The following is a 144179-nucleotide window of genomic DNA, read 5'->3' on the forward strand; positions in this document are numbered from 1 at the left end:
AAAGGCAAATATAATATGATATCACTTAGATTGATATGTGGAATCTGAAAAAATGATACAGGTGAAGTTGTTCAATTCTGTATTACCACTGCTTTTTCTGTCTGCTTTGTCTGTTATTCACTGAGAGAGAAGTGTTAACCACCAGCTGTAATTGTATCCTTTTCTCCTTTTAATTCTGTCAGTTTTTGATATATTTTGAAATTCTGTAATGTGCATACACATTTATTTATGCCCTTTTTATGTACTGATGCTTTTTATCATTATGAAATACCTTTTTATCCAGAAATTTTCCTTAATCCAATGACTAATATATCTACCTCTCATATAGGTAATCCAGTTGTCTCGTCTTTAGTGCTTGCATGCTTAATCTTTTTCCATCTATTTACTTTTAACCTCTTTGTATCTTTATACTTCAGAGACCTTTCTGGTAGAGAGCACTTGTAGTTGTGATTTAATACTAATTGAGACAATTTGTCTACTACTGACTGTTGGTTGGCCCAAAAGGTATAACCTAATATTATCTCTTTGTCTTGGAGATAAGAAAAAGTGTCTCACTTGGAGAAAAAAGTGACCTGGTCAAGATCATATACCTAGTAGCTGTAGATATAAGCATAGAATTTAGGTACCCAATTCTAAAGGCAACACTTATCTCATTGATAAGCAGACCTTGTTTCATCATTTGTACTGAAATTAGGGGTTCCTCAGATATCCTACTTTTGGTTTTATTTCCAAGGATTATTTTCAAGTAAAGGTCAGTAGGATAAGAGCCATTGTTCTAGATTAGTTTAAAACCTTTGGCTTTTGGTGCTTTTGTGGCTAACTCACAATGTCCAGTTTTTCTTGCCAAGAAACCCCTCTTACCACTTCAAAGATTTTCGATAACTCCAAAACCTTTGAGATTGAAACTAGGCAGTTCTAAAGCCAAATGTTCTTCTAAAGAAAGGGAGAAAAGTCAGCTCATGTGCACACTTGGTCTTTGACCCCTTCTGATGTTTCCTCTTTGAGAATGCAGATATTCTTACATTTCAACCTCTCAGTACACATAGGGCTACAGCAATTTCCCATGAAGCCTCCATCTCTCATCACATTTATTTAAAACAGTAAAACACTTTACAAATTCTTCCCAAACATGAAAGGTCTGCTCTTTGGCGTGTTAGAAAAACAGGGATGGAAATTAAAAAAAAAAAAAAATCCTGAAATGGCGTTGGAATTAATGAAGTATTCAGAATCAAGGAAGTTCAGTTAATATTTTACTTAAGTCTGCATTACTATAACTGAGTTACAAATGAATATCATCCCTTATGCATATATTTAGGTTTCAGTTGATGTACCATAAAGTCTTAGAAAAAACTCAATCATAGAATGAAAGACACCTGATTTTTTATTTTCTTCCTTAACTACTAATGGTCATTTGATCTCAGGCAGGAACGTTAGCCTCTCTGGGTCTCAGTGCCCATATTTGTTAAACATGGTGTTTGGAATTTTCAACCTCTGAGATTTCTTCTTTTAGCTCTATTTCAAGACTATTTAAACAAGACCAATGCTACTTTGTTTTTGTATAATAATTTCTGTACAACATGTAGAAAAAACTACATTTTGTCCCAAGCTGAAATTATGATTCCTAGAATTTCCTCTAATTTTTTTTTCTTTCTGTGTAGCAGGTTTTTCTCTCCTAAATTCAATGCATTGCTTTCATGATTTTATACTACTGCTCAACTCTCTTTACTTGGTGGATTTTTGTTTTCTGTGATGTTGCTGCTGCTGCTGCTAAGTTGCTTCAGTCGTGTCCGACTCTGCGCGACCCCATAGACGGCAGCCCACCAGGCTCCCCCGTCCCTGGGATTCTCCAGGCAAGAACACTGGAGTGGGTTGCCATTTCCTTCTCCAATGCATGCAAGTGAAAAGTGAAAGTGAAGTCGCTCAGTCGTGTGTGACTCTTGGTGACCCCATGGACTGCAGCCCACCGGGCTCCTCCATCCATGGGATTTTCCAGGCAAGAGTACTGGAGTGGGGTGCCATTATGTACATATTAATCTGAATCATGTTCAGAAAAAAAATATTTTCTACTAATTTTCTTGGTCATGTCATTGACTTTTCCTAATCAAGTTGACAAGTTAGGCAATTATCTATGCATCACATGGCGTAGAGAGTGGTGAGTACCACAGATAAAGTCTGTTGATGAAACATTGCCCAATGATATGGGATGTGCTGAGGGGAAAAAAAAAATCTATCTATCTATATATATATCATGTACTTTGAAATAATGACCTCACTTGTTATTTTGAAGGCAAACTTTGGTTTGAAACTTCACTGCTACAAATTAGTTTGAAATCCAAGCCATAGAAAACTGGTTAACCTTGCTGTGCTATTGTTTCTCTATGCAAATGGAAATAACAAATCTGATTTTGTGTGATTTTCTTGTTCTGTTCGGTTGCTCAGTTGTGTCTGACTCTTTGTAACCCCATGGACTGCAGCATGCAAGGCTTCCCTGTCCTTCACCATCTCCCAGAGCTTTATCAAACTCATGTCCATTGAGGACGTGATGCCATCTCATCCTTTGTTGTCCCCTTCTCCTCCTGCCCTCAATCTTTCCCAGCATCAGGGTCTTTCCTAATGAGTCAGCTCTTTGTATCAGGTGGCCAAAGTATTGGAGCTTCAGCTCCAGCACCAGTCCTTCCAATGAGTAGTCAGCATTGATTTCCTTTAGGATTGACTGGTTTGATCTGCTTGCAGTCCAGGGGACTCTCAAGAGTCTTCTCCAACACCACAGTTCCAAAGCATCAATCCTTTGGAGCTCAGCCTTTTTTATGGTTCAACTCTCACATACATAACTACTGGAAAAACCATAGCCTTGACTAGATGAACCTTTGTTGGCAAAGTGATGTCTCTGATTTTTAACATGCTGTCTAGGTTTAATATGCTCTAAGTTGGTCATAGCTTTTCTTCCAAGGAGCAAGCATCTTCTAATTTCATGGCTGTAGTCACCATCTGCAATGATTTTGGAGACCCCCAAAATAAAGTCTGTCACTGTTTCCATTGTTTCTCCATCTATTTGCCTGAAGTGATGGGAGTGGATGCCGTGGTCTTAGTTTTCTGTATATTGAGTTTTAAGCCAACTTTTTAACTCTTTCAGTCTTTCCCATTCTGTTGTTTTCCTCTATTTGTTTGCATTGATCACTTAGGAACACTTTCTTATCTCTCCTTGCTATTCTTTGGAACTCTACATTCAGATGGGTTTATTTTTCCTTTTTCTCCTTTGCCTTTAGCTTATTTTCTAAGCTATTTATTAGACCCCCTCAGACAACCATTATGCCTTTTTGCATTTCTTTTTCTTGGGGATGGTTTTGATCACAACCTCCTGTACAATGTTATGTGCTCAGAGTTCTTCAGGCACTCTATCAGATCTAATCCCTTGAATCTTTTTGTCACTTCCAATGTATAATCATAAGGGATTTGATTTAGGTCATACCTGAATGGTCTAGTGGTTTTCCCTACTTTCTTCAATTTACATCTGAATTTAGCAATAAGAAGTTCATGATCTATGCCACTGTCAGCTCCCAGTCCTGTTTTTGCTGACTGTATAGAGCTTCTCATATTCGGCTACAAAAAATGTGATCAATCTGATTTCAGTATTGACCATCTGGTGATGTACATGTGTAGAGTCATCTCTTGTGTTGTTGAAAGAGGGTGATTGCTATGGCCAGTGTGTTTTCTGGGCAAAACTCTGTTAGCCTTTGCCCTGCTTCATTTTATACTCCAAGACCAAACTTGTCTGTTACTCCAGGTATCTCTTGACCTCCTACTTTTGCATTACAATCCCCTATGATGAAAATGACGTCTTTTTTCAATGTGAATTCTAGAAGGTCTTGTAGGGCTTCATAGAGTCGTTCAACTTCAGCTTCTTTGGCGTTAGTGGTTGGGGCATAGACACTGATACTGAATTGTTTGCCTTGGAAATGAACAGAGCTCATTCGTTTTTGAGATTGGACCCAAGAACTGAATGTTGACATGTACTACATTCTTTGGTGTTGCCCCTTTTATTCTTGAACGCACAGCTTTCCTAGAAGGTTCAATCTGGTGCTTTGTGCTTTGCCTGTCAAATTTTTCTCTGCAACTTCCAATTCCTGAGGTCTTGACCCACGTGTCCAACCTCCCACTTGATGTTGTGTACTTGAAAGCTGAACAGGTACGTCAGATCTCACATGGATAAAATAAAAATCTTGGTCCCCAAAACCTGTTTCTCTGTGGAGGTATTTCAGAGAATCTAGCTTCTCAAATCAACATATTTAACATATTTCCTTCCCTTCGCCATTCACATGTAGTGAAGTGAAGTCGTTCAGTCGTGTCCAACTCTGCAACCCCGTGGACTGTAGCCTACCAGGTTTCTCCATCCATTGGATTCTCCAGGCAAGAATACTGGAGTGGGTTACCATTTCCTTCTCCAGGGAATCTTCCCCACCCAGGGATTGAACCCTGGTCTCCGGCATTGGAGGCAGACGCTTTAACCTCTGAGCCACCAGGGAAGCCCACATGTAAGTCATGAGCAACTCTTGTTTTGCTGTAATACTCTAATCTGAAACTTTCTCTTCCTTTGTATCTAGGCTCTAGTCCCTTATCTGGGCAATATTAGCATTATCTATAACTTAGACTTCTCTGTGACCTGCCATTTTTTCTCCACTTCTTCTATTCTTGTCCTCTTAGCAATCCACTCTTCTTATTCTGTTTATCAGAGTGATAGCTTAAGAATGAAAACCTTATCCTATCACTTCAGTGCTTAGAATTCTTCAGTTACCTCCTATTGCACTGAGGATAACTAAGTTTCTTATTCTAGCACACAGGACCCTACTTGATAAGATTTCTGCAGACTACTGTTACCTGAAATAAATGCTTTCTCTCCTTTCTGCACTATAATACTCTGGCTGTACTGTGGGCTTTCCCTTTGCTCTTTTTTCCTTTTTCAGTAAGCCATACTTTTTAAGGTATCAGAGCATTTGTACTTCATAGTATCTTAGCCTTAAATGCCATCTCCAAGATCTTTGCAGAGCTGTCTTCTTGCATAAGACTACTCCAGAAAACTCTGGACACTGAAAGGATCCATCTGAAACTGATAAAATGGTTATTCAAAGGAGTGGCTGGAGAATAAAAGGGCCTAAATGTAACTGCTCTGAATTTATTTTTAAATATTTTTACTTGGAAACATGTAAACACAAAGTTTTGTCAGTGGCAAATGTCATTCCTAAAATTGCAAACAAGCAGAAGCCACTCACAATGAACATTTGGAAAATGAGGAGGAAAGCAATTGTAAGAACTTCCTCTTTTGGACATTATGGAATGAGGAGGAGCAGATTCATCCTGCCACTTTAAATAAAAAAGAAACAGATAAAACATATGAAATACAGTTTTTAGTCATTGTACAACTCACAGTATAGGACTGTGATCCCTCAAGAGAGAAGGCTGAGGTGAGGCCAACTGCCTACTGGAAGTTTCCAGGCAAAAGCAGAGGAGATAAAACCCAAGGAGGCCCAGGGTGCGGGAATTTTGGGGGGCATCCCATTCAGTCTTTGACTGAGTCCTGGTCTTTGTGTGATGAGAGGAAATGACCCAAGGCCAGGGGGCGAGCCGCTGGTGAGCGGGAGGCTAGGTGACTGACTCTCAGAGCTCATTACAAGCCAAGAATATTTCTATTCTAGTAACTAGTTTGGAAAGCTGTCTAACATATGGGGCCTTGATTTTTGAGTCCTCAGGAGGTTATAGCCTTTTAATAGGCTTAATCAGTGAGATAAAGCAGGCCTACACCAAGGCTTTCTGGGACCTGCCCTAATAAAACTTAAAAGCAAGCCATAAGCTGTTTCAAGGTAACCTGAGTGCTTGAAAGTAATTTACTACTATTTAAAGGAAAAAAACTAAGTCCAGCAACTAATGACATGAGACATCCAATGCTAAGCATTCAATCAAAAATTACCAGGCATCCAAAGTAACAGGAAAATAACCCATAGCCATGAGAAAAACCACTTAGCACAAACATAACCAGGAGTAATAGGGGTGATAAAATACCTACCAGATGTTAAAATAGCTGCCAGAAAATAAGCTCCATATATTCAAGAAAGTCAGAAGAAAAAAAATGAAAATGATGAGAAAAATGGAAGAGATAAATAGTTCATTAAGTTAAATACATAATCATCACATGACCTACTCATTATCCAAGAGAAATAAAAACTTCTGTTCACTTGAAAATCAGTACTCAAGTGTTTATAGTAGCTTCATTCCAATATCCAAAAACTGGAGACAACACAAATATCCATCTACTGTTAAATGAATAGATAATGTCCAGCACATCTATACAGGACATATTATTCAAAAATAATACAGAGTGGAATACAGACACATGCAACAACACGGATAGACCTCACATTGACTGTTCCAAAAGCCGTTTCCAAAGGCTGCATATTCTGTGATTTGATTTTGGGAAAATCAAGAGCTATAGGGATGTAAAAAAAAAAATGGAGTTACCAGGAGCTGGAAGTAGGGGAGGGCTTGATCACAAAGAGGCACAAAGCAGTTTATTATGGTGATGGAACTGTTTGTATATTGATTTTGATGATGTTTCTAGGAATATGCATTGTCAAATCAAAATGAGATGCAAAAAAGTGAATTTTAAGTTATGTAAATTATATATCACTAACCTGATTTTAGAAAATACTAAATGTATAAAATTTGGGGGAAAAAATGGGGAGCAATTGGAACCCCCACTCATTCCTGTTGAGAGTGTGTTAAGTTGGCCACTTCAGAGAAAAGGGAGTTTCTTATAAAGCTTCACATAAATTTGCCTGGCAACCCAGTAATCTCACACCTATATATTCACTCAATTAAAATAAAATCACAGACACACAAAAACTTATACATAAAGGACTTATCATCACTTTATACTATATTGCAAAATATAAACAAGTACACACACCAAAAAAGCAAGCAAAAACCCTTGAAAACCCCAGATGACCACTACCTGGTGAATAGATAAATTCTGATGTGTATATGTAATATGTGCACGTGTGCGCACACACACACACTCACACACACTGAAATGCCATTCATTAATAAAGATAGACCATATTGTGTAATTTTCATTACATAAATTTTCAAAAAAAGAAAGCCACCTAAAATAAACCTCTGGAACTTGACAGCAAATCAGAGGACAAGGATAACAGTGGTATGCATGTTGCTTAAAAGAGCTAGCATATGAAAGTAACCCAAATGTCCATTGGTAGATGAATGGATAAGAAAGTTGTGGTACATATGCACAATGGGATATTACACAGCTATTAAAAAGAACACAATTGAGTCAGTTCTAATGAGGTGGATGAAACTGGAGCCTATTATACAGAGTGAAGTAAATCAGAAAGAAAAACACCAATACAGTATATTAATGCATATATATTCTTGCCTAGAGAATCCCATGGACAGAGGAGCCTGGTGGGCTGCTGTCCATAGAGTTGCACAGCATTGGACACTACTGAAGCGACTTAGTATGCATGCATGCATTGGAGAATGAAATGGCAACCCACTCCCGTATTCTTGCCTGGAGAATCCCAGGGACAGAGGAGCCTAGTGGGCTGCTGTCTATGGGGTTGCACAGAGTTGGACACAACTGAAGCGACTTAGCAGCCTGGAATTTAGAAAGATGGTAACGACAACCCTATATATGAGACAGCAAATGAGACACAGATATAAAGAACAGATTTTTGGACTCTGTGGGAGAAGGTGAGGGTGGGATGATTTGAGAGAATAGCATTGAAACATGTATATTACCATATGTGAAATAGATGACCAGTCCAAGTTCAATGCGTGAAACAGGGCACTCAAAGCCGGGGCACTGGGACATCCCCAGAGGGATGGATGGGGAGGGAAGTGGGAGGGGGTTCGGGACCAGGGGACACATGTACGCCCGTGGCTGATTCCTGTGAATGTATGCAAAAACCACCACAACATGGTGAAGTAATTAGCCTCCAATTAAAATAAATTAATTAATTTAAAAGAAAGTGGTATGCATGTTAAGGGATCATGTATAACCTTGGGATATGGAATTATTCTGTGATTTAATTGTGATGATTTCTGAAGAATTTGAAGTTAAAATCCTGTCAAATGGATAGACTTCAAATGGTTTGTTTTATTGTTTTTTAATCGCCTCATTAATGTTGATTAGAAAATGGAAACAATGACAGCTAACTATATAAAAGTCACACAGATTCAATGATTTCATGTAGATGACCTTTAAGTAAATTAATTTGACTACACATGATTGGGCTTCCCAGGTGGCACTAGTGATAAAGAACCTGCCTGTCAATGCAGGAGACATGAGATGAAGCTTCAATCCCTGGGTCAGGAAGATTCCCCTGGAGGAGGGCATGGCAACCCACTCCAGTATTCTTGCCTGGAGAATCCCATGGACAGAGGAGCCTGTCCATAGGTCAGAAAGAGTTGGACACAGCTGAACTGACTGAGCATGCATGCACTCACACATTATTAATTAGAGAAATTTTACTGTCTCTGAACTTGAAAACAAACTAGAATGTACAATCCAGTGAAACTAAGTGAATAAAATTGTTAACATATCCACAAAAATAGAACTGTTTCAAGTGATTTTTGAAAGACTAGTGACTGTATTCTTTGTGAAGTGTATTTTTATTTTTTACTTAGTTATTTTAATTGAGTTATTGATATATAACATTGTATTAGTTTCAGATATACAGCAACATAATTGGATAATTGGAAATTTGTATATATTGTGAAATGATCACTGCAATAAGACTAGTTAATATCCATCATCACACAGAGTTACAGTTGTTTTTTCTTGTGGTGATAACTTTTAGGATTTACTCTCTAAGCAATTTCCAAATATGCAACACAGTATAATAAATTCTGGTCACCTTGCTATACCTTACATCCCCATGACTTACTTATAACTGGAATTTTGTATCTTTTGGTCATCTTAATGAATTTTTTTTATCTACCTGGTCTGTATCTGTGAACTTGCTTTTGTTTGTTTTTTAATTTGTTTTCTGCTTCCATGTACAAGTGAGATCATGATATTTGACTTATTTCACTCAGCATAGTGACTTCCAAGTCCACCCATGTATTCTCAATGGCAAAATTTCCTTTTATTGCTGAATAGTATTCCATTGTGTAATATATATATATATATATATAAATATATATATATATATCTTACATCTTCCTTATCCATTTATCAAAGGATGTAGGTTATGTCCACATCTTGGCTGCTATAAATAAAGATGGACTGAATGTGGGGGTGCATATATCTTTTTGATTTAGTGCTTCTGTGAGATATATGTCAAAGACAAAACAGGGGCACAATTTTCAACAGCACAGAATAATTTTATTTTTAGGAATCATGTTGGTTTTGCCATCTTGAAACCATAATATTTAAATTACAGGCTAAAGTAAGTAAACAGTTATGCGATTATAATTGGAAACAAATGGATTTCCAATGCAAGAGAAAAGTACAATTATAAAATTTAAGAACATATTAAGTAAATCTTGTATGGCTTAATTTGAATTGGATGTCTCAGTATTAACTCATAACTTTTTAAAGATGATTTTGTTATCGCTACATTGAAAAAGCCTGGAGGCACTAACTTCTCAGGACCAATGATCATTCCTAGCATTTCTGTTTTATTCCCTAATACCATATTTCATTCAAGGAATTTAGGGTTCTTTGGAGTCCAGATGTACTGGAAAGCTGAGAATATTTAAGGACAAATGTGGTCATTAAAAAAGACATAGAGCCAGTTTAAAGTGCTCCTAGTGTCCACAGTTGATTTAACTCAAGTAACAGTAAGAATAACTTTAATTAATTGCACTGTAGCATTATTGATATATTAAATAAGTCCATATCATTCTCACAAAAGAAAAATCCAAAGTAAAGCCAAATAGTGACAGCAATTTAAAACTGGTTTTTAAAATTATTATTTTATATTGAGTAATTAGAATAGGTATGCAAATATCTATTCTGTTTTAGAGTTTTAAATAAAGAGATACTTATTCTGCCTGCCTTCTGTCAGCTTCATGTCAGAGTGATTGAATGAAAGCTCTATTTCTTCCTTTTTTTTCTTTTATTTAATAGATGACTTCTTGAATAATACAAATAAAACAAAAGAGAAACAAAACAGACAAATGACGCTTTGAATTCCCCAGTGACATGTTGAGGCCATCAGGGAACATCACCTAAATCATTGTATCAATGAGTACTTGATAAGGAATCAGGCATGCACGCTGTGTCATGTGGGCTTCCCTAGTAACTCAGATGTACTGTCTCTGTGTACTATGCTGGGAGCATGTCAGGAAATGTCATTCTTCAAAGGCAAGATCAGGCTGTCACTACCTTAACCTGGAAGGTTTGGGGCTGGGGTAGATCCAGATGTTATGTTCCTTTTGACATTATCTAATAGGAAAGCGAAGTCGCTCACTCTTGTCTGACTCTTTGTGACCCCATGGACTACAGCCTGCCAAGTTCCTCCGTCCATGGGATTTCCCAGTCAAAAATACTGAGGCATGTTGCTCTTCCCTTCCTCAGGGGATCTTCCTGACCCAGGGATTGAACCTGGGTCTCCCGCACTGCAGGCAGACTCTTTACTGTCTGAACCACCAGGGAAGCCCATGTTGAGACACCAGGGAAGCCCAAGTGCATAGCATTACCAAATAGTTTTTCCAAAATGTCTAACTTGAATCCAGTCAGGGCTTTACCCCTTACCTCTGGTTTGTATGAAATACAGGAGAAAAAACAAGTTAAATGCCAGCATAAACACACACACACACACACTCTCTCTCTCTCTCTCTCTCTCTCTCTCTCTCTTCAGGCAAATCCAGAACCTGCCCAGTATCTTTAACTAATTAATACAACATGGGGGAGGGAGAGGAACAATGGGGTGACAGGATCCTTATAAGATTAAAAATGATATAACCTATTGTAAAGATTGAACCTTATTTGAACAAACCAGTTATAATAAGACTTTTGAGGGACAACTATGGCTTCCTGGTGGCTCAGATGGTAAAGAATCCACCCTTCAATTCAGGAGACTTGGGTTCTATCCCTGGTTTGGGAATGTGCCCTGGCGAGGAGAATGGCAACCCACTCCAGTATTCTTGCTTGGAGAATCCCATGGACAGAGGAGCCTAGCGGGCTACAGTGCATGGAGTCACAGAGAGTCAGATATGAATGAGTGACTACACCTTTTCTTATTCTTATATTAATACGATGCAGGAATTTGACATTTAGAAAATATCTCTTGTGTTCGGTAATATTTATAGTGTTGTGTTAGATAAGAAAATGCACTTGTTTTTCCAAGATTACTGAAGTATTTGAAAAATGAAGTATGTCTATAAATTACTTTAAAATATTTAGTCAGAAACATTTTGGAAGCATGTGTGGTAAATGCTTTCTACACTTTGCTGAATCCTTGAAAAGTTTCTTAATAAAAATTTGTAAAAAGCCATGTATAATTTTCCATGATCACCCTATCCAATTACCTCACCCCATCACCTCATTTTCTCCATGGCATTAACCAAAATTGTGCTGTGTTTTACTTTCTGAGGATTCTGACTCCCTCCCACCGTCACCACCAGAATGTTCATTTGGTTGGGATTGGGGAACTCTTTGTTACTACTAACCAATATAGTTCTGAGAATGGTGCCTGAGACATAGCAGGGCAGATATTTTTTAAGTCAATTAAAATAGAAGAACACATTATGAATGGATAGTTAAGTTTGAGGAAGATTAGAAAATATGAAGAAGAGTGAGATATAAAAATTCAGCTGTAGTAATTAGGCAGTGAGATACCACCTGAAGACTTTATAACAGGGCAGCGATGTAACCCAAATTATATGATTTCTGCACACAGAGAGTTTGTGATACTTGTGGATCCTTGTGCTTCGCAGAGAAAGCCAGGCAGGAGGGCAGCAGGTCTCTGTGAATTCCCACCACGGTTTCGTGACTTACAGGTAAAATTTTATGTGACGGCTTAGAGTGGTGTAGTGATTCCTGTACCTATAACCTGTGTAAATGTTAAATTGAAAGAGACTTCTGAATTTTTCATGAAAAGTTGATGCAAGAAACTGATTTCATCTCAACTTAAAAAACCCAGGAAGAGTTTCTGAAATTATTGACATTTAATAATAGTCCCTTGAGACACACTGTTAATTTTCTATGGTCGTAACATGTCATATTTCATACCTCCCCAAAGATAACTTCCGTTCTCTTTCAGTGTTTCTTGAGAGCATCTATAACTAATTAATTCTGCTTTGTTCTTTTGATTCCTCCTCACACAATGAAGAATAGTATAAAAATGTATTGTTTTAATGTCCCAGCTAACAAACTTTTCTAATTGTGTTTTATAAATATAAATACCACAGATTCTGTAAAATCAGTGAGTTAAAGGATTACTCGGTCATTCATATAATGATCAATGAATAATGGTTCCTCCTAGCTCCAGTCTTTTTATTTCTAGACCCACTTTCTTTAGGACACATGTCCTAGTTAATGATATTGGACTATACGAGCTGGCATTTGTGTTATACATGGTCCAATCATGATAACTTCTGGGCCACTGGCCTCAAGAAGCATGGACAGCAAGCAGAAACTTTTCAAATTGTACCGAGAGTTCAGCCTAGTAAATTAATTATTAAAGAGTCACTCCCAAATGCTGTTGACATGTGTGTAGTTTGACAGGCTTCTGTAACATCTAGTCCTTTAAGGAAAGTAATTCTGTAAGGAAATTGCTTGCAATAGAGGTTGTGGGACTCAGCTGGGTGACAGCCATGTCATGACAATCAATATGGGAACAAAAACATCAAATATTAATGAAAGATAGATTTGTTCATGCACAGGATTGGTTTTTTTTTTTTTAAATGCTTTCTTACTTCCATCAACCACTTTCCAGCCAAATGCTGGGTATAAGCTCACTGAAACTAAACTCAAGGTGACATTTCTCATTTCAATTGTTTCCTAAAGTGTCTCCCTCCTCTTTTTTCCCCACCTCTTGTCGAGAACTGCAGGCAACATAATGAAATACTCTGTCAACTACAGAGTCTAGGATCTGGAGAGGAAGGAAATAATTTTGTTGAGTTTTCTGAATATAGAATCCATCCTACTTTGAAAGTCAGCATGAGGCTTTGAGGAGGATCTTGGCCTCAGAAAAAGACATTATCAAGGTAGTTTAAAAGAAGTCCAAAATTTCATTTCACAAATTAGCTGCTAATGGACATTTTCAAGTTAAGAGTCATAGGGATAATTATCATAATATCTAATGCTTACTGATACTTTGCTGAATACTGTTAAAGAACACAATTTCTGAAGAATTGGAGCCCATTTGTAATCAATCATGTTTATAGATCTAATATACTTTTTGTTTTTTATTGCTTCTTTTACATAATATGAAAATAGCCATAAAAAATCATAAGGGGGCAATAAGAATAATTACTTGGTGCTTCCCCAACTGGTAACGACTAGTTGAACTGTTTCTGGATTGGCCATTTTGACTGAGTTGAACAATTAATAAGAACTATCTTGAAGGGCTGTCTAAGGGAATTGAGCCGGTCACGTTTATTGAAACAAATAGATGGCACTTCTCTTCAGAAACATGAAATACTTGCCAGTTATTGCCACTTTGATCTATTTCCCAGAGACTCTTAACATTCTGATTTTTATCTTGGTTTTAAATGAATGAAAATTGCTCATTTTGCTATGCAATGTGCTGAATAGAATCCATTATTCTTAGTCTTTAACAACGAAAGATGGCATATTTGATTAATAAGAATAAATACAACTTTGGACTGATCATGGTATTTTGTTAACCTCAGTCTGAGCTCACAGAAACTCAGATGAGTGACCAGGAGATGCGAGAGTAGACACTATTCCAATGGAAAGTTTCTTTGGGGACTCAGGTTCTAGGTGGTGGCCTGGGATAAGAGGAGTGAGAGACTGGGAGAGAATTTTCCCTCCTTTCCTGCCCTACCTTGCCGGGGTCCAGCCCCGGCTGATCCAGGGTATTCGAAGGAGAGACGGCTAGGCGACCTATTCAAATGTTAATTAGAGATAATAAAGAGGAATAGAATGAGGATAGCTCAGTAGGAAAATTCAGTGGAGAAAAGAAGCTGAGTGGCTTGGTTTACGCGGAAAATCAATATAACCCGTGACACCAGGTTAGCTCTGACCACGGAGGCCGCAGGCGCCCTCTCGAATAGCGGAAGGTGCCCCACCTTAGACACCTTCTCGAGTGGGTCTTAGAAGCCCAGGCAAATAAATGGTCGCAGAGGATATCCACGCTCCAGATGGACACTCAGCTGGAAGTTAAAGGGAAGAATGACATGGGGAGACCAAGCGTTGGTGAGCAAGGCCCATAGCTTTATTTTCAACAGGGGCTTTTATACCCTAAGTTACACATAGAGGATAATAGGGGATGCAAAATCAGCAGTCTTTGATGCTTATCAAAAACCAGGGTTTCTTTCCTGCAGATTTATCATATACAAATGGTTTAGGTGATTTACATCATCTTCTGGCCAGAGGCCTATTAACATTTTATGACTCTTGACAAGCACTTATCAACAAAGACTTATTTTCTCTAAGAGTAATTATTTTAAGGTTTGGCGCCATCTTCCGAAGATAAGATTACGTTCCTATAGGGTGGATGTGTAATGGGTTTACAAAGTAAAGAATTTACTACCTTAAGGGTCTAAAGTTACTAACACCAGGCCACTACTTATTTTTTCTACATACCAACTATATTAATTAATGCACATTCAAGGATACAATTCAGGGGATGTGAAAACTTGGCAACAAACATTGGCTCATCAATGAAATCTTTTACTAGTTTTATTCTGACAGTTTCTAATTCTCTGAGAGGCTCTAAGCTATTTGAATATCTTAAGCTTCCCGTGCCTCTGGAGGCTGGGAGACTGTAAACAATCGTATGCATAGCTGTAGGTGTCCGGGTAAACTTGTCAGGCGAGTTAGAGAGCCATCTGAGGGGTTTGGATTTAAACACTCCTAATTGCCCAGGAACTTTATTAATTGGAGCTGTAAGTTAACTCTTTGACAGAGAGAGTGAGATGGTGGTGGGGGACAGCTCCCAGTAAAGTCAGAGGTGAGAGCACAAAGCAATAAAGTAGGCAGACTCTGGTTTTTTGGGGGGTAGATGCTCGAGAATATCCGGGGGCACTCCCGAGGCTCGATCCCGCCTTTGCGTATGCCGAGCCTCCTTCCTCATGACCTTTGTCACGAGTGGAATGTCTCTCGCCGGCTCCCGGCACTACCTCTCTTTCTGTCATTGCTCTTCCCTCCTCTTGGGTACACAGAATAATGACCCATCAAAAATGTCCACATTCTAGCCCCAGACCTATGGATAAATTACCTTATGTGGCAAAAGGGATGTAGCAGATGCAGTTAAATTAAGGATGTTGAAATGCTGTAGAGTTGCCTGGATCATCCAGGTAGGCCCAGTGTAATCCCAAAGCTCTTTATAAATGGGTCCGAGTTGGAGGAGAGATTGAAGTGATACCATCACTGGAGGGAGGCCCCAAGTCAAGGAATGAGGGCAACTTCTAGAGGCTGGGAGAAGCAAGGACAGATTCTCCCCTGGAGCCTCCAGAAGGAACCCAGCCCTGCCACCATCTTGATTTTAGCTGTGGAAGACTGGTGTTTGGGCTTCTGAGCTGTAAGTGAACAACTCATGCCATGTGGGATACATGTGAAGGGCCAGAGAGATGGGGCAGACAGGAAACATTCTCTACTTACGCAGCTGCTTTGAAGGGTATAAGCAGGGGTCAGAGGAAGTGGAGACTGTATCACCAGGTTGGTTTGTGAAGGTCTTATGAAGGAGGTGATGTATACATGGAGATGCCAAGACTGGAAAGGGGCTCCATGCAGTGGAGCTGTGCATGGGTTGGGGTGAGTAAGGGGTGGTGACCATCTGTCTAGATGGAAGGGCCAGCAGGAGGCAGGGAAGAGTAGGAAAAGGTGGTCCAGGCTGCTTTCTAATAAGACTTGTCCAACCATAATCATCCTTTTAACCTCTTCAAGTAAAACAAACAAACAAACAAAAAAAACACCTCTCATACACAAGATTTAAAGCGCTTCTCTAAAATTTAGCTTAAGCTGCCAAAATTCTTGTTCTTTAAGAAATGGAGGTCTGATTAATTGGCTTTGTTCCAAGTTCTGTTCTGTGTTGGGTAAAAGGGCTGAGAACCGCAGAGGGCTGGCTGGGCTGGCTTGGCCTTAAACCCTGCGGTTAGGGAGAGTATAGCCGCTGTGCATAGCCTCTTATCTCATGTTGGCTGCATAATTAGAGACTCAGTGGATGATGCAGGTGCTTATCTTTCTGCCCTCTTTCCACCTTTATATTTTAGCTCTCATCTGTGTGTGAAGCCTGTAATAACAACACAGTCTCCAGAGGCTTTACCTTCTCTTGATAAAAGTCTTTGTCTCAATATAGTACCAGGAAAGGGTACTGAGACCATGCCTTACAGTCTTGTCTCCCTGTGCTCTTAACCCCGGGCTTCACTAATAGAAAGTTGAAGATAGAGGGGGAATCTTAGATAATCCAAGTCACTGAATGCTCCCCTTTGTCTTGTCCAGGTCACTATGGCCAGTGGGTACCTTTTGACTTGATTGACCTGGAAAATTGCCTTTAAAAAAAGAAAATATTGTGTTTGAGGTTTTGACTTATAATTACAACAGATAGCAAGGCAATGCATTCATAGTAATAGGAAGAACTAGGATAACACTTGAGAGTAAATAAGATAAAATAAAGAGTAATTGCTTTGTTTCTCGTATCACTGCAATCTTAAAATCATCCTCTGATTTTTTGATTGTCTGTCTCACCACCTATTTACTCCTTGACCTGTCCCGTTTATTCTGCCTGCTTTCTCAAAGGTCCCTGATAACCCTCCTGGTAATTAAATTCAGTAACTTTCTGCTCCTCACTATTTTTCATGTGAACACCACTTCCTTCTTAAAATATATTTCACCGGTATCATCTCTGATATTTTATTGCTGTTTTTTTTTTTTTTTTTTGCTTATATTTCTGGATTTCCTTCCTCCTTTCTAAATATTCCTCCTCTGGCTCTTATTTCACCCTTAAATGCAAGGATTCTATTAATACTGGGATCCTCCCTTGATAAAGGTTTTTTTTTTTTTATACTTTTGACTTGAACTATATGTCATATAACTGTCATTTCTTTGTGTACTTTCTTCTCTCTAAAGCTAAACTCTGTTGAGCTGAATTTCTAGTTGCCTGTAACAGACATTTGCATCCAGGTGTCCTTCTGGTACCTGTTAGTGTGCTGAAAAACTCTAGGTAGATACAGCCCCTGATCCATGCTCTTCCATGACTCAGGCATTTAAATTCCTGTGTGTAGATCAGAGGTGTCACATATCTTAAGTTCTAGGGCTCCAAGCAGTGGTCAGCGTCCTAGACCTGTGTCATACGGGCCTAGTAGGTCAGAGTCCAGTGACCTAGGAGTTCTGTCACTGTAAGCTGCTAATACACAGTCCTCTCTAGACTGATGTCTGGCAGAATCATTGGAAATGATTCTAGGAGTTATGTACAGTGTGAGTCACATAGAGGCATATATTTGTTATAACACTGTGTCCACTCACAATGGATACATCATTGTACTTTAAAAAGAAGGGTCAACCCCACCATGTCCATCCTTACTGGGGTGTTTCTTATTCATTCCCTTCCCTGCCTTATCTTCCTCTGCTGCTGCTGCTGCTGCTGCTGCTAAGTCACTTCAGTCGTGTCCGACTCTGTGCGACCCCATAGCAGCCCACCAGGCTCCGCTGTCCCTGGGATTCTCCAGGCAAGAATACTGGAGTGCATTGCCATTTCCTTCTCCATCTTCCTCTGCTACTTCTGGCCAAATGCCATCTGAGAAGACATGCAAGAAGTCATGAAGGCTTCCCCTACATTTTCTTGCCTTGCCTCTTGCAAATGAAGGTCACTGGAATTTGCAGAAAATGGAACACAGTAACTTGGACTTTGTAGATATGGTCAGATGAGGATTGTGGGGTTCAGCCATCCAGTTGGCCTCCAGCTATGCACTGTTTTTGTGCCTCCCAGACTGGCCTTTTTCTTTCCCTAGGCTCTCTCAGTATGGTCTTTATTTTTGCCAATGGAATCACTGACCATCCAGTTACCCAAACTTTGTACTCTGGAGCTGCCTTTGCTTCTGGTTAGGATGCTATTGAAATACGATAGCTGCATGGTAATAAGGATCTGTCTAAATGGCATTGAAGTCATGGCTGTGGAAATGGAAAGGGAGGGATAAGTACAGGAAAGAAATTAAGTGGTGAATTTAATGAGACTTGAGAGTTCATTATGAAGTCAGGGTGAAAGAGAAGGTGGAGTCAGATGGCAATAATAGTTAACATCCATGGAACCCTTACTTATGTGCTGGGCATTATTCCAAGTTCTACACATATCATCTCCATTTGGCAGTTGTAAATAGGTTAATGTTGAAGTTTAACATGAACCAGCTGGTGGTATAAGTCAATGCCACCCCAAAGAAAATCCATGTATCCGTGTAGGTCCAGAAACTGTTGCTATTGATCCATGTCGCCCTGAGCATAAAAACTAAAAGGATTAGAAACTTTGATTACAAGATGATAGAGTGACTTTGTGTAATAGTACGATCCTGATTGTTTTGTGCCTTTACTATTTCATGCTATTAATTTTTTTTAATTTAGGAAGGGATCATCTAGAGGGTGTCTTGAGCCTTAATCACCACCCCCCACTAAATTCATTGTTTTCTTTGTTTACTCTAAGTAGTAGTTACTACTCCTAGTAATACTGTTGATTGGGTCTCATCTAAATAGTTTTTGTCTTTAAACCTTCCTTCATTGGTACCAAATGGTCCCACAGTTTTTAAGATAAATAATCCAAAGAGGTTTTATGGACACTGGGTAAATGGGAAGGAAATATTGGAAGTTGGTTCAGTTTGTCTTTGAGGACAGGCTCAGTCTGCTCTATCCAGAACTGCGAAGGAGGGTGTTTTGTAAAGGTGGTGTGGGGCATCTTATCACCACATTTGAGTCTGTTCATCTGAATTCAGTACAATTGAGTCCCTGCATGAGGATGCCAGTCCTGTCCCTGATGATCTATAGATCTAACTCTTCTTGACTTAGTCCTGGATCAGCTGGAAGGAGCCAGGATTCCTCTTATGAGAAGAAGAGAGCCTTGGAGACTGAACTCATGGTCTGTCTGATGATAACAGGTAGTTTCTGTTGAGCACTTGGTATTTGTGGGCTTGTGTCCGTAGATGGAGTTAGCTACATAATCCCCAACTCTCTCTCACTGGCCTTGAACCTGAATAGCAACTGTGAGCATCACTCTCTTTGTTTCCCCTGGCTGGCTTTAATTATTTATATGATTTGTCTGGCCTCTATAATGTCTAATATTTTTAAAAGTTTTCTTTTAGAAACAAACTTTTGTATCTTAAAAACAAACAAACAAAAAAACAGTGCTACTTCTTTACACAAAATTTGGTCCAGCAGAGGGTTTAAAGAGCTAACTTTCAGATCTCAGCTCAGTCGTGTATTAGCTGTGGCAGAGAGGCGGCTAGTCTCTATTGCTGATGGCCTCTGCTCACAATGGTGTGTTCCTGCTGGGAAGTGGTTATTATTACATTTTTGAGTTCCTTTGCATATAGGCGGAACCATGTGATTTGTGCCAGGAAATAAAATGTGAGAGGCAATGATGCATGCCACATCCCAACCTAAAAAGTTTCTAAGAATAGGGTATGTTTCCTTCACACTTTGTTCGCTCTGTGATGCTCTCCTCAGCCATGTGTTGAAGGCTTTTGTTTCCTAAGATGCTCTTAACCTGGATTCCTGAGTAATCGCATGAAAATGAGCCTCCCAACCAGGATGGGGCTTGCCTGACCCGAAGTATTTGAATTAGACTTTAATTGGAGAAAGAAATGCCCTTTTAATAAGTGGGTCACTGAGATTTTAGGACAGCTTGGTATAGCAGTTAGCTTCTTGACTAAGGTGCTGGCTGTGTGACCTTGGGTGGGTTACTTTGCATTTTCATCCCTCAGTTTCCTCATCTGTGTAGAATGGAGAGAAAAGTATAGTCTACGTCATAGAGCTGTGAGATTTAAATGGGGGTTATTTGTATAAAAGAATGTCTGCCTGCCACATCGTAGGCATTCAGGAAATCTTAGCTGTTGTCCTTTGCTTCATGGTTATTTCTGTTCCTTAATCGAGCCAAGACTGGTCTTTGTGGAAATGGGACTCAGCCTGTTTCATCCCCAAATATGGTGAGACCACAGAGCCAATGTGGTAAAATGTAGTCCAAAAGTCTACAAGCAATAAATGCTGGAGAGGGTGTGGAGAAAAGGGAACCCTCTTACACTGTTGGTGGGAATGCAAACTAGTACAGCCACTATGGAGAACAGTGTGGTGATTCCTTAAAAAACTGGAAATAGAACTGCCTTATGATCCAGCAATCCCACTGCTGGGCATACACACCGAGGAAACCAGAAGGGAAAGAGACACGTGTATGCCAATGTTCATCGCAGCACTGTTTATAATAGCCAGGACATGGAAGCAACCTAGATGCCCATCAGCAGATGAATGGATAAGAAAGCTGTGGTACATATACACAATGGAGTATTACTCAGCCATTAAAAAGAATACATTTGAATCAGTTCTAATGAGGTGGATGAAACTGGAACCTATTATACAGAGTGAAGTAAGCCAGAAAGAAAAACACCAATACAGTATACTAACGCATATATATGGAATTTAGAAAGATGGTAACAATAACCCTGTGTACGAGACAGCAGAAGAGACACTGATGTATAGATCAGTCTTATGGGCTCTGTGGGAGAGGGAGAGGGTGGGGAGATTTGGGAGAATGGCATTGAAACATGTATAATATCATGTATGAAACGAGTCGCCAGTCCAGGTTCGATGCATGATACTGGATGCTTGGGGCTGGTGCACTGGGACGACCCAGAGGGAGTATGGGGAGGGAGGAGGGAGGAGGGTTCAGGATGGGGAGCATGGGTATACCTGTGGCAGATTCATTTCGATGTTTGGCAAAACTAATACAATATTGTAAAGTTTAAAAAAAAAAAAATGTAGTATCTCCCTCCTCAAATCCAAGTAGCAGTAGAAAATCCACCAGAAAAGTAGAAAATTTTATTGATTGTATTTTAATTTGCTACAATTAGCTAGATAATTGATTTGGACTTTCTTGAAATGGTTATCAGCTCAGTTGTGTCCAGCTCTTTGTGACTCCATAGACTGTAGCCTGCCAGGCTCCGCTGTCTGTGGGATTTTCCAGGTAAGAATTCTGGAGTGGGTTTCCATGCCCTTCTCCAGAGGATCTTCTCAACCCAGGAATCGAACCCAGTTCTCCCATACTGCAAGCCAATTCTTTACCATCTGAGCCATTAGGGAAGCCCAGGATAACTGAATAAGACTTCCTTGAAATAGCTGTCCTGTCAGTTTATTTTTCTTGGGCTGAGCCTATCAGCCATCAAGCGGATGGCCAAGGAAAAATATGTCAAATTCCACTGAAAACAGGTACATCATATTATTCTTTTCACTGTTGAGCAGGCACAGTGCTGTGGAGGGGAGTAGCCTTCGATTGTGTTGACTGTCTCTGGCATCTGACCCTCCTGTGACTGCATTTATGTGGCACAGAACCTCGGTACAGAGAATTTTCCGTTGTGCAGCTTATCTAAGTGGCTGGGGCTCCTAGATTCTGGGTCTCTTCACATTCCACCCTGCCCCCTCCTCTGTAGCTTCTCTGGTTCCCCCAGTGTTAGCTAGGTAGAGCCAGGAAGCAGCATTTGGAGAAGCATAGCCTCGCTGCTGTGATGGTGAAGACACAGGAAGAGGAGAGAGTAGGAAGTTTGGAGCAGCCACACCCAGGAAACTCCAGCCATTTATAGCAATCTGTCCTATAAGGCAACGAGTACTGGTTCCTCCCTGTTGAAGCTGTATAAGAACTGTGATCATTTCCGCTCAGACCCACCCAACCCCCTTTGTCTGACTCACTCTATCTTTTTTCCCTATCAAGTTTATTGGAGTCCATATGCCTTCTTCACTGAATACAGTTCTTGTCTTGACTTAATATAGTTAAAAAATCAACTCTGGCTTTACTTAAACTCAAACAGAACCCACAAGTGGCTGCCCACCCCCCCACCCCCAATCCATGAAGTATTTTTAAATTAAAGGACCACTGGGAGACCCTGGCCCTTTGTCAGGACCTAGGGCATGTCCCTCATGTCTCTTCCATCCACACGCTGATTTCTCCCCACATTCAGAAGGCAGCTCTGGAAGGAGCCTGTCAGCTTGGGGAAGGAAACCAAGCAGATAATCAGGAAATCAAGTATTCACCGGGAATGGGTATTTGGAGTGCAGCAAGTTCAATTTGGCAGATAATTTGCTTCCCACACTCAGCTTTACCTACAGCACAATGAAACACATTTCAATCTAAAATTGCCTCCTAACTCCAATCAGCATTAATTTAATAATACATATTCAACAGATATAAACACTTCCAATGACTGGAAAAATAATACAGATCCACATGTGTTTATGCTGATATTGGAGTCTAAATACGATTTCTTTCAGAGACAGCAATGGAAATGTTTCTCTGCTTCCCCCCACCCCCCCAAAGGTGAAAATGCAATTTGCAAATTGCTGAGGGATTTACTATTGGCAGGTTTGAGAGCCCTGGGATACTTAGTTTTTCTGTTTGTTCACTAGCACTTTTTCTGCTGGGCCTCACTGTGGTCCAGTGACTTTCTTCTCTAGTTAGAAAGCAGTTCTGCCTCTTTTAGTTGGTTCCAAGAGGCTCAGCTTGATCATCAGTGGTGATTTTATTTTCTTCTTTGTTGAAGAGGGTGGGAAACTGAGAAAGTATTAGCATATTCTTGCCACCTTAGGCAAGGGGGCTATGCAAAAGCCTTTAGAACCAAGAGAACATCCAGAAATGGGGAGACTCCACGGAGTCCTGCCTAGAAGTTACACTGCCGCTCAGGCCTTAGGACATCCCCAAGTAGAGCTTCCACTCTGGGAAAAATGTGAAAGACTTAATACTCCCCAGCAACTCAGATGGCTTTTTGTTGTTGTTAAAAGAAAGAGTTTAACAGTTGAAAAAATAATTAAAAAAAAAATGAGGCTTTACTACAAAAGCAAATGGTAATGATTGCAGCAGCAGGAGTCTTATACCCTTAACTCTTGTCATAGTCTCATTTTCACAGGTTAAACATGTGACCTTGATACACATATAACATGAACATGTGACAGTTTTACTTAACTCATTCCTAAGGACACAGATGAGATGTTCAAGCTGATTATAAGAACAGTTGAGAAATTGGACATCTATATGAACTTAGAAATGTTAGCCTGAGTTTGCCAGGTTTGATACAAAGGCTGATTAATGTATATAGAATAATAAAAACCTTAATGTATGGGGATATCTTTTGTACTGGGCATAAATTAACAAGTTAACACGTAACTTTACAGTGTCTTAAGCTCCAATCAGATAGTAAACAGTTGTGTCAAACACAAGTACAGTCTTCTAGAGAGTTACATAATTCCTTGCAAGCTTGGTAAGAGTGCCTTGGTGTGTCAGTGATGCAAAATGCCACTGTTCCCTGTGCCTCCCCTCGTTGCCAACTGTTGGGTAATGATCAAAGCGGATTCCGAAGCGTTGGCCCATAGTCACAATAGAACCTCGTAATCACTGTCTACATTTCTCTGGCTATCTCTCATGCCAGGAGCTCCCCTCCCCCACATCACTGCATGTCCCCAGGTCTCTGGACTTGAAGGCTGTGTGGACTTCTCTCCTGCCACTCCTCTCAGATTCTTTTCCCTCTTCCAACTTGGTGGTTCTTTCCATTTCCAATGTCAGTCTCACTAGATCTTCAGGCCTTTATGATTTTTTTCTATCACAGACATCAAACGTGTCTTTAGAGTTACAAGTGGTCTTGGTAAACAAAATTCCATGGCAAAGACAGACAGATGGGTCAGGCCTAGAAAGCAAGACTGAATTTTCCTTGGAGAAGGAAAGAGTCAGGAAGAAACTAAGAATCCTCAAGCATTAGAGGTCATTATCCCTGCCACTGACACAGTTCCCATCCAGCAGCAGGTGTCTCAGAGATTCGTGGCTCTGAAGATGTGACAAGGATTTGGCTTTTTTGGGCCATTGGACCCATTCTGGTAGCACCAACCTTTTCCCTGTCTACCAGACGTACACCTTTTTGATCAATCCTTAAACTTAAAACTGCTTTGAAAAGTCCCAGTTCTCAGTCAGAAACTTGGTTAGATGCATTGTTTTTTCTATTCCCATCCTTTGTTTTTGTGGATATATAATTATTATTAACCATTTGGCCTGTTTATACAGGCACATCTTTCCATTGCAATATCAAGTTCTGATCAGTTAAGGAAAAAAAATGGGTTTGAAGCTGACATTTCGTTGGGTTTCTCACAGGATCTAAGATGGAATGTGTTTGCTGGGTGTAAATAATTAAACACATTTCCCGCCTTCAATTGGAATCAGTAAGTACAGAATTTGTTTACTTTTAAAATAGATCAGAGACATGGAAAGTGTGTGGGGCTCTAGGTTGGAAGTCCTGAGCTGAGGATTCTTACAGGTCTCTGTACACCTTGAGTGGGGTGCAGACCCAGAGTGGACAAGTCACCCTTAACCTTGAACCTTGAGTCACGCCAGGAGCTGGTGATGGGAGGGGTGTGTGTGTGTGTGTATGTGTCAGGGTTGAGGGTTGATGGAGGGTTGGGGCAGCATGAAAACTCGTTCTCCTATTTCTCAGTACGTGGCTTGTTTGACTAGTTGCACCTTATACCTAGAATAGTACAATCAAGGGTCATCCTGAACATTATTTTTGTGCAATGCCTGAAGGATATAGTCGTGTTCATTACTGAGAAAGCTGCCTTTTTACAGATTTGCAAAGGTTCCTGGAGTGGGCTATGAATGTTCTCTCTTGCATGTGGACACTCACTTCATTGTGGACAAGCTGCTGGAGGGAACTAGCCCACGCCACTCCCCATGAATTCGGAGAGCCCCCTCCCGCATGAGTAGGGGAGTTGGGAAGAGGCCCATGGACTTGTTTCAGAGAGCCCCTGAGTGTCCTGGACTAGATGCTTATTTGTGTCTCTTATCAAGAGCTCTGACACTTGAGACTCCCAGCTTCCATTCTGGATTCGTTTCCCTTTAGAGAAGCTGAGCAGGGGATGTTAACGTGCTTACAGTCTCCCACCATCTTTGTAACCCGCATTTGCTGTCCTGTGCAGCACTCACCACCTATGGCCTCTGGGTGCAGCTGTTACAAGCCAGGAGGCTTTCCCTTTGAGTGCACTTTTATGTATTTCATCAGAGGGCCTAGTTCATCCACCCAGGTCATGGTTCCTAGCACTTGCTGAGCTCAGGGACTTGCAGCTCACACCTGGACTCTATAACATTAGCTTCAGCCACCTCTGCCCTGTGTTTCCTGCTTTTTGATCACTTCTTTCATCCTGGAGATCCTGAATTATGGCTCTTGACAAAATTTTGGCACACCTAGCATGAGGTAGCCTGCCATTTCTCTGCGGCTGCATCTCTTATATGGGGTATGGCCTGCCCATATCCTGTATATGGAATGCATAGGCTTTTAGTATTTGTACAGATGGGCTCGTCATGCCTTAGGAATTCTATCATTTCTGAGGTATCTCATGAGAAGTAAGTGCAAGCTGCCATGCAGAGCAATGCTTCTCAAATGATCTATGGTGAAGGACCAGTGTTCTTAAAATTTCGAAGCTGTTGCAGATGAGACTAACTAAAGCCTGTTGTAATTTTTGTTTATAATAAAAACTAATTAAATTAAAAACATACAAAATACGAGTTCCCCTTTTAAATTTGAGATATAGTTGATGTAAAATATTATAGAATTTACTGATATACAACATAAAGCTTCACAGTTTTTAAAGGTTATACTCCATTTATAGTTATTACAATATATTGCCTATATTCCCTATGTTGTACAATATATCCTTGTTACTTATTTATTTTATACATAACAGTTCGCACCTCTTACTTCCCTACCCCTGTCATGCCCTTCCCCCCATCGCTCTACACACTGGTAATCACTAGTTTGTTCTCTGTATCAGTGATTTGGTTTCCCTTTTGTTACATTCACTGGTTTGTTTTATTTTTTAAGATTCCACATATAAATGATATCATGCAGTATTTACCTTTCTTTACCTGATATATTTCAGTTAATATGAATAATGCCCTCAGTTCAGTTCAGTCTCTCAGTCATGTCTGACTCTTTGAGACCCCATGAACTGCAGCACGCCAGGCCTCCCTGTTCATCACCAACTCCCGGAGTTTACTCAAACTCATGTCCATTGAGTTGGTGATGCCATCCAACCAACTCATCCTCTATCATCCCATTCTCCTCCTGCCCTCAATCTTTCCCAGCATCAGGGTCTTTTCCAATGAGTCAGTTCTTCGCATCAGGTGGCCAAAGTATTAGAGTTTCAGCTTCAACATCAGTCCTTCCAATGAACACCCAGGAGTGATCTCCTTTAAAAAGGACTTGCAGTTCAAGGGACTCTCAAGAGTCTTCTCCAACACCACAGTTCAAAAGCATTAGTTCTTCAGCGCTCAGCTTTCTTTATAGTCCAACTCTCACATTCATACATGATCACTGGAAAAACCATAGCTTTGACTAGATGGACCTTTGTTGACAAAACAATGTCTCTGCTTTTTAATATGCTGTCTAGGTTGATCATAACTTTCCTTCCAAGAAGTAAGTGTCTTTTAATTTCATGGCTGCAATCACCATCTGCAGTGATTTTGGAGCCCAGAAAAATAAAGTCAGCCCTACTAATAGCATAATACCCTCCAAGTCCATCCATGTTGTTGCAAATGGCAAAATTTTATTCTTTTCTAATGGCTAAGTAAATATGGGCTTCCCAGGTGACTCAGTGGTAAAGAATCCACCTGCTAAGCATGAGACATGGATTTGATCCCTGGGTTGGGAAGATCCTCTAAAAAAGGAAATGGCAACCCAGTCTAATATTCTTGCCTGGAGAATCCCATGGATAGAGGAGCCTGATGGGCTACAGTCCACGGGGTTCCAAAGTTACATATGACTGAGAGACTGACACTTTCACTTTTATGACTAAATAGTTTTCTGCACATACTGCATCTTCTTTATCTGTTCATTGGTTGATGAACACTAGGGCTTCCATATCTTAGCAATTGTAAATAATGCTGTGATGAGCATTGGGGTACGTGTATCTTTTAAAATTTTATTAATTTTTGATTGAAACATACTTGCTTTACAATATTGTGTTGCTTTCTTCCATACATCAGTATGAGTCAGCCATAGATATGCATATGTCCCCTCCCTGTTGAACCTGCATCTCACCTCTCTAGTTGGCTATAGAGTCCCAGGTTGAGTTAGGGGTACGTGTATCTTTTTGAATTAGTGTTTTCATTTTGGGGGGTATATACCCAGGAATCGCTGGAACATTTGGTAGGTATTTCTATTTTTAGATTTTTGAGAAACCTTCACACTGCTTTCCACAGTAGCTGCACCAGTTTATTGAACATTTCCACCGGCGGTATATGAGAGTTCCCTTTTCTGCACATTCTCATCAGCATTTGTTAATTGTGGTCTTTTAGATGATAGCTATTCTGACAGGTATGAGATGATACCTCATTGTAGTTTTAATTTGCATATCTCTGATGTTGAACAACTTTTCATGCTCCTATTGACTATATGTTTTCTATGGGAAAAAAAAAATGTCTATTCAGGTCTCCTGCCCATTTTTTAATTGGATTTTTAAAAAAATAGTCAAGTTTTATGAGTAGTTTATGTATTTTGGATATTAACTCCTTATACTGGTCATATTATTAGCATATATTTTCTCCCATTCAGTAAGTTGTCTTTTTCTTTTGATGATGATTTCATTTGCTGTGCAAAAGCGTTTAAGTCTAACTAGTTTACATTTGTTTATTTTTACTTTTGTTTCCTTTGCTTTAGGAAACAAAAAAAAAAAGTAGTGATTTATATCAAAGAGTGTTTTGCCTATGTTTTCTTCTAGGAGTTTTCTGTTTTCTGGTTTTACATTTAGGTCTTTAATCCATTTTGAGTTTTTTTCTGTATATGGTGTGAGAAAATGTTCTAATTTTATTCTTTTACATGTCACCGTCCAGTTTTCCCAGCACTACTTACTGAAGACACTGCTTTTTTTGAAATTTTATATTCTTGCCTTTTTGTTCATAGATTAATTGACCATAAGTATGTGGATATATTTCTGGGTTCTTTATTTTTTTCCACTGATCTGTGTGTCTGTTTTTATACCAGTATCTTAATGTTTTGATTACTGTTGCTGTTCAGTTGCTGAGTTGTGTCTGACTTTTTGCAATCCCATGGACAGTAGCCTGCCTGGCTCCTCTGTCCATGAGGTTCTCCAGGCCAGAATACTGGGGTGGGTTGCCATTTCCTTCCCAAGGGATATTCCCAGACCAAGGATTGAACCCACATCTCTTGCATTGATAGGTAGATTCCTTACCCCTGGGCCATCTGGGAAACCCTTTGATTACTGTAGCTTTGCCATATAGTCTGAAGTTAAGGAGCTTGATTTCTCCAGCTCTGTTCTTCTTTCTCAAGGTTGTTTTGGCTATTTGTGGTCTTTTGTGGTTCCATACACATTTTAAAATTATTTGTTTTAGTTCTGTGAAGAATGCCCTAGATATTTTGGTAGGGATTGCATTGAATCTGTAGATTGACTTGGACAGCAGTCATTTTAACAGTATTAATTCTTTGAATCCAAGAACATAGTATATCTTTATATTTTTTTGTTTCATCTTCAGCCTCTTTCATCAGTTTCTCATAGTTTTCTGAGTACATGTCTTTTATCCCTGTAGGTTAGTTTATTCTTAGGTATTTTATTCTTTTTGATGCAGTAGTAAATGGGACTGTTTCCTTAATTTCTCTTTCTGGTAATTTGTTATTAGTGTATAAAAGTGCAAGATTTCTGTGTATTAGTTTTGTATCCTGCAGCTTAACTGAATTCATTGATGAGCTCCAGTAGTTTCTTGGTGGTGTATTTAGGGTCTTCTGTGTTTATTATCTTAATATCTGCAGACAGTCACAGTTTTACTTTTTCCTTTCAATTTGGATTTCTTTGATTTATATGTACTCTGATTTCTGCAGCCGGGACTTCCAAACTATATTGAATGAATCTTCATTCAAGAGAAGGTTAGGCATCCTGATGAGACTGGACATCATTTTCTTTTTCCTGATATTGGAGGAAATTCTTTTAGCTTTTCATCATTGAGTATGATATTAACTGTAGGTTTGTCATCAGTTCAGTCGCTCAGTCGTGTCTGACTCTTTGCGACCCCATGAATCGCAGCACGCCAGGCCTCCCTGTCCATCACCAACTCCCGGAGTTCACTCAGACTCACGTCCATCGAGTCAGTGATGCCATCCAGCCATCTCATCCTCTGTCGGTCCCTTCTCCTCCTGCCCCCAATCCCTCCCAGCATCAGAGTCTTTTCCAGTGAGTCAACTCTTCACATGAGGTGGCCAAAGGACTGGAGTTTCAGCTTTAGCATCATTCCTTCCAAAGAAATCCCAGAGCTGATCTTCAGAATGGACTGGTTGGATCTCCTTGCAGTCCAAGGGACTCTCAAGAGTCTTCTTCAACACCACGGTTCAAAAGCATCAATTCTTCAGTGCTCAGCCTTCTTCACAGTCCAACTCTCACATCCATACATGACCACAGGAAAAACCATAGCCTTGACTACATGGACCTTTGTTGGCAAAGTAATGTCTCTGCTTTTGAATATGCTATCTAGGTTGGACATAATTTTCCTTCTAAGGAGTAAGCGTCTTTTAATTTCATGCCTGCAGTCACCATCTGCAGTGATTTTGGAGCCCAGAAAAATAAAGTCTGACACTGTTTCCACCGTTTCCCCATCTATTTCCCATGAAGTGATGGGACCAAATGCCATGATCTTCGTTTTGTGAATGTTGAGCTTTAAGCCAACTTTTTCACTCTCCACTTTCACTTTCACCAAGAGGCTTTTAAGTTCCTCTTCACTTTCTGCCATAAGGGTGGTGTCATCTGCATATCTGAGGTGATTGATATTTCTCCCGGCAATCTTGATTCCAGCTTGTGCTTCTTTCAGTCCAGCGTTTCTCATGATGTACTCTGTATATAAGTTAAATAAGCAGGGTGACAATATACAGCCTTGACGTACTCCTTTTCCTATTTGGAACCAGTCTGTTGTTCCACGTCCAGTTCTAACTGTTGCTTCCTGACCTGCATACAGATTTCTCAAGAGGCAGGTCAGGTGGTCTAGTATTCCCATCTCATTCAGAATTTTCCACAGTTTATTGTGATCCACACAGTCAAAGGCTTTGGCATAGTCAATAAAGCAGAAATAGATGTTTTTCTCGAACTCTCTTGCTTTTTTGATGATCCAACGGATGTTGGTGATTTGATCCCTGGTTCCTCTGCCTTTTCTAAAACTAGCTTGAACATCAGGAAGTTCACGGTTCACATATTGCTGAAGCCTGGCTTGGAGAATTTTGAGCATTACTTTACTAGCATGTGAGATGAGTGCAATTGTGTGGTAGTTTGAGCATTCTTTGGCATTGCCTTTCTTTGGGATTGGAATGAAAACTGACCTTTTCCAGTCCTGTGGCCACTGCTGAGTTTTCCAAATTTGCTGGCATATTGAGTGCAGCACTTTCTCAGCATCATGTTTCAGGATTTGAAATAGCTGTACTGGAATTCCATCACCTCCACTAGCTTTGTTTGTAGTGATGCTTTCTAAGGCCCACTTGACTTCACATTCCAGGATGTGTGGCTCTAGGTCAGTGATCACATCATCGTGATTATCTGGGTCGTGAAGATCTTTTTTGTACAGTTCTTCTGTGTATTCTTGCCACCTCTTCTAAATATCTTCTGCTTCTGTTAGGTCCATACCATTTCTGTCTTTTATTGAGCTCATCTTTGCATGAAATGTTACCTTGGTATCTCTAATTTTCTTGAAGAGATCTCTAGTCTTTCCCATTCTGTTGTTTTCCTCTATTTCTTTGCATTGATCACTGAGGAAGGCTTTCTTATCTCTTCTTGCTATTCTTTATGTGGTCTTTATTATGTTGAGGTATATTCCCTTAAGAACCATTTTCTGGAGAGTTTTTATCGTAAATGGATGTTGATTTTTTTTATCAAAAGCTTTTTTTTTTTTTTTGCATCTGTTGAGATGATCATATTTTTTCATTTTTCAATTTGATGGTGTATCACACTGATTAACAAATATTCAAAAATCCTTGCAACCCTGGAATAAATCCCACTCGATCATGGTGTTTAATCTTTTGAATGTATTGTTGGATTTAGTTTGCTAGTACTTTGATGAAGATGTTACATGTATGTTGACCAATGATATTGGACTGTAATTTTCTTTTTTTGTGACATCTCTGTCTGCTTTTGTATCAGAATAGTGCTGGCCTCATAGAATGAGTTTAGATGCATTCCTTCCTCTGCAATTTTTTGGAATATTTTAAAAAGGATAGGTGTTAACTCTTCTCCTCAGTTAACATTCACCTGTGAAGCCATGTGGTCCTGGACTTTTGTTTGTTGGAAATTTTTTATTTAGTGATTCAGTTTCATTACCAGTATTTGTCTGTTCATTGTTCCATTTCTTCTTGGTTCAGTCTTGGGAAAGTACGCATTTTTGAGATTCTGTCCATTTCTTCCAGGTTGTCCATTTTATTGGCATATAGTTGTTCATAGTAGTCTCTTATATGCTTTTCTATTTCTGTGGCGTTGGTTGTAATTTCTCCTTTTCATTTCTAATTTGATTGATTTGAACTCTTCATTTTTCTTGATGAGTGTGGCAAAGGTTTATCAGTTTTGTTTGTCTTTTCAAAAAACTAACTCTTAGTTTCATTCATCTTTTTTTTTAGTCTCTTTCATTCATTTCTAATCTGGTCTTTATGATTTCTTTCCTTCCACTAACATTTTGGGGTTTGTTTGTCTTTTTTATAGTTCCTTTCAGTATAACTTTAGGTTGTTTATTTGAGCCTTTTCTTGTTCGCTGATGGTACAAGCTCCCTTTTTCTATTATTAGATCCAGTAAGCATGAAGTTATTCTGTCATTTCTCTATGAAGTTCCATAATGCTTTATTCTCAGTTTTAGTGCTTGCTGTAGAGTAGGAACAGACAGCTCAAGGACCAGCACTGTTGATGGCCCACGGTTTGAGTGGCTATGACTGAAGACCTATGTAGGAACATGCCCAGCCCAGTGTGAGCATGCCCTTTTCATACTGGAGGGTGAAGATGGTCTGTAGCTTTGACCATATTGTTAAAGTCGTATGTGCTTCTATCCTACTCATTCTTTCCCAAATGGTTAGGATTCATGTTCAGAGAGTCTGTTTTGTGTAGTTAGCATATGGGAAGATATTCATGTATATAAAGATGAATCAAAACTTGAGGACTCTTGGGTTCCCTTGGAAGGTTTTTGTAATAATAAAAATTAGAGACCTTCACCATCCAAGACAGTCTTGATTTTAAGCTACCCATTATAATATTTTTGATGAACCTGAGATTTTCCTAGCCTCATTGAAGTGACCCTAAATTACCTTACTTACGGCAAATGACTTCAATCTGTGAATTGAGGCATAAGTTTAAGGGCCCCTAAAATGAAGGAGGCAGAAATGTAGATCCAGTAGATTATCCAGGTCATCCTGTATTTTCCCAACATGCCAGTTTGAGAAGCTTTGAAAAGTATAGATATTTAAATGTAAAGATATCTGTGTAAGGGCAGATTACCTTAAAAATAAGGAAACCAATGACCTCTGCCAAGCATCTCAGATAATAATTCAAATATGGCATGAAAGGCAGGGAAAAAAGGGAGGAATGGGAGGGAAGAAGAGAAAAAAGGTGGAACAGGAATCTGAGTTCTTCTTCGTGAAAACCCCAAATGGCGGATGACGCCGGTGCTGCGGAAGGGCCCAGAGGCCCAGGGGGCCCTGGAATGGGAGGCCGCGGTGGCTTCCGCGGAGGCCTCGGTAGTGGCGTCCGGGGCCGGGGTCGCGGCCGGGGTCGGGGCCGGGGCAGAGGCCACGGAGCTCGCGGAGGCAAGGCCGAGGACAAGGAGTGGCTCCCCGTTACCAAGCTGGGCCGCCTGGTCAAGGACATGAAGATCAAGTTTCTTGAGGAGATCTACCTTTTCTCTCTGCCCATCAAGGAGTTTGAGATTATTGACTTTTTCCTGGGAGCATCCCTCAAGGATGAGGTTTTGAAGATTATGCCCGTGCAAACGCAGACCCGTGCTGGCCAGCGGACCAGGTTCAAGGCGTTTGTTGCCATCGGGGATTACAACGGACATGTCGGTCTGGGTGTCAAGTGCTCCAAGGAAGTAGCCACTGCCATCCGTGGGGCCATCATCCTGGCTAAGTTGTCCATCGTCCCTGTGCGAAGAGGCTACTGGGGGAACAAGATCGGCAAGCCCCACACAGTTCCTTGCAAGGTGACTGGCCGCTGCGGCTCCGTGCTGGTGCGCCTCATCCCTGCCCCCAGAGGCACTGGCATCGTCTCCGCCCCTGTGCCCAAGAAGCTGCTGATGATGGCCGGCATCGACGACTGCTACACTTCTGCCAGGGGCTGCACTGCCACGCTGGGCAACTTCGCCAAGGCCACTTTTGATGCCATTTCCAAGACCTACAGTTATCTCACCCCTGACCTCTGGAAAGAGACAGTGTTCACCAAGTCTCCATATCAGGAATTCACTGACCATCTTGTGAAGACCCACACCAGAGTCTCTGTGCAGAGGACACAGGCGCCAGCTGTAGCCACCACATAATTTTATAAAGGGAATAATAAAGTGAAGGAAACCAAAAAAAAAAAAAAAAAATGAATCTGAAACTTTGCAACAGTGAATGTCCTTTGAAGGAGATGCATTTTATTAGTCAGTGCTAATGTTTAGGTTTAGAAGCATTTGCATATTTAAATACATCAGAATGAGTTCAGTTCAGTTCAGTCGCTCAGTTGTGTCCGAACTGACTGAACTGAGTGTTTAGGTTTAGAAGTGTTTGCATATTTAAATACATATTTAATATGTATTTAACTGCATATTTAAATACATCATATTTAAATACATTAAAAACTGGATACATGAATTATATCCAGTTTTACTCTGAGGAGTACTTCTATAATGGTTAAAAAGTAATACATCATAGCATTAACTATTTAAACGTATTTGCTTATTGCCTGAAATTACCACATCAGTCACAAAAGTTGCAACTGCTTTGGTGTATAGACCAATTAAATGGAAGGATAATACCATTATCTGAAAAACTCACACAAAAGGAGCTACTACAAAGATTAAGTTGTTAAGTTGTACAGGGAATTTGGGAGTATCATTAGAGAGAATTACCTAGTTTGACACATTGCAGAAGAGGTGATTTTCTCTAACTAGACTTACCACTCAGTAATACTTAACATTGGAGTATGCAGTGCCTGCATGATTAGTGCCCTTACTCAAATAATTACTTATTTCTCACTTAGAAAAATGTTATGATAGAACTAGGGTAATAGATTGAGATCATGGAATAAAAGGAGTTATGCATTGAAGTTGGCAATTTTTACTGGGTATCAGAATTGCCTGGAGTGCTTGTTAATAATGTAGATTCCAGGGTCACAGACTCGGATCTGATTCATCAGATCCTGGGCAATGTAACCTGACATTGCAAGCTACCAGTTGAGTCTAACACAGGTGGCTCTTAGAACACATTTTCAAAATTACTATGACTTCTTATTGTGTGACCCGGGTTCGATCCCTGGGTTGGGAAGATCCCCTTGAGAAGGAAATGGCAGCCCGCTCCAGTATTCTTGCCTGGAAAATCCCATGGATGGTGGAGCCTGGTAGGCTACTGTCCATGGGTTCCCAAAGAGTCAGACATGACTGAGCGAAGGGAAGATCAGATCAGATCTTATGGTGTGAATGCGGAAATGAAGATACCTTAGCTGTGTGACCTTGATGAGATCTTTTAAATTCAAACATGTTGAACCAAGGCTGAAAGCACAGGGGTCTGGTTCGACATACTTCTTGAGAACTGCCTGTGTCTCTGGCTGACTCATATCCTTGTACATATCTTGGAAGCAAGCACATCTTTGTCATTATATAGCTGGTAGGATTTTCTCAATGCCAAGGATGGCTGTAATAAGAAAAGTTCCTAGTAGATCAATCAAGGTTGCTTCTAAGATTCTACTGGACTGAAATAGAATCTTAACATCTTTTCCATAGCATCTTATGGAAAAACCCAAGTGAGCATTTTGGACAACCCAACAGTTCAGTTTCACCATATCCAGTGACTGCCTTGGATCTCCATAACCACAAACATAGCCTGAGAACCTCAGGGGCAGACAGCCTCTCCTACCCCTCTAGAGAATGAATCTAGAAATCACGAGAGGAGATAGAAAAGTTAGAGCCTGTACCCAGTCCAGTTATCAACATGTGAAAGAAGACTCAAAACCAAAGAAGTTCCCTTTTGCATCATCCCAATAATTCTCTGACACCAACCATCTAACATCTCTATTCAATTCTGACACTGACTACTCAGAGTTAGCACAGACCCTACAGGTTAAGGGTTCAGTCCTACAAGCCTGAGCCTATTTCACATGGTAGCCCTAAGGCCTCAATGCCCCCAAGCCACCTACACTTTACTCGGCCATCTATAAATTCAAAAGTTTCCATGACCCCCCTTTGTTACAACTGACAGAACTCAGGAAAGAGCTGTACTTATGATTATAGTTTTATTATAAAGGCTATAACTCAGGAACAGTTAAATATAAGAGACACAGAGGACGATGTGTGGGGGTTCAGAGTGTCCATGCCCTTTCCAGTATACTACCCACCTGGCATATCAACGTGTTCATCATCCTGGAAGTTCTCTTAGCCTCAGTGTTGCCGAGTTTTCATTGAGGTTTCGTTACAGAGGCATGGTTGAGAAATCACTGGTTGAGAAATTACATGATTGAACTCTGTCTCCAGCCCCTTCCTTTCCCCAGAGATTGAGGGGTGGGATTAAAATTTCCCATGCATTCATCCTGTTTGGTGTTTCTGTTGCCAGCCCCCAATCTGAGGCTACCTAGGGGCCTGACTGTGAGTTATTTCATTAGTGTATGAGCTAAGAGGACTTTTACAAATAACTGAAGACATGCCTACCATTTAAGAAATCCCAAAGATTTTAGGTGCTCTCTGCCAGGAACTCCAGACAAAGACCACAAATATTTTTTTTCATAGATCACATCTTTCAATTGTGTTTTGAATAAATTGTCAGAAAGGGCTGTTTGACTGATATGGAGTATTGTGAAAGTAGGCAGTTACTATCTGAGTCTGGACTCTGGTATGGAAGAATATTAAAAATGATTATGTGTGCAGTTTACATTTATGACTATTTAAGAAGATGAGAAGCAAGATGATTTTATAGATTCTTTTGCAACTCCCTAAGTGCTGTTATGATGTATAAGGAAGAAAAGATTTATATACAATGGTATATTTCCTTGTTAGAAAAACATAGACTGTAATAACATCCAGTGGCACTTTATGGTTTATAATGTATTTTCAGAGACATCATAATAAGCTGATAACAGTTATTCAACACAGCCTTGGACTGGGCTCCTTGCTGATGTGCATGCTAACTCTGGCATCTTTCCTCTCATCATAACTCTACTAGGTGGGCACTGTTATTAGCCCTATTTTGCTAATGAGGCAACCAAGGTGTGTACAGATAGGTCAAGGTCACAAATCAGTATTAGCATCAGAACTTCAAACCTAGTTCATCTGAGTCCTGAGTCCTGCAGTCTTCTTATAAGCCTCGCATGATAACTGGAAAGTGGAGGACAGTATCCTGATCTAATAACAAGGATGACCCAAATGTTTGTGCTTGTCCAGCAGGCTTGCTCTTTGACCTTGGGCAGTTGACTTTTTAACCACCATTTCTCTTTTTACCTTGTTTGGTGGGCGCTAAATCAGGGTAGACATTCTCTGACATGTTGAGTTTTGCCATTTGTGATGTGATGCCCAAGTTTGGCTTCTGCTCTTATTTAATTCCTTGCATTCTGGGAGGTGTCATTTGTAAATCTGGAAGCTTGGAGGGTGAGGGGCATTTCCTTGAGAAATTTCCTTGAGAAATTCTAGGGCTAGTGCCTTCATATCCTTTAATGCTGTAATTTCTAGTTCCAGCATACTTAATGCCAGCCTATTTATTTTCTCTGCATTTCTCTGAATATAAATGGGGACCATTTCACAGAGCCATATGCACAGTGTAAATGTGGATATCAAAATAAACAGCATCCTGAGAAAACACCTTAAAAATCCATAGACTTAATATTGCTTATACTTTTTCATGAATGATTGAAATCTAGGAGTATCTGGCTGGTGGTCTTTTTTTTCCCCCTCCACTGCTTGTATAACATAAACTTGTTCACATAGGCCTGAGGTTTTGCTTTCTGGGTCTTACTTCCCAACAGGGCTGAACTTAGTTAAGTGGTTTAAAAACTCTGCACCTCAATTTCTTTATGTGTGCAGTTACAGTAACATCTGCCTTTTGGGATTACCAGAAGAATGAAATGAGAGAGCTTGCAGACTACTTGCTAAATGTTATTGACTTAAATCCATTTGAACCTGCGTCTCCCATTAGTGCCCTCTTGGCCCCTCCTCCTCCTCAGCCTCCAGGCAGCCAATGTGCAGGAAGGTCTTGGGGAGCCTGCTGGGCTTCCCTGGTGGCTCAGACAGTACAGAGTTAGCCTGCAATGCAAGAGACCCAGCTTTGATCCCTGGGTCAGGAAGATCCCCTGGAGAAGGGCATGTCTACCCACTCCAGTATTCTTGCCTGAGAAATCCCATGGACTGAGGATCCTGGCAGGCTACAGTCCATAGGGTCACAAATCGTCAGACATGACTGAGCTACTTAACACTTTTTTGGGTAGTCTGCTGGATAGGAAGGCACCTCGCACTTGCTATTGCTTGTTTCAGATCTTCCCCAATATGTCTCCTGTTTAGAGATAAAATGAAACAATCTTAAGGCTAAGTAGATAATTCTTCCCCCTCATTGTACAGATAGACTTTATCTGCTCAAAAATTTTCCCCACAGACTTGCAATGGCTTCTGGAATAATACTGAGTTCTCAAGAGCCCTGATTAAAGATGACCCTACATCTTATGCCCTTAGGGTTAGAGTGTCCTGAGGAGAGCCTTTAGTATGGGACCAAAGACTGCAAGGACCTCAGCTTCTTCATAGTGTGTCTGTTAACCATGGCAGGTGTGAGACAGCCAGGAATATTCTTGCTGATGCTTTGTAGTGAGGGAGCATGGTCTAATAAATATTTGGATTTTGAAGGTAGATTTCCTGGATTGAAGTGCTAGCTTTGCCACAACTGGCTTGATAATCTTTGGCCACTTACTTAATTTACCTCTGTCCCAGTTTCTTCATCTGTGCCTTGGAGTCAATAGTAGCTGTCTCATAGACAGCTAGAATGTCTATAGACAGGCCAGAATGTCTGACACATTTAAGACAACATGTATTTTGTATTACTCTTAGTATTTGCACAGATATAATATAGGAAACACATTTCCCTGTAACACTGGATACTTCATAATGAAGGAAACATCATTATCAGAAATCAGGAAGCTGTGATAACATTCAAGTTTGTAAAATGCTGTATTTAGACCAGAATTTCTCCAAGGAAGAGGGTTAAAAGACATGTTTTTGGATGATATGAGGGCAAAGTTTCTTTTTCTTACTAATTTTGAATTTGTTTTTAACATAGTTGGGAAATAGAAATGACATATTGAATCTGCCAGTCTGTGGGTTTGCTTAGGATGAGACCAAAGCCTGGGATAGCAGAAGATTGATTCAATATATGTGAGGGGCCAGACAAGTCTCCTGTGGAGAATCTCAGAGTGTGAGATGTTCTTAATCTCATTCTGTGGCTCTCTGAGTGCTTTGAGTAATAAAGGAGCAAGAGAGACATGAATTTTCATTGACTTCTAATGAGACGTGATTGCAGGCAAGAATTGGTATTTTAAAGTAATTTTGAAAAACACTTTGAGAAGAAAAATGCCATATGACATAAATACTAATAAACTTAGTTTTTATTTTTATTTTCTGCCTTGTGTCGTGTTTCAGTGATGATTCTTCTCCCAAGCATGGTTCTTGATTCACTTAATGGTGAACACGCTAAGAAGAATCACCTTTATTGATGCTAACAGCCTGCCCAAGGGTAGAACTTGCTATTTCTAAGGAGTTAATAGTGCATCCTTGACTGACTGATGAACAGAGAAGGGTTACAGTGCAGAGCGTGGTCTATGTTTACTGCTTGTCTTCAGTTTATTCCCCAGATTATGGCTCAGCTCTGGGCTTGCCATTATGTCCTAGAGGAACAGTGAACAAGAAAGCCTCATCCATTGTCTCTTTGAGGGTTGTGACATAAATAGAGAGAGGGTGAGGGATGCTGGGTTCTGTTTTAAAACCTTTCTCTTCCTAAATGTCTGATTTTGAGTGAGTTATATGTTTTGCCTAGGCTTCAATGCTTAAGTAGGGTGACCTTGACCTAAAATAGACTGCCAGTTACTTCTCCAGCTCAAGTGGGTTTATTCAAGGTCATCAAAGAATTGTGGTTCAGGGTCTACAATGATAGTGACCCCTAGCAATTTCCTAGCAAAAATGGAGAGGGAGAATGGAAAGGGAGAACTATTTTGTAGAGGGGAAACAGATTTGGGAGAGTCACAGTAAACAAAGAGTGGATGCCTTTGCATCGGCTGAACTGTGACAGTCTCTCACTGGCTGAGCTCTTGCCAGGAAAGAAAGGAAAGTCCTTCTCTTTCATGTTGGACTCTGCTCTCCTTGTAGGCCATGAGAAGTCAGTCTGGCTTCCTGACTCTGTTTTAATTAAGGTTTCTGTTTATTTTTACAATAGTAGAAAGTAGCCAGGAGTTGAGCCACTTGTTGCTTTATCTTGGCTCCAGTTTGGATGCAGCGATGTTGTTGTTGTTGTTGTTTTCTAAGCCTCACAATATTTTAAATATGAGAAAATTCCACATGAAACATCTGAAAGTCCTTCTTATGTTTGAAACTTGGAAGAGCCTGTGACCTGGACCCCACACTCCTACGAGGCAGAAATCCACTGGCGCTGGGTAGCTGCTGCCCTCTTTACATGCAGCATCCTCATGGTCCCCACGGGTCCTCCTGGTCCAGCATCTGCCTCACCTCTGTAGGCAAGTGTGCTTGTGAGTACAGCAGACTCTTTCGGTTGCTCAAATCTTTTCATTTCTATCTTCTTCTTTACTTCAAGAATAGACTGTGTTTGCCAGGTAAGCAGTTGCTGTATTAAGTGCTTAGAACTTTTTAGAATTTTCCATATGTATTGTATTAACTTTCATGATTATGGCTGGGAACTTTTAAGTTCAGTTAGGTTTTGTGTTTCCCCTTTTATATTTGAAATTATTTCCCAAATCTTAAAATTGATGTCCCATTTTACAAAGATTGGCTTGCTGTAACTTTGAAATAAGTCCAGGTTTCCTTTATTCTCTTCAATTATCAAGGGAATCAGAGATAACTTAAAGAAAATGAGGGAAAAAAGTCCTGGCACTCAGTGTTATTTGCTATTGTGCTATCTACCACCTCTCCATTTTTAGGGAGTCCAGGAAATTGTAACTGATGGGGAAAAAGGCATCAGGTAGGAGAGAAACCTAACATAAGAGAAATAATATAAAAAGAACTGATTAATAATGGGATATTATTATTGCATATAATAATGTAGAGAGACTTTTAGAAACTGCTATGAAGTAGGTATACTCCCACCATACTCTCAATGTTAATTTCAAGATTCCCAAATTTAAGCAGTATGCCATAGTTTATTTTTTTCCCTAGAAATTATTTAACTCTTTTAGGATTCACATAGGAAGAGTTTAATATCTGCCAAACCTCCTATGAGATAACACAGTTTTCCTCATCTCAATATATGACTGCCCTAATCTGACTTTCTTAGGGAGTCTGTAGAACTTGTGGAAAATAATAATCAGATTGGATGTCAGGTAGAACCTAGCCCAAGTCTTTGCTCTGGTACTTGTTAGGATCACACACACAGAAGTCAGTTCCCGACATGCTCAGAGGTTGTCTCTCTTCCTCTGTGAAAAGAGACAGGAACAGGACTTACTCATGAAGACCAAATAAAATAGTCTTCCTAAATCACATAGCATAGTGCTTGGCATAAACTAAACACACCATAAACATTTTGTGTTTTGTTTATGGCACAGAAAACAATTAGTAGGATGTGAATATTCCTTCACTCCGGATAACTCTTGAGAAGTCATCATTTCTTACTGAAATGTTTTGACAATTGTCCGTTTTTAAAGAGTAGCCTATGATATGTAATAAAAATGGGTTGATGCTGTTTTTCCCCATCCCTGGGACGTAGTCAGAATTTAGGAGCAAATGTGTATTACATTTATCCTTGCATCTGGACTATAGTCTATCATGCAACAGTCCCACCTATTCTAGAGTGAAATATTTAGCAGACATTCAGTGCTCGTATTCGCTTATTTTCTGTTTACAAGGTGAGGTGTTGACTCCCCTGATCCCACACCACCCCTAGAGTATTGTGGGACGTGTGAGGTGCTTGTTTTGTTGAGGATGATGGTGAGGGTTCCGTGGTACCAAAAGTTCTTACGAACTTGTCTCATATCATCGTATAGGCAAAAGAGTTGCTTGGGTCTTCCACCTTTCACGTGGTTGTTTTGAGGTCTGATAATTTTACCCCAATCTTCTGGGTTGGTACGAGACTTCAACACTTGGTAAATCACTATGCTATAAGTTATTATGTAAGTGCTTAATATCCTAAACCCAAAGAGTCAGAAGTCCTTTAAGAAATGAAAATCAAGCATGTTGTTCCCTTTGAGACTCAGAGCCCAACACTTTGGAGAAAAGGATACAGAGAAAGGAAACCCCCAACTCCGGAGAGAAATAGACCAAAGCCTATGAAATCTACTTGAGTGCAAATCAACACTTTTAACTTCGGCCTTTTAAGTTGCTGCTTAGTATCTTACTCAGCTTGATTCCTAACTTACTTAAGGAAGGAGGGAAGAAAGTGATTGAAACATACAAAAAGGCAAAATCAAACCATTCCCTCTTGGCTTGGATTCAAAGGAAGGCTGCATATTTAAATAATTTCTGTTTTTGTAGAATTATTGAAGAGATTTCTTTTTACTTTCTTTGCTTCTTCCTTTACTGTTTAAAACTTTTCCTTCCCCTTTTGTGTTGCTGGTATTTATTATAGGCATCACATAGGTAGGTATTTGTCTTTAGTTAAAGGATGCAGCCATTTAACTCTATTGTGATATGTTGTCTTATTTTCTCCATATTTTATGTTTATTATCTATTAGTCTTTTTTTCATATTTTCTTTATTTACCTTGTCTTTTCACTTATGAATACTTTTTGTTTTGTGCTAATTTAAGATTTCATCTGTGTATTTTTACTTTACTATTCAGTTCAGTTCAGTCGCTCAGTTGTGTCCGACTCTCTGCGGCCCCATGATTCACAGCACGCCAGGCCTCCCTGTCCATCACCAACTCCTGGAGTTCACCCAGACTCACCGTGCATTGAGTCGGTGATGCCATCCAGCCATCTCATCCTCTGTCGTCCCCTTCTCCTCCTGCCCCCAATTCCTCCCAGCATCAGGGTCTTTTCCAATGAGTCAACTCTTCACATGAGGTGGCCAAAGTACTGGAGTTTCAGCTTCAGCATCAGTCCTTCCAACAAACACCCAGGACTGATCTCTTTTAGGACAGACTGGTTGTAACTGTCATATTTAAACCTGTTTCAAACCTCCTCCTTGAATTAACAGTAAATCTTGAGGCATATGTACTATGTGTATGTGTTAGTCATAGTCACTCAGTCGCATCCTACTCTGTGACCCCATGGATTGTAGTCTGGCAGGCTCCCCAGTCCATGGAATTCCCTAGGCAAGAATACTGGAATGGGTTGCCATTCCTTTCTCCAGGAGATCTTCCCAACCCAGGGATCGAACCCAGGTCTCCTGCATTGCAGGCAGATTCTTTACCACCTGAGCCACCAGGGGACATAGGCATATACTATAATGGAAATAATTATATGGTGCACATCTATATTCTCTACCTGGATTCTACCATTAACTTTTTATTCAACTAAGTGCATAGTTAAGACGTTCCTTTTTGAAAATTTATTTGCTGTTTGCAGTAGTGCTTGAACATTTCTGTTAACTAAAAAAGTGCATTCAGGCTTTTTCAAGCCCTAACAAAAAGAGGTAGTTGAACTGTAGTGTGCCACAGTTACTAAATTTATGGAGGGAAACTTCCAAGGACCATGAGATTCAGCCTCTCTATACAGCAACGTCACAGGTAATTCACCATCACAGTGTTGGGCCTTCTGAATCAATGTTGTGCTGCCTAACTGAGAATTTTCAGTGTCCGGTATGTGTCTCGAATTTTCAGTGTCTGATACTCAATTTGCTTATCATATGCAATTTGGATGTCATCTGTTACCATTTCCAGAAGAAAATGTAATTGATCTAGCTGTTTACTTTGATAAATTTCCCCAAAGTTGTTAATTTCTAAGTAAACTTCCAGATGGTTAAGTCTCAACCTATTTTTGTTGTTGTTTGTTGCTTAGAAATCTCCCTTTTCTGCTATGTTTGTACTGAGTTTAATTCATGTAAGCTCTCTTAACAGCATCAACATTGGTGTAATAAGTCAGTGAAACATATTTTAAATTATATTATTATTACATCCAAATTATTATTCCCAGAACCTGGAATTCATCACATTGTAAAATGAAAGCATCTGGTTTCAAAATTTTGAAGCATACACATACAGTTACACAAATAATAAAATAAACAAAGTTCAAATATGAGCATCATGGAGAAAATGAACTTGTCAAATGTTATAAAAAGTGTCAAAATTAAATCATTTTATAATCAGGTACTATGGCATCCTATTGTCAAAAAGGTGACAAAAATATAAAAGGAATGTAAACTGAGGAAAGTTGTAGCTGGCTGTTCCAATAAATCATCTGCACTAAAATAAATAAATGCTTCAGGAGCTTAAACATATTTCAGGATATACATAAATCTAAAACTCTTGGATCTTCAAGATTATGATGTTTTCCAGGTTATCATTCTGGACCAAAGGTAGACTTGTTTTTTCTTTGTGGCCTTCATACTGTGTTTTAAAATAGCTTGTATAGCATCTTTGAACAATGGCTGGACTTAGCAAAAGTATATTCTTTGTTGAAGTGAAAGAAACAGTTGTCAGAGAAAGGGTCCTAAAGCAAGTCTCTTCCATACTTCTTCCTTCAGATCGGTCCTTCAACTACTCTAATATTACATCTTTCATATTCTTTACAGGTAGAATGCTTAAAATTATTGTTTGTATTATTTGTCTTACTTCCTCATCTTCCATCTATTTCTCCTTAATTTTAAATTATATTATTATTACATCCATCCGTAACCTGTTACTAGTCTGGTTTTTTCATCCTAAAACCACAGAAACTGGCTTTCCGTATCATCACTGAAACTGGTCTTCTAATTGGGCACTGCTCTGTCAGCTGACAGTTTCCATTTCTAACCTTGCTGGAATTTTTTACAGTGTTCTGTGATGCTGATGACGCCTCTTGCTGCAATCCCTCCTTTTTGGAGTCCATGTTGCTGCTTTTTCTGGGCTTGCTCCTAACTCCCTGCCTGCTCCCTTCCATTCTTTTTCATAGCCTATGACCAGACCCTTAAGTGATAGTTTTTCCTTCTGGATTCCATTCTAGGATATCTTCTCAGTCAACACATCGTTCTTCAATAATGTCTTCAGTTCACTGCCACTGGCATTCATTTCTAAATCAGCAGCTCGTACTTCTGACCCTGAGCCCCACAGAAGCCTACTGGAATTACCTATCTAGGTATCCCCATGGCATCTGAAAGTCAATTTGCCTCCAGATAAATTTATCTTCCCTTTTCCCTCACCCTGAATCTACTACTTCCTCTGGTTTCATATTCCATTAAAGGGCACCACTTTCTATCTTATAGTCTGTGGGGGAAGCTGGGGTCTTATTTGATATTTCTCCTTTTCCTGTGGTTTTCTTACCTTGAGTAGATTACCAAGTTCTCTTCACTCTGCTCTTACATATGTATCTTAAGCACCATGTCAGCTCCATTTGTCATGGAAACACTGGTCTAAATGCTCTCCCCATGGGCTTCCAGTGTATTCTTGACTGTGTCCATTGAATGTTGCTGATCATAACTCTCCTCTGCTCAAAGCTTTTCAGTGGATGTCCACTAGCCTTTAATATGAATATGAAAGCATATGAATATGCTTTAGCTCCTGCTTACTTCTCCAGCTCCCATCACTCAGAGTTCCCTCTCCCTTCCCCACCACTCTGCTTGCCGTATGGCCTTTAACCATCCTGAATGTGGTTCATTTCTCTTAACCTCCTGTGCCCCCTCAATCCTCTGACCCTATAGACATTCTGTTTCCTCTAGCTTTGCCCATCCCCACTCATACTCGATGGTTCCCAGACACCCTTCAGGTCTTAGCTTAGGCATTACTTGCTTGGAATGGCTTTTCTAGGTTTTCTTTTCAGTATGCATCTTTTTGACATGCACTTTTCTGCATATCCTTGTTTACAACACTTTTCAAATGTATTATGCTTATCTGTTGCCTCTTCTGTATCCAACTTTCATCCAATGCTACTACTGATAAAATTCAGAAAAGAAGTCACTCCTAACATATCAGATGCATCATTCATATGAGGGACTGTTCTACAAGCGTTACAGGAAGGATTAAATAAATTAACACAATAACTGTATGGGGTACTGCACTATCAGTAATTAATACAGCAACTGAATGTGGTGGGTGCTGTTAATACTATCGTACTGATGAGACAGGCATGGAGAGGTGAAGTCAACTGCCTAGGATCTCATAGCCGGAAGTGAGAAGACCAGTATTCCCATGCAGGCAGCTGGATCTCAGGACCCACATTTCTGACCTGAGAGGGCTGGAGACTTTTACATCTTACTGTCACATCTTTGGAATCTCATGTAACTCCTGGAACACAGTAGGTACTAAATTAAAGTGAGTGATGTATCTGGACATTATGTCAAAGTCATCAGAGTTCATCACTTGAAAATGCCACTGCCTCCATGGCGCATTCCTTCTCGTGGTACCAGGCTGCTAGGGAAAGCTTTCCCAAGCACCCAACTCAGTGTTTTTTCTTGCTTCCTCTCCAAAGCATATAATACCTTACTGGAAACCGGGCAACTCTAATTGCCTATTGGCAGTATTTCCCCGAATGGAAGTTTACTCTTGTTTGCAAATGAATGAAACCAACTTTGGTTGACCCTGAAAAGGGGTTTCCTAGAAGACTGTTGCATAGAATCAACAAGAGGAAGGGAGGTTTGCAAAACAGGCGAGAACCAAGATAACCTTAGAAAACAGATATGCGTATGATCCCTCTGCCTGAACAGTCTTCATTAATTCACTTTAAATACTGTTGCTGGGCATCTTCTCCACTGATCTTTGTCTCTCAGTAGATAGCAATGGCTGTGTCCTCACAAGACTTTCTTCCCTACTGCGAGCTGCCATCTTGGATATATGTTTGTTGTCATGGGGTAATTTGTGTTGCTCTTTTAAGTCCTTTTCTTGAACGTCTAACTGGCTTCTCTAATTCTTGGATCTTTACTGTGAGCTGGCTCATCCCTCTCATGTCCCGCTTTTCACTATTGGAGGATTCTCCGAATATGACAATAAAGCGATTTGGATACCTTGTAGTCACCTTTGTTCCCAACAAAAGTACACAGGTAGAAACAGTGCATTCTCTAAAGATGCAAGGAGAGAATGATGAGTTGAAAGCAATCTTAGCACTGTTATAAATTCTCATTTATTCTCTTTTTTAGGTTAATTTTTATTAGAGTATAGTTGCTTTACAGTTTTGTGTTAGTTTCTAGTGTAGAGTTAAGTAAATCAGCTATATGAATATATATACACACACATATATATACATATATGCATACATATACATATATGTATAAGTGTGTATGTGTGTGTGTGTGTGTGTGTGTGTGTGTGTATCCCTTCTAACCCTCTTTTTTAGATTTCCTCCCCATTCAGGTCACCACAGAGTGCTGAGTAGAGTTTCCTGTGCTATACAGTGTGTTTAAAATTTATATATTTTATACATAGTAGTGTATGTATGCCAATCTCAATCTCCTGATTCATTCACCTTCTTTCCCCCTTGGTATCCATATGTTTGATCACTACATCAATGTCTTTATTTCTGCTTTGCAAATAAGATCATCTATAAAATCTTCCTAGATCCCACATATGAATGTTAATGTATGATATTTGTTTTTCTCTTTCTGACTTACTTCACCCTGTATGACCATCTCTAGGTCCATGCACATCTCTACAAATGACTCAATTTCTTTCCTTTTTGTGGTCAAGTAATATTCCATTGGATATATGCACCACATCTTTATTCATTCCTCTGTTGATGATCATTTGGGTTGCTTCCATGTCCTGACTATCATAAACAGTGCTGCAATGAACACTGGGGTGCATGTGTCTTTTTGAATTATGTTCTCTTTGGAAGTTAAGGAATTGAGTCTGAAGTACTGATCATTCAATGACATTGAATTCTGTATTAAGGAATCATATTCTATATATTCACCTATCATAGTGTGAACCAAGTAGCTGCTGTGTGCTGAGCACTACCCAGGGCACTAGATCATAGGAAAGATGGTGCCTCAGCTTTCACAGAGTTTATAGAGCACATTAACTCACTGTTGTTAATTGTTCAGTCACTAAGTCATGTCTAACTCTTTGTGGCCCTTTGGGCTGCAGCACACCAGGCTTCCCTGTCCTTCACTATCTCTTGGAGTTTGCTCAAACTCATGTCTATTGAGTCAATGATGCCATCCAACCATCTCATCCTCTGTCACCTCCTTCTCCTCCTGCCCTCAGTCTTTCCCAGCATCAGGGTCTTTTCTCATGAGTTGGCTGTTTGCATCAGGTGGCCAAAATATTGGAGCTTCAACCTCTGTCCTTCCAATAAATATTCAGGGTTGATTTTCTTTAGGACTGACTGGTGTGATTTCCTTGATGTCCAAGGAAATCCTCGCTCTCAAGGAATTCCTTGCTCTCAAGAATCTTCTCCAGCACAATAGTTAACTCACTAGCGATCAGAAATCAAGTGGGCCTATCAGAGAAAAACTCTCAGCAGAGGTTTCTAAAAGCCAGAAGATTGATGTAGCAAAACATAATTCATTATTCTTTGTTTCAGAAGTTTGGGGAAAAAGTCACTAGATTCAGTTTGACAAAGACTTTACGAGCTCATTTTTAGTTTCTTCACCTTGAGGGAACCACCTCACTATCTCCTCTGTGGGCCATCTCAGCAGATGGTCCGGAGCCATGAGTACAAGCCACAGAGTATTTGGCAGGCATGTTTACACAGAGAGTGGTTCTTGTCCAGGCAGCTGGCCATCTGGACAGTGTTCTCCGGTCCTCTCTGATGTAGGATGGAGAGGGAGGAGGAGTCCACCAGAGAAGATCCAGAAGTGGCTTCCTGTCTTTCTTTCGTTTATGATCCTTTGCAAGCAAGCTCTGACCACTTGTCAGGGTCCAGAGGCAGATCTAAGGGACCAGCAGAATTCCTAGATGCTCAGAACAGTAGCTACCGGGCAGATCCACTGTCAGCCAAGTTTCTGAGGGCCCTTATTTCTCTAGTACATCATTTCTCTTCCAGTAGCTGCTGCTGCTGCTGCTGCTAAGTCGCTTCAGTCGTGTCCGAATCTGTGCGACCCCATAGATGGCAGCCCACCAGGCTCTTCCATCCTTGGGATTCTCCAGGCAAGAACACTGGAGTGGGTTGCCATTTCCTTCTCCAATGCATGAAAGTGAAAAGTAAAAGTGAAGTCGCTCAGTCGTGTCCGACTCTTAGCGGCCCCATGGAGCGCAGCCTACCAGGCTCCTCCGTTTATGGGATTTTCCAGGCAAGAGTACTAGAGTGGGGTGCCATTGCCTTCTCCGCTCTTCCAGCAGGAGACACACTAAATGTTTAAATCCAGAAACACTGGTCAGTCACTGAGTAGCTTCAGTTCCCATTGAGGTCTCTTGCCTATTTCAATGGGAGGTAACTTACTTACTGTGGTAATAAATTAAACTGCTGTTTTCCCCTACATAATGGGGGATTTCAGTCATGACTATTACTATGTTCAGTAATAGTCTATTACTATGTGATTTGAGCTGTTCCCTTAACTACTCTGAACTTCAATGTCTACATCTCTAAAATTGGGAGAAAAAAACATCTTCCTCTTTAGTTGTTGATAAGATGGAAATTTAGTGTGCTTGAAAGCATTGGTAAACTACAAATTGCTTTTCAAATATTCATGCTGTAGCTACTCTTATGGTAATTAATCATATAATGAAGATGATAGTTAGAAACCTCAGGTATTACTAAAGGGAAAAAAGATTAAAGGGATGAAAGGAACACGACTTTAAACCAGGCATGAATTTAAACTACTTTTCTTATCTATAATATGGGGGCAGTGATATCTAGGTTACAAGGTATTATACTTAAAGATTAATGAGGTTCAAGATAAGACAAAAAATAGATGTCTATTCCTATTTCAAGTTTGTGTAGCTCTGATTAAGTTACTTAACCTCTCTGAGCCCCCATTCCTTTATTTTTAACAAGAAGAGGATGATACCTATTTTTCAGCACTGCCAAAAGTACACAGTAAGATGATTTACAGAATGCATCTAGCCCAAAGTAGACTTTTTACAAGGTAAGTGTGAGTTATGTTTGTCTTTCAGTGTTATTTGAAAGGAATAAGCATTTCTGGAATCTTGTGATTGTTTATGGGGAAGGGGTAGACACACCCCTTTATTAATCCCATCTTTATTCTTCCTCAATTTTATGGAGATGATCTGCCCCTAGGAAGTTGATTACGGAAAGAAGGAATAGTTCTCAGCATTATTGATGGATCCTCTTTAGGTAAACACTATGAAGAGAGAAAATATCAGTCAGTGGTCCATTTTGCTCTTACTGTCCAAGTCTCCTGTTTAACTCTTCCCAATTAACTGATAAATAATGTTGGTGTCTTTGACTATTAGTCTAAAAAGCTGTGACTACAAGATCCCTCAACAAGCATATTCAGTCCTCAGTTTTGGCTTTTTCTATAAGTTGCTATTGATACTTTTATTGTTTTATATAAACAAATCCAAGGCAGTTCAATGACCACTTCTCCCTATTACTTTAAAACAAGATAGAAAACACCAGGCTTCCAGTAAAAATTTCCTTCCTATACCTAAGCTTCATTTACTTTCCTGTTGCTTTTCTATGAAGAAGCTTCCCTAATAACTCACTTATTTTCCCCCTGTGTGTCTGTATTATAACCATCTTCTTAAACACCCAGTATCATAATTTTGTTTCTTAACCATTTCCCCTTTCAAGTTGTATGTAATTTGTTTCTACAAGAATAAAAGCATTTGTGAACTTTTTTTTTATCATTTAAAATACTTTATGAGAGAAACAGAAAGTAAATGACAATTTTTTTTTTCTTTTGAGCCATCTGAGAATACACAGGTAGTGTGCCTGAATACTTCAACATGAATTTCCTCCAAATAATAACATTTTCCTTGTTTATAGAATAATCATAGAGTAGTAAGTCAAATCAGGAAATTGATGTTGCTTCATTAGTAACATCCCAATCCAAAGGTTCCATGCAAGTACTGTCAAATAACTCAATACTATCCTTTATAGCCAAAGGGTCCAATACAGGGTCACACAGTTGTCCTGTTCTTGTAGTCTCCATCAATCTGAACTTCTGAGTCTTTCCTTAAAACTTTTTCAAGAGTTTGAGACAGTTATTTTGAAGAAAGTCTTGAAAATTAGGACTTGAAGCCTCTCATTGTAGATAGAACTAAGAAATATATATGTGTGTGTGTGTGTATGTGTATATGTATGAATACCCACATTTACAACTCTGTTTCACTTTCTCAAACCATGAGTTATTATGCTTCAATTCCAGTCTAACACTAGAGTGTCTCTTAAGTGTCTTCTTTTTCTGGATATGTAACTCATTTCCCCAACAGTAAGAAACCTGGCTGCCCATATCTTCTCCCTTATTGGAATCCATCTTTTAAACCATCTAGGACACCATCTTTCTTGCTTTGTCCACCTTTCTTGCACAGGCTTTGGTCCTAATGGCTTCTAAGAAAAGAAAGGGAGCAGACAGGTGGACTAGCTTGCTTCTAACTTCTTTGTTCGTTGGCCTCTAACACACTATACGACTGTAGGTTCAATTACATGTGTATATCCGTCTCTTTCAGTCTCTCTTCACTTCCATGCTGTGATCAGCCTGGAGGTACCTGAAAATATCTTTTTCCTCTTCCCTTCCTGTGATTGATTTCTGGATTCATGCCATGTGTGAGTCATCCCTTTGCAGTTGAGTGCTGTCCTCTTGGAACTGTGAGCATCGCTGAGTGTCACCCCCTTGATACACTGTAATTTTTTATGTCACAGATCTCATACCCTCCCTTTTAAAACACTCACTGACTTCTCACTTACAACAGTGTTTTCAAACTTTTCATTTTATGTTTTATATTTTATGTTAGAAGAAGATGTTCTTTTTTAAATGACATCATAGGTGGTGGACCCATTAAAAACATATAAAAGGCCTCTTTCTTATAGCGATGCAGCCTTTCAGGACATTCTGTGAGAACCAGTAGTCCACAGCAGGACATTTTCTACTCTGAAGCTGGGCCTCAGTTGCATGGAATCATTTTAACCTTCATCTTGGATTCATGATGTGCTCTTACCATTAATCTAAGGATTGCCTGGTGTTTTGTTTACTTATTAGTTTAGTGATCTTTAATAATGTACTGAGTACCTACAAACCCATAACTCCAAGCAAATGTAGCACCTTAACTTACATGACTGCAGGACTTTCCACAATACCATGCCTCCATGGTATTTCCCAGCTGAAAAGTCATTATCCTGAATCTCATGTTTATCAATCCTTTTGCTTTATGTTTTAATAATTTCAATGGCTCTCTATATCTCTATAAAGTATATGTTTATAAAAGTAATAAGCATACTTTTAACTGGCTTTAACTTGCTAAAGTATATTGGGTTTTTTTTTCCACTTAATAATGTATTGCTAAGATTCATCCAGCTTGTTTTACACCATTTTAGTTAATTCATTTTCACTGATGTCTAATATTCCTTTGGGTGAATATACCACAATGTATTCTACAAAGATGGGCATTTAACCTAGTTCTAGCTTTTTTCCCCCTGTGAGCAATGCTGCTACACTTTGTGATGTCTCTTCTTGTTAAGTGTGGGTTGGTTATTTGATCTATGTATAAGACACATGAAATATATGATACATAGTTTGCTGTAATACAGAGTTTCTCATATGTGTGTTCTTGGCATTTTGGTCATGTTAATTCTTGTCTTGGAGGCTATCTTGTGCACAGTAGGATGTTTAACAGTATCCCTGGCCTCTATCCACTAGATGCTGGAAAGCATGTGTAACCCAGTTGTGACAACTGAGAATAACCCCAGACATTGCAAGATATCCTTTCAGGGTTGAGGGGCAGCAAAATCATCCTGGCTGAGAAACATTGCTTTCACAGCTAAAGCCAAGGGAGTTTTTCAAAGAAGTTGTACAAATTGGTATAATCATCAGGAATGTTAGAGATCTTATGTATCTATACCTTCTGTGATGCTTGCTTTTGTCAGCCTTCTGAATTTTTGCCAATATTTTTTGACATGTCAGCTTAGTTTAATGGCTCAGTCATGTCCAACTCTTTGTGACCCCATGGACTGCAGCACGCCAGGCTTCCCTTTCCATCACCACCTACCGGAGCTTGTTCAAACTCATGTCCCTCGAGTCGGTGATGCCATCCAACCATCTCATCCTCTGTCGTCCCCTTCTCCTCCTGCCTTCAATCGTTCCCAGAATCAGGGTCTTTCCCAGTGAGTCAGTTCTTCGCATCAGGTAACTTAACTGTGGCTATATCTCCAGCTATTCCCCTAGCGCTATGCTCTGATGACCAAGCTAGTCTCCATTGGTTAAGTTGGACCAATATACTCCTTTATTTATTCATATGCATATTTATTCATATTTATTCATTCTGAAAATATTTGAACAGCAACTGCATGCCAAGATATGAAGCTAGAACACTAGGCAAAAGCTACAGTGGTAGTAGGAATAGATGTGGTTCCTTCTCTCCTGAAGCCTGCACACTGGGGGAGGAAACCAACGGTAATCAAATCGCCACTCTGTTTAATAGGATGGGATAGGAATGCAGTTCTGAAGACTCAGAATTGGATGGTTTGGGTCAGTCAGAGACACAGAGAGGAACAGAGAGGACTGATATTTCTGGAGGGTAGAGAGGGAGGGGATTGTGGCATAAGGTGATGCAGGAGATATAGATGAGTGTCCGACAAGGCAGGGCCTCCTTCACCATGTACAGGAGTTTGGATGGTGGCAAAAGAAATGTGAAAAGCTGACATAACAGAATGTCCCAGGCTAGGTTACTTAAATGACGGTAGTTCATTTTCTCACAATTCTGGAGACCAGAAGTCCAAGATCAGGATGCTGTTAGAGCTGGTTTCCCCTGGAGATCTTTCTTCTTGGCATTCATATGGCAGCCTTCTGACTGTGTCCTTTCCTCTGTGCGTGCACATTCCTGGTATCAATTCCTCCTCTTATATGTACACTGGTCATATTGGATCAGGACCCCACCTTTATGACCCCATTTAACCCTATCTAACTCCTTAAAAACTGCCTCCAGACATGGTCACATTGAAGCTTAATGTAAATTTGCCTCTGACTTTCTATGAATTTGAGAGGGACTCAATTCAGTCCATAATACCATCGAAATACTTGAAATAGGGAAATACCTTGATCAGTTGGTTATTAAAGAAACAAAACAAAAACAAACAAACAAAAAAACATATCACTGCAGGATGAAGGAAAATAGTAAACAAGCAAACAAACAAACAAACATTGTGGAAACCCACTTGAGGGGCTAGGGTAACAAGAACCAGGGTGCCGACAGAGATGGACAAAGAGAATGTGATGAGAGATTCATTTAGAAGCTAAAGTTGACCTGACATCTTGATGGAGAGAGACTGGCCAAGAAAGGGATAACTGATCTGGCTTTGGGCAGCTAACTGCATCGTGGTGCCAGCTGATGAGATTGGAGGTGGTTGGGAGGAAGGGACAGAGCTCTGGGTCAGGGACAGACATGTGCAGCATGTGTCTGGACTTGGCTCAGGTGGTTTCCTTTGCCTAGAATGCCAACACCACCCCCCCTCCCCCACTACCACCTTATTTCTCTCTTCTTGTTCATCTTTAAGAGTTCTACTCATCTCTCAAGACGCACACTGAATATTGCTTCTTTCCCTCTGACCCTTCTTTGATTTTGTCCCCTCTCCCCTCACCTGCCTCATATCCTGCATTTATGGCTCTCTGTGTTGATCCCTTGTTTATGCTAAATGGACTGAAGAGGTAGTATTTCTTTCATCAGAGTACAGATACTCTGTTTCTAGATCTCATCTGCTTTCCAAATGGGAACTTCCTCTAGACCAGGAATATGTTTGGATTACCCTTTTATTGATATTTCTAGAATTTATCAGTGTCTTATAAGGAGGTGAATTGAATGAGTTTTTCAGATTGTTTTCACTGCCAAGGGAGAAAATTGTTCATCAGAAGGGAAGGACGGGGTTGATTTGGGGAAATCAGTCCCCAGTCACAATCTACTCTGTTGATTTCTGGTCAGCCCGGGTCGGGCCACTGGCCACCTCCCTTCTATTGGTGGTGGGCAGGCGTGGAATCCTTTGTGGATTTTTTTGCTCCTAACCTAGACTGTCTGTGTCTGCTTCATTAATTCCTGCATCCATTTACTCCTTGATTTATTCATTCATTCAATAATTCAGTCCTTCATTCAGTATTTAAGTCATAGGCCAACATCTAGGTTCTGAGAATATAGCAGAGGGAAAACAATGATTAAAATATCTGCCTTATTGGGAAAAATTAGACCCAAAGCTTGAGCAGAGTTTTGTCAGTGATTCCCAGTCCTGTGAAGTGTGGGGTCACCGGCTTTGTCATTCTCCTTAGCAGAACTATGGATTATATAAAGATATAAAGAGTTGGTGGTGGAAGCTCTGAAAGGAAAAGAGCTTCTCCATCTCCATTTCTGGGAGGGAGCAGTGGGGAAAGCCGAATGTTTATCTCTGGGAGTCATTATCCAGCACCTGGGACATGCTCCCTGCCTGTCACGTGACTTCAGTTAGACAACATTTCCCACCTCTCTGGTATCTGAGATTCTAATCTGTGCAAAGTGCAGGTCAGTCAAGATCATCTCTAAGGTGCTTCATCTTTTATAACTGCTCATGTCACACCTATGGACACATTGTGAAGTGAAAAAGAGAATGAGCTTTCTGTGTATAAATCCATACATTCAGACATACGAGAGCCTACAAATCCCCAGATAGTCATCATTTACATTAACGTCCATATTTTCCTCCAAATAGCTGAACAGCCACCTTGTTTTCTTGATCAGTCCTCATTCCTACTTCTTCTCATTGAGAGAAAAAGTCCAGTGAAAAGTAATCAACTATCTAACGATAAAACCATTAAGCTTTCTTTAAAAAATAAATCCTGCAGCAGCAATGCAATAAAAAGTAAGAGAGGATATGTTCATAATTCACTGAAGCATAAAACTGAATTAAATATCACAGTGTCTTTTTTTTTTTTAATTTTAAACAATGGAAAGACTGCTATTTAAGGCATTAATCCTTAAACAAAGGGGTACTGTCACCATCCTGAAATAAAATCATGTATGTTCAAAGGTAAAAGGAAGCTCCAAATTAGAAAAATTTTAAATCATCTAGAATCCTCAAAGAAGATATACATATACATTTGCCCGGATTCTCTGAGAAGTAAGATGAATGCCTCTGAGCTCTGAATCAACAGTGTTGCCATTCTCTATCAATTCCTGTTAACTCAGATGGAAGTTAATACTTTGTTCCGCATAGTATAAATCTCCCCATCTGTTGATTTTTGAAATCAACATTACTGAGTAAAAGAATTTCCTTCAAAAACAAATAGAGGATGAAGCATACTTGATAATAATATAGTGTGGGAAAACCTTCAGTTAGGAAAATATAACAGAAATAATACACCCCATAAATCTTTTTCTTGGTGGTATATAAGTTGTGATGGGACTGTTTACCCTCACACCTCATTACAATAGTTTTTTTCCTAACATGACTTAATGTGCCTTGGTACAAATAGCTGACAAAAGAAGAGAAGCGAAAAACAAAGGAGAAAAGGAAAGATATACCCATCTGAATGCAGAGTTCCAAACAATAGCAAGGAGAGATAAGAAATCCTTCCTAAGTGATCAGTGCAAAGAAATAGATGAAAACAATAGAATGGGAAAGACTAGAGATCTCTTCATGGAGAAGGAAATGGCAACCCACTCCGGTGTTCTTGCCTGGAGAATCCCAGGAATGGGGGAGCCTGGTGGGCTGCCATCTATGGGGTCACACAGAGTCAGACACGACTGAAGCGACTTAGCAGCAGCAGCAGCAGAGATCTCTTCAAGAAAATTAGAAATACCAAGGAAACATTCCATGCAAAGACGGGCACAATGAAGGACAGAAATGGTATGGACCCAACGAAGCAGTAGATATTAAGAAGAGATGGCAAGAGTACACAGAAGAACTATACAAAAAATATCTTAATGATCTGGATAACCACTATGGGTAGATCACTCACCTAGAGCCAGACATCCTGGAATGTGAAGTGAAGTAGGCCTTAGGAAGCATCACTACGAACAAAGCTAGTGGAGGTGGTGGAATTCCAGTTGAGCTATTTCAAATCCTAAAAGATGATGCTGTAAAAGTGCTGCACTCAATATGTCAGCAAATTTGGAAAACTCAGCAGTGGCCACAGGACTGGAAAAGGTCAGTTTTCATTCCAATTGCAAAAAGGCAGTGCCACAGAATGTTCAAACTACCACACAGATGTATTCGTTTCACATGCTAGCAAGGTCATGCTCAAAATCCTCCAAGCTGGGCTTCAAGAATACATGGACCAAGAACTTCTAGATGTACAAGCTGGATTTATAAATGGCAGAGGAACCAGAGATCAAGTTGCCAACATCTGTTGGATCATAGAAAAAACAGAAAATTCCAGAAAAATATCTACTTTTGCTTCATTGACTATGCTAAAACCTTTGACTATGTAGATCACAACAAACTGTGGAACATTCTTCAAGAGATGGGGATACCAGACTACCTTCTGTGCCTCCTGAGAAAGCTGTATGGAGGTCAAGAGGCAACAGTTAGAACTGGACATGGAACAACAAACTGATTCCAAATTGGGAAAGGAGTACATCAAGGCTGTGTATTGTCACCCTGCTTATTTAACTTATATTCAGAGTACATTATGCAAAATGCAAGGCTGGATATATCACAAGCTGGGATCAAGATTGCAAGGAGAAATATCAATAACTTCAGATGTACAGGTGATACCACCCTTATGGCAGAGAACTAAGAGGAACTAATGAGACTCTTGATGAAGGTGAAAGAGGAGAGTGAAGAAGCTGGCTTAAAGTTCAAAATTCAAAAAATGAAGATCATGGCATCCAGTCCCATCACTTCATGGCAAGTAGATGGGGAAACAGTGGCAACAGTGAGAGACTTTATTTTCTCGGCCTCCAAAATCACTGCAGATTGTCACTTCAGCCATGAAATGAAAAGATGCTTGCTCCTTTGAAGAAAAGCTATGACACACCTAGACAGCACACTAAAAAGCAGAGACATTGCTTTGTCAACAAAGTTTTGTATAGTCAAAGCTATGTATTTTCTAGTAGTCATGTATGGATGTAAGAGTTGGACCATAAATAAGGTTTATTGCCAAAGAATTGATGCTTTGGAACTGTGGTGTTGGAGAAGACTCTTGAGAGTCCCTTGGACTGGAAGGAGATCAAACCAGTCCATCCTAAAGGAGATCAGTCCTGAATATTCATTGGTAGGACTGATGCTGAAGCTGAAGCTCTAATACTTTGGCCACCTGATGTGAAGAGCTGACTCATTAGAAAAGACCCAGATGCTGGGAAGGATTGAAGGCAGAAGAAGAAGGGGATGACAGAGGATGAGATGGTTGGATGGCATCATGGACTCAATAGATATGAGTTTGAGCAAGCTCTGGGAGTTGGTGAAGGACAGGGAAGCCTGGCATGCTACAGTCTATGGGGTCACAAAGAGTTTGGCATGACTGAGTACTAAACAACAACAGTCCCCCAAAGCCTGACTTTCTCATCTCTAGAAGCACTATTCAAAGCAGGTTATATTACCTCACAGATAAAGTGTGTGGGTAGTAAGGTTAAGGCTATTTCATGAGAAATGATGAGGAAGATCAAGGTTATTGCAGATATTGGAGTCTACTCATGGTGGCTAAGCAGGAAGAAAGTAATCTCAGAGCATTAGGTAACTTACAGAATTTCCAGGAGGACCAGAACCTAAACTTAGACCTACGTGATCAAGATCATGTGGCTGGGAGAGATGCCCTACCATAGCATGGACTTTTCTCAGTGAAACCCTACTCTTGTCCTTCATGTCACTTGTTAACAGTAATGTTGGGGACTCAGAAGAACCATACACTTTCCCCATCATGCTTGGCACAAGGTCCACTCTCTCTGCATTCTGCCACCTCCCCATACTGCTTATAATTAGATTCCAGTATGATAAAACTGTGTCAGTCTGACTGAACCTAGGTCACCTACACACCTTCCTGCAAGGGCATCTCGGGAATGTAGTTCTCTACTGAGAGGATGTCCTACTAACAGGGGGCTGGAGAGGGACCTGCAGGAGCCTACCTGCTGTAGGCGAGTACCTTTATCATGACATTTACCTATTTTCTCAGCTCCCCCTACATTCAGGTCCCTTTTAAAAATTAAAGAAAAAATGGTTCATTGGAAAGAATGCCATTCAGCAATGTTAAACTTTACTTAATATACTTTGCAGGTATCTGTAAATACATTGATATGAAGAAGGGTTAGGAAAAGTATTTGCTTTTTAGAACTCATGGGTTCTAGATCCAGATACCTCTTTTTTCCTATCTAGTGATATTGGAAATTCATATATTAAACAAATATTTGAGGTCTTTTTTCAGGCACCATTATTAGATAAATACACATGGACATACCACATCCTTCTTTATTGGCTGTGAAGTAATACATAATTACAGATCAATGTGATAGGTGCTAATATCTGGGGTAAGGATGATAGCATGGGAGTTTGCAGGAGGAAAATCTCGTGCAGTCTTTGGGTGTCAGGGCTGACTTCCTGGTCCTGTTGGAAGTTAAATCTAAGCTGAAACCCAGATGCCAAGATTGGATAAAAGTTGGGCAAAGACAGCTTTTGTGTGCCATTTCTTCTCTCCAGAACATTCTCCCAAGGAACAGAAGTATCTCAAAGGATAGGAAGTGTATATATAATGTCCAGTGTTGAGAAGAAGTAGAAAGAGTTTGGGAAAAAGCCAGCACTTCTACTGGGTGGTGTGAAGTGGGCTAGAGGTCAGACGATTAGTCTGGGAAGGCAGTAGGACCAGTTCAAGATGTATATTGTATGTCAGCTTATAAAGCACGTACTATACTAGCTATGAAAGAGATGGGGATACCAGACCACCTGACCTGCCTCTTGAGAAACCTGTATGCAGGTCAGGAAGCAAAAGTTAGAACTGGACAGGGAACAACAGACTGGTTCCAAATAGGAAAAGGAGTACGTCAAAGCTGTATCTTGTCACCCTGTTTATTTAACTTATATACAGAGTACATCATGAGAAACGCTGGGCTGGGAGAAACACAAGCTGGAATCAAGATTGCCAGGGGAAATATCAATAACCTCAGATATGCAGATGACATCACCCTTATGGCAGAAAGTGAAGAACTGAAGAGCCTCTTGGTGAAAGTGAAAGAGGAGAGTGAAAAGTTGGCTTAAAGCTCAACATTCAGAAAATGAAGATCATGGCATCTGGTCCCATCACTTTATGGGAAATAGATGGGGAAACAGTGTTATACTTTATTTTTTGGGGCTTCAAAATCACTGCAGATGGTGACTGCAGCCATGAAATTAAAAGACACTTACTCCTTGGAAGGAAAGTTATGACCAACCTAGATAGCATATTAAAACGCAGAGACATTATTTTGTCAATAAAAGTCCATCTAGTCAAGGCTATGGTTTTTCCAGTAGTCATGTATGGATGTGAGAGTTGGACTATAAAGAAAGCTGAGTGCTGAAGAATTGATGCTTTTGAACTGTGGTGCTGGAGAAGACTCTTGAGAGTCCCTTGGACTGCAAGGAGATCCAACCAGTCCATCCTAAAGGAGATCAGTCCTGGGTGTTCATTGAAAGGACTGATGTTGAAGCTGAAACTCCAGTACTTTGGCCACCTCATGCGAAGAGCTGACTCATTGGAAAAGACCTTGATGCTGGGAGGGATTGGGGGCAGAAGGAAAAGGGGATGACAGAGGATGAGATGGCTGGATGGCACCACTGGCTCGATGGACATGAGTTTGAGTGAACTCTGGGAATCGGTGATGGACAGGGAGGCCTGGCGTGCTGTGATTCATGGGGTCACAAAGAGTCAGACACGACTGAACTGAACTGATACTAGCTATTTAACCTCTCCCAGACCAAATATTTTATATTAGCTGTAGCTCTCTCAAATTAACCAGGAAACCATTCCCACCACCACCCACCCCAGAAGAAGAAGAAGAAAAAAAAAAAACAACGAAGAATAAGAATTTATTAACTTGGGAAAGATAACTCACCAGATCCAAGGAGAACATTTAGTAAACAGTTGTAAGCAAGCCCTGGAAACTGGAACTGAGATTGAAGGCTTTCGAGATATGGATTCATTACTGTTTGTCTCTGCCTCTCTTTTCCTCTTTATGTTTCACTTTTATTTGTGCCTATTTGGCTTCACTCTAATGACAGACCTTCCTGATATAACAGATTAGGGGGCATCCAACATCCTGAAAATCACATCTTCTAGCCAAGAAATCCTGTAGGAAAGGGATCCCTTTCTCTGTTATCTGTAAGTCAACCTTAGGGAAGGACTCTGATTGTCCCTACTTATTCTATGACTTTCCATTTTGATTACTGTTAGCAAAGGGGATGGCCAGGCCTGATTGGTCATACCTAGTTCACATATTTTCCCTGGGGATGGGTGGATGTTTTGTGATTACTCCATTAAAACCTTACTTGATAGTTTCTCTTCCAGTGGGCCACATGGCTGCTAATAACATTCATGTAGCCTATTTTTCCCAACAGACATTAATAAAATACATAAAAGATACATTAATATTCAGTATATTTGCTGTGGGAGTAATATACATTCCTGACCCACTGATAACAATTTTGGCAAAATGATTTTGTAGTACTTCTCTCTGTGGGAAAAGTATACCTCTTTTACTGTGTTGGTATCATATTTGGAGCAAGAAAGAAACCTTGGTTGTTGAAAACTATTGAAATTTAGGAGTTTGTTATAGCAGCATTACTGAACTTAAGCTGACCAATAAAACAAAATTTTTCCCTCCAATATTTGCATATTAAACCTATGGAAGGACGCTACTGGCTATGCTGTCCAGACTTGGAGCCAGTTGCCATCATTGGAGGGGTCAGGATTATGATTGGCCAGCTTAGGAGGTCACATGCATAAATCTTGGGCCAGTCAGGGGCGGTTTAGTGATAGTGGGTTGGAGGTGTGAAGTGCTCTTTTGACACGATCAGAACTTTATTGTATGGCAGTGGGAAAGGTAGAAGGTGGAGGGAGCAAAAAGTTTGGGGAGATACAAGCCTCAGGAGGAAAGGAAGGATAATGCTGCTAAACACAGTGTATTCACTAGGATTTCTGCCTTCCTCCTCATTAGATTTCCAAGAAGTTAATTTCATACTTCTTTTCCAGGAGGCTGGGGCCATTGTGTGCTTTATTTTTAAATTTTTATCAAAGACTAAGCAAGCGTTTCATCTGCTTTTATAAACATCACTCACCCGTTTTAGTTCCCAGAAGGCTCGATTAAAGCAAAAGCTGACCCTGAAAGAGAAGAAAGTGGTAGATCCATCCTTTCACTGCATAAACACACCCCTGCTCTGTCTCCTGTCCCAGACCTGCCTTTGCCTTGAGACTGGACACACCTGGGAGTGTCATGCACACATTTGTGGCCACCTTACCTTGGTGGCAAGCATTTCCTTTAACAACTGTGCCTTTCAGAACTCTGCTGGACTGATCAAGGGCCAGCCACTGGTTTGTGCTGACATTTGTAATCAGGAAGAAATTATACACTACACTTATTGAAAACACCATTAAAAAAAATTAAAATCTGGGCCCTTGTATTGTTGTTCACTCGCTCAGTCGTGTCCACCTCTTTGCTACCCCATAGACTGCAGCACCCCAGGCTTCCCTGTCCTTCACTATTTCTGGGAGCTTGCCCAAACTCATGTCCATTGAGTCTGTGATGTCATCCAGACATCTCACCTTCTGTCGTCCCCATCTCCTCCTGCCCTCAGTTTTTCCTTTGTGACAGAGGACTAAATGAACATCTTATATTGCCTTGTGTTGTTGAGATTTAATGTCTAGCAGATGCATTTCCTTAGAATTGCCTTTAGGATTTAAAACATGAATTATTGTTAAAGTATAACTGAAGGCCCTTCTCCCACATACACAGATCAGTAACTGTAATAAGCTGAGTCATCCTTATTCTTGAGCACAGGTGATCTGATGGTGCAGAATCCTCACTGCCATCTTATATCTCGTGTTGGATTGTTCCTTTTTGAAGTCTAGTGGGCCCACTACTGCTTACCGGGACAGAGCAACTGAAGTAGAATGGCACTGTATCTTCTATTATTAATGATGTTCCTGTTGAACCCATATGAGAACTAAAATTTCGAAGACTGTGTTGTATCTCTGCTTGTTTTATCCACCCTGGAGAACTGAAACATGGTGAATATAATGGTTTTTTCCCTTGTGCCTAATGGGATACAATATAGTAACTCCACATCCTTGTTACAAATGGAGAACTGAGCTCTAGAGGAAGATAACATTCCTCCAGGAGGTGAAACAAAGAATGAGTAACGGTGGAGCTGGGGTAAAGGTCTCGTTTCTCTGCCTCTTCTTTCTGCTGCACCATCATTTCCCAGATTGCAGGGGCTTCTGTTGGTGATCCTTGAGATGAGTTCAGAGGGCCCCATGCTGAAACAGTAACTCCCTCTTCAATCCTCTTTCAGACCCCAAGCGGATTGTTTTAGTTCATTGTCAGACCATAACTCTGAGAACTCTCGCTAATTGTTGTGTAGCAGAAACAGTGAGCCTCATTAAATTCTGCTAGATTTAATAGCACAGCTTTTTTTCCATTGAATTTAGTTTCACAAGTTACCGTCTCTGTTTGAGAAGTGATACTGTTTTTATGTTTGCAATAGCTATATAAAGTTACTTTTTAAAATAGAAATTTAGTAGAAAGTGAGTTCATTCAAAGGAAAGCATTAAGAAATAGAGGTGGCATGGGGATATGATAACAACTTATATTTTCTCCAGGGCTGTCGTTTAGGAAACATGGGGTTGCATTACACTGCTTTTCAAACATGGTTTGGAAACAACTGGCCACCAGTCTTTATCACTTTTGCGTCTTCCTCCCTTCCTCTCCCTCTGTTCGTCCCTCCTTCTCTCCCTCCCTTCCTCCCTTCCTTCCTTTCCAGTTTCTTAGGCCATGGTCTAACTCCTTTCCTGATTGGGTGAATTCCATTCAGTCTTTGGCTACTTTACATGATCCTCTTAAGGCAACTCCTCTCCTTGTAGAAGCGTTAAATAAACAAATACACAAGCAAGCAAATAAACCAACCAAAAGTCTAACAACCTTGATACATGGCGATTTTGCTTTACTTTTAAAAATGTGCATGTTGACTAGAACGTAGAGAAAAGGAAATTTGTGAGAAGAGCGTTGTTTCTCAGGATCTGCATTTCTATACCTTGCAGGCATAGGTTCTCTTAGCAGCCTCTTGGATGGATGGTTCTGTTGTTAAGGATGACTGGACAGAATGGTGCCTCTGCTGGCTCTTTCTAACACTTTCAGACTGCATGCCCAGGCTTCAAGGAATAGAGGTCGCTCATCTGCATTTATTAGGAAAGACATGTTAGGTTGGCCCCTGCCATGGAGGCAGCACCAGAGTGTAAGTTCTCATTAACCCCAGGTCACTGCTGCTTCCAGAATGCTCACTGTTTGGCATGCTTAGTGGTGAGTCTGGTGCATGTGATATCTTGTGCAATCCTCTCGACATCTCTAGAGGTTTCTATTCTTATTTTATAGCAGTGGAAATACTTGCTCATATTTGCTCTTGTTTTCCGAGTACTTCATCCTTATGCATAAAGCATGGCTACAGTTCTAGATTCTGTGCTAGGAATTCACATATCACCCCCATCTAGGCTCTCACTAGTTAAGCAGTTTATTGAGTACTTACATGTGCGAGAAAGCTGAGTCACAGAAATAAGTCATGCACCAAATTCTAAGTGACTCTCCAGCTGGTCCAGGACTCATGCATGTAAGCAGATCCATCCTGATACCGTTTGAGGGAGCAGTTAGATAGAAGAAGGCAGATTGAACTTGACTTTGAAGAGAGAAGAAAGTAAGCCAGATAAAGAATATAGGAGGAGCAGCCAAGGCGCCATTGTGTGTAGACTTTCCATGTCCAAGGGCTTTAGCTGTAATAATGAGGACAGTGACTATTTTTTGAATGTCTACTCTGTGGTTTGCATGGTGTTGAAGACATCACATCTTTTAACTCATTGAAGACTATAACAGCTATGAGGTAGCTATTAGAATACCAAATTTTTATAAGAAATTGAGGGTTGGATCTGTTAGTCAAAGCTGTTTCAGAAGGAAGGCACGTAGAAGCAGGGAACTAAAACTTCCATTACTAGGTAGCTGCTGATACAATTGAATGAGACTAGCTTCTGGAGTTTTCTGTGGAGCTGTGTGCTGAGGGCACACCCCAGCCTTCTGGAAAGGAATGATTGGCACGGGTTTGAAGAGTGGAGGGCAGGGGTATGAATGATGTGTGATCTCAGAGTAAAGGGACTGTGTGAGTGGCGCATGCATGAACTGTGAGCAACAAATGGCTTCGTGAGAAATTAGACTAAATGAACCTTCCTCAAGCCCTCACCCCCATTTCAAACCTGAACATTTCATGTCCTCTTCATTCTTCATCCACTGACAAATCTGCTTGTCGTCCATATACCCTTCTGACACGGCACTTTCCAGTATATACCAGCTTTTCCCTTCAAAAGTATGATGTTGACCATTTCAGTTCCCATAACCTGAAGTCTAAGCTCATGATTTGAATCCTTGGCCCTTTTCCCTGTCACTATGTAGTTCTCTAATACATCCTCAAAAAATTGGTTACTTCTAAACAGTACCCCCTAATCACTGCAGAAACATAAGAATTAAACAAACTTTAAAAAAATTATCATTTAATCTTCTCTTATTTATAAAGACAGCCTTTTGAATGTACTTGGCCTTGATTTGACAGGCATCATAACCTGTGATTGCGTGTCTACTCATTTCATACTTGCAACTTCCCAGAGATGATTCCTATGATCTTGGCAAAGATAGTGAATTAATTTCCATGTGTTAAAAAGGAACATGTAAACCCCATCCTTCTGACTAATATATGCACCATCAACAAAACGGGTATGCACTCTGAGCGGTGGCCTTTGGTTATCCACTTCTGCCCAGTACAGGGGAGGTAAATCTGTCTGATTCAGGGTTAATAATAGGGAACACACTTGCCCGAAGATTAAAGCCATATTCTCCTAAGAGCTTTCTCAGTAGTACACTAAATATTCTGATTTCCATCTGTCAGTGCCTTTTATCTTAATTCTCATTTGGTTCCTATTCTGCTCCTTTGCTTATTTTTCCTCAGATTATTTTCTTGCTCATTGCCCTCTCTTGATGACGGGGTCCTGACCCTTTAAACTACATTTCCAGCTTTGTTGCTGGTGCCTTCTGGCTGATTCAGCAAGGATAAGCACTAGTGGGGTCTTAGAGGACACGAGAAAGGAGGAGGCCAGGAGGAAGGAGAAAGCTAGGGTGTTTCCCCTCTCACTGCTTGAGATGTGGCTTCCAGCCATGGTTACTGCAGACAGACCTTCATTTCAGCTCCTACCACCTATCTTCTATCGGTGTGGGTAGGTACCTCCCAGAAATCTCCAGTGTGATATTTGTTTCTACGGGAGACACCAACTCCTGGGCTTCCTTGCCTCCGTCTCCTACTCTGTCACTCCAGCCCTAAAGGAGGTAGCAGCTTCTTCCATGTGCTGATCTCTGTATTGCTAACACCTTTTGTGTTTGCTTTTTTAGCTCCTCTAACATTGTTATAACAATTCCTCATATTTAGTCCTCTCTGGGAAGCTATCTGGTGTGAGTTTTCTTTTCCTGCCTGGACTCTGATGGACATAGTTCCTGATTCAGAAGGGAAGAAAGGAACTCAACATTGTACTGATTATTTGAAGTGCCATCCATATCCAAGTTGAAATCCAGACCTTCCTGGTTTGATATAACATCATTGACTAAATAAATACAATACACTTCTCATGCCTCAATAGTGGTCTAGGAAAGATGGATAAGATTAATGATCTGAACACCAAAGTGTGAATACAGATGCTGTTGGAGGATATTTATATAATCTTGGTGAGAAGACCTGCAAGTCTTCACCTCATTTTACGACTGAGGACACTGATGTTCACTGGGGCTTCTTAACACATATAAGAATAGAAACACCTAGAAATTTCAATCCTGAAAAAACAAGGATCTGGCTCGTCTCTCCTATTACTGTGTCTTCAGAAACTAGAAATATTTGTCACAAGGTGAGGTATTCTACATCACAGTGCCAACAAATGGCAGGATGAAAATGTATGTACAGTGCACCTAGCCAATTGGCTTACTGTTTACCATTTGTGACTTCACAAGGATCTCAGGTGACTGATGCTGAAGATGCATGGAGTTGTAGGGGACATCTGAGGGGTGGAGAAGCAGGACATCACACCACTGGTGGTGAAGTCAAGCAGGACTGTTTAGGCCATGGTAGGCTGTGGTTACCTTGGCGATGAGATACAGATGCTCACTGGGTTACAAAGCACTCCACTTAGGCAAATGTGACTTTATTAAAAACATATATATATATATGCTGCTAAGTCACTTCAGTCATGTCCAACTCTGTGCAACCCCATAGACGGCAGCCCACCAGGCTCCCCCGTCCCTGGGATTCTCCAGGCAAGAACACTGGAGTGGGTTGCCATTTCCTTCACCAATGCATGCAAGTGAAAAGTGAAAGTGAAGTCGCTCAGTCGTGTCCGACTCTTAGCGACCCCATGGACTGCAGCCTACCAGCCTCCTCCATCCATGAGATTTTCCAGGCAAGAGTACTGGAGTGGGTTGCCATTGCCTTCTTTTGTATCTATATATATATATCCAAAAGAGTGTAGCAGGGATGAAGAGACATGGAAAAAAAAAAAAAGTTTGTCCCACCCCAAATACAAAGCAGACCAGAAAACAGAAGAGTATCTCTAAATTAAAAGATAACATTGAAGCCTGCTGACACAAGGTTTAGCACTCTACTTTGTCTCATGCTGTTTCTGTTGTATCTATTTGATAATTATTTCAGGGTCATTTATATAGTTTGGTTTTTGTTGTTGCATTTTAATCATGGAAGAAAAATGGCATAAAGAAAGCAAAAGTACTGCAGCAGCTAGAGAGTATTATATATGTGTGTGTGTGTGTATATATATGTACACACACACACATATCAAAGGAGTGTGATGTGATCAATCAACCTGATTATAATTTGACTATTTTATAAGTTTTTTTTTTTCCTTTGGTCAGTGAGGACATAAAAAAAAGGAACGATTCCATTTTTAAAGAAATTATGATAAGCATTTTCCGCTTAAGAAATATTTAAAGTTGTGCAAGACCCTATGGACCTGAGGAGGCCCACAGATACTTAGTATATTGAAATATCTATATATTATTACCACAAGCCACCCAAGACCCTCCTCCCATTGCTCCTGCCTTTGCTCCAGCTTCCAGAACTACCAGGGCCTGCAAAACCCTGCTTCAGCTTGTTTTGATTGGTTAAGACTCAGGTTGTATTGCTTGTTGAGTCTTTTAAATGTTAGCTCTGTAAGCATTTTTTGTAGATAGCAGAACTAAAGAATAATTGTGTGAGGGGAGAATAAGATAGCAGGGAGGTAGGTGGATGTGGAGTACGTCTCTCTGCATGGATACATCAGGAATACACTTTCAGACACAGAAGTGCATGCAGGGCCCCAGCTGAGAGTGGACATGAGTACCTGACCAGTGGAAATGAATACATAGAACCATGAAAAACTCGGTAGGACAAGGGAACTAGGGGGAAAAACAGGAGTGTTAGTAGGACTGGACCTGCCCTTGGCCACTGGGGGAATTGATGCAGGGGTCTGATCCCCACATTGGGGCAATTATCTTAGTCAGAGGAGAAACAAATTTAAGGCTGAGAGGGAAACAGCTGATCTGCAACAGCCTAAATGGAATGAGAATCAGACAGCCCTTGCTGCAACCATACATACCCCGAACAGGAACACAGATCCCCTAGAAGATGCAGCGGCTAGGAGCTGGAGTTTAGGGATTGTGGAGCAATCCCAGGGCGAGGGCTGCTGTTGACTGCGGAGAGCCAGATTGAGGGGATGTGAGGGAGGAGATTGTGGTGGGAAATGCCTGTGGAGGAAAGTCAGGCAGCCATGGAAGTAAGGCAATACTGCTGAGTCACTCACTGGAGGTGGAGCCATTACGATAGCCTCTCTTTCTCCACACACCAGCATCGGCAGCTGAACAATAGAGAGGCTGGCCCATCAAATGCCTGATGTGCTGAACTACAGAGTAGGACCCCAGGCAAGGGAGCCCTCTAAGTGCCTGAATGGGCTGAGCTACAGGGAAAGAGTGGCCAAAGAGGCCTTCTGAATGCCCGCTACAAGAGGCTCGAAAAAAGACTCTGATCGGGTCATAACTCCTGAAGTGAAGGAAGTCTGTGTTCCTGCACACTTGGCACCTCCAGGGTCCCCACAAGCCAAGCACCTGTGCCACCTTCATGCTCAGCTCTCACTGGGGCAGAGCTGCCACAGGCAAAAAAGTCTTGAGTCTATGCACACAGGGTCCCTTCGGTCATGTCTGACTCTTTGCAACCCTGTAGACTGTGGCCTGCCAGGCTTATCTGTCAGGGAGAGGGGCTCTCCAGGGAAGAACACTGGAGCGTATTGGCCAATACTGGTTGCCATACCCTTCAAGAGCACTATATTTCCTGCTGCCCTAGCTGCCAACTCTCCTGAGTTCCTGGTGCTGCCAGAATCCCTGTGACCCAAGCAGCTGCACCACCTCCACATGTGGCCTCACAGGGGCAAACCCAAGTCCTCCAGGGCAGCCTCAGGAGCAAACCCCAGTGGATGACCCACATGCAGAGGTGGAAATAAAACTGCAATTGAAACCCAGGGGCAATGTGGATAAGGAAGAAGACACAAAACCTTTCCACCAGCTATACAAGCTGCAGATTAAATCCACAAGATCAACTAAGCAGACTCTGTGTCGATGGAATATATAAAAGGTCATTGAGAGCTCCCACAAAAGAAAACACACTAGCTCTGTTAGCTGTGGACACTGGAAGCAAGAACACACAGGAGCAGGACCAGATTAGAATCTGAGAGGCCCCTACAGCAGGTCCAGAGATCAGCACAATGTTGGAGGGCATCCTAGGGAGGTGAGGTGGACTGTGACTCCCAGCGATGGAAAGGACTCTGACAGCAGAGACTCAAGAAAAACATTTATTATTCTTATGGTTTGACCTGTTCTGTAGATTCTTTTGGATTTTTTTTTCTTTTTGTTCATTCCCACCCCCTCCCCCACGTCTGTCAATTTTATCGGCACTATGAGATCTAATTAGCCTTTTGAGTTTTGTTTTTTGTGTTTCCTTAGTCACATTTTTTATTGTTGTTATAAACCTCTGCCTCTGTGTTGGGCTTTTGCAGTTCTGTGGAGTTTGCCTTTTTTTTTTTTTTTTCCTTTTCTCTTTTTTTAATTTTAACTTTTAATTTTTTAAACCTATTGCTATTTTTTCCTACATTTATTCCTTTGTTTGCTTTTTCTACTGTTCTTTTCCCCTTGTACTTAATCTTTAATGTATATAAATCATCTTTATCTACCTCTATTTAACTTTGTATATCTATTCTTTCTTTCCTTTCCTCTTACTGTATTTGTTAGTTTTATTTCCATTGCTTTATACTCCAATTGGCACCTTGCTTTAGTTTTGTTTTCCAGTTTGTGCTTCAGTTAGTTTTGTTCTGGTAGATATCATTTTTGGTTTCCTTTGTTCACCAGGTCAATCTATTGTACTTAATTTTTGTTGGACTGTTTTGATTTTGCTTATGGGTGTATGTGTATCTGTGTATATTCAGTCACACTTTTATTGTTGTTATAAACCTCTGCCTCACGTTGCTCTTGTGTAGTTTTGTGGGTTTTCCTTTTTTTTTTTCTTTCTTTTTCTGTTTTTTTCCCCCTCTTTTTTATAATTTTAATTTTCCTAAACCTACTATACTTTTTCTACACTTATTCCTTTGTTGGCCTTTCCTACTGTTCTTTTCCTCATGCACTTAATCTTTAATGTATATAAATCTTCTTCATCTACCTCTATTTAACTTTGCATATCTATTCTTTCTTTCTTTCCTTTCTTATCAACATATTTGTTAGTTTTGTTTTCATGGATTTATCCCCACTTGGCACCTTGCTTTAGTTTTGTTTTCTAGTTTGTGCTTTAGTTAGTTTTGTTCTTAACTGGTAAATGTAATTTTTGATTTCCTTTGTTCACCAGGCAAATCTACCGTACTTTATTTTTGTTGGACTGTTTTCACTTTGCTTATGGGCGTATATATATGTGTGTGTGTGTGTGTGTTCCAATATTTTAATTATTATTTGTCTGATTTTGTAACTGCCATTTGTCTGGGGTTCATCTTTGGTTTATCATTTTTGGATATTTGTTTTAATCTCATTAATGCCATAACAAACCACTTATGGAATCTTCATTCCTGACCAGAGATCAAGCCCTGAGCCTTGGAGTGAGAACATTGACTCCGAGACCCTAGACTACCAGAGAACTAACCTTATGGAGTATCAAATAGTGAAAACTCACACAAAGGAGACCACTTGAGTGCAAGACCAGGCATCACCCAACCACCAGTAGCACCCTGTGCAGGACACCTCATCTAAACAACAAACAAAACAAAAATACAAACCCAATCATCAGTAGACAGGATTACCCCCTCACTCAGCCTTACCCATCAGAGGAAAAACAAAGAAACAAACAAAAACTCAGCACAAGTCTCACCCTATATAAAGCTTTCACAAACCACTGGCCCAACCTTAGGAGGGTAGAAACCAAAAGGAAGAAAGAATTCAACCCTGAAGGCTGGGAAAAGGAGACCTGAAGCATAATAAGTTAAAAAAATAATAATGAAAAGGCAGAGAAATACTACACAAAAGAAGGGACAGACTGGAAACACAGAAGTCCAAATAAATGAACAGGGAATAGGCAAACTATCTGAAAAAGAATTCAGAATAATGATAGAAAAGATCAAAACCTTGAAAACAAAATGGAGAAAATGCAAGAGTCAATTAACAAAGACCTAGAAGAATTAAAGAATAAACATACAGAGACAAACAACACAATTACTGAAATTGAAAATACTCTAAAAGGAATCAATAGCAGAATAACTGAAGCAGAAGAACAAATCAGTGAGCTGGAAGGTGAAGTGAAGTGAAGTGAAGTCACTCAGTCATGTCTGTCTCTTTGTGACCCCATGGCCTGTAGCCTACCAGGCTTCTCTTGTCCATGGGATTTTCCAGGCAATAGTACTGGAGTGGATTGCCATTTCCTTCTCCAAAGGTAAAATGGTGTAAATAACTTCTGAAGAGCAGAATAAAGTAAAAAGGATGAAGAGACCTGAGGACAGTCTCAGAGATGTTTGAGACCGTATGAAACATTTGAATTATAGGGGTCCCAGAAGAAGAGAAAAAGAAATGGTATGAGAAAAATTTTGAAGAGATTATAGTTGACAGTTTCTACAACATGGAAATAGTCAATCAAGTCCAAAAGGCACAAAGAGTCCTGTACAGAATCAACCCAAGGAGAATCACAGAAAGACACATACTAATCAAACTAACAAAGATTAAACACAAAGAAAGAATATTAAAAGCAGCATGGGAGAAACAACAAGTAACATACAAGGGAAACCCCATACACTTAACTAACAGCTGATCTTTCAGCAGAAACTCTGGAGGCCAGAAGGGACTATCAGGATATATTTAAAGTACTGAAAGGGAAAAATCTACAACCAAGAGTACTGTACCCATCAAGGATCTCATTCAAAATTGATGGAGAAATAAAAAGCTTTTCAGATAAGTAAAAGTTAAGAGAATTCAGTACCACCAAACCAGCTTTACAACAAATGTTAAAGGGACTTGTATAGTCGAGAAATACATGAGAAGAAAAAAAGATCTACAAAATCAACCCCAAAGAATTAAGAAAATGGCAATATGATCATATGCATCAATAATTAAATGTAAATGGATTAAATGCTCCAACCAAAAGACACAGGCTGGCCGAATGGATACAAAAATGAGACCCATATATATGCTGTCTACAAGAAACCCATTTTAGACATAAAGATACATACAGACTGAAAGAGAGAGGATGGAAAATGTATTCCATGCAAATGGGAAGCAAAAGAAAGCTGGAGTAGCAATCCTCATATCATACAACATAGACCTTAATATAAAGAATATTGCAAGAGATAAGGAAGGACACTACATAATGATCAAGGGTTCAATCCAGGAGGAAGACATAACAATTGTAAATATCTATGCACCCAACATAGGGACACCTCAATACATAAGACAAACACTAACAGACATAAAAGGAGAAATTGACAGTAACACAATAATAGGAGACTTGAACACCCCACTGTCACCAATGGACAGATCATCAAAACAGAAAATTAATAAGGAAACACAAGTCTTAAATGATACATTAGATGAGATGGATCTCCCTGATATTTTCAGGACATTCTATCCAAATGCTGAAGAATACAGCACTTGTGCTGTTCCATGTGCACTTCTTCTCAAGTGCACATGGAACATTCTCCAAGGTAGACCACATCTTGAGTCACAAATCAAACCTCATTAAATGTAAAAAAATTGAAATTGTATCAAGCATCTTCTCCAACCACAACACTATGAGACTAGATATCAATTGCAGGAAAAATAACTGTTAAGAAACACAAACACATGGAGATTAAGCAACACATTTCTAAATAACTAACAGGTTACTGAAGAAATGAAAAGCGAAATCAAAAAATTTCTAGAAACAAATGAAATGAAAGCATGACAACTCAAGACCTATGGGATGCAGAAAAAGCAGTTCTAAGAGGGAAGTTTATAGCAATACTGCTGCTGCTGCTAAGTCGCTTCAGTCCTGTCCGACTCTGTGCGACCCCATAGCCCACCAGGCTCCCCATCCCTGGAATTGACCAAGCAAGAACACTGGAATGGGTTGCCATTTCCTTCTCCAATGCATGAAAGTGAAAAGTGAAAGTGAAGTCACTCAGTCGTGTCCAACTCTTCGCGACCTCATGGACTGCAGCCTACCAGGCTCCTCCATCCATGGGATTTTTCCAGGCAAGAGTACTGGAGTGGGGTGCCATCGCCTTCTCCGATAGCAATACTATCCTACCTCAATAAACAAGAAAACATTAAATAGAAAAGCTAACTTTACACATATAGCAATTGGAAAAAGAAGAACAAGAAACCCCCCAAAATTAGTAGAAGGAAGAAATAAAGATCTGAACAGAAATAAATGAAAAAGAAATGAAAGAAATCATCAGTTCAGTTCAGTTGCTCAGTTGTGTCTGACTCTTTGCGACCCCATGGACTGCAGCATGGACTAGGCTTCCCTGTCCATCACCAACTACTGGAGCTTGCTCAAACTCATGTCCATCACGTCAGTGATGCCATTCAACCATCTCATCCTCTGTCATTCCCTTCTCCTCCCACCTTCGATTTTTTCCAGCATCAGGGTCTTTTCCAGTGAGTGATGGGTTCTTCGTGTCAGATGGCCAAAGAATTGGAGTTTCAGCTTCAGCATCAGTCCTTCTAATGAATATTCAGGACTGATTTCCTTTAGGATGGACTGGTTGGATTTCCTTGCAGTCCAAGGGACTCTCAAGAGTCTCCTCCAATGCCACAGTTCAAAAGCATCAAATCTTTGGCACTCAACTTTCTTTATAGTCCAACTCTCACATCCATACATGCCTACTGGAAAAACCATAGCTTTGACTACACAGAACTTTTTTGCCCAAGTAATGTCTCTGCTTTTTAATATGCTGTCTAGGTTGCTGTCTAAGCTTTCTTCCAAGGAGCAAGCATCTTTTCATTTCATGGCTGCAGTCACTATGTGCAGTGATTTTTGAGCCCAAAATCATGAAGTCTGTCAGTGTTTCCATTGTTTCCTCATCTATTTGCCATGAGGTGATGGGACCAGATGCCATGATCTTCATTTTCTGAATGTTGTATTTTAAGTCAACTTTTTCACTCTCTTCTTTCACTTTCATCAAAAGGCTCTTTAGTTCTTCTTCATCTGCACATCTTAGGTTATTGATATTTCTCCTGGAAGTCTTGATTCCAGCTTGTGCTTCATCCAGCCTGGCATTTTGCATAATGTACTCTGCATATAAGTTAAATAAGCAGGGTGACAATATAAAGCTGTGACATACTCCTTTCCCAATTTGGAACCAGTCTGTTGTTCCATGTCCAGTTCTAACTGTTGCTTCCTTATCTGCATACAGATTTCTCAGAAGGCAGATCAGGTGGTCTGCTATTCCCATCTCTTTAAAAATTTAACGTAATTTGTTGTGGTCTACACAGTCAAAGACTGGTGTAGTCAATAAAGATGTAGTTTTCTGGAACTCTTTTGCTATTTTGATGATCCAATGTATGTTGGCAATTTGATCTCTTGTTCCTCTGCCTTTCCTAAATCCAGCTTGAACATCTGGAAGTTCATGGTTCACATACTGTTGCAGCCTGGCTTGGAGAATTTTGAGCATTACTTTGCTAGCGTGTGAGAAGAGTGCAATTGTGTGATAGTTTGAGCATTCTTTGGCATTGCCTTTCTTTGGGATTGGAATGAAAACTGACCTTTTCTAGTTCTGTGGCCACTGCTGAGTTTTCCAAATTTGCTGGCTTATTGGGTGCAACGCTTTCACAATGTCATCTTTCAGAAGTTGAAATAGCTCAACTGGAATTCCATCACCTCCACTAGCTTTGTTCGTAGTGATGCTTCCTAAGACCCATTTGACTTCCCATTCCAGAGTGTCTAGCTCTCGGTGAGTGATCACATCATCATGGTTATCTGGGTCATGAAGATATTTTTTGTATAGTTCTTCTGTGTATTCTTTCTACCTCTTTTTAATATCTTCTGCTTCTGTTAGATCCATACCATTTCTGTCCTTTATTATGCCCATCTTTGGATGAAATATTCCCTTGGTATCTCTAATTTTCTTCAAGAGATCTCTAGTCTTTCCCATTCTATTGTTTTTCTCTATTTCTTTGCACTGATCACTGAAAGAAACAATAGTAAAGGTTAATAAAACTAAAAGCTGGTTCTTTGAGAAGATAAACAAAATTGACAAAACTTTAGCCAGACTCCTCAAGAAAAAACAAGAGAAGAGTCAAATCAACAAAATTAGTAATGAAAAAGGAGAGGTTATAACAGACAAAGCAGAAACACAAAGATTAAAAGAGACTACTATGAGCAACTGTATAGCAATAAAATGGGTAACCTGGAGGAAATGTTCAGTTTTCCAAGACTGAACCAGGAAGAAATAGAAATTATGAACAACCCAATTACAAGCACCAAAATTGAAGTTGTGATAAAAAAAATCTCACAAAAAACAAAAGCCCAGGATCAGATGGCTTCACAGGAGAATTGTATTAAACATTTAGTGAAGAGCTAATGCCTATCCTTCTAAAACTCTTTCAAAAAATTGTAGAGGAAGGAACACTTCCAAACTCATTCTATAAGGCCACCATCACCCTGATACCAAAATCAGACAAAGACAACACACAAAAAAGAAAACTTCAGGCCAATATCACTGATGAACACAGATGCAAAAATCCTCAACAGAATTTTAGCAAACAGAATTCTGCAACACATTAAAAAGTTCACACACCATAATCAAGTGGGTTTATTCTGGGAATACAAGGATTCTTCAATATATGCCAATCAAACAGTCTGATATACTATATTAAAAAATTGAAAGATAAAAAGCATATGATAATTTCAATAGATGCAGAAAAAGCCTTTGACAAAATTCAGCACCCATTTATGATTAAAACTCTTCAAAAAATGGGCATAGACAGAACCTACCTCAACATAGTAATGGCCATATTAGATAAGCCTACAGCAAACATTATTCTCAATGGTGAAAAACTGAAAGCATTCCCCATAAAATCAGGAACAAGCCAAGGGTGTCCACTTTCACCACTGTTATTCAATGTAATTTTGGAAGTCCTAGCTACAGCAATCAGGGAAGAAAAAGAAATGAATCCAGATCAGAAAAGAAGAAGTAAAGCTCTCACTGTTTGCAGATGATATGATAATGTACATAGAAAATCCTAAAGATGGTACCAGAAAATTACTAGAGCTAATCAGTGAATTTAGCAAAGTTGCAAGATACCAAATCAAGACACAGAAATCACTTGCATTTCTATATACTAACAGTGAAATTTCAGAAAGAGAAATTAAGGAATAAATCCCATTCACCATTGCAACAAAAGGAATTAAATATCTAGGAATAAACTTACCTAAGGAGACAAAAAAACTGTACATAGAAAATTATAAGACATTAATGAAAGAAATGAAAGACAACATGAGCAGATGGAGAGATATTCCATGTTCTTGGGCAGGAAGAATCAATATTGCGAAAATGACTGTACTACCAAACACAATCTACAGATTTGTGCAATCCCTATCAATTACCAATGGCATTTTTCACAGAACTAAAACAAAAAATTTCACAATTCATATGGAAACACACAAGACCCCAAAGAGCCAAAGCAGTCTTGAGAAAGAAGAATGGAGCTGGAGGAATCAACCTTCCTGATTTCAGATTATACTACAAAGCTACAATTATCAAGACAGTATGGTACTGTCACAAAAACAGAAATAGAGACCAATGGAACAAGATAGAAAGCCCAGAAATAAACCCATGCACCTATGGATACTTTATTTTTGACAAAGGATGCAAGAGTATACAATGGGGCAAAGACAGCCTCTTCAATAAAGAAGAAGGTGCTGGGAAAACTGGACAGCTACATGCAAAAGAGTGAAATTAAAACACTTCCTAATACCATACAGAAAGATAAACTCAATATGGATTAAGGAGCTAAATTTAAGACCAGAAACTATAAAACTCTTAGAGGAAAACATAGGCAGAACACTCGATGACATAAATCAAAACAAGATCCTCTATGACCCATCTCCTAGTGTAACAGAAATAAAAACAAAAGTAAACAAGTGGGACCTGATTAAACTTAAATGCTTTTGCAGAGCAAAGGAAACTATAAGCAAGGTGAAAAGACAACCCTCAGAATGGGAGAAAATAATAGCAAATGAAACAACTGACAAAGGATTAATTTCCAAAATATACAAGCAGCTCATACAACTCAATACCAGGAAAACAAACAGCCCAATCAAAAAGTGGGAAAAAGACCCAAACAGACCTTTCTCCAAAGAAGACATACAGATGGCTAACAAACACATGAAAAGATGCTCACCATCGCTCATTATTAGAGAAATCCAAATCAAAACTACAATGAGATATCACCTCAAACTGGTCAGAATGGCCATCATCAAAAAGTTTACAAACAATAAATGCTGGAGAGGACATGGATAAAAGGTAACACTCTTGCACTGTTGGTGGGAATGTAGGTTGATACGGCCACTCTGGAGGACGGTATGGAGATTCCTTAAAAAGCTAGGAATAAAACCACCACATGACCCAGCAATCCTACTCCTAGACATATACCCTGAGGAAACCAAAATTGAAAAAGACACAAGTATCCCATTGTTCACTGCACCACTATTTACAACAGCTAGAACATGGAAGCAACCTAGATGTCCATCGACAGATGAATGGATAAAGAAGTTGTGGTACATATACACAATGTAATATTAATCAGTCATAAAAAGGAACACATTTGAGTTAGGTCTGATGAGGTGGATGAACCTAGAACCTATTATATAGAGTGAAGTGAGTCAGAATGAGAAAGATAAATATCATATTTTAATGCATATATATGGAATCTAGAAGAATGATACTTAAGAACTTATTTACAGGGCAGCAATGGAGAAACAGACATAGAGAATAGACTTTTGGAGGTGGGGAGAGGGGAGGAGAGGAGGAGATGTATGGAAAGGGGAACATGGAGACTTCCATTACCATATGTAAAATAGATAGCCAATGGGAATTTGCTGTATGGCTCAGGAAACTCAAACAGTGGCTTTGTATCAACCTAGAGGGGTGGGATGGGAAAGGAGATGGGAGGGAGTTTCAAAAAGGAGAGTTATATGTATACTTATGGCTAATTCATATTGAAGTTTGACAGAAAACAACAAAATTCTGTAAAGCAATTATCCTTCCAAAAAAAAAATTTTTTTAAAGAATAATTGTGTGACAGAAACCTTACCTCTGTATGGTCTCTTGATGTTAGTAGTTTTGCACTATGTGAAGTGTCAGGGATTAAATTTGTCTCCCGAAAAATTCAGTGTTGAAGCCCTAACCCTCATTATGACTGTGTTGCAGACAGGATCTTTAACTAAAGTTAAATGCGATCACACAGGTGAGGTCCTAATCCAGTACTACTGGAGTCCTTCTCCAGAAGAGAAGGAAATGCCAAGAGTGGGTGCCCATAGAGAAAAAGGCCATGTGAGGGCATAGCAAGAAGTTGGCCTAGAAGCCAGAGAGGCCTCACAAGAAACTAGCCCTGCAAGCACCTTGAACATGAACTTGCAGCCTCCAGAACTGTGAGAGTATCTATTTCTGTTGTTGAAGCCACCCAATCTGTGATATCCTGTAATGGCAGACTGAGCAAAGTAACACAAGTAGTGATAAACTTAAGAGGGAAAATAAGTTTTCTTTTCATCATGTGAAGAAGAGCAAGCACCTAGAAACAGTGACAGGTTTGTATTATTTGCCTTACTGTATGAAGATCCTGCAGAAGCACTGCTGGGCCAAGCAACATCCAGTGGTAGAAATTAGCATGATTCCACACACCAGGTCACTGAGTAGGTGACGTAGCGCTGCATCTCCTTATTACCTTCTGCTTGCATCCATCAAATGTCCCAATAACGGAAGTTGAGTGATGGCTCTGAGACAGAAAGATAAAGGACATAATCCACTTGAGAAGGAAGAGCCATCCTTGGTTTTCTAACAGTAGCCTTTCAACCTACACTTTAGTGTATGATTCTTACTGTGCCAACATGTCTTTTAATTTTTTAAATAGTGATTTGGCTTTATATATGCCAGCTGACATGAATTGTGCAATATTAACTAGTATCTTCCCTGGTGCAGTTGCTCAGTTTTATTCCTCCCTTGTGTATGAAATGTAAGTTGTGTGTATATGCATTTATTCATTTTGATATATAGTGAGCATTCACAGTTTGCAAGCCTCTGTACTAGTTTTGAAATGAATCAGATTCTTGCTCTTTAGTGGGCAGTATGCATCCCACGTATTTAAGACTTGTAAAGAATTGTGCTATCCAAAGATTAATTCCCTGTAGAACAGTACATTCTGCCTGTATTGGCACTTTGCTAAGGCATCTTTTGGTGAGAGGTATAAATTACTTTTCCAGTGGAGGCAGCCACTGGGAGATCAAACCACTGATCAGACCACTGATTCCAGAGATCAAATTTTAGGTTTATCAAGTTAACCCTTGGATTTTTATAAAGATACTAAAAGGACTAGTTGACAATGGCTGGATCTTATGTATAATTCAGTATGCAGTATAATTACCCTTGCAACTAAGGACACACATTTACAGTTTCCTGTTCATTAAGAGATGGTGAGAACCTTTGGTGTGGACTGGTCAGTAGCGTTCTCATTTCCTAATGTTGACATTGTACTCTCTCCACCGTTACATCACACGGTTCTTGTCCTGTCCCATGTTATGCAGATGCCATATTCTTGATTTGTATAACTCCTTCCTTAAGCTCGTTTTTTGTTTGCTTGTTTGTTTAATTTGCTCAAAGTTCATCTGAAGCACATACCCTAATCAATTGTATTGCTAGGAAGAGTTTTCTTTTTTCCAGTTGTATGCTGTGAAATGCCCACTGCTGGGTCCATGTTTCACAGAAGTGGCTTTTACTGTGGTGGGAAGAGTAAGCTGAGATTGGATCTGAATTACAGACATGTTCCTCCCTCACTGGGCAAACTTGTGAGCACCCAAAAACATGTGATACACTGACTTTCATCCTGATAGTGTAATTTAGTGCAACCATCTCATGCCTGTCTCAAATCCACATCTAATACTATGATAATGGCACCACCTGATTCTGCTAGGCTGCAGCTCTGATGTCCACTGTCTTAGCCCACATATGGAAATGTGGTTTACTATGTACTAATAGAGATCTTTTCTGATAGTTGTTGAATATCTACTGTGATGGTTACAGGCAGTTGTGTAGTCCACAGGTATTCATTGCGTTTATTAAGCATCAGCTATGGGCTGGGCATTGTTACAGGTGCTATAACTAGTGTAGGGAACCAACAGCAAATCCCTCTTCTGGTGGAGCTTATATCAGTGTGGATGTGGACCGGCCTTGCCCTGATGGGGTACTTTTGAGTGTACTTTTACTACAGTCAAATGTGGTACAGCACCAGGTAAAACTGTAAAGAAGAGTTGTGTGGATTAGGACTAAAATGGTTAGGAGCAGACTTCAGAGAGTCTTGAACTGTGTGAGAGTCACTGGTGCTTCTTTAGTTTTAATTTACTATTATTCATATCAGTGTTTTTCATATAATGAAGTAAGAAAGATGGTGACATTCAGGACATTTTCTTGGCCTTCCCTGGGGTTGAAATTAGCAGATCAATCTGACACATGTCACTAGTAACTGATTTTTATTTTCAAGCAATAGCATACATCTACATACACATCACTCTGGGCATATCTGCATAAAATGAACATTTGTGATTTCATATTTCAAGTATATGCTCAAGTAGAAAGCAAAACTCTGCATCAACTTGATACTGGCAAAACAGTTTGTTTTGTGGTTGATCTTTCTGGAAATAACTGTTTTTGAATTAATTTATGTTTAAGTGAGATTCACAGGAGAACAAAAAGTTGACATGAATCCGATAGAAAAATAAATCTACCCATTCTTGTGAAAGAATGTAACTAAGTATGAGCTAAGTATGCTCCTTGTTCAGGATCATAGGCTAAACAGGCAGTCAAGGAAGAGGATTGAATTTGAACACATGTATTTAACGTAAAGCTGTCAGTAACAGAATGAAAAGGAATCTAGGCACTTTCCCCTACCAACTCTGTGCATCAAAGCTTTACGAGTAGGAAAGAGAATTTTCCCAGGCACCCTCTTCTACAGGAGAGTACTTCAAGTATTTGGAAATGACTGTCATGTCCCCTAAAAGCTGTATGTCATGTCAAAGTGAAACCACACACACATACATTCACACAATTCACAAGTTGAATGGCTGCTGCTTTGACTAACTTTACAGGATACCGCATCATCAACATAGGTCACTGAATATTATCTATGAAGAGTCTGGCCTTTAATCATTGTGTTCCATAGATACCTATCAATACACATTTCTAGAATTCTCTAATACCCCCAAAATCTCAGTCTTATTTCAGGCCTTCACCTGTTCATAGGTTTCTTATGGATGAAGTACATTGATTTTGCTTTTGAGTAAGAGTGATTTATAGCAAGAATGTGACATTCCTACAGTAGGTTAAAAATATGTTGAGAGCCCTGAGACTCCGGTCCCTAACTGGGAAGAATGGAGAGGTAGTTAGTCAAATGTAGACTTTTGAAAAAGGAGAAATGGATGCTAATCAAGAAGTACAAACAGCAGCTCGTTTGGGAAAGGGCGTGACATTGATTTCTCTTCAGTGGCGTGGAGGCAATTGGGCTGCAATTTTCGTGCTGTACTTGACCTGATTTGTTGGGGAAAAATAAGGTTGTTTATTGATTAGCATCTGAAAAACCAATTAGTACTGAGTTTGCTTGAAAGAAAAAAACAAGAGCACAATGTCAGATCCCGATGTAAGTGTTTTCAAGACTAACAAGCACCCTAGGACTAATAAGCTGGCCCTAAAATTCTGAAGAGTCTAAATGGGAACTTGATTTCTGCTCAAAGTCTAAGGTCTCAGTCCACAGTTTGGGGCCAGTTATTGCCTCTTTCTGATTACATGACTGTATAGATGTTATCCTATGCATGTTTCTTTGGTAAACACAATATTTTTTGTGTTTATTTTTTATTATGTGCTTCTTTGTACCAACTTATTTCTCCTAATCTCTTCCTGGTAGCATAATGGAGAGAAAGTTGCCATGAACATGGAAGAAAATCAAGAAATGAGCAATTTCTAAAACATATCATGTGAATGTCAGTTCAAAGGGATTAACATAAGCTCACATGAGGGATGACTTGTAAGGACAAGTGAGTTTGAGAAAGGCTGGTTTACACTTAGTTTATAGAGAGTCCTCAGTGTGTTAAGGAGAAGGAAATGGCAACCCACTCCAGTGTTCTTGCCTGGAGAATCCCAGGGACGGGGAAGCCTGGTGGGCTCCCGTCTATGGGGTCGCATAGTCGGATATGACTGAAGCGACTTAGCAGCAGCAGCAGTGTGTTAATGGACATGGGGGCTCTCCAAGACAAGAGGGCTTGGGAGAATGGGCTACACCTTAATTTTCTTTCTTTTCCCCCATCCTGTTTGTCTGTCTAGCCACCTCTCTATCCATCTGTTCAACAGATTTCTTTCATTCAGTAAACTGCTGTGCAAGACCCTTGGCAGGGAGCTGGGATGACTTATTGTTAAGACTGAGAAGAGAATCTAAGGTTCTAAGCGAAAGAAACTTGGCCCGATCTTGGAGATTTTTTTTGGACTTCCAGTTTGGATGGTTTGTCTGCTTATGTGAGACTTAAGTTTCCCGAGAATAATAGGAGCTGTTTTTCTTTCCTATTTGGCTTGGAAATGCCTTCCTCTTGGAAGTACTAAGTGGGATGGAACATAGAGGCAGTAGAGTGGGCCCAGAGGAGAGGAGACTCAGACCGGCACTGCAGCCTCCGTGGTGGTGCAGTCAGCATTTTGAGTGCCAGGTCCTGGGATGTGGGGATGAGTAAGACACAGTCCTTGGACTGAACTCACAGAGCCCAGAGGCTGTCTGTTGCCCAGCCAGCTGAGCTCAACAGGGAAGTGAATTTGTGAACCAGAGAGAGACTCAGTGCAGAAGTTCTCACCATCCACTGTTGTCTGATCTTGTCAGGTGGAGGCACAAAGATGGGGGACCCCTTGCCTTGTCCAGGTGAGCAAGGACTGCACATAAGGGTGATATAGCCATGAATTCTCAGATCCAGCATAAAACTCAGCTCCCAGCCAGCAAACCCTGGCAAAAGACATGCACGTTGACTCTTGAAATGGAATGTTTTCAAGCTGAGAGTTTAGTAGCAATAAAACCAAAAGTGAGTACTAGGGCCTTGCAAATTGCCAAACACATGCAACTTCATTGTTATGAGCTTAAATAAATCAGTCACAGGAGGTGTTTCCAACTGGTCAAAACTGAAATAAAGACAGGAATATCTGTTGTCCATTCTGAGGGCTAAAGCAGAACTCCCCCATGTTCATCATAAGCCAGGTAACCCAGAGACACTGCCTCTGCCTCTAAAGGGAGAGGAGCGGGATCCATCATGGGCACTCATTGTCTTCTCCTGTGAAAATAAATGTTACCTCTGAAATACAGTGCCTGTTTTATTACAGTTTTTTATTAGGTTATTACAGAATGAGCTGTTGTATATTAATCAAATTATTTCTCTTGGAAGAGTTTGGTTCTTGATGGATGGTTAATACCTCTGTAGGTCTTGCTGAAATACAGCAGAAATGCTGTTTTCTGAGGTACTATGGGTGGCTGGGAGGAGGGCGACTGTAAAGGTCTCCAAATCAGAAGATATCTCTAATTCCAGGATTTGGAGGTTGTAGACAGACCTGTGACTCTGACATCTCTGGGGTTTTAATGTGTTTTGGTCCCTGAGACCTCATAAATCATCTTAAAATGGGCTGTCGTCTGCTGGGTGTTTTTGTAGGGTTTCCAGAAAACTTCCCTTGCCCCTCCATGAATCTCTGCTGGCTGAATCTGTAATTCTACCCTCTCATCTTCAGTCTTGTAGCTGGAGGCTTTGGTGCCAGTGAAAATGCATATGTGTCTTGGATTTTGGTAGAAGGCTTTTTACTGGTTGTTTATCCTATAGTATAAATGTGCTTCAGAGCAGTTCTCCACATCAGTATATCTCAATTTAAAAGACACTCTGAGTTGGGCCAGGTACCTTTTTAGGTGCTTGGGGAAATGTAAACAATCAGTGATGACCTCTGACCTCATAGAATTTTTCAATTTCAGTGAAATTAAAAGACGCTTACTCCTTGGAAGGAAAGTTATGACCAACCTAGATAGCATATTGAAAAGCAGAGACATTACTTTGCCAACAAAGGTTCGTCTAGTCAAGGCTATGGTTTTTCCTGTGGTCATGTATGGATGTGAGAGTTGGACTGTGAGGAAGGCTGGGTGCCGAAGAATTGATGCTTTTGAACTGTGGTGTTGGAGAAGACTCTTGAGAGTCCCTTGGACTGCAAGGAGATCCAACCAGTCTATTCTGAAGGAGATCAGCCCTGGGATTTCTTTGGAAGGAATGATGCTAAAGCTGAAACTCCAGTACTTTGGCCACCTCATGTGAAGAGTTGACTCATTGGAAAAGACTGTGATGCTGGGAGGGATTGGGGGCACGAGGAGAAGGGGACGACAGAGGATGAGATGGCTGGATGGCATCACTGATTCAATGGACGTGAGTCTCAGTAAACTCCAGGAGTTGGTGATGGACAGGGAGGCCTGGCATGCTGCAATTCATGGGGTCGCACAGAGTCGGACATGACTGAGTGACTGATCTGATCTGATCTGATCACAGTCCTTTTAAATGGATTGAGAAACTAGAGGCCCCAGTCAAATCCAGAGTGCTGTCTGTTTTTTGTAAACAAAGTTTTATTGGAACATAGCCATAACCCTTCATTTGTATGTATTTCTATGGTTGCTTTTTATTACAATAGCAGAGTTGAGTTGTGGCAGAAGTCATAAAGCCTGAGAAGCCTGAAATACTTACTGATATTTGACCCATCATAGGAAAAGCTTGGCAACTCCTGCTTTAAAATTTCCCAAACTGGAGCTTCATCCCAAATATTTTAAATCAATAGATCTGTGGACAGTCAGGAGTCTATATGCATAGACCTCTGCTGTAGCCTTATATGCACTCTTTCCATGAAGGGGTTCTGTCAGTTTTCCTTTTGATTTCTTTTTCTTTTTTTTTTTTTTGAGCAATTTCTCCTCTCCTTCCCTCCCCTTTTTGAGTTGGGGCATGATCCTGCCACCACAGTTGTCTGTCCTTTGTAATTCTCCTTGGGTGGTTCATCTCCCAACTTCCTCCACCCTCCTGGTATTAACTGTTCTTTGAAGACGTTCCCGAAATCTACATATCAGACCCTTACTCTTCTCTTAGATTCCCTCCCTATTATTCCCATTGCCTGAACCAGAGGGCTCTCTTTGTTCAAATTTATATCTGAAATAAAATTCATCATCATTTCCTCCAAGCCACTCACCCTCCGGACTTTCTACTTTTCTGTTATTGGTAGCATCAATCTCCCTCTCTGAGATCTTAGTCATTAATAATAATGATCATATTTGCTTCAAATTTTACCTCTTGGTCCTGGAAAACAAATCTAGTTGAAATCAAGACCTAAGGACAAATAATGAAGGGCAAAGCTTTGTTAATAGTTTGCAAACTTTACCTGATGTATGCTGCTGCTGCTGCTGCTAAGTCACTTCAGTCGTGTCCGACTCTTTGCAACGCCATAGACAGCAGCCCACCAGGCTCCCCCGTCCCTGGGATTCTCCAGGCAAGAACACTGTATCAGTTCAGTCACTCAGTCGTGTCTAACTCTTTGCGACCCCATGAATCGTAGCACGCCAGGCCTCCCTGTCCATCACCAACTCCCGGAGTTCACCCAGACTCACGTCCATCGAATCAGTGATGCCATCTAGCCATCTCATCCTCTGTCGGCTCCTTCTCCTCTTGCCCCCAATCCATCCCAGCATCAGAGTCTTCTCCAATGAGTCAACTCTTCGCATGAGGTGGCCAAAGTACTGGAGTTTCAGCTTTAGCATCATTCCTTCCAAAGAAATCCCAGAGCTGATCTCCTTCAGAATGGACTGGTTGGATCTCCTTGCAGTCCAAGGGACTCTCAAGAGTCTTCTCCAACACCACAGCTCAAAAGCATCAATTCTTTGGCGCCCAGCCTTCCTCACAGTCCAACTCTCACATCCATACATGACCACAGGAAAAACCATAGCCTTGACTAGACGAACCTTTGTTGGCAAAGTAATGTCTCTGCTTTTGAATATGCTATCTAGGTTGGTCATAACTTTCCTTCCAAGGAGTAAGCGTCTTTTAATTTCATGGTTGCAGTCACCATCTGCAGTGATTTTGGAGCCCCCAAAAATAAAGTCTGACACTGTTTCCACTGTTTCCCCATCTATTTGCCATGAAGTGATGGGACTGGATGTCATGATCTTCATTTTCTGAATGTTGAGCTTTAAGCCAACTTTTTCACTCTCCACTTTCACTTTCATCAAGAGGCTTTTTAGTTCCTCTTCACTTTCTGCCATAAGGGTGGTGTCATCTGCTTATCTGAGGTTATTGGTATTTCTCCCGGCAATCTTGATTCCAGCTTGTGCTTCTTCCAGTCCAGCGTTTCTCATGATGTACTCTGCATAGAAGTTAAATAAGCAGGGTGACAATATACAGCCTTGACATACTCCTTTTCCTATTTGGAACCAGTCTGTTGTTCCACATCCAGTTTTAACTGTTGCTTCCTGACCTGCATACAAATTTCTCAAGAGGCAGATCAGGTGGTCTGGTATTCCCATCTCTTTCAGAATTTTCCACAGTTTATTGTGATCCACACAGTGAAAGGATAGGCCTTCTTAATTTTCCTATGGAAGAAACGGGCAGAGAAGGAAATTAACCATGGTCAGGTACCCGCAGCAGGAGCAAGCCAGGAACTGTGTAGGCTACTTTTCCTGCACAATGCTCTTAATAATGCTATGAAGAAATATTTTCATCCTCATATTATAGGTGGGAAAGCTGAATCACACAGACTAAGCAACCTTACCAAATGTCACACATCTAGTGGATGGTGGTATTGATAACTAGATCAAAGTTTTAAATGTTATTTCTCATCCTTTTGTCATATAGAAAAGCCAGCTCCTACTTATGAAGAATGTTTTGGGACTTTATTGAACTGATGTTTGCTGAATTTTCTTTTTAGATATAATATTATTCAAAAACCAACTAAAGTATATTGAGTGAATACTGACTCTAGTTTTGAGTCTGTTCCTGTCATGCTGAAAAGTAGTAATAACAATAACACCAATAGCAGTTGACACTTACTGAAGCGGGTATGATATTTCAGCCATCCTGCCAACCACACAGCATGGATATTTGATTTTTGTTTTTACTTTAACACTGTAGTGCTGATTCTTTGAATTTGTCCGTTTGATAAATAAGGACACTGACGCTTAGAGATATTTAATAACCTGTGTACAGTCAAATAGCTGGTAGGCATTCAGACTGCAAAGTCCTTAAACTTGTCATCTGCAAATGATGATATGTTGTTTTATGTTTAACAACCAGCACTATTTTTTTGAGGGCAGGGTGATTTGGAGCACTCTCCGATTTCTGTGGTATAACTATTCCCAAGCTGGTTTGTTTCAAGCTATCAAGGTGACATCATTGCTTTTCAGTATACTTGGAAGGCCGATGGTTAGAAAGTTACAATTCTTAGCAATGTATGTATGTTTGTTAATCATGACGTGATTTGAGATTATTTGAAGTGAATGTAATTTGTGTTTGCAAACATAGGTTTTTGATGGTTTACTAAAGATTAGCCTTTTTATATTGTGTTGCAACCATTTCTATTTTCCATTAGAAGATGAAGGATACCATAATGTAAAATGGACAATTAACATCTAAATGGAGGTATTTGTCATTGATGTGAAATATCTGCAGGTTGCCGTGATACAAGTGATCATTTAATCTTTCCATGTATTAAAGTAAGACAGAAGTTGGTGGTAATGTTTCAATAGTAATATCCTTGATTTGTAAGAACACAATGACAGTTCACTACAATATTGATGTATCTTTATAATATCAACACAAGTCATGATTATTACTTGACAGTGTTGAAATAAAGACAATAATAACCTAGAAACGTAAGAAACCCTTCCTGGAAAAGGCATGGAATTAGTGTATACCATGCTTGTGAAGTGCTTCCTAGGCTTTGTTTGGTAAGCCGTAAAAATCACAAATCTCACATCATTATATCAAAAAATGAATATATTTCTCCGTACTTTTGATCTGTATTTAATCATGGATCATGCTGTGGCTTGTAAAAGGTTTTATTTCAACTATGTGTGAAATTAATACATGGTTATTAATAAAGTGAATGGCTTAAAAAAAAAAAAAAGAAAATCTTACAGTGGGCTCTGTGATCCTGTATTGACCAGCTTTGCCCAGAATCAGATACAGGTATTTTGATATATTGGTGAAATTTATTAATGTGCTTATTTATTCGACATGCCAGAAAGGTTGGAATACTGGTGGGACAGAATATGCTCCAGTGCCAAGAGGTTGGAGAGGATAATAGTGGTGGGATTGAAGGGTAGTAAGTCTTGGAGTAAAAGTGAGATGTAAGCCTAGGATCTTGAACAAAGGGAGACATTTGGGAGGTAGAGAGGACCCTCTCAGTGCAGAATCATGAGCAAACAGGGACTGTTTGGGATGCAGCGAGGTCACACTGACCCACTGAGCACAGACAGTAACTTGGGAAGAAGAGTCTAGAAGGAGTCCACTCAAAAGAGAGACATGCCATTTCAGTTCTATAGGAGTGAGTGTCTAAGATCATCTGCCTCCCTGACAATCTGCAATTTGGACTTTGCAGGAGGCAGTGATCACCCCTACCCCCTCCAATTACACACACACCAAAGGCAGCCAGGGGCAGTGGCATTTATGTTTTTCAGAAGATCATTCCAAATACTTGGATTTATAAAATGGCTTTCAACCCAAAATGTCATCACAGTGGGATTGCTATTCATGAAGATTTGAATGATACATATTCAAAATTAGCTTAATTCCAAATATTTACAAAGACTCTCTATGCCCCAAATTTGAAATGAGATATATCCCTAATTTTTAAAAACATAATCCCCAAGCTTCAAAGCTATCAAACCACAGAAAGTTTAAACTATGCTGATGTTCTTATCTAGTGGGTGCACCGCTTGTGCTATTGAAATGGAAAGAATGTATTCTTCTCTGTTGGAATTCTTTATACTCTGGTGGCTTATGGGCACCAACTATTCTGCAAGTGATATGATACTTAAGTTATAGCATCAGTGACTATTAAAGTACAATGGTCTATATTATATGAAATAACTATGTCCTCTATGCAGTAGCATTAATTTTAACACTAGAAAATACCTCTTTAGAGTTAGTAAGCCTGGCTTGGAATTTGAATTTGATAAGCTGCTAATGATGTGTCATGATATTACCAGAGAAGCAAGCATGTTGCATAATACAAGAGATAATTCTAAAATGAAACAAAACAGCAGCAACAGATTTAGAACAAACCAGTGATATGGTTGGAGATTTATGCTCAGAGAAATATAAACATATCCCTTTCCTATATATTAATTCTTCTTCCTATAGTCCCTTGGACTGCAAGGAGATCCAACCAGTCCATTCTGAAGGAGATAGCCCTGGGATTTCCTTGGAAGGAATGATGCTAAAGCTGAAACTCCAGTACTTTGGCCACCTCATGCGAAGAGTTGACTCATTGGAAAAGACTCTGATGCTGGGAGGGATTGGGGGCAGGAGGAGAAGGGGACGACAGAGGATGAGATGGCTGGATGGCATCACTGACTCGATGGACGTGAATCTGGGTGAACTCCGGGAGTTGGTGATGGACAGGGAGGCCTGGCGTGCTGCGATTCATGGGGTCGCAAAGAGTCGGACACGACTGAGCGACTGATCTGATCTGATTGAATAACAAAAATTACTTTTGAATTAGCAGAGTTGTGGCTCATGTGAAATCTTGGTGAATGACATATCTCTCATGGGTGCATGCAAGCGTGCATGCTAAGTTGCTTCAGTCATATCTGACTCTTTGTGACCCCATGGACTGTAGCCCACCAGGCTCCTCTGTTCATGGAATTCTCCAGGCAAGAACACTGGAATGGGTTGCCATGCCCTCCTCCAAGGGACCCTCTCAACCCAGGGATCGAACTTGCATCTCTTGCATCTACCTGCATTGGCAGGTGGGTTCTTTATCACTAGTTCCACCTGGGAAGCCCATGCTTCCCATATACATTTGATTATCAAGTCACAGAGCTCCCCATAAAAGCACCACTCAGTGGCTTAGTCAATATTTTAGCAGTTTTACCCCAAGTTGCTTTTCTGTAGGCTGAGGGTTAGGGTTAGCCTTAGAGCTCATGATGAACATGTGGCTCTGTACCTCTGGCAAAGATAACCCACATGTCTACAATGGAAGCATCTGTAGACCAAGCCTGTCCATTCCTCACCTGAAATATCTTTATTGCAAAGATCATATGATAAGCAGTGTCAATAAAGGGCCAGGGCAGAGCTGGGTGGCACTCACACAGTTTGCAAGCCCTGCTGTTTAATCTGCTGTTTGTTCACCCCGTAGTGCTTCATTCTGGGACAAGGCCAGTAGACAGCAGGCCTTGGGAGGGACATTGTCTCCCTCTTGGCAACTCTTGGCACTTTAATTATTAAAGATCATCATCTTGGCTTGTTAAGAACCATCAAAACCAAACTGGGTGATGACATCTCTGAGAGCAAGGAGCCCATTACCTGTGCATCTTTGCCTCTGTCCTGGCGTGTGTCATGATGCCTACTCTCACCCTGACTACTGGATGCTTTTTGTATTAAATGTTATTTCCAAGAAAGGAATGCTGACTTGGCGCTTTTATTCCTTTATTTTAAAAATCCATTTCTGTAATAAAGATCTAAAGGAAAGGGTTCTGGCTCACTCACTCACTAGCCATGGGGAGTATGAAATAGACATCTTAACTTTGTAGATCTGTTTACTCATTTGTAAAATAAGGTGTTTGAGACTTGGTGCTGCACTGGAGAAAAGTGGGTCTCTAGGGATGTCCTGTGGAGCTCCATCTGTCCCGCATTTCCATCAGCCAGAAGGCATTTTCATCAGCAAGGTGGAAGCTGTGGTGCTGAAAGGCATAGTGAGTATCTGAATGACAAAAGCAGAACAAAAAGACTGCAGCAGCTTAGAACGGTGGACTACCTTCCATAGGTGAAGGCTTCCTCTGAATATAAAGCTTCTCTAATAGTATAAAACAGTGTGAATGAAACAGGAAGGCTACTGCTTCAAAGCAGTATCTTTCAGTAAGATTCAGGAGAAATAGGATGCAAAGTTACTGCATGATATGGCTTCAATAAAGACACTTAAATTGTATAAGCACATGCGATCAAGGACATGGGATATGTCCAGATCAAATCAGTTCATCTCTCTGGACAAAACTATAATTTGAAAAGATACATGTACTCCTCTGTTCACAGCAGCACTGTTTACAATAGCCAGGTCATGGAAACAACCAAATGTCCACTGACAGATGAATGGATAGAGAGGATGTGGTATATATACACACAACGGAATACTACCCAGTGGTGAAAAAGAATGAAATAATGCCATTTGCAGCTACATAGATGGACCTAGGGATTAAGGGACCTAGGGACATACTAAGTGAAGTAAGTCAGAGAAAGACAGATACCATATGTCACTTACATATGGAATTTAAACTATGACACAATGAACCTATCTGTGAAACAGAAAAGAACTCACAGATATAAAGTTGGGTCGTCGGAAAAGCAAGAGAGTTGCAGGAAAACATCTACTTCTGCTTTATTGACTATGCCAAAGCCATCGACTGTGTGGATCACAACAAACTCTGGAAATTTCTTAAAGAGATGGGAATACCAGGCCACCTGACCTGCCTCCTGAGAAATCTGTATGCAGGTCAGGAAGCAACAGTTAGAACTGGACATGAAACAAGAGACTGGTTCCAAATCAGGAAAGGAGTACATCAAGGCTGTATATTGTCACCCTGCTTCTTTAACTTATATGCAGAGTACATCATGAGAAACATTGGGCTGGAGGAAGCACAAGCTGGAATCAAGATTGCCTGGAGAAATATCAATAACCTCAGATATGCAGATAACACCACCCTTATGCCAGAAAGTGAAGAGGAACTAAAAAGCCTCTTGATGAAAGTGAAAGAGGAGATTGAAAAAGTTGTCTTAAAGCTCAACATTCAGAAAACGAAGATCATGGCCTCTGGTCCCATCACTTCGTGGCAAATAGATGGGGAAACAATGGAGACAGTGACAGACTTTATTTTTTAGGTTTCAAAATCACTGCAGATGGTGACTGCAGCCACGAAATTAAAAGATCCTTGCTCCTTGGAAGAAAAGTTATGGCAAACCTAGAGAGCATATTAAAAAGCAGAGACATTACTTTGCCAACAATGGTCCATCTAGTAAAAGCTATGGTTTTTCCAGTAGTCAAGTATGGATGTGAGTTTTGGACTATAAAGAAAACTGAGCACTTAAGAGTTGATGCTTTTGAACTGTGGTGTTGGAGAAGACTCTTGAGAGTCCCTTGGACTGCAAGGAGATCCAACCAGTCGATCCTAAAGGACATCAGTCCTGATTATTCATTGGAAGGACTGATGCTGAAGCTGGAACTCCAATACTTTGGCCACCTGATGCAAAGAACTGATTCATTGGAAAAGACCCTGATACTGGGAAAGATTGAAGGCAGGTGGAGAAGAGGATGACAGAGGATGAGATGGTTGGATGGCATCACTGACTCAGTGGACATGAGTTTGAGTGAACTCCAGGAGTTGGTGATCGACTGGGAAACCTGGAGTACTGCAATCCATGGGGTTGCGAAGAGTTGGACACGACTAAGTGACGAACTGAATGTGAGATGTTATACAAATGTGAAATGATATCTCACTGTGGTTTTGATTTGCAATTCCTTGATGATGAATCCTGTTGAGCATCTCTTCATGTGCCTGCTGGACATCTGTATGTCTTCTTTAGGAAAAAATATCTCTTTAGATCCTCTGCTCATATTTTAATTGAGCTTCTTTTTGATGTTGAATCATATGAATTCCTTGTGTTTTTTTGGTATTAATCTGTTATCAAATACATTGTTTGCAAATATATTGTCCCATTCAGTAAGCTGCCTTTTCACTTTGTTGATACAGTTACCATTATCGTGCAAAAGCTTTTTAGTTTGATGTAGTGCCATTTGTTTCCTTTTGCTTTTGTTTCTAAATCATGAAAGTTTTTTAAGGAAGACTAGCAGACTTTCAAGGAGGGATGCTAAAATTTATTTCACAATATCTCTAGTTTGGATGAGGGTAGAGAATAATTGTTGAGATGGTGCTGCTATTGTAAAGGAGTGTTTAACAAGCGTGCATTAAGCCTCTCTGGTTATTTGCTCTGATACTCAGCCCTTGGGTTATAGAGAATAAAGACCTTTCTTATGGCTTCTCACAATGGCCTTGAAAAGTCAAACAAACATGGAGAAATGACATGAAAATATGGTATTTGCTGTGTGGCAGGGATGAAGAAGAAGGGAACATGGAATCAAATCCAGCACTTAGCAGGTCAAGGAGAGCAGTAACCTCTTCTCTCTCTTTTGTTATCTCAGTGTGATTAACTAATACATTTACAACCCAGAGGAGCTTCCTATGGTTCAGACGCTGTTCTATTTTTATTGTTTATTAGTCACCTGATGCCATGAGTCAACTCGTTGGAAAAGACCCTGGTGCTGGGAAAGATTGAAGGCAGGAGGAGAAGTGGGCAGCAGAGAATGAGATAGTTGGACGGCATCATCAAGCCAATGGACTTGAGTTTAAGCAAGCTGCAGGAGATAGTAAAGGACAGGGAAGCCTGGTGTGCTGCAGTCCATGGGGTTGCAAAGAGTTGGACACAACATAATGAATAAAAAACAACAGCAAAAATTTACTCATTACTCCCATTCCCCATAAAATCATGGGTGGCTGGTACTATTTCTGTCCTCATTTGAAAGCAGAGGGAAATGATGCAGAAGGATTACAGGTTGTAAATCCCTGACATTTTTTATTTTTAATTTTATTATGTTTCATAAATACACCAAACAGTAGAAGGATGGAAAGCAAGAAAGAAAATCTAACTTTTAATTTATTTATTTTATTTTTGGCTCTTGATTCTAAGTGACAGTAGTCTTGCCATCGGCAGCTGATTGAGCACCTCCTAATCTGTCTCTTGATGCAGAGATAGGGAATCCGTATTCTGATGGTCTTGCTCATGAGCTATTAAGTTGCCTGTTGGAAGGCCCCCAGCATACAAGCACTCAGAAAGTGACACTTGCCTTCCTATTGCCTGTTGTGCGATTTCACTCTTCTTTGCGTGGCATTCATGCAGTCTGCACCCAGATCCTTTTCCCACCTCATGCCTTGTGCCTTTCAGTCTCTGGTTTTGTTCATGCCCTTTGCAGATATGTCCACATTGTCAGGTAGTAACTGTCTTTCAAGGCCCTGATCAATTACCAGCCTCTACCCATACCCACCCCTCGCCATGAAGCTTTCCCTAAGAGGTTTTCTTTTAAGTGTTGTTTGATCACCTCCTTTTGAGAGATGTGGAAAGATAAATAGCAGGGTTCAGAAGTAGATGTATAGGGATATATTGACAAAAGGATATCACCTCTGAATCAGGAATGTATTGCTGAATGTTTAGGGTGAGTGTTTAAAATAAAACTGAACTATGGATCATCTCTAGTTAGAATGATTTGGCCTTACAAATTTTGGATATGTAAATATTTCTCAGCTATTTTTCCTTAGGTAAGATTAAATATTTGATTTAACAATTATAAACCTTTGATAAAAAATTAAAAAAAACTAAGAGAAATAAAAATTCTCAGAAAACATAGAAAAAAAATTCTGTACTTATATTGCAAAAATTATCTTTGCAATATAATGAACAGGGATCAATGTCTCATCTATCTGGAAGAGTAGATGAAAAATCTGGGATTTTTCTTTTTCCATTTAGTTTTATGGGGCATTATCTTGAATGCATAGTGTGATTTTTACCTATGGGTGTGATGAAAATAATTTAACAACATTACCCTTTTGTTGTTATTCATTCGCTAAATCATGTCTGACTCTGCGACCTCATGGACTGCAGCACCCCAGGCTTCCCTATCCTTCACTATCTCTTGGAGTTTGCTCAAATTCATGCCCATTTAGTTGGTGATGTCATCCAACCATCTCATCCTCTGTCGTCCCCTTCTCCTCCTGTCCTCCATCTTCCCCTGCATCAGTCTTTTCCAATGAGTTGCCTCTTTGCATCAGGTGGCCAAAGCATTGGACCTTCAGCTTCAACAGCCATCATTCTAATGAATATTCAGAGTTGATTTCCTTTAGGATGGACTGGTTGGATCTCCTTTCGGTCCAAGGGACTCTCAAGAGTCTTCTCCAACACCACAGTTTGAAAGCATCACTTCTTTGGTGCTCAGTCTTCTTTATGGTCCAACTCTCAGATCCATACATGACTACTGGAAAAACCATAGCTTTGACTATATGGACCTTTGTTGGCAAAGTAATGTCTCTGCTTTGTAATATGCTGTCTAGGTTTGGTACAGCCTTTCTTCCAAGGAGCAAGTGTCTTTTAATTTCATGGCTGCAGTCACCATCCTCAGTGATTTTGGAGCCCAAGAAAATAAAATATGCCACTGTTTCCAATTTCTCCCATCTGTTTGCCATGAATGATGGGACAGATGCCAGAATCTTAGTTTTTTGAATGTTGAGTTTTAAGCCAGATTTTTCACTTTCCTCTTTCATCTTCGTCAAGAGGCTCTTTTGTTCTTCTTCTCTTTCTACCATTAGGGTGGTATCATCTTCATATCTGAGATTGCTGATATTTCTTCTGGTAATATTGATTCCAGCTTATGATTCATTCAGCCTGCCATCTTGCATGATGTGCTCTGCATATAAATTAATTAAGCAAGGTGACAATATACAACCTTGATGTACTCTTTTTCCAATTTGGAACCAGTCTGTTGTTCCATATCTGGTTTTAACTATTGCTTTTTGACCGGCATACAGGTTTCTCAGGAGGTAGGTATGGTGGTCTGGTATTCTCATCTCTTTAAGAATTTTCCAGTTTCCTGTGGTTCATGTAGTCAAGGCTTTATCATACATAGTCAAAGACGCAGAGGTAGATGTTTTTCTGGAATTCTCTTGGTTTTTCTGTGGTCCAGTGGATGTTGACAGTTTCATCTCTGGTTCCAATGGCTTTTCTAACATTTACTTTGTACATCTGGAATTTCTAGTTTCATGTATTGTTGAAGCCTAGCTTGTAGAAATTTGAGCATTGCTATGGATGATACCAAAATGATACCAAGATGATACTATGGATGGTATCCAAAATCATTGCAGATGGTGACTGCAGCCATGAAATCAAAAGACACTTACTCCTTGGAAGGAAAGTTATGACCGACCTAGATAGCATATTCAATAGCAGAGACATTACTTGGCCAACAAAGTCTGTCTAGTCAAGCCTATGGTTTTTCCTGTGGTCATGTATGGATGTGAGAGTTGGACTGTGAAGAAGGCTGAGCGCCGAAGAATTGATGCTTTTGAACTGTGGTGGTGTTAGAGAAGACTCTTGAGAGTCCCTTGGACTGCAAGGAGACCCAACCAGTCCATTCTGAAGGAGATCAGCCCTCCCTGGGATTTCTTTGGAAGGAATGATGCTGAAGCTGAAACTCCAGTACTTTGGCCACCTCATGCAAAGAGTTGACTCATTGGAAAAGACTGTGATGCTGGGAGGGATTGGGGGCAGGAGGAGAAGGGGACAACAGAGGATGAGATGGCTGGATGGCATCACTGACTCAATGGACATGAGTCTGAGTGAACTCCAGGAGTTGGTGATGGACAGGGAGGCCTGGTGTGCTGCGATTCATGGGGTCACAAAGAGTTGGACATGACTGAGCGACTGAACTGAACTGAACTGATGGATGATACTACTTAAGATCAGAAATGTATAATGCTGTGTCCTGTGTCACTCTGTAATATCCTTGTTTTTCCATTTCTCTTTCACTATTTCTAATTGCTTCCAGAGATCAAGTTCTGATCAATGCTAGTATGTCTTAAACACCTCTGACACTAGTGAATCCCTCCTTTTTATCAAAAGAACATAGCTCAAGTTCTAACTCTTCAGTAGACAAAAGCATTTAACAAGGCATTGATCAAGTTAGTTTATTTTCATTTTGTTTGCTTTTATAGTTATCTATTTGTGGTCCATTGATTCTGGTTGTAAAGTTTTCTTTTGGAAAAATTTCTGGCGATTAGTGAAGTGATTTAAAGAAAACTATTGATTGAATGATAAAGTTGCTTAATATTCATGAATGAATGAATTTTGCAAGATGGGTCTTGTAAATGTCATGACCTCCTCCCTAGTCATGCCTCAGTTCAGTTCAGTTCAGTTCAGTCACTCAGTCATGTCTGACTCTTTGCGAGCCCATGAATCGCAGCATGCCAGGCCTCCCTGTCCATCACCAACTCCTGGAGTTCACTCAGACTCACGTCCATTGAGTCAGTGATGCCATCCAGCCATCTCATCCTCTGTCGTCCCCTTCTCCTCCTGCCCCCAATCCCTCCCAGCATCAGTCTTTTCCAATGAGTCAACTCTTTGCATGAGGTGGCCAAAGTACTGGAGTTTCAGCTTTAGCATCATTCCTTCCAAAATCAGTGCCCCTTAATGCCATGCCCTTAAGCCATCCTGAACTTAGATGAGAAGGACATGGAAAGTGTTCAGTTTTGAGGTCCGTCCGTACAGATTGGGGTTCTAAATCTACAGAGCCCAGGGCAATGCAAAGTGAAAGTGAAAGTGAAGTCACTCAGTTTTGTCTGACTCTTTGTGACCCCATGGCATGTAGCCTGCCAGACTCCTCCATCCATGGGATTTTCTAGGCAAGAATACTGGAGTGGGTTGTCAGTTCCTTCTCTAGGGGATCTTCCCAACCCAGGGATCAAACCTGCGTCTCCCACATTACAGGCAGACTCTTTATTGTCTGAGCTACCAGGGGACCAGGGAAATGCAAAGGAGAACACAATTATCATTTTGCTTTAGAATGAATGCAGAAGCGGAGGTGAGAGATGGTCTTTCAATTGTATTCCTTGAATCTCTAGATTCTGTTATTCCTGAGTTTGGTATACTTGTGAACTCTTGAAAAATTCAAGTCTATATTTTGAGTTAACTGTCGATCAATGTACAATAGTTTATGTATGCACAAAAATAAAAAAAATAAAAAAATCATGGAGCAATTCTAAGCCCAACCCACAGTAAGAAGCCAACCATCAGAACCTGCCCCATTTTCTAGGCAAGAATACTAGAGTGGGTTGTCACTTCCTTCTCCAGGGGATCTACCCTTCACCCATTTCCCCCCAGTGGTCACATCCTGTAAAAGTATAAGACTATCACAGCCAGGATAAGTGATATGGTTACATTGTGGAACAGCTTCATCAACACAAGGATCCCTTGCATTGTCCTTAATTAGCTGCATCCACCTCTCCCTCTGTTTCCCCACCCATTGCTGACCCTGCCAACCACTTACCTGTTCATTTCACTAAACTCTGTCATTTTAAAGTGTTACATAAGTGGAATCATATCATATGTAACTTTTTTGAGATCAGCTCTTGAGATCTCTTTGAAATCCCCTTAATATAATTTCTTGAAATTTCATCTGATTTATTGTGTATATCTATAGCTTATTCCTTTTTATTGCTAAATAGTATTCCCTTGTGTTGATGTACGGTGGTTTATTTAACCAGCCACCCACTGAAGGATATCCAGGTTCTTTCCAGTTTGGAGCTATTGTGAGTAAAGTGGCTAGATTAATTTGTGTATGGATTTTGGTATAAACATAAGTTTTCATTTCTCTAGATAAATGCAAGGAGTTCAATTTCTAGATTATATAGTAGTTGCATATTTAATATTTTAAGAAAATTTCTAAGCTCTTTTCCAGAGTGTCTGTACCCATTTTACATTTCTGACAGCAATGTCTGAGCCTGTATACTTTAAACTTTTGCCTAAGCTGGTTGGAGTATGATGTCTTGCCCTCTCGCATCGCTTATATCAGATAGCTCTTACAACAGTAATACTGTATAACACATCATTCCTAGGCTCAGGTGACTGTAATTGTCTAATCTAGGCTGGATTCAATGGGGCAGGTTCTGATGGTTGCTTCTTACTGTGGGTTGGGCTCAGAATTGCTCCATGAGTTTTTAATTTTTTTATTTTTATGCATACATAAACTATTGTACATTCCTTGTACAAGGCTGCTCATCAAAGCAATGTTTGTGATACACGGAAAGTAGAAAGACTTTAATCATCTCTCACTATCATACAGTGTGCATCATATACCAATTAAATTGAATGATTCTATACACACATACTTTTTTATTGTTGGTGGTGGTAAACATTCAGAGCAGTTTATTTGGTTTTAGACTTGCTCAGGGAGCAAGCAAGTGAGCAGAGATGAGGTTTACATATTTAAATAGTCCAAAGAATCTTGAAAGCAAGTGTAATTTCCAAGATGCAAAAATTTGTTTGCAGAAAGGTTTGGAAGCTTGGCATGTTATTTTCATTCATTTTTTAAAATTTACCCTCAAACTACATTTCTGTAGCTAATTTTAAAGTTCTAATTAATTTTCAGGACCCATGGAATCTGTTAGGAAAATTTAGTTTCCAAACAGCATGCAGTTCTAGAGAATGATCCCTTTCTAAAATATTTGGATTATTCTTTTTTTTTTAATTAATTTTATTTTATTTTTAAACTTTACATAATTGTATTAGTTTTGCCAAACATCAAAATGAATCCGCCACATAAGATGTGTGGTTTTTGTTTTGTTTTAATCAGTCTATAGTGTCATTTGCTACCTGTTGAAAAATTATCTTGAGTCCTCTTGTGTTTCTGCTGTTACACAGCCTCACTGCACATAGCAAATCTCTGCTTAAATCTCATCTTCTGATATCTCTTGACTGAAGTGAGTCATGAAGCCAAGTTGAAAGTCAAGGGGTATGGGAATTCATTCTCTCTCCTGTGGGATTAAAGTCCAGTCACGTGGTAAAGGGTGAGGAAAAAAGGCCAAAAAAAAAAAAAAAAAAAAAGAAAGAAAGAAAGAAACAAATTTCTTTTTCTATTGTCTACTCACTCCAAGACATTTCTCTTCAGATCAGATCAGATCAGTTACTCAGTTGTGTCTGACTCTTTGCAACCCCATGAATCGCAGCACGCCAGGCCTCCCTGTCCATCACCAACTCCCGGAGTTCACTCAGACTCACGTCCATCGAGTCAATGATGCCATCCAGCCATCTCATCCTCTGTCGTCCCCTTCTCCTCCTGCCCCCAATCCCTCCCAGCATCACAGTCTTTTCCAATGAGTCAACTCTTCACATGAGGTGGCCAAAGTACTGGTGTTTCAGCTTTAGCATCATTCCTTCCCAAGAAATCCCAGGGCTGATCTCCTTCAGAATGGACTGGTTGGATCTCCTTGCAGTCCAAGGGACTCTCAAGAGTCTTCTCCAACACCACAGTTCAAAAGCATCAATTCTTCGGCGCTCAGCCTTCTTCACAGTCCAACTCTCACATCCATACATGACCACAGGAAAAACCATAGCCTTGACTAGTTGAACCTTTGTTGGCAAAGTAATGTCTCTGCTTTTGAATATGCTATCTAGGTTGGTCATAACTTTCCTTCCAAGGAGTAAGCGTCTTTTAATTTCATGGCTGCAGTCATCACATAATTTCTAATGCCCACATCAGCATTACTCTTTGGTTCCTACCTACTAACTGTATCTTCTAGGACTGCAGTAAATTAATAGCAAGAATTTGTGCTCCTTTTTTCTTACAGTATGTTTGAACCAACCACAAATGTGAGAGACTAAGCACATCCCAGAGTTCCAGAAATACTCTTACTTATATAAGCATATTCTGTATTATAAACCTTTGTTTTTCTGACTCCATTCCCTCCATCACAATAACTAAATCATTATGGTTTACAAGTTTATTCTGATGAATTGCTTCTGAGATTTTCTAATATTAGAGTATATGTCATAGTAGCAAGTACTCTCAATTTGGAATGAGATTTCTTAGCTCAAATCCTAGATAAGTAGTTATTATCTATGAACATCAGTTTTCTCACCTGTAAAACATAAATTATAATCTTTCATAGTATATATGTGAAGATCAAATGGATTTTAAAAATATGTAAAATAGGTTTTAAAGATGTCACACCAGTTAAAAAGTGAAAGTTGCTTAGTTGTGTCCAACTCTTTGCTACCCCATGGACTATACATACAGTCCATGGACTTCTCCAGGCAAGAATATGGGAGTGGGTAGCCTTTCCCTTCTCCAGGGGATCTTCCCAACCCCGGGTTCAAACCCAGGTCTCTGGCGGGTTCTTTACCAGCTGAGCCCCAAGGAAAGCCCTAGAATACTGGAGTAGGTTAAATACATTTGCTATTAATGTTGATAGTTTACACTTTAGAGAATGCCTTCTATCAGAAATGTGGCTTTGCTAGGCTTGGTTTCATGGTTCCCTTGGTCAATCTTCTAACTGCAAACACAGGAAAGAGATAAGGAAGGACCCATAATTGATCAAAGAAGTAATCTGAGTCCATGTGGGCACAGATCTTTTCAACTCATGTTGTTGAATTTTATAAGACAGGATGATTTAGTTGGATGCACCTAAAGTAGACTTAACCATCCTCGTTCATCACCTTAAATACTTCTTAACTCAGTATTTACCTTGAACTTGATGATAGGAAGTCCGTGTGGATGAGAGTTGGTGGTATTTTTTCCCCAGTTGCTGGGACAATCCCCTAAGATTTGATGGTTCTGCTAAGTATGATTCTGTGTCTTTTATGACAACTGAAAATTTTGTTTCCTGTGGGGCAAATGGGGCTGCCTACTTTGTAAGACTTTCTTCAAGCTGCAAGCAGAAGCCTATTAATGTCTTAGAAAACTGATACCCTAATGTCACCAGGCCACTGGTCATCTTGGGGTTAGTTTACCAACCACACAGTGTTTGTCTCTCTGCTGTTTGTTTTGTTTTGTTTTGTTTTAAGGTAAATCTTTCTGGCTTCTGGGATGGCCTCCAGCTTTAACACTTTAGGAATCTATGAATAGGCTCTGATTTCTCTGTAGCTGTGCAAACAGATGGTTTGTGTCCAAGGGATTGTTGCAGCATGGTAACTCATTTTCCCACAGTGGGAGCTCAGAGCATCCATGACTCCATATTGGTATTTCACATCACGGGATCACGGGTACGTTGTCAGGGCACAGATCCAAGTCTGGTCAGTAAACACTGGGTTTAGGTTTCTTTGCAACCCAGTAGGACCTCTGAATCATTCTCTACACTGACCCAGTTATTTGAAACTGGTCTGGTTTTTGTCCAGCTTTGCTCATTTTGATTTGCAACATTCTGTCTATTTTGGTGTATCTAGGAGATGTCTTTTTGCCCAATAATGCAGGATTATAGTATACTTTTAATTTTTTTCTTTAAGCCAATACTCAAGAAGTAGTGAGGGACCAGTTTTCTGTTTGTTTTATTTTAATATCCAATCTATTACGGACCTATACTTATGAAATCATGAATTTGGATGTTGTGGCAGTTCTAGATTGCTATAATTCTTTTTAAATGCTTGCACTCAATTTTGCACATTATTTGTTTACATGCATGGATCTATTTCTGGGTTCTCTAATTCTGTTCTGCTGGTCTATTAGTCTATCCCTGTGCTGATTCTACACTGTCTAAATTACTATGGTTTTATAATAAGTCTTAATAGAAGCTAAAATGAGCCTCTTATCTTCTGAACCAATGTTCTTTTTCAGAAATAACATGGCTGTTTTTGGACCTTTGCTCTTCCATGTAAATTGTAGAATCAGTAGGTCAAGTTTTACAAAGAATATTAATAAAATTTTCACTATAATTTAATTTACTTATCACTTATCAGGAATAGTTTTGATATTTTCAGTAATGTGTCTTCTGATATCAGCATGGTTTACTTAACTAGTTATTTAAGTTTTGAGTAAAGATTTTATATATAAATTTTATATATAAATATAATTTTCTCAAAATATTTTCTTATATATATTTTATATTCCTTTTTTTTCTGTTTTTATTTCATTTTATTTTTTAAAATTTTATTTTATTTTAAACTTTACAAAATTGTATTAGTTTTGCCAAATATCAAAATGAATCCACCACAGGTAAATTCCTAAGTGGTTTATAAGTTTATTGTTATTACAAATGGTATCATTTTAAAAGATGTTAGAAAATATACCTTCTAATATTTTGTGGCTATTTTATAAATACATTGGGTTGGCCAAAAAGTTTGTTGGGGTGTTTCCATAAGATGTTACAGAAAAACCTGAACAAACATTTTGGCATCCCAATATAATTGATTTTGGTATATTAATTTTATCTCCAACTATGCTACCAAACTCACTAAATAAAATAATTTCCCTATACTTTTCTGTTTTCCATACAGTCATGATTTGCAAATAATAATGATCTCTCTCTTGATTATTTATTTTCTTGACTTATTGCAATTGTATTAAAGGATTGCATTAGTTTCCTGCATGGGCCATAACAAATAGCACAATCTGAGTGGCTTAAAACAGAAGAAATTTGTTTTCTTACTGTCTGGAAGCTAGAAGTGCATAAGTATGTGTAGAGTCTTGATCTCTCTAAAAACTCTAGAGAAGAATGATCCCTTGGTTTGCCAACATCTGATGGTGTTAACACGCTTTGGTGGCAGAATATCTCTAGACTATGCTTCTGCCTTCCCTTGGTTTTTCCTCTCTGTTCAGTTCTTGGAATTAGGGGACATTGTAAATCCAGAATGATTTCTGATCAGAATCCATAGCTAATATATGCATACAAAGACTCTATTTCCAAATAGGGTCATATTCTGAGGTCCCAGGTGGAAATGAAATTTTTTAAAATGAATGAATGAATGATTGTTATTATTTGCTGCGCTGCATGGCTTGTGGCAGGATCTTAATTCCCCAACTGAGTATTGAACCTCTGCCCTCAGCAGTGAAATCATGTAGTCCTAACCACTGGACTGCTTCAACCCAATACCAAGACCTTTACTGGGATGAGAATAGAAGTAGTAGTATTAGGGATACATAATCATTGTTCTAATTTTTAAAATACAGCTTTGAATATTTCATATTTAACCATAGTTTGAATTCTCAAGTATGTGATTTTTCACATTTACACTATTCTTAGTGTCATAAACCTAAAAATCAGTGATTACCACAATTTAATTGGTAACATTTTTTTTTTCTGTGTGGTGCATCTTGTAATAAATGATACCTCACATTTAATAGAATGAAACAAATGTAAGTTTGCTATAGGTTTGTCTTTGATGTTGTTAACTTTCAGCAGATTAAGAAATTCCTTTTTGTTTTTACCTTAATGAGAGGATTTTCATTTTGATTTTCCTTTTAATCATGAGTAGATGTTGTTTCACTAATGCTTTCTTTCTTTTCTTGAGATAATTGTGTGACTCTTCATTTTTGTTAATAGGTTAAATTTCCTTAAAAGATATTTTAAGTTGAGACTCACTTTGCATTCCTTTGCTAAGCCCCACTGAGTTATATTACATTTTACAGGCCCTGGTGGCTTCATTTCTACAAATTAAAAAAAAAAATCTGCAACATGTTCATGAATGAGATTGGCCTGTAATATCTTCCTTGATCTTGTTATTCAGGACTGGTTTTATAATCAAGATTATCTTTGGTCATGATGTATCATTCTTTTAATCTACTATTTAGTTTGATATTTTGTTGAGGATTTTTATGTCTATGTTCATCAAGGGTATAGGCCTGAAATTTTCTTGTGATGTTTTTGTCTGACTTTGACATGAGGGTGGTGTTGAACTCATAAATTGAATTTGGAAGTGTTCCCTCTTTTTGTTTTCAGAAAGAAACTTTAAGAAAGATTTGTATTAATTCTTTACATGTTTGGCAGAATTTACCTGTGAAGCCATCTGGCCCTTGGCTTTTCTTTAGGGGGAGGGTATTTTTTTCTTTTTTTTCTTTTTACCAATTTAACCTTATTTTGTACTGGTCTTTTTTCAGGCCTTCTATTTCTTCTTGATTCAGTCTTGGTAGGTTGTTTGTTTCTCTAAATTTATCCATTTCTTCTAGGCTATCCAATTTGCTGGTGTATAATAATTCTAACAGTCCCTTGTGATCTGTATTATTTCCATGGCATTGGTTATAATGTCTCTTCTTCCATAACTGATTGCCGATCAAAACCATAATGAGGTATCATCTCATACCTGTTAGTATAGCTGTTATTAAAAAAAAAAGAGAGAGAGAGAGAGAGAATTATTGGTCATTATTGGTTAGGACATGGGAGAAAATAGTAACTTTTGAACATTGTTATTAGGGATGCAAATTAGTCTAGGGAGTAGGAAAACATGAAGTTTCCTTAAAAGGTAAAAACAGAACTACCAGGGACCCAGAAATTCTACTTCTGCATATATATCTTAAGGAATTAAATCAGGATTCTGAAGAGAACTCTCATGTTCATTGCAAAAAAGAAACAGCCTAAATGTCCATCATTGGATAAATGAATAAAGAGAAGGTGGTGTATACATATTATTTGGCCCTAAAACAGAAGGAAATCCTGCCACTTGAGATGACATGGAGGAACATGGAGGGCATTATGCTAAATGGAATAGCCAGGCATGGAAGGACAAATGCTACATGACCTTGTTTATATGAGGATTCTAAAATAGATAGGGAAGCCTGGTGACCATGGGGTCACAGAGTCGGACACGACTGAGCAACTGAACTGAACTAAAAATAGTCAAAACTCAAAGAAGCAGAGAATAGAATTACGGTTGCCAGGGCCTGGAGGAATGGAAAAATGAGGAGGCATTTGTTACGGGCTTCAGAGTTTCAGTTGTGCAAGATGAATAAATCACAGAGATCTACTTTCTCTACTTACTGTACTGTCTGCTGTACACAGAGCAGCAGAGCCTGTACTTAAGAATACCGCATTGTGTATTTCAGAAATAGCTAAAGGGAAAGACTTTACATTAAGTGTTTTTATCACAAAATAATAATTATAAAAGAGGGTGGGAGGAAACTTTTGGTTGGTGATGGATATGTTAAAAGCATAGGTGCTGGTTTCATACGTGTCTATTTATCTCAAAACTCATTAAGTTGTATGTATTAAATATGTATAGTGTTTCCATGTCAGTCATACCTCAGTAAAGTGTTTTAATATAAGACCATACTAACAAAAATAATTAATAATGTTCCCTCTTTCTATTCTCTGAAAAAAACTTTTATATACATGGAAATTATCAGTCAGACTTTCATAAAAACTTGCCTCTGAATGTATTTGGGCCTGTTTGTTTGTTTTCTTTTGGTGAGAATGTTCAAATATTTGTTCAATTTCTGTGACAGATATAGAAGTTGAGGTCATCCTTTCTTTCCTGATTCAGATTTATTAAATTAGATTTTTCTAGGCACATGTCCATTTTGTGTTTTCAAATTAGCTAGTATAAAGTAAGAATTGTTTCTTAGAATTCCTGCTGCATTCCTAACAATACTTCTTTGATGGTTCCTAATACAGATTTTTCTTCCATTCATTAATTTTTTTCAGGCAGTTTAACTATGGATTTTCTACTACTTCATATCTTAACTGCCTCAGGTTTTACCTTACTTTGTGCTATCTCCACTTTTATCATTCTTTCAGGTCTGGTAGTTAAATCTACCTAAATTCTTTTTAGGTATTTTAATCGCTGGCTATATATTTGTGATATAAATATGTGACATAAATATTTTACTTTTCATTTTTCTCAAATTGGAGGTTATTTGAAATAAAGGCCCTTCCTTATGTTCTTCAAGTAGCTACTTATTGGTTGCTACGTCTGTCAATCAATGTAAATAATTACCCCTGAAAAACATTCTGTTCCCCTCCTCCCTCATGTCTCCTTTAAAAGTGGACCAGTTACCATTCAGATGCAATCAAAGTTTCCACTTATTCAGCAGCAGATTTCATCATTTCAGCAACTCACTAGATCAGTTTCTTAGATCAGGATTTTGACCTCTGTAGTCCCAGTTTTATTACTTGTAAATCGAAAATAGAGTGAATCTCACATGGTTGTTGGAAGAGTAAATTAAGTGATAATTGTTACTTTGCCTAAGACTAGTCCTTACATGGATATGTTACTCTTCTACCCCTGTGATAAATATCCTGTTATTACAGTATCCTAACTGTTTTGTTTGAAAATAGTACATATGACCAGGTATCAGTTATGTAGAATATTCCAGTAACTTAGTACATCATCTGGGTTAACAGGAATTAGTAGGCAGGGGTCATTTCTCTGCCTGTGCATATACTGATACGTTGTAAAAAGTGGAAGAAAAATTAATTGACAGTGGCGTTGTGAGATTCATAATCTTCCTTTTCCTTTAAAGATCATGCTTTAGAGACAGTTGAGCTCTGGTTTCCAGGGGCTGGGGTGGGGGAAATGGGAAGATGTTGGATAAAGGATGCCAGCTTTCAGCTGTAAGATGAATAAGTTCTGGGATCTAATGTACAGCATAATGATTATAGCTAATAATTCTGTAATATATGCTGAAAGTTCTTAAGTGAGCAGGTCTTAAATATTCTTATCACAACATAGGATTGACAACTGTGGGACATGATGAAGGCTTTAGCTAAGGCTATATTGGTAATCATTTGCTATATATATATACACACACATATATAAAATCAACACTGTGCACTTTAAACTTACACAGTGTTCAACTCAGTTCAGTTCAGTCGCTCAGTCGTGTCCAACTCTTTGTGACCCCATGGACTGCAGCATGCCAGGCCTCCCTGTCCATCACTAACTCCATCACTAACTTACCCAAACTCATGTTCATTAACTCGGTGATGCCATCCAACCATCTCATCCTCTGTTGTTCCCTTCTCTTCCCACCTTCAATCTTTCCCAGCATCAGGTTCTTTTCAAATGAGTCAGCTCTTCGTATCAGTTGGCCAAAGTACTGGAGTTTCAGCTTCAATATCAGTCCTTCCAGTCAACACTCAGGACTGATTTCCTTTAGGATGGACTGGTTGGATCTCCTTGCAGCCCAAGGGACTCTCAAGAGTCTTCTCCAACACCACAGTTCAAAAGCATCAATTCTTCAGTGCTCAGCTTTCTTTACAGTCTAACTCTCACATTCATATATGACTACTGGAAAAATCAGAGCCTTGACTAGACGGACCTTTGTTGGCAAAGTAACGTCTCTGCTTTTTAATATGCTGTCTAGATTGGTCATAACTTTCCTTCTAAGGAGTGAGTGTCTTTTAATTTCATGGCTACAGTCACCATCTGCAGTGATTTTGGAGCCCCAAAATTAATGTCTGTCACTGTTTCCACTATTTACCTATTTATTTGCCATGAGGTGATGGGACTGGATGCCATGATCTTCGTTTTCTGAATGTTGAGCTTTAAGCCAACTTTTTCACACTGCTGTTTCACTTTCATAAAGAGGCTCTTTAGTTATTCACTTTCTGCCATAAGGGTGGTGTCATCTGCATATCTGAGGTTATTGATATTTGTCCCGGCAATCTTGATTAATACACAGTGTTAAATGTCAATTATATCTCAGTGATGCTGGGGAAAAGAAACAGAATAGTGATTTATAATCTCTTTTGTATCACAGACCCTTTTAGAATCATGTGAAATTCCTAGACACTAGCTCCTCCCAAAGGCACATTAGCACATTCTTATAATCAGAACTCATATCTTTCGAAGGCTGTCAATGAACAGAGGGGTAAGATTGCCTTGGTTAGAAAGTAACCGTTTTCTGTAAGGTTAGCTGCATGTCATGTATTTGACAGCCCTGATGTTCTGATTCCATACAGACCAACAAATCTTGAGTTAGAATATGAGTTTGAAATGGACAGATAGATTTTTTGACAGTTATTCCTTTTGGTATCAGTCATAATGACCCCAAATGGAAACCAGAAACAGCTTATGTTTTCCGAAACAGAATATGAAAACATTCTTCAACTGTCAGATGTTCTGAGGAATGCGTCCCCTGTGAAGTCCCAGTGAATCTTACTTCGAATGCATTTAAAATGTTCAAAACTCTGCTCCTACCTTCCCTTTGCTTTGTGTTCCAAGTTTACCATGAGATGACTCTGTATAAAAGCAAGAGAATATACTTAGAGGCCAAAAAATACTTAGTATGTCAATAAGAGCAGATTGCCCTTTATCTTTGTTTCAAAAACAAATAGGACTTTTTTAGGCTAAGGGAAAAATAATTTGTACATGCATGCACACAGACACACACACACACACCTGAGATAGAGAATTATGACACATATTTTGGCCTCAGGCTCAAAAGTAGAAAAATATTAGAATCCAAATTGTTCTCAAATATCTAGAACAATGGGATACATACAAGAAGGTACATTTTGAAGTTAATGTGAAGACTTGAATAAGAAAACAAAATCCATAGTCAATAAATATGTTACAAGTTCCTGTTAAGAGGGGTGTGAAAGTGAAAGTGAAGTTGCTCAGTTGTGTCTGACTCTTTGCTACCCCATGAACTGTAGCCTACCAGTCTCCTCCGCCATGGGATTTTCCAGGCAAGAGTACTAGAGTGGGCTGCCATTTCCTTCTCTGGGGATCTTCCCAACCTAGGAATTGAACCCGGGTCTCTGCAGTGCAGACAGACGCTTTACCATCAGAGCCACCAGGGAATTTTAAGAGGGGTGTAGTGAGGATTAAATGAGGGGATACATGCAAGGATCTTTAACAAGTACCTGTAGGATGGACGGCACAAGCTTGTTATTAATTCCCTTCTCTTACTCTTTTAATTTAGAAAGCACTGGGATCTAGCTTCTTTTTCTCTTTCTCAAAATATATTTTACAAAGTAAACTAATAGTGGAAATAATTTTGCTGGGAGGGAGTGGTAATCTTATCAAGTGAACTATGTCCTAGGATTTGCTAGAACTATCTGCATGTGAAAAACGTATTTGCCAGCTAAGGAAAACCAAATAAATGGAGTAGTTTTGATAGGAGCACAAATCATAGCCTTCTTAGGTCTTCTGGTATGACTGGAGGTAGGATCCAAGCTCAGAGAACATGGAAAGGCAAAATCGGGCTTACCAGTGGAAGCCTTTAATGTATAAGCAAAATGCTTGGTCAGAAGGGATTGCAAGGGATCAGAAAAGATGTACTTAACAGGAAAAAAAAATAAAATCTCTAATTTACAAATATCCTTCTTATACTCTAGGAAATTTATAAGATTAAAGAATGACAAAAAAGTCTCATTTGTGAAGAACTTAGATAAATGGTGGACAAAGGATCTCATGGTGAAAATTGCCAAGTACATCCCCAGCTACTGTTAATAGATGGTGCTCTTGTGCCAATTCATGTCCTATAACACTGTTAGACATTTGTGGTTTTAATCTATTTAAGCAAGTCCCTAAAGACTTTTACTCAAGGACTCTCTTAACAAAATTTAATAAATGTGTATGCCTTAAAAAAAAAAAAACAACAGGCATTATTTTGTCATAGATAAGAACACAAACTGATTGAAAAACCAAAACCTCATCCTTGAACATCCATTTGCTCGGTGGATGCCTAGGCTGCTAATAGGCTTTAGAGGAGCCTGTGCTGGAGTCCATGGGGTCGCAGAGAGTCGGATACGCCTTAGCAACTAAACAAAAACAACCTTATAGGGTGATGATGAGGTTTAAATGAGGCTCTATATATTTAAAGCACTGTGCACAGCATGTAGTATATATAAAGCTGTCCATATTACCTGCTATTGTTTTTGACAGCATTATGAATTATTTGACTAAGGCATCCTGAGACCAACATGTAGAAAAACCATATTGAAGGGAAGACAGAGGTCATGCAGTAAACAGGTTCATTTGTTGGAGCCTGAATAAGTAAACAGTTATAGTATATAATAGACGGAGGAGCCTGGTGGGCTGCAGTCCATGGGGTCGTTAGAGTCGGACATGACTGAGCGACTTCACTTTCACTTTTCACTTTCATGCATTGGAGAGGGAAATGGCAACCCACTCCAGTGTTCTTGCCTGGAGAATCCCAGGGACGGGGGAGCCTGGTGGGCTGCCGTCTCTGGGGTCGCAGAGAGTCGGACATGACTGAAGCGACTTAGCAGCAGCAGCAGTAGCCAACAGTATATAAGTGAAGCATAAGATGCAGAAGAAAGGATAATGTTCCAGAAATGCTAAAGTGAGAAAATTCATGGTCACTTCCAGAGGTGAATGGGATAAGGTGAAGGGTGTCTACACTTCTCAGAAGTGGGTACCAGAAGACATTTCCAAAGGCAGTGTCAGCCTGGGAAGTCCAGAACATTTTTCCATCTGTTAGTTTTTATCAGAAATATTTGAAGTCATATTGCATAATTAAGATTGTTGTGACAAACAATTTTTAATGCTTTCATGTGCCGTGGTATTTTTCCCAAAAGTCATTTCTGTTGTCTTAAGGGGCAAAACTAGGAAGATCCATTGGAAAATATAAATGATTCACCAACTCTCTATGGAGAATTGAGATAAACATTTATGTTGGTCATTTATCATTCATTTAATACTCAGGGGCTTATTATATCTACACTTACTATGTTATCTCTTTTAAATATTCCCATGTGAGTGATTTTTCATAGCAGCCTTAGAGAGGGGTCCTAAGAGATGAGACATTTCTGCATCTTAATACCACATTTGCTGAGCAACTACCTTCTATGTTTCAAGAATATGTATACTCTATTGATTTATGCACAGTGGACTTCTGTGCTTTTGTACTGATTGATATGCCTGCTAGACCCAGAATCTTATAGAAAACAGCTTGACCTTAAAAATGGCACTTTATGAGAGTGAGAAATTAATAAACTAAGAATCATAGCAATAGTTTGGAGTAAGGACTTCCATCATTTTGCCTTGATTGAATCAACGGCGTCATCTTTTGCACCAAACCCTAAGTTGGTGCTTTGTTTATGATTCTCTATACTGATTCCATGTCTGAGCTCCAAATCCCTGCTTACCTCGTCTCCCTGCCCTGGAATGCCCTGTTTACTTCACTTTTTAATCTGGCTAAATCCTCCTCAGATGCTTTAAGACTTAGTTGACTTAATTCAATGCATGATATTTAAATTATTTAAAGATTTGTGCATGGACTAAGATGAACCACCATGGATATGTCAGTGAACAGGTAAGACACACAATATGTAGTGAATAAAATGGAGAATCTTTTTACATATTTATTTACCATTTGAATATCTACTTTTATAAAGTATCTGTTCAAGTCTCCTGCCCATTATTTTATCGGACTTGATATATTTTATTATTCATAAAATTTTTCTACATATTCTGGATATACATTCTTTATCAATTATGCCTTAAGTATATTTTCCTATATGTTCCTTGTCTTTCTCTTTACATGGATAATATTTTTTATAGTCGGATTGAGAATGAGTTGCATACATAATGAGCATTTACCCCTAAATATTGGGTTGGCCAAAATATTCATTCTGGTTTTTCTATAACACTGTACATAAAAAACCTAAATGAATTTTTTAACCTTATACTTCAGTGTGTATTTCCTAAGAATAGGAACTGTCATCTTACATAAACACAATGTAATTATCAATTTTAACATTTGTTTCTTAGTCTGCACCATAATAAAATACCACCAACTGGGAAGCTTAGACAAAACAGTTTTATTTTATTACAATCCTGAAGACTGGAAGTCTAAGATCAAGGTGCCAGTATGGTTGTGTTTGATGAAAACTCTCCTTTTCTTGTAGATAACTGCTTTATCACTGCATCTTCACATGGCTTTTATTTGGTAGATGCCTGTTCTTCAAAAACCACCAATACAATGAGATTAGTATCCTAACCTTGTGAATTCATTTAACATCAATTACCACTTAAAAGCCATATCTCCAAATATTAGGGGTTGGGGTTTTAGTATATGACTTTCGTGGGCACAGTACAGTCCATATCAGTTGTTTAGTGTAAAATATCATTTTCATACTTTTATTGTCAACCTTTCCACATCCTTATGTATGCTGCTGCTGCTAAGTCACATCAGTCGTGTCTGACTCTGTGCGACCCCACTGATGGCAAGCCCACCAGACTCATGTCCCTGGGATTCTCCAGGCAAGAGTATTGGAGTGGGTTGCCATTGCCTTCTCTGATCCTTATGTATATCATCTGTGTTTTTAAGGCATAGAGTTCTGTTTAATTTTTCAAATCAAGATTATTATTCAGTCTGGCAATATTTGTATTTTCAGTTCAGTTCACTCACTCAGCCATGTCTGACTCTTTGAGACCCCATGGACTACAGCATGCCCGGCCTCCCTGTCCATCACCACCTCCCACAGATTACTCAAGCTCATGTCCATTGAGTCAGTGATACCATCTAACCATCTCATCCTCTGTCATTCCCTTCTCCTGCCTTCAATCTTTCCCAGCATCAGGGTCTTTTCAAATGAGTCAGCTCTTTGTATCAGGTGGTCAAAGTATTGGAGTTTCATCTTCATCATCAGTCCTTCCAATGAATATTCAGGACTGATCTCCTTTAGAATTGACTGGTTGGATCTCCTTGCTGTCCAAGGGACTCTCAAGAGTCTGCTCCAACACCACAGTTCAAAAGCATCAATTCTTTGGTGCTCAGCTTTCTTTATAGTCCAACTCTTATATCCATACATAACTACTGGAAAAACCATAGCCTTGACTAGATGGACCTTTGTTGGCAAAGTAACATCTCTACTTTTTAGTATGCTAAGTTGACCATAACTTTTCTCCCAAGGAGTAAGCGTCTTTTAATTTCATGGCTGCAGTCACCATCTGTGGAGAAGGCAATGGCACCCCACTCCAGTACTCTTGCCTGGAAAATCCCATAGATGGAGGAGCCTGATAGGCTGCAGTCCATGGGGTCGCAAAGAGTCAGACACGACTGAGTGACTTCACTTTCACTTTTCACTTTCATGCATTGGAGAAGGAAATGGCAACCCACTCCAGTGTTCTTGCCTGGAGAATCCCAGGGATGGCGGAGCCTGGTGGGCTGCCATCTGTGGGGTCACACAGAAATGTGTATTTAGGCCTTCTGCTGATTTTTTTAATTTTAATTTTTTTAATATTGAGCTGCATGTTATTGTTGTTCAGTAGCTCAGTTGTGTCCGACTCTTTGTGACCCCATGGACTGCAGCACTCCAGGCTTCCCTGTCCTGTCCTTCACCATCTCCAGGAGTTTGCTCAGACTCACATCCATTGAGTTCATGATGCCATCCAACCATCTTGTCCTCTGTCGTCCCCTTCTCCTACTGCCCTCAATCTTTCCCAGCATCAGGATCTTTTTCAGTGAGTCAGTTCTTTGCATCTTTGCATCAGGTGGCCAAAGTACTGGAGTTTCAGCTTCAGCATCAGTCCTTCCAGTGAGTATTCATGGTTGATTTCCTTTAGGATTGATTGGTTTGATCTCCTTGCTGTCCAGGGGACTCTCAAGAGTCCTCTCCAGGTTTTTGTAAATTTTGGAGATTAATCCCTTATCAGTTGCATTGTTTACATTTTTTTTCATGTTTTTAAAATATCTCTGCATTAGTTATAGTATTTTTGAGCAAATTCTCAACTTAAAAATTATCTCTTCAGCTTTACTATTTTTTTCTAATTCTATTTATTGGTATTTTTCAGTTTCATGATTTCCATTTTATTCTTTTTAATTAATTCCAGTTACCTCCTGAAATCCTTTTTATCATATCATCTAATGTTATGGGCTAACAGTTATTTTAAAATCTCTGAAGCTCCAATACTTCAGCCACCTGATGTGAAGAACTGACTCATTGGAAAAGATCCTGATGCTGGGAAAGACTGAGGGCAAGAGGAGAAGAGGGCGACAGAGGGTGAAATGTTTGGATGTCCTCACTGACTCAGTGAACATGAGTTTGAGCAAACTCAGGGGCGTAGTGAAGGACAGGGAAGCCCAATATGCTATAGTTCAGGGGTTTGTAAAGAGGTAGGAACCTGAACAAAAACAACGGTAGCTCCAATATATGAATCTCTTGTGAATAATTTATTTTACTGTATTTTATTGTTTAAATTTTTAGCCATGTGTTGTTTTTCTCTTGTTTTTTTAGCCATTTAATCATGACTCCTGATCAGTTGAATGACATAATTTTAAAAACTTGGTGTCAAATATGAGTAAAAAAAATTACAGACTGGGATGTCCCTGGTGGTTCAGTGGTTGAGACTCTGTGCTTCCAATGCAAGGGTTGTGGGTTTGATCCCTTGTTGGTGAACTAAGATCCCACGTGCTGCACAGGGCAGCGAAAAATAAATAAATAATTAAAAAATACAGAGAGAATTCCATGGTCTGATGATATTATCTTGTATTATATAAGATTTGATTTTACTTTCAGCAGTCACTTGGCTGGGGATATACATCTCAACACAGTTTGGGGTTGAGCCGATTGAATTGGATTCTAATCTTTGTGTACGTTAGTTTGTTTCCGTTTATCCCTCACTTCTTTGTTGTAACCCCTTCAGACATTCAACACATAGTCTGAGATTTTTACCTGATCCCTTGTTACTGGTGGCCCTTAAAGTCTGTTTTTTGTTCTTGAGTACCTCGAGATTACTTAATTTTCAATGTCGGCCTCTCAACCCACTGCTTTATACCCATTACTGGTATCTGGTATCTTTGGTATACTGCTGGTAACTCCTGGTGCTGTTATCAGCTTGCACGCTGCTGAGTTGAACTGGCAAATGCCACAAAGGAAAAAGCTATCCCCAGTGTCAGGATCACAACCCTGTGCAAAGATCTTGACATCTCAGTGTTCATTGCCTTGGTTGCTGTTCAACAACATGAACATTTTTTCCACAGTTTATATTGTTTTTATTGAGAGAATAGTTCTGTTCTTAGCTGGTCTGCTAAAAATACACAAACTGTATACCACCTTTTGGTAGAAGATTTTAAGCCCATTGATTTGTGTGATGTTATCTGATTATTATTTTAGGGAAGATCATTAGGCTGACTAATTTCAGGTAAAAAGAGAAGCCAAAGATAAGGGAGAACCTTCACAGAAACTTGCATTTCATTTACAGTCATCAGATCTATTCTTCATTAAAGCCAGTCATTAAAACGCTTTACGTGGTGAAATTTCCCTTTGTAATTAAGCATCTTACTTTGACAAATCTTAATAATTTAGATTGTCATGAAGTGAAGAACTCTTTTTATTTTTCTGGCTATTTTTCTTGGTATCATTAGAGATTTTAGAAATCTTTTTAAGTAATTATAGAGAGCCTGGTGCTTAAAAAATATCCACAAAGGCCTCTATGAAAATTTTGGAGAACCGCATGACTTTCTTTTTTTAAGCCAACTGTTCCAGGAAATATCCAGTTTTAAAGGAGGATTCGCTGACACTTCAAATCTTGAATGTAAGTTGCTGATTCATGCAGTTTGAAGTTCAGAGAAATGTTTAAAGTTACAGCTTCTCAGGAAATAATCATGTTGATGTCAGAGGAAGTTTGTAGAGCTATGAAGAATTGTAATTACTTAGTCTGCCGCTGTAAACCTCAGTCTGATAGATAAGGGACAGATTGAACAGTGGGGCTGACAGCTGAGCTGGTATCGATCTTTTGTTTATAAAGCTCGCAGTGATGTATCTCATGCTATAACTTCAATCCAAACCCACATAAATACGAAATTGCTAAAGTGAAATAAAGTGAAAATAAGACGTGGAGCCAGCAAGTTAGCAAATGTGAGTGTGTACAACTGTTAAAAAAAAAAGTGAATCACTTCCAGAATGTATACATTCTTCAGGACATCTTGTGTTAGGTATTTATATGAAACTGCCTGAAAAATCTCACGGATAGAGGATCTTGGAAAACTGCTGTCCTTGAGGTCAAAAGGAGTCAGACGGGACTAAGCATATACATATGTTACAGCATACCAGGACATAAACACAAACACCAGCCAATATACAATGTCGTTATATTATGAAGTCATATATGGCATCAATCAAAAAATAATATTGGGACAATTTCTAAATAGCTTCTTACACCTAATAACTATTTAAAATGCTTTATTTATACTGTCAAATTTACCATATTTCATCTAAGTTGTATTTTTTTTCATTTAATCATCTCTTAAATCAGTACTCAGGATGTGTGTCCCTTACAGTTCTTCGTAAATAAATGCTCCTAAATAACTTCTCTGTGTAGCCATAATACATAGTTCATCTGGGACTATATCTTGCCAGTGTTTCCCCAAACTTGTAGTATAAACAATAGTCAAAGAAATGTGTCTTGAAAAACAAATTCCATTTGGGAAATGATACATGCTATATCCCACTTCTGAAATTTAACAGAGCTTCTGATCAGTTCCACAATGAGAAAGCCTGTTTCATTTTAACCCAGCTTTGCCCAAATTTACAAAAAAAAAAAAAATCTGACAAACTCTACTAATAGGAACACACTAGAGAATTCTAATCCAACCCCCCTCAAGCAAGTATTAGCACCAAATTGAATATTCAAAACCTGGGCTGAAACCCAGACTATACCATTGATTTGTTGTGTAAGCTTAGGCATAATATTGACTATTCATAAGTCTTGATTTTCTCATCCATAAAATGAACACCAAATCTTCTTTACAGGTTATGAGAACTAATAAAATGGTTTATACAGAGCACCCAGCATGGCCTGGCACGTGATGGGAGTTTCGTATATGCAGGATTAACCCTGTGTTTTCACTGCTGGAGGAAGCATCACACACTTTATTCTCCATGGTGCAAAAATGACCCCATCATACATGTGTAGGCCATCTGCTCTCCATATACCAGGATTTAGAAAATTATAATGGTCCATGATTGTATAAACCTCAGTCACAAGAGCCTTAATCTTTCCCGCCTGTCCTCACAGGATACACTTCTTGACTTCAACTTAGCTTCTGAAGTTTTCCCTTCACTTCTTTATAAGTTGCTTGACATACGGAGATGAGGGGTGCGTGAAATATTTGATAGTCATACCCTATTTTTTCAGAGGCTCACTGAACCTTCAGGCTAGAAGATTCCTACACTGATCCTTTCCACCCCCGTAATGTTATAGAAGAACCTGAAGTTCAAACAAGTCAAATATCAACAATTAGGCAAGGAAAGGAAAACGTGGGACAAAGTTCCACCTGCCATGGAGCTTATGGCTTCATCCTTGGGGATCATACGTTGCACCTTTTTTTAATGTTTTTATGATCTTTTGATGTAGACCATTTTACAAGTCTTTATTGAGTTTGTTACAATATTGCTTCTGTTTTATGTTTTGGTTTCTTGGTCCTGAGGCATGTGTGATCTCAGCTCCCTGACCAGGGATCAAACCTGCACCCCCTGTATTAGAAGGTGAAATCTTAACCGTTGGACCACCAGGGAAGTCCCCATTGCTCCTTTAGATGGACTCTAAACAGATTACTTAAACCCTCAGAGTCCCAGTTTCCTTATCTGTGAAATAAATAAGGTTGTATTATCTAATTCATTTTGTAGTGGGAGGAATGGATAAGGCCATACAGCCCCAAAGATGAGTAGGATGCTTACCATGGAGTGCCTCCCCCTGCTCCAGAAGTCTACAGAAGTACTTTTATCCCAACCACCACCCCACCACCCAATCCTTACTGAGTTCAAGTTCAATATATGCAATGCTAATTGAAAGAACAACTCTGGCAAGTGTCGTGGATAGAACTGACGATGTTGCATTTAAGTGAAAAGCAAGTAATATTAATTATCATAAAATTTATCTTCATCTCAGTAGGGTTCATTCTCAGAGAGAGCAGGATGAGGGGAAAGACAACTTTAGATATTCAGATGAATCCTCAGAGTACTCTATTCTCATTGTAAGAGAGCTACAATTTATTGAGCAACCTCTGTGTGCCAGGCACTGTGGTAAGAACTTTATTAGATTATAATTATTGCTCCCAGTCGTTTTTATAGAAATTACAATAGACAAGAAAAGAACTTACTCCAACACGGCATGGTGATAGTGTGGGAGGGAGAGGTTATTAATTCCAGAATTACCACAGCCTAATATTTACTGAGTGCTTGCTATGTGACATCTCTTGTGATCAGAACCTACAACCTGGGCATTTACTGTTCCCTATTCTTTATTCATGAGGAAACCAAGGCTAGAAAGATTATGTAGTTCAGTGTCCGTTCAGTTCAGTCGCTCAGTCGTGTCTGTCGTCTCTTTGCAACCCCATGGACTGCAGCAGGTCAGGCTTCCCTGTCCATCACCAACTCCCAGAGCTCAAACTCACGTCCATAGAGTCGGTGATGCCATCCAACCATCTCAATCTCTGTTGGCTCCTTCTCCTCCTGCCCCCAATCCCTCCCAGCATCAGGATCTTTTCCAATGAGTCAGCTCTTCACATCAGGTGGCCAAAGTATTGGAGTTTCAGCTTCAGCAGCTGTCCTTCCAGTGAATATTCAGGACTGATTTCCTTTAGGATTGACTGGTTGGATCTCCTTGCAGTCCAAGTTCAGTACCACAGTTCAAAAGCATCAATGCATCGGCACTCAGCTTTCCTTATAGTCCAACTTTCACATCCATACATGACTACTGGAAAAAACATAGCTTTGACTAGATGGACTTTTGTTGGCAAAATAATGTCTCTGCTTTTTAATACTCTACACATGGACATCACCCGATGGTCAATACAGGAATCAGATTGATTATATTCTTTGCAGACAAAGATGGAGAAACTCGATACAGTCAGCAAAAACAAGACTGTGGCTCAGATCATGAACTCCTTGTTGCCAAGTATTATTAGATCTCATCAATTCTTTCCCTCCCTACATTTAACTTCTCCAAAATTAGTGTGCGTTTCACCCTCATTTTTTTTTCCTATTGATATATAAAATAACAGTGTCTCAAGCATATTAAATTCAGAGAAATTTGGTGACTCTTTTAATCCTCATATGAACTGTTGGAAAAGTATTGTTAGCCTCACTTTTAAGGTATGGAAACTCCAGCATAGAGGTTTCAATGAACTTGATCAAGGACAAAGAGGTAATAAGTGGTAAGGTCACTATTTCCACAGAGGTTGTCTAATTAGAGAGTTCCTGCTCTAAGCAATGTAACTGTGGTACCTGAAACAGACATACTTTTAGTAATGTACAAATTAAAATTTGCTAGCAGTTATTACCAAATCGTTACAGTTTAGCAAGTGACAATTAAATTGGCTTGATTTCTGATTAATATCCCTTAATAGTCTTACTAAAGACTGCCACTGTGTCATCTCAAGAGTGAAGAAGATTGACAAGTGCATGAAGCACTGTGAATCTCAGAAGATACAACTGGGAATTGAGTTCCTCTGAATCTATAATGTGATGGAAAGTGTTCTGTCCCCACCAGCAATTCATTTAGAATAACTGGGTCCATTTCCATTCCCTCATTTTGATCTTTCAGGCTGGGAACCAATGGAGCAAGTGTTACATACAAAAGAGATTCAGAATAGCTTTCAGAGGTGGGGACACAGACCTTGAAGACCCACCAGAGAATTTTCAAGGGTGATAGATGACAGAACTCAGCCTGTGTTAATGAGGACAAAGGGGAAGGTTAGCATTTATTTTAATGTCTTTGATGCTTCTTTTGTGTTAGGAGCTTTCTTGACTTTAAACAACTGAGTAGGACAGGGGAGCAGAGTAAGCATAAGGCAGAAGTTGATGCCGTGGTGTCAGTAAATACTAGAAAAGGGGCCACTTGGATGAACCCTCTTAAGTATAAGAGTTGTACTAACTGGAATGATTGATTGAGATAATGTTTTGGTCCATGGCAGGACTTCCTTGGTGGCTCACATGGTAAAGAATCTGAGTTCAACTCCTATTTGTCATGCTTCCTATCTGTGATCTTAGACCTGTTCATTAATTTCCCTCAACTGTAAAATGGGACTAGTAACAGTGTGCACTTTCTAGTATTATTTTGAGGATTCAGTGATAACATATATGGAAGTTCTTATTGTGGCAGCTATCAAGGTAAGCACTCAGAATAACTGAGAGTTAATTATAAAAGTATGTTTATGCCTGAGTCTGACTAAAGACCTGTGAACAACATGTCAATGAAACACCAGGCAGTTAAGAAAACTAGTCTCCTGGGTAATGAAGCCTGTCTATACTATTGGAGATTTTCTTCCACTCCTAGCAATTCAGGTAAAAAAAATCTACTTTGCCTTCTATCTATAAAACATATTATTACTATTTTGGTCTAGGCCTAATTACCTTGGATTGTAACCTTATTTTCTCTTGTTGGAGTAATCAATAATTCCCACTGTACAAAGATACCTATTTACAAACATGACTTTATCTGAAAAATCACTATTTTAATGATCATAACAGCTCATTTTCTTCTTTCTGGCCAACACCATTCTTCACTAGACCATTGCTTTAGGTGACTTAGAAAAAAATCAATCCAAGGGAGAAAATTCAGTGTCCACAGGAAGTCAGAGTAATGGCAGATGGTGCCCGAAGCGCTGGCTTCTGATTACTGCTAGTCCACTGGAATGCGGCCTGAGATTGGAAACAAATTGTGCTGCCAACGGCTGCCTTAACAGTTTGTTTGTAAATTGGGGCTGTTTGAGTTGCAGGGCATTTCAGAGCTTTTGCTGTGCTCCTAATATGCTTGGGAGACTTGGATGAAAGATGCTAACAGCATTACTGAGAAGCTAGGTGATTTGTGTGATCACCTGCTCACTTGGCCTAATGTAGGCTAGCGATCAGGAGAATTAAGTTAGAGGGGGAAAAAATCCATTTCTTGTGTCCAGCTACCGTGCTTAGAGGAAATATCTGTGAAAATTCCTACTCTGTACCAATAGGGAACTAATGTAACAATTCTTTGAATGACAGCTTCTGTTCTCAGATATCTATATCTATGTATCAATATCTAATGCTGTGTCTGCATCTACATCTTCATCTGTATCTATATTTTAAGCTATGTATATAATACATGTATGTAATATATATATAGTTAAGTCCTCTCATACAAATGAGTTCCATTCCAAGAGTCTGTCCGAAAGTCCAATTTGTTCATAAGTTCAACAAAGTTAGCCTAGGTACCCAACTAATACAATCAGCTGTAGAGTACTGCATTGTGATAGGTTTATAATACTTTTCACACAAGTGCTATGTATATAAAAAACAAGTAAAAATGTTGCTAGTCTTACAGCACAGTACCTTGAAAAGTACAGTTATACAGGGCAACAGCTGGCACACAGATGCTGGCACTCACATTCCCGTCTTTGAAAGTTCACAACTTGAAGGCTCCTATGTAAGGGGCTTACTGTATATGTCATTATATATATTCACACATGTCACATATATAGTTCATATCTAAATATGTATAATAATCATACACTTGATTAAATAAGGTAGAAATCAATTTACAAAGGATGCTAAAAAATAGCACAGTTGTTACCTAGTTCTAAAAGTTGCTTGTAAGAAGTAAAATGCTAAAATCGAATTACTTCAACAACAGTAGGCAAAGGTGTGTATTTTCTGAGTGCAGTGCTTTAGTTCTCAGACTCCTCAGTAGCTAGAGCTGTACTCCTACCTCTGCACTGACCAGTGTGGTCAGCACAGCCCATAAGAGCTACTGCACAGCTGAAATACGGTTACTTCAAATTGGGAGACACTGAGTGTAAAAGGCACATTGGATTTTGCAGACTTAGTACAAATATGAGATTGAAAATACCTCAGTATCATTTTTTCTGTTGATTTTAAAGTGATAGTAATTTGAATATACTAGGTTAAAATGTTTGTATTTCAAAAGATTTTTATTAGTAGTTTTTTTTTTTTTAATGTAGTTACCAGAAAATGTAAAATTACATATTTGGCTTGCATTTATGACTCCCTTTTCCTTTCTGTTGGATACAGCTGAGCTAGAATTTCATACTCTAATTGAGACCCTCAGACCCATGATATCAACACCCACCCTGGGAGCTTATTAGAAATGCAGACTCTTCTCTTGTCCCAGTCCTACAGAATCAGAATCTTCATTTTAACAAAATTCCCAGTGAATTCATCTTCACAGTGAAGTTTGAGACTCACTGGGTCAGAGTGCATTAGAGCTTGAGTCAGCTGATTAAGAGGAGAGGGCTTCTTGACAGCCGTCAGGACCCTGGTTTCATCTATATGTCATTCTGACTTAAGGTTTCTTGGGTGTGTACAGACTGTCACTGTCACAGAACTTCTGTGACACCCTGTCCATGATTTTATGAAGGAGATCAATGGGGAAGATGTAACTCAAGTTGCGGAAGATTTACTTCATGGTCGATATTTTACACAGAGCTCTTTGGGGCAGCAGAATCTGTCAGTAGCTGATTTTGACTTGCTTTTTTTCCTGGATTGTCCTGCTTGATGATAATCAAAGAAGGGCAAGGTCAGGTCTCCATCCTCAAGAATTTTTCCTTCTTCTTCTTTGAATCTCCACTCTGAGGTGAGGAAGGCCTGCCCTGACACTCGTTCCTCCTTCCTCTAGCCCATCTCTCCCCTTGCATTTACCTCCCTAACCTTTAGGGCGGGTCTCCCTGGATGAAATCTTGATTTCTGCTCGGTGTGCCTGTGCTTGCCTTCTTTGTCCAGGAGGATACAAGTCCCATGGAAATAAGGGCTTTTTCTTGTTCACCTCTTCAGTGACTCACCTGCCCTGAGTTAGGCCACACCTCACAAGTTAAGGGTACAGTCCCCTCAAACTGTGCCCCTCCCTGCTGCTTTAGACATCAGCTGCAAGTTTGGGGTCCCCAGGGCACGCTCACTTCTGACCTGCTGGCTACAAAATTTGGGAGCTCATTCTATATCCTCAGGTTTGAAAATTCTATGAATGATTCATAGAATTAAGGAAAGTGCCATACTCTCTATTACAGTTTTTTTTTTTAATAGTAAAAGGATAGAAATTGGGAGGAGCTAAAAGAAGAGACATAGGATGAGATCTGAGAGGGTTTCGATTGCTAAATCACTGTGTTAGCTTAAACACAGGGGCCACCACATGTCATCTCGCTAGCCTAAAGTCAGGGGTGGTCCAAGGGACTGCCCACAAGTTACAAAGACGTTCCTCTCACTTGGGAAAATCAAAGGGTTTAGAGGTCCCCTCTTGGAAACTTGGGACAAGAGCTGGTCAAGTTCTTTAGAACAGTCCCTCCCTCTCCATCCCTAATGCCTGTCATAGAAGTTCCTTGCAGATAGTTTAAATATGGAGGTAATGAGCTCCCAGTGTCTGGCATAGACCCTGACACTAAGTGAGGACTTTATAGAGAATAGTAGAATGATCATGCTCTGAGCTCTTCAGGTAGATGAAACATCTCAGAACTTGGCCAGAGATTCAACCTTCTTAGCAAGTGGCCTTCTAATGCCTCATAGAAGTATAGCATTGTTCAACAGAGTTAATTACAGCAATGGAGATGAAGTCCATAAATCTTTACTATGTCTTCTAATGCCAGTGCCCTGTTAGTGGAGGGAAATCAGCTCCATAAAATGACGGCAAAATGGTACTTGAGACTTTTTCTTTTACAATTAACTATTGACACTTAACGCTGATTTTCAAGGGAAAAAAAAATACTAATTACTAAGATGTCAAGCAAACTCCCATAAATTAACTTTCTTTTAATGATTACTTTGGTCTCATCAAAAATTGCTTTGTCAAGAAATGGTGGTTATAGACATTTTTGATTCCCAAATTATTAGGTGGAATAGCTCAAATGCTTCCTCTGTCAATGGAAGCAGTGAAGGGAAAACAAAAAATAGGAATAAAAAACCCCAGATTTTTCAGTTTAAATAAGATTAAGCCAGGCATGAGATAGAATCAGTGGCCTAATGTCAGTTCCAAACCATCAACTATTTCTGTCAAAATGAAAAGCATGTAGGTGGATATGGAGAGCAGATTTGGAATCAAGTGGAGAGTTGACTAGAATTTTTAGGTTTGTGGTTTGGGGAATGACTTCCCATTGCTTGTGAGTCTAGGTCAGACCTCTTACAAACTTTAGGACATAGAGATGAGCTGGTGCTTCCGTGTTCATAAGTCTGCAACCTTCCCTAGAACCTATTAGCTAAGGGATTTGGGGGTGAGGTACCTACCCTCTGATGTCAGTTTCCTCATCTGTGAAATGGGAGAATAATTCCTTTCTGAAAATAGCATCTCTCGAACAAGATTGTTGAAAGGGCTCAGTAGAAGTCCATCATGTGTGATGCTGAAGTTTCTCATGTCATGTTCTCTACGCTTGAGGCTGAGTGATTTTCTAGAAAATTGTGCTTTTGGAGTTTTCTTGGAAGGTCTTGTTTTTGTTTTTGGTGGTCTTTTGCTAAGTTTGACAATTCTGAACAGCCCACTTTACTTCTTTGGTTAGAGTATTTGTCATATGTGTTTGTTTCTTCTTACCTTATCCACATATGGCAGATTCTTCGCTTTGTGCACATGGTCAGTAGTTCAGGATGAAATGCAGACAAGTACAGGAACCGGAGTCCCCTGAGGATTGTTTGCTGTGGGAAAATGTAACATGTCTTGTCCTCTTCTCTTCAGAAATGACCTTCCTTCTTCACTGCTCATTTCCTTACAGAACCTCAGTTACACAAGGACTTCTGAGCAAGAAAGCACTTGGTTTACTGGTGCCTGTAGATACTAGGAAAGTTTCTTAACCTCTCTGAGTCAAAATTTCCCTGCACATGACGGGGATGAGAGTTCTTGCTTTACCCTGTACGGAGAATGACATGAGTCTTCGCTGCAGTGTCCAGCTGGCAGGGAGAAATGCCTCTTCCTTCCTAGCTTTCCTGTCAAAGGAGCACAGGCGCTGGCTTGGCTACTGGTGACTTTCCATGTCTTGGCTCTTGACTCACATCTAAATATCATCAGATGAATCAATGGCAAGAGAAGCCATGGGTACACTGGTACTTCTTAACAGGATCTGTGATTCCTCAAAAATACTTCAGAGACACCCTGATACATGCTGTATGTATGTCAGTAGAGGTAGCTAGAATTTTGATCAGAGATTTACACTCTAGAGTGATCAACTAGCATCATGATTAGAAAAGCTCTACTCTGAAGGTGCCTCCTGCAGAGGTGTAAGCTATTCTTATTTCTGAGTAACTTAAACATTTTGTTCACTAGCCTAGTAAGTGAGTTTATTGCAGAGACTAGTTGCTTACTAACTAACATAGTGGTTGATAGAAATGAGCTCTCATTTGTGAAAGTAGGAAAATTTGAATTATGTAGCTTGAAATATCATATGTGTCATATATGATATATATAATATGTATATTGCAGATAATATATGATACATTATATTTATAGCATGTATATATATATATATCATATTTTCTTATATTTGAGCCAAGCCACATAATATGCATATGCATGTGTATACACACACACACACACACACACACACACACACCTTTGTGGCATTTGAAGTAACTGAATGTCAACTGGGCTTTAGATGATATTAAGAAAATATTATTTCTTTAAGTCTTTATCTGTTAGAGAAATGTATTCAAGTCTTTACAAATGGAATAATATTGTATCTTATATCTGGGATTTGTTTTTTAAAACTCTAACCACATTTTCTACCACAAACAAAAACAGATGACAAAAATCAAAAAGAAAAACGAAAAATACCTGGGAGTATAGATAAAATGAAATTGGCAAAATACAGATAGTTGTTGGCAAGGGGCATATAGGGAGTGGTGAAACTTTTCTCTATATATTTGTATGTGGTATAAAATTCCCATTAAAAACAATCTAATGAGGTCTCTAAGGTGAATCCTTAGGGAAGGTGTGAAGATGGTCTGGAGTCCAGTTTCAGGTGATTTCTGGGTAGTGATGCTGACATTAGGCTGACACATAATATCTCTAGGAAATTGTTATATCTATTTCCAGTTGATCTTTCTGGAAATCTGGTGGGCAGAATCTCTATAAGTACAGTGAGCTAAAACTGAAATAATTTATAGAATAGCTATACAGACTGATTTGGCTCATTTGCTAATAGATGTTTGTTTTAAATGTGTGGATATGACAAAATTTGACCTGAGAATCATTTTTGCTGAAACTTAGAAATGAGGTGGGAGCCAGGCTTTGCTGGTGGCTCAGATGGTTAAGAATCTATCTACAATGCAGGAGACTGGGGTTCAATCCCTGGGTCAGGGAGATCCCATGGAGAAGAGAATGGCAACCCACTCCAGTATTCCTGCCTTAGAGAATCCCATGTACAAAGGAGGCTGGCGGGCTACAGTTCATGGGGTCACAAAAAGTGGGATGTGACTGAGTGACTAAGCACACACAGTAAAGGGGATATAGGTGGGTAGCTAACCTCTACTTCAGAGTCCCCTTTGGTGGCATCAACCACCAAGAAAGAACCTCAGAATTGTGCTCACATTGGATTATGTCAGTTCTCTGCAGCATTGCTGAGACTGGAGGGAGCTGGCCTGGGGAGGTCTGCCCCATGACAGGGTAGGAAGGGGAGGAAAGGGGGATAGCATGGTCCCACAAAGGCCTTGGTGGCGAACTCCACCTTGTGATTGGGCTTGGATGTCAGGTGCAAGGAGCAGCTGGCTGAGGGAAACCTAGCTTGATGTCCAGAGTGGAGCTCTGCCAAAGCTCTGGGGAGACTTTGGAGTCCAACAGGGGATGAATACCGCAGCTTCACTAGGAGAGTCAAATCACACAAAGCTGCAACAAGACCCAGAACCCATCACAAGAATGCACTTAATGTGGAGAGGGATCCCAGCAAGAGTAAGGCAAGCATCCTTCCACTTCTCCTCAGTAATGACATTTGATGACTGAAGCAATTTCTAGGGTGTGAGATAGGAAATGAAGAGCTGGAGCTTATCACCAGAGCTGAGGTTCAAGGTAAGCCTTGTGTTTATGAAAATGGCAAAAGCTCAGTTATCCTTGGGTTGTCAGGTCAGCATGAATATATTATGTTGAGTCATTGAACTGTGTTCTTAAATTCCTCTTGGCTATTGATCATGTCTGTCAATAAGGACCAAGGATACCAAGGGTCAGAGATACTAGATAGATTCTAGTAAGAAACTGCTCCCAGTTGCTTTTCTTCCACAGACATCTCACAGTGTGGCCAGATAATTTATTGGGGAGCTAGTTTGTGTTTTCTCTCCCTGGAGACCCCATTCTTTGAACGCCTTTTATTCAGCTCCTTCTGCTTCAAGAGAAGTTGTGTTGCTGAAACAATAGTGTAGGTTACACGCTATGTGCTGAGCCAGTCTTTTCCCTTTGGGCCTTCTTTTTTTTTTTTCCCCTTCAGGCCAAGTTCTTGAAAAGATTATGCGTGACCAAGGAAGGTGCTGCAAAGCTCAGAGAAAAGAGAACAGGGGTCTGCAGACCCTGTAGGCACTGGAGACCTGTGACTTGCTCCAATGTTACCATGGAGAGATGAACAAGTCACAGGAAGTGAAATGTGGAATAAGTAGAAGAGAGTGCTAGGTGACTCCAATGGAAAATTATGCATATGACTTTCTGGGTTAAATGAGTCTAGCCTTTTATTGCCTTTGAGTTATTTTGCAACTCAGTACATTGTAACTAATAGTAATGCAAAATAATTCATGTCTATATGCATGCAAATACATTCTGTCCAAATTGGGGGATCAGTTGACTTCTTTCTCCACCCCTTTCATTTACTTGTAAATTCATTTCCATATTCCTTTACTCCATGTAAATGTATGCTCCTTTGACTTCTTCAGACTGGTTGTAATAATTTTGCCTATCTCCTTATTAATCATGGATTAAGTAAAATCTTTAATGTGTCTTCATTTTATATATGATTTAAAAGTAGAGTGGTGATTTTACCTTTTATGAAATTTATCCTTTAACAACAAGATGAGACCATGTTAACATCTAGGGCATTTGGATAGTATGGGATCCTGTAGCAAGCTTCCCTAAGCCACTTGGACTACTTGGTTATCATTTTCTTTTGGCAAATATCTAATTGACCCCAGTAATTAAATGTAAGGTACCTAGTCTCCTCCCCTGCAATCTTCCTGTAAGAGAGAGTATGGTTTAGTGATAGGCAGTCCTGGAGAGCGTCAGCTTCTTATATAGAGTTGGTAAACAGACATAAGAAAGACTAGCCAGTTCCTGAAGACTTGTTAAAGAATTCACGAGGGCAAGCACTCTAAGGCAGATGCACCAGTATTTTCATGGCTGGATCAGCTGGCTTTCTGGTGGGATTAGGTGATAGGAGTTCTCTGTGAAAGAGGAGGGTTACAGGACTGTTGTTCTGTACCCCACATGCCTATAAGTCCTATATTTGCCTGGCTTCAAGGTCCAAGAAAGAGGCCAGAGTCAGCCGCAGAGACATCCATGGTTTGATGGATGGGCAGCTTATATATCTGAAACAAGGTCCTGGAACCTTTATTTACTCCACTGTGTGTGGCAGATGGCTGGCAGGACAGGGTGGCGATCTTTACTCCTGAGGTGTGGGAGTGTGGAGATTACCACATGGGGAATTGACATCAGGTTGGCTCATCAGTTACCAACTAGCAGAGGGTCACCCCTCACCAGTTCTTTAATAAGCTATCATGGCAGAGATGTTCTAGTCTTAAGTTTAGAACAGTCTTTCGCTGGGGTCCCGGGGGTAGGGGGCGGGCACATATGTAGGAAGGTCATGTGAGTTGAGTGTAGATGAAGCAGGCACTGGTCCAGGGAATGTGCAGAGAACAAGGGAATAGCCATTTTGGGTAGTCTGATCAAGGATCAAAGAAGTCATCCCAACCTAGGATACTGCTCACAAGTGTAAAGCTCACAAGTGACAAGGGCTTGTCAAGGCCTTAAATGTTGTTCATTGTGGGAGGAAATCCTGGTTCTATTTTTCTGCACTGCTTCCCACTGTCCCTACTTGTGTTCAGATACTACTCATTTCACTATGAAAAGTCCTTACTGTCATCAGTGTCCTACTTCAGTTCAGTTCAGTTCAGTCGCAGTTGTGTCCAACTTTTTGTGACCCCATGAATCGTAGCACTCCAGGCCTCCCTGTCCATCACCAACTCCTGGGGTTCACTCAGACTCACATCCATCGACTCAGTGATGCCATCCAGCCATCTTATCCTCTGTCGTCCCCTTCTCCTCCTGCCCCCAATCCCTCCCAGCATCAGGGTCTTTTCCAATGAGTCAACTCTCCGCATGAGGTGGCCAAAGTACTGGAGTTTCAGCTTTAGTATCATTCCTTCCAAAGAAATACCAGGGCTGATCTCCTTCAGAATGGACTGGTTGGATCTCCTTGCAGTCCAAGGGACTCGCAAGAGTCTTCTCCAACACCACAGTTCAAAAGCATCAATTCTTCAGTGCTCAGCTTTCTTCACAGTCCAACTCTCACACCCATTCATGACCACAGGAAAAACCATAGCCTTGACTAGACAGACCTTTGTTGGCAAAGTAATGTCTCTGCTTTTGAATATGCTATCTAGGTTGGTCATAACTTTCCTTCCAAGGAGTAAGCGTCTTTTAATTTCATGGCTGCAGTCACCATCTGCAGTGATTTTGGAGCCCCCAAAAATAAAGTCTGACACTGTTTCCACTCTTTCCCCATCTATTTCCCATGAAGTGATGGGACCAGATGCCATGATCTTAGTTTTCTGAATGTTGAGCTTTAAGCCAATTTTTCACTCTCCACTTTCACTTTCATCAAGAGGCTTTTTAGTTCCTCTTCACTTTCTGCCATAAGGGTGGTGTCATCTGCATCTCTGAGGTTATTGATATTTCTCCCGGCAATCTTGATCCCAGCTTGTGTTTCTTCCAGCCCAGCGTTTCTCATGATGTACTCTGCATATAAGTTAAATAAGCAGGGTGACAATATACAGCCTTAATTGTGCTACTTAGTAAACCCTTTATGTCCAGTTTACATAAAGATATTAGAAGTACTTTTCATGCATCCCCTGGGTATGACTTTCTGGCTAGGTCTTTCTTGTGTTGGGATCTGTAGGGTGTGAAAAAAAGCCCATTTGCACACATATCTATCACACTTCTTAGTGATACTAGTTCAGGGCATTTCAGAAGGAAATTTGAACAGAGGAATGCTATGACCATGTGTCTCCTTTAGGAGAGTGTTTGTTCCCCATTATTATCCATGTGAGTCTACTAAGGATTTTTACTAAAGTATGTCATATGATTCAGCAGTCCTGGGGTAGGGCTGGTAATCTGCAATTTTAACAAATTCTCAGGAGGTACTAATATCAGTCATTGACCCCTGGAGAAGGCTTTGTTGATCCCTGGAGAAAAAGCCTAAAACAGAAATCTGCAAATATTTCCATAAAGGCCAAAATAGTGATTATTTTCAAGCTCATAGGTCATGCAGTCTCTGTTGCTATGTAACTCTACCATTACAGATTGAAAGTAGCCATTGATAATATGAAAATGAATTGGTTTTAATAAAATTTTATTAAAAAAAAAACAAAAACACAAACAGAATTTGTGTTAGGCCCATAGGTCATAGACTGTCAGCCTCTGGTTTAGAAGTATCATGCAGACAGTAGGTAGTATGTAGATGGATTTGAAGGATGAGGTGGGGATTGGAGACAGGTAGCCCAGTTCAGTGGAAGAAAATTTGATGAAAGCTTAATGAAAATTTGATGAAAGCTGATGAATGCTTAGACGAGGACAGAGGAAATTGAAAGTAGAGTTGATAGGCCTTGACGGGGATCAACAAAATGGGAGAGCTGACATCAATACTGGATGGGTTTTCAGGTCCTCGAGTAATAAAGCATGACTTTTCATGGGCACATTTTGGGAGGATTGGTTTTTGATCTGTTGTTTGCAGGATATGACAGCTTTTGTTACTGACATCCTTCAGTATTTATGAAAACCCAGACAGCATAATGCTCACATTAATGATATAAAATTAGGGGGGAAAATTCTCATGTCATTTAAATGTCCTTTCTACTGAAGTACGGATAGATTTGTTTTCTGCATTAATTGCAATTCTAAGAGTTAAAGAATTATATGCTAATTATTAAATAATTGCATTTCTCTTCTACTCAGGGACTTCTGGTAGGTGATAAGGTATATTCAAGAATAGTCAGGAAGTATTACATGCCTATGGTAGTTATTCATGACTAAAAAGTGAGCTTGATAGCCACATCTCACACTTGAGCAACTGAGTATCTTTGGAGGGGAGTCTAAAGGAAATATCTCTAAGTTAAATAGCAGAAAAGTTAAATTATATCACAATGCAGAATTGCACCAATTGAGTTCTACAGAATAGTTAAAAAACAAACAAACTTAGTCCTGCCAATAGAAATTCAGGAAATATGAACTACCTCCGTTCAGCATTCAGGTTAAAGGCAACATTATCCACAACCCATTACCAGTATGAAACCCATGAAAATGAAGAATCCCGTAATAATATTTAATTTCCAGTTTATCTTCAGTTTTCCCAAACAGTCCCTGTAAAATCTCTCAGTTTATTTTAAAATTGGGATCTGACCAAATTTCATATCTCACATTTCGTTATTACCTCTTTTAGTCCAGTGTTCTCAAATCCCACTTCTGATCCCCTGAATCAGAAGATGTGGAGATGAGAATATGTATATGTGGTGGGGATTCCAATGTATGCTAAAGTGTGAAAACCACTGCTTTTATTCAGTCCTGATTCTGTTTACCTTGAACTGTTCTCCTGCCATTTCATTAAATAACATTGACTTTAATCTTGCCGATTATCGTGTTTAGGCACTCACAGTATGTGTTTGTTTGCTTGTATGTCTACTTCTTGCACACTTACTTGTCTTCCCATTTCAAAAAATATTGAGAGGAATGTATCATATGTCTTTTCCAACACCTTCCAAAAATAGCTTTGGGCTTGACTATTTCTCACAAGTGAAATAGATCATATTACAACCATTTATTTGGGCTCTACCTTTTTTTCCAGCCAAGTAAATCTCCTCCATTCTATCTTGCTAGACTAGATTATTACCACTCTGGCTTTTGATTCTATTTTTCATTTCCAAGATGATTTTTGTGGAGTATCTCTTGAGAACATTGCCCTTTTCTCTTCGGGCTTTATCAGCTCTCTGGTCATAGCATGAACTCATCCGTTTCACTTACCACATTCTTCTGTTTCAAACTGTGTGTTATTAGAGGATTTGTTTTCAGTATCTCATCTGACCATATCATATCATATGTGGAAATGGAGTCTTTGTTCTCTTTGATGTTTTTTTTTCTTTCTTTCTCTTGCTAGTCTGTACCAATCCGCTTAGATGCCAGCTCTGAAACCTGTTTCTCTGGCATCTCTCCTGACAGTTACACTGAGTTCCTTTTTGCTTCAATTTGTAGGGCAAAGCCAGTTTACAGTTGATGTGTTTCTGCATTTTCACAGAAATCTGCAGATCTCAGCAGATTGTCCCACTTATTTTTTTTAACCCAGGATGCGATAGCTGTGTGCCACTTTACAATGATGCCCTGCATTGAAAGCAGATCAAGGTGTGTATTCCAGCAGTTGCCACCCACGAAGGTAAAGGCGGCTGAACTAGTGCAAATGGAAGTGAAGGCCTTGTGAGACCCCTAGACAAACAGAATTAGTAAGCCAAAACAAACGAGAGAATTTCTCTTCTTTCATAGGAATAATAAATCATCTTAAAGGATAATTTTTATGTCCCCAAATGCAAAATTGTGACTCTCCTACAGATATAAAATGAGCACGTGTTAAAAAATTTTATTGAACTTGTTATTAGCAAGTGAACCAGACAGCTGTTGTCATAGACTCACAGGAGAAGTCTCAGAAGTACAATTTATATGAAGTAAAGAAGGTTGAAATGAGTGTGTATGTGAACACCAAAATCTTTGTTTTCTGTGGCAAAGAGGTGAAGTCAACTGATCCTTTCCCACAGAAGGTATTTGCAAGTCTGTAGATATGATTTGTTAAGCTGTAATATCAATAACAGAGAAGGCAATGGCACCCCACTCCAGTACTCTTGCCTGGAAAATCCCATGGACGGAGGAGCCTGGTGGGCTGCAGTCCATGGGGTCGCTAGGAGTCGGACACGACTGAGTGACTTCACTTTCACTTTTCACTTTGATGCATTGGAGAAGGAAATGGCAACCCACTCCAGCCTTCTTGCCTGGAGAATCCCAGGGATGGAGGGGCCTGGTGGGCTGCTGTCTATGGGGTCGCACAGAGTTGGACACGACTAAAGTGACTTAGCAGTAGCAGTAGCAGTATCAATAACATACATAACTTAGATAATATAGCTCAAAGACAGTGAAAGGGTAGAAGCAGATAACTCTGAAAAATGGGCTTAGAAACACTGCTGTGTTTTCCAGTTGGGGATACCATAATTCTTTTTAATATTTCCAACTGTCCTTATGGTAATAGAATTTCAAAAAAAAAAAAAAACTTGATAGCTTGCAAAATTCTTTAAAATACATGTTTCTGAGCATGACCTCACACTTGTCAGATAGCATGGTGGTGTTTTCTGATAGTCTGCCTCACAGAGGTAAGTTTAAAGAGCACCCAGCATGGACCAGGAAGGTGCCCAAACCATGTAGCTGTCCTTAAGGAAACAGTGTTGGCAGTGGTGAAAAGCAAGGACCCGAGAATTATATACCGTGTGCCTCACTTTCCTTATCTGTACAATGGAGACAAAATAGTTCCAATCTCATGGAATTCTGATCAAGAGTCAAAGAGAGAATATGTAGAAGGTGCTGAGAACAGGAACTGACCCAGTAAATGCTGCCTCCTGTTGTTACCAACATGGTCCCAAAATAACACCAGATCCTCTGCCTTCAAAACCCACATACATCCTCCACCCAGGATGGAGCATTGCATTGGGAAGGCTGATGTATATTTTCAAATTTCTAGATTTGACAGCACTGTTTTTATTTTCCTTTGGCAAGGATCATAGCGGTGTATGAAGTGCAGATTTTGTTGCCAAACATAAGTTCATGTGCCTGAAGCCCAGTAAGGCCAAACTGAAACCTTGGAGTTTGAAGCAGAGAAAGGTTTGTTGCAGGGCCATGCTGGGAGATGGGTGGCTCATGTCCCCCAAACCCTGAACTCCTCAAAGGGTTTCAGGAAAGCACTTTGAAAGACAAGCTGAGGAAGGGGCATGGTTGGTTGTTGAAAACTTCTTGTTGGAATCCTTCATTCTTGCAGCTTCCCATGTGGTCAGGTCATGATGTTCATATAAACCTCTGACAAGACAAATGTTATGCTCTGATCTGCAGCTCTGTCTCTATATGAATGGACTCTTAAAGATCAGACAATGGGCTGTCCTGTACATCTCAGGCTACAAACAACATTCTTTTAACGGAAAGTGCAGAGTCAGCATGACTAAGCAAAGGCAAGGGACCGCAAGGTTAAAGTAAAAGAAATGTATCTAATATGCAGTCAATCTTGTTCTTCCCTGTTACAGTTTCACATTTGAGTCAAAGAAAGTTGAGAGTGGTACTTGAGTGGATTTTCCCTGGGAATCCTCCTTTCATCCCCATGTCAGAGGAGAACTTGTATTCGGTCAAACCAGAGCTACACTAATAACCCAGTCCCTTGATGTCTGCTTCAGTGGAACCTGCAAGTAAGTATTTCTGTTTCCTTAGGCTATTTCAGCATTATGAGGAAGATGCGGAAGAGTACAGCGGATGCCAGTGTCTGGTGTTGGTTGTGAGTCATGGTTAGTGCTGTTTCTTTGCTCTCTCACAGCCATTCTGAGTCCTTATACTGATGAGAATACATAGAGACCAAGGAGTTAACTGAGCAGAGCTTGGATTTGAAGCTGGTCTGTCTGACTTTTATTATGTGACTCTCTAAGCTCTGCTGCTTCCTGCTTAGAGGAGTTCTGCGGTATAGTAGATTCCAGATAAATTTCAGTTCAGTTCAGTTCAGTTGCTCAGTTGTGTCCAACTCTTTGTAACCCCATGGATTGCAGCACACCAGGCTTCCCTGTCCATCACCAACTCCCAAAGCATGCTCAAACTCATGTCCATCAAGTCGGTGATGCCATCCAGCCATCTCATCCTCTGTCGTCCCCTTCTCCTCCTGCCTTCAATCTTTCCCAGTATCAGGGTCTTTTCAAATGAGTCAGTTCTTCACATCAGGTGGCCAAAGTACTGGAGTTTCAGTTTCTGCATCAGTCCTTCTAATGAACACTCAGGACTGATCTCCTTTAGGATGGACTGGTTGGATCTCCTTGCAGTCCAAGAGACTCTCAAGAGTCTTCTCCAACACCACAGTTCAAAAACATCAATTCTTCGGCACTCAGCTTTGTTTAAGGTCCAACTCTCACATCCATACATGACCACTGGAAAAACCATAGCTTTGACTAGATGGATCTTTGTTGGCCAAGTAATGCTCTGCTTTTTTAATAGGCTGTCCAGGTTGGTCATAGCGTTTCTTCCAAGAAGCAAGTGTCTTTTAATTTCATGGCTGCAGTCATCATCTGCAGTGATTTTGGAGCCCCAAAAGATAAAGTCTGTCACTGTTTCCATTGTTTCCCCATCTATTTGCCATGAAGTGATGGGACCAGATGCCATGATATTTGTTTTCTGAATGTTGAGTTTTAAGCCAACTTTTTCACTCTCCTCTTTCACTTTCATCAAGAGGCTCTTTAGTTCTTCTTCACTTTCTGCCGTAAGGGTGGTATCATTTGCATATCTGAGGTTATTGATATTTTTCCCAGCAATCTTGATTCCAGCTTGTGCTTCATCCAGCCTGGCATTTCACATGATGTACTCTGCGTATAAGTTAAATAAGCAGGGTGACAATATACAGCCTTGACATACTCCTTTCCCAATTTGGAACCAATCTGATGTTCCATGTCCAGTTCTAACTGTTGCATCCTGACCTGCATACAGATTTTTCAGGAGGCAGGTCAGGTAGTCTGGTATTCCCATCTCTTTCAGAATTTTCCACAGTTTGTTGTGATCCACACAGTCATAGACTTTGGTGTAGTCAATAAAGCAGAAGTAGATGTTTTTCTGTAACTCTTTTGCTTTTTCTGTGATCCAATGGATGTTGGCAATTTGATCTCTAGTTCCTCTCCCTTTTCTAAATCCAGCTTGAGCATCTGGAAGTTCATGGTTTACATACTGTTGAAGCCTGGCTTGGAGAATTTTGAGCATTACTTTGCTAGCATGTGAGATGAATTCAATTATCAACTTGCAAATGGGAACAAAAGAGTAAGTTCAAGGTCTAGTGACTGAACTCGCTTCATAGAGTAATAGACTTAGCTTCTGGGAATGAGACCTGAGCTTTGGTGAAAGAGCAGGCTTTGGTGCTGAGTACTTTAAGGGTTGGGACTTCCCTGGTGGCTCAGATGGTAAAGAATCCACCTGTCAATGCAAAAGACAGGGGTTTAAACTCTAGATCAAGAAGATCCCCTGGAGAAGGAAATGGCAACCCAGTCCAGTATGCTTGCCTGGAGAATCCCATGGACAGGGGATCCTCTTGCACTATAGTCCATGGGGTTGCACAGAGTTGGACACAACTGAGCAACTGACACTTTGACTTTTTGACTTTAAGTGTTGAGTGGGAGCTCTTAGAACTCCCTGGATCAGGAACTGTGAGGCCTGGGGTGGCCCCAGGAGGCTCTCACACAGCCATGGCAATATTGGCTGGAGGACTGGCAGCCCAGAGAGCCAGCCCCAGGCTGCATAGACTGGGGTGGTGAGTCTGCCTGAGTACCCACCACACGCAGCCCCAAGGTTGGAGGTCAGCAGAGGTCATCAAGGTGGCAGAAGGAAAGTCCACTATTATTACCCTTGCTCTGAGAGCTCAGTTGCTGGTTCTGTTGGACTTTTGGAGCAGAGACACAAAAGTTTCTTTTTCTAAGAAAGATTGTTATCATATATACTGGGGAGCAGAAGACAGACACCTTGCATTCTCACAGCTGGGGCTCAGAGTGCTGTGTTTGATAGCAAACCTGTATGTGTCTCCCTGCAGCATTCTGGCTGCCTCTGTTCCTTTCATTAGGCTCCAGGAACAAAGTGCCCCAAATAGAGTGGCTTTAAAAAGCAGCAGTGTAGTATCTCACAGCAGTGAAGGCCTGGAGTTCACAATCAGAGTGTTATGAGCAGAATCATGCTCCTTCAGAAGGCTCAAGGAGAGGTTTGTGGCAGCGTCACTCCAGCCTCTGCCCTTCTCTTTACATGACTGTCTTCCCTCTGTTCCTGTGTCATCCCGTGGCATTCTCTTCTCTTTGTTTGTCTGCATCCAGATTTTTTTTTTCCTTATGAAGATAGTGATCCTATTGGATTAAGGCCCATCCTAATGACCTCATCTGAACTTGATTGCATCTGAGATACCATGCTCTCAAATAAGGTCACATTCACAGGTAATAGGATTGCTGCTGCTGCTGCTGCTGCTGCTAAGTCGTTTCAGTTGTGTCTGACTCGGTGGGACCCCATAGATGGTAGCCCATCAGGCTCCCCCGTCCCTGGGATTCTCCAGGCAAGAACACTGGAGTGGGTTGCCATTTACTTCTCCAATGCCTGAAAGCGAAAAGTGAAAGTGAAGTCGCTCAGTCGTGTCCAACCCTTAGTGACTCCATGGACTGCAGCCTACCAGTCTCCTCCGACCATGGGATTTTCCAGGTAATAGGATTACGACATCAAAATACAATTGAGGGGGAACACAATTGAACTTGAAACACTGTCCACTCTTTTCTCAGGCTCCCTTTTATTTTCCAGGCTTCAAGTTTTCACGTAGGATAATTATTTGTTCCTTTTTCTCTACATCCCTGCTCCCAATCAAAAACACAGTCAGTGATGGCCTACTGTGCATCAAGCATTGCGGTGAATTAATGTTCCACGCAGGTGACAGGGAACCAGCCTTGTAAACCTTCTCATTGAAGGAGAGAGAAACAATGCAAGTCAATAGATAGATGAAAGAATCTCAGGCTGAACTTAGGAAGAAAGCAAGGGGTTGAAACAGGGCAGGAGGGATGGAGGTGAGAGTCTAGGGTAGGCAGGAAAGATTTCTCTGAAGAGATTATGGCTGAAATGAGGTTTAAAGGATGAGAAGTCATCCATGGTGAGCTAGAAAATAGTGGCTCAGGCCAAAGGAAAAGCAAGTACTAGACCTGGAGGCAGGGGCCCGCTGACACATGTGAGGAGCAGACAGTTGACTGGTGTGGCCTAGGCGTTGGAGTAAAGCATGAGACAGACTTGGAGATTTAGGCATAGACCAGATCTTAAAGGATCATAGATAAAAAGTTGAATTTGAAGTCAGGCTAACAGCTGACCAGTATCTATCATAAGACCAACAACATGCTAATCATACTTGTTGGAATTTTTTAAGCATCTCCTCTCTGCCAGCCACACAGCCAGACATTTCTCACATCTCATGTCATTTATATTGACTACAACCTCAAAAAGGACATACGATAGATCTGTTCACTCATATTTTATAGAGTATGTGATGTGTTGCAGACAAAAGTACTATGTCCGGAGGAATGCCATGATGATCTCTGCCCTTGAATTGGACACAGTCTAGTAAAAGCATCTGCTAACAGATGATCATACTAATAGCTTAGGGCCAGGGCTGTAGATGCCTAACCACTCTGGGCTTAAGTTTACTACACAGATCAAGTGGGAAGGCATAACTCCTCCTTACAGGGTGATGGTGAATGTCAGAAGAGTCACCGGGTGAGAAGTGCACAGGCCAGGTAGATGCTCCATCCCTAGAGTTTATTATTCAAGCCTTGCTTGAGCTGTGAGTGACAGCTGCCTGCAGGATACCCAGCCTGTAAAAGATGGCAAGACCCTTCAGGGAAGGGGAGATGTGAAAGGCTTCAAAGAGGAGTGAGCTAACCAGAAGGCACAGTGGGCATCCCTCAGGCAGGCAGGGAGGAAGAGGACAAAAATCCACTTTCCCTTAAGCCCTGCACTAAAATCTTTATGATTAAAATCAAGTGTGAGGACCAATGTACCTGTGGTTTTGAGGGGAAGAGGCTTCACTCTGTAATTTGACATCTCAACCCTGTGTGATGCTTGGTAAGAGATGCGTTAGGATAACACTTAGCAGGCACAGTTCCACATTTAATTTTGGTAGCCGTGAGAATAATATAGTAATCATGGGCCCTTTCAAAGGTTTTCTGTTTCCAAGAATGTACTATTGTTTTTGTCTTTTTTTTTTTTTTAAGCATACATCCACTTGCCCTCTAGTGATAATATTTTGTATTTCACTCAGATTCAGAAAACAGGCTGCCTGCTGGCTGTTCCAACAAATTTTCTTTCTATCAGACAGAGGCCCACTGTGAGTACCAACCTATTAAAGTACAGGACACAGTGGCCTCTGTGAAATGACTTTATTGTCATCCCTAGGAGAACATTTCATGGTGGGAGCATTGCCCAGGACCTTAGACAGGACGTGGTCTCCTGACCTCTGCTCGAGCTGTTACCAACTGCACCCCCAATAGAAAATAAGACTTATGAAGGATTGTGTTTGCTTCACCACTGATGCCCAGTGTACAGAACAGCGTCTGGTGTATGGAAGGAAGCTGGTAGGAGAATGGCTGAACAGTAACCGGTGTGCAGGTTAAAAGGCATCAGTTAAAAGCCCCTAGTGCTTGGCCAGGCAGAGAGCAGGTGCTTGACTGCACGATGGTATCCTCCCTTCTCTGGCTCCTACCTCTTCCTTTTGTCTTTTGTCTTAGTCTTCTCAGAACTGTTTTCTTGCCGTCCTCTCTTTGGCCATTTTGAGCAAAAGTTTGGAAGTTTATAGACAAGAGAATTAAGAATGGAGCTGTTTTACATCTGAAAGACAAGACCCTCAGCAGACCCATCATTCTGGTTGATTGTATTTCACATTGAATCCTTTCCTGTAAGCCAGGCTTCCCCAGTCCCTGTTCCGTAGACCCGTACCCGTCTGTGGGCTGTTAGAAACCAGCCTACAAAGCAGGAGGTGAGCTGTGGTCGAGGGACTGAGGCTCCATCTGCATGTACAGCCTCTCCCCATCGCTCGCATCACTGCCTGACCTCCACCTCCTGTCAGGTCAGTGCAGTGTAATAAGTGTCATGTGCTTGAATTACCCCAAAGCCACCCCACCCCCGGTCTGTGGAAAAACTGGCCTCCATGAAACCAGTCCCTGGTGCCAGAAAGGGAGGGGAGCCCTGCTGTAAATCATCCGATTATGTCTCCCCATAGTGTACTTTGGGGCTAGATCATGTGCACTCGGCACATGGTGAAACCTGGAGCGCTAACTGGCCTGGCTCATAGTTTCCCGCTGTTCAGCCTCCACTAACTAAGCAGCAACATCCCAGCCTTTCAGGAATGAGGTTACCCGACATTTCTTTTTTTCCCCTGATCATCCTCTTCATAATTGTTTTGCTCCTTTCACTACGGTTGATTGCTCACTTCTGTTTTAAAAGTCAGGACCTTGGGGACCATGCAGATGAGAGATAAGTGATGATGCTTTTCCCTGATGATGGCTGAACATTACCACTACATGTCTTCAACTCCTTGTAGTTAAAATGAAACAAAACTGTATCATCTTCAAGTACCTTAGGATCTTTCAGGCTGCGGAATAAGGGTGAGCCAGGAGAGGAAGAGAGCATTTCTTAAAGTCTTTTAAAGTCTTAAGAGTCTGAATCCTTGCTTAAACAGTAAACTCTTTGGAGAAAAGAGAAGATAACTTTAGAGTTCCTGCCCAGCGTCTGAGCCCCTCAGAGCTCTATCAAGTTGGATATGATGCTGAATGGATCCTCTTTGAGAGGTGGGGGCCAAGTTGGATTCTGACTTATTTGTTTGATCCATGATGTTCTCCAGCTCAGAAACAAGTACTGCTTCCCAGTGGGCAGAGGATGAAGTCTAAACTTCTTAACCTTGCATTTGAAGGCTTTTGGAACCAAGTACCAATTTATCTTTTTGACCCCATCTTCTAGTTTCTGTGGTGGTCCCATCAAATCATCCTCCCCACTGGCCTCCAGCTCCTTTGTGCTTTCAAATTTTAATTATATGTTTTTGGTTAGGGAAGGGTAGAGCTTTGATTGATGGAGAAGATATCTGAAAAGCACAAGACACAGATAGTATTGAGAGTTCTATCTGGAATTAATTCTTTTTGGTTATTGTCAGAATTCTTCCAGCTTTTTAAAAAGTACAGGTCTGTATATTATTACTGTGTTTACTTATTTATTTACTTATAAAAGTGATGAAGAGAATTTAAAAAGTCATATAGGAAATATAGACCCCAGAAGAGAGGACGTGTTTACAGGTAAAACTGAAGTTTTTAAAATGATCATTGCCAATCCCGATTTCCTCTTACCTTCTCCTGAAGTAACCACTGTTTTGGTTTTGTTGCATATGTTAGTTTAATAATATATGGTTTTATTCTATGTTTATTTTAGTTCACATTAATAACATATAAAGTGTATATGATTCCATAATTTGCGTTTTTCCTTCAGCTGTATCTGTGGAGATCTAGCCTGGTTGTTCCTAGTAGTTCAAATTCATTTTCCTTAACTGCTACTCCCCACTGTATGCCTGTTTATGCATTCACCTGCTGGTAGGTAACTGGGCTGTTTTCTCATTTTTGCAAAGCTGTGAAGAAAATGAACGTGATTTTTCATACACATGTAGGAGTGTGTGTCTCTAGTGTGCCTGGACGTGGCAGGCTCATTTTATTTGCACACTTTCAGTGATCATGGAATGTGCTGAATTTCCCTATTCTTTTACTAGGTTACATGCCCAAATAGAGTGGACAGAGAAATCTATTTCTCAGACATTTTTTCTCTTTTCTCTTAAATTGCACAAGCATAGAATTCCCTTTATTCTCCTCTCCTCTTAAACTCACTCTCTTTATCAGGGTTCCACTGAGATAACATATATTGGGCAGTCCTCCGATTTGATGTTTACTGTAGATCTGAGCTATTTTTGTTTGACTTGTTCACGCCTCTGCCAGAGTGAGTCAGTTATCTTGGAGGGCACATTGCCCGCACACTCGTTTGTATTCTGTATTACTGAGCTTCATTACTGGCCCCTGGTTCGTGCCACATGTACCTAAGTCTGGTCAGGCTCGAAGTTTAGGTTCTAAACTCAGGTGAACAGTGAACCTCTAGGAGAGTCAAAACCACTCTTGTCAACAAATTGCTAATAGTGTGCTATCTCAAAATAAGTTACACTTAACCAGTCTCCCCCCACCCTGGCAGCGTTACACCTAGTCAGAGTTCCTTTGATTGATCAACAGGATGGATCCTATGTATGATAATTATCTACTGTCATTTTAAAATATATTTCACTTAGCATGTGAGAGGCACAAATTCCTGTTGTTAGTGTTAGTCACTCAGTTGTGTCCAACTCTGCAATCCCATGGCCAAGAGCCCACCAAGCTCCTCTTCCATGGGATTCTCCAGGCAAGAATACTGGAGTGAGTTGCCATTCCCTTCTCCAGAGG

At 40.0% G+C, this 144179-nt stretch overlaps 1 protein-coding gene across 1 annotated transcript; it reads left to right on the forward strand.

Moving 5' to 3' along the window:
* The first annotated feature begins 33021 nt into the window (after positions 1-33021).
* On the forward strand, positions 33022-33974 carry LOC129635132 (40S ribosomal protein S2-like). The gene has a single exon (XM_055557824.1). The coding sequence runs from the start codon at positions 33042-33044 to the stop codon at positions 33921-33923; it is 882 nt and encodes a 293-aa protein (XP_055413799.1). The 5' UTR covers positions 33022-33041; the 3' UTR covers positions 33924-33974.
* The last annotated feature ends 110205 nt before the right edge of the window (positions 33975-144179 follow it).

Source organism: Bubalus kerabau, chromosome 20, assembly GCF_029407905.1.
Source record: "Bubalus kerabau isolate K-KA32 ecotype Philippines breed swamp buffalo chromosome 20, PCC_UOA_SB_1v2, whole genome shotgun sequence".
NCBI classification, from domain to species: Eukaryota; Metazoa; Chordata; class Mammalia; order Artiodactyla; family Bovidae; genus Bubalus; species Bubalus kerabau.

Coding starts and splice junctions, on each gene's coding strand:
- LOC129635132 (XM_055557824.1), top strand. CDS start 33,042: ATGGCGGATGACGCCGGTGCTGCGGAAGGGCCCAGAGGCCCAGGGGGC.